This window comes from Aotus nancymaae, unplaced genomic scaffold, assembly GCF_030222135.1.
Source record: "Aotus nancymaae isolate 86718 unplaced genomic scaffold, 86718_ANA_hifiasm-v0.15.2.pri h1tg000041l, whole genome shotgun sequence".
NCBI lineage: Eukaryota > Metazoa > Chordata > Mammalia > Primates > Aotidae > Aotus > Aotus nancymaae.
Window position 1 is genome coordinate 38,029,733 of NW_026988455.1, and position 138,421 is coordinate 38,168,153.

The 138,421-nt window shown below is 40.8% G+C and overlaps 2 protein-coding genes and 1 pseudogene across 5 annotated transcripts; 2 read left to right on the forward strand and 1 right to left on the reverse strand.

Annotated features, from left to right (window-relative positions):
* Nucleotides 1–18,853: 18,853 nt before the first annotated feature.
* OSTF1 (osteoclast stimulating factor 1) lies at nucleotides 18,854–79,688 on the reverse strand. Its single transcript, XM_012454243.3, has 10 exons — nucleotides 79,469–79,688; nucleotides 47,714–47,760; nucleotides 38,582–38,632; nucleotides 35,474–35,537; nucleotides 34,297–34,350; nucleotides 32,853–32,960; nucleotides 31,863–31,912; nucleotides 28,358–28,436; nucleotides 25,060–25,158; nucleotides 18,854–19,372 (listed from the first exon to the last, which is right to left on the reverse strand). The coding sequence occupies exons 1-10, from the start codon at nucleotides 79,500–79,502 to the stop codon at nucleotides 19,314–19,316; spliced, it is 645 nt and encodes a 214-aa protein (XP_012309666.1). The 5' UTR covers nucleotides 79,503–79,688; the 3' UTR covers nucleotides 18,854–19,313.
* Nucleotides 48,241–49,607, forward strand: LOC105718511 (protein FAM222B-like; annotated as a pseudogene).
* A 335-nt stretch (nucleotides 79,689–80,023) lies between the features above and the next one.
* NMRK1 (nicotinamide riboside kinase 1) lies at nucleotides 80,024–108,807 on the forward strand. Of its 4 annotated transcripts, none has more exons than XM_021669243.2 (9): nucleotides 80,024–80,155; nucleotides 84,687–84,750; nucleotides 90,093–90,183; nucleotides 91,084–91,132; nucleotides 98,532–98,679; nucleotides 98,759–98,830; nucleotides 99,437–99,543; nucleotides 101,669–101,752; nucleotides 107,794–108,807. In XM_021669243.2, exons 2-9 carry the CDS (start codon nucleotides 84,722–84,724, stop codon nucleotides 107,811–107,813), a joined length of 600 nt encoding a protein of 199 aa, XP_021524918.2. In that variant the 5' UTR covers nucleotides 80,024–80,155; nucleotides 84,687–84,721; the 3' UTR covers nucleotides 107,814–108,807. The 4 variants fall into 4 exon arrangements, with proteins under 4 accessions (XP_021524918.2, XP_021524922.2, XP_021524919.2 ...); XM_021669244.2 differs by lacking the exon at nucleotides 80,024–80,155 and adding an exon at nucleotides 80,247–80,584; XM_021669245.2 differs by lacking the exon at nucleotides 80,024–80,155 and adding an exon at nucleotides 80,800–80,858.
* The last annotated feature ends 29,614 nt before the right edge of the window (nucleotides 108,808–138,421 follow it).

A 138,421-nucleotide genomic window follows, 5' to 3' on the forward strand; every position in this document is an offset into this window, starting at 1 on the left:
AATCCCAGCACTCTGGCAGTTCAAGGCAGGAGGATGACTTGAAACCAGGAATTCAGGACCAGCCTGAACAACTGCCAAAATCCTGTCTCTACAGAAAATACGAAAATTAGCCAGGTGTGCTGGTGCACACCAATAGTCCCAGCTGCTCAAGAGGTTAGGAAAATTACTTGAGCCTGGGAGGTTGAGGTTGCAGCAAGCCTAGATTGCTCCACTGCACTCCAGTCTGACCTTGTCTCAAATAAATAACAGAAAAGCAAGAACTGAATATGTTACTATTTGTGTAAAAACAAAAGAAAGAGAAATTGTGTTAAAGAAGAAAAATATGGCCAGGCACAGTGACTCACGCCTATAATCCCAGCACTTGGGGAGGCTGAGGCAGGCAGATCACCTGAGGTCAGGAATTCCAGACCATTCTGGCCAACATGGGGAAACCCCATCTCTACTAAAAATACAAAAATTAGCCAGGTATGGTGGTGGGCACCTGTAGTCCCAGCTACTTGGGAGGCTGAGGCAGAAGAATCACTTGAACCCAGAAGGTGGAGGTTGCAGTGAGCCAACATCATGCCACTGCACTCTAGCCTGGGCAAAACAGCATGAGACTCCCTCTCAAAAGAAGAAGAAAAATGCTAAAAGGACATCAGTAAGACAATTGGGGAAGTAACATTATACCAATGTTAAATTTCCTGAGTGTCTTGAATGTGCTGTCATTATGTAGGAAAATGTCCTACTTTTCTATAAACTGATTATTTTATCATTCATTCTATAATTTTGACAATGGTTAATATAAAGCCCATTGGCCTATAGTTTCTAAAATCCAACTAAATATTTCCTTCTTTTAAAAATAAGCACATTTGCTATCACCAAATGTAAGCCTTTCCGAGAGATACTGAGGCCCTTTGTGCAACTGAATCCCAGCAATATTAGTTGCTCAACACTCACTTCTAAATTTCCTCCTGACCATCAGTCTGAGGACTTGGTTAGAGGTCTGTGACTTTTTCATGTTCTCTGTGCTTTAGGAACATACATAAGAATTGTAAAGGTGGACGCCAGACTGAAAAAAACCAAAAAGTTCTATAGCACAATTGGGAATCTTTGAGTTCAAGGTTAGACATTTGGTGTCATCATTCCTTCATGATCATCAAGTATATTTCTTAATTTGAAAGCCTGGATCACTATACCTAATCTTCCCTATTGCCTCCAAAGTAATTTGAAACAGAAAAAAAAAAATTAAAATTGTATTTTAAATTACCTAATGCAAGTCAAACTGGAGTATCAAAGAGGACTGAGACACAGTATTTTACTTACCAATTTAGAGAATTGTGTGTCTGGAAGATATACCTGTTCATAACTCACTCCATCACAAAAAGAAAAGAAAAGAAAAGAAATCCAGAGCTAGAAAAATGATAGAAATCATCTACTCTTAGTCCTGCATTTCAAAGATAAGCGAGTCGAAGCTCAGAGACGGGATTTAGCATTTATTGAACCACTATTATATGACAAGCTTTTTTTTTTTTTTTTTTTTTGAGATGGAGTCACTTCTGTAGCCCAAGCTGGAGTGCAATGGCATGATCTTGGCTCACTTCAACTTCTGCCTCCTGGGTTCAAGTCATTCTCCCATCTCAGCTTCCTGAGTAGCTGAGATTACAGCAGGCACCCCCACCATCATGCTCAGCTAATTTTTGTATTTTTGTAGAGATGGGATTTCACCATATAGGCCAGGATGGTCTTGACCTCCTGACCTTAGGTGATCTACCAGCCTCAGTCTCCCAAAGTGCTGGGATTACAGGTGTGAGCCACTGTGCAAATGATCTCTTGAAATTAACTGTCCTACTTGGCAGCCAATAGTAATCTCAGTTTTAGAGATGAGAAAACTGGTTCAAGAGGTTAAACAACCTGTCTGATGCTTTTTAGCTAGTTTGTAGTTAAACCCAGGTCTAAAACTCAGTTATCCCTAAAAGTGAATGATTTTTCTAGAAGGGGAAGTCAAAATACTTTGCACTACTTTGAATTTTCTGAGAGTGTCTTGTTCTATTTGAAATTTTTGAGAATCTCTTGCTCCAATATGTGAAATTTCTGAGAATGTCTACAATGACAACATCTTTTAAAAACTATATTTAAAGTGTCTTGTATTTCTGAATCATGGGGAGTAATTCTGTCAATGATATAAACAGACATTCTGGACCTCTTGGAAGCATTTAAAAAATAGTCAATTAATTCTATATAAAATCACAAGATAAATCTTTGAGCAGGTTCATGGATTTCTTAGGTTTGCAGTGTCAAGCCTCTGAGTTTGGGAAGCAATTATTGGATTTCAGAATCCAAATAATATGATGATACCTTACCCATATCCACAACTAGCCAGAAGTAACCCCATCTTTTTTTGAAATCTGAAAAAAACATTGTATGTCTATTTTAGAACTATTCATTATATACAATCTTTATGTATCTATATAATATATATAAATATTATGTATATGTCCATTTCTCTATGTGCCTCCAATGAGGCTTATCACAAATTTTGCTTATGTATAGCGGTCCATAAGACCACATGGTTGAAATTATACTAATCGTTCATTCATGTGTTCATTCAAAAAGCACTTGCTTAAACCTGTACACAAACATTTATAGCTCTTTATAATTGCCAATTTGGAAACAACGCAAATGTCCAGCAACAAACTGTGTTACAACCATATAAGGTACTATTACTCAACAATAAAAAAGGAAGCCATCATTGATACACACAACAAACTTTGATCATGTCAAAGGCTTCATGGTTGAGTAAAAGGGGCCAGCCTCAAAAGACTATAGACTATATGATTCAATTTATATGACATCCTAGGGAAAAGCAGAACTACAGTAACGAAGAATAGATCAGTGATTGGCAAGAGAGAGAAGAAGGGTAGGGTGTTCAAGAGTCATAGCACAGGAAGTTATTTAGAGTGTTCTGTATCCTGATTGTGGTGGTGGTTACCCAAATCTACAAGCGTGTTAAAATTTGTAGACCTAAAGATAAAAAGAAAGAAGTCAATTTTACTATGCATTTCTTTTACTTACTGTATGCTAGGCACTGTGCTATCTTGAGGCAAAAGCAGTGATAGACCCTATCCTCAAAAAGTACAATGAGTTAAGGCATGAAAACAATACAAAGTGGGGGAGATCCAAGATGGCCGCTTAGGAGGAACTCGGGAATGCAGCTCCGAGAGAAAGCACAGAGGGTGAGTGGACGCCGTATTTCCAGACTGATTTTTACTGCCCACAGACCAGGAGATTCACACGCAGAGAAGCCACACGGGTCGCCAGCGCCGCTGGCGCCGCTGGCTTGAACGGCGCAGCCGCTGGGCCGGCACCCTGAGGCAACGGCTCACTGTATAAAGTGAGAGAGTCTGAGTCCCCTATAAGCCAGCAAGGGGAGCTGAAACGGGGAGCCAGGCCAGTGCCACGAATCTCAGAGCCGCGGCTTTAGCCAACGCAGCGGCTCCGGAGGCAGATCAGATGAGACGGTGTCCCCTCTTACCCAGCAAGAAGACCTGAAACACAACTGAAACCGGGACGGTCCAGCTCTGTGGAGGAGGGGCGTTCTCCATAGGCACCCTGCTGTTCTGTACCAAGGCAATCCGCCACTACAGAGACTCCGTCACTACAGGGGCGGGCCAACATAGCGGAAGCAGTTCTAACTACACCCAGAAGTTCACACGGAAGCTGGGTGGAGCCCACAGCAGCTTAGCGAAGCCTCTGCAACCTGAGTGTGACTAGGCTGCCACCTTGTGGGCAGGGAAAACAGCAACCGCACAGGGGAACATCATAAAACAGTAACTCCCTGGGACAGAACACCTCGGGGGAAGAGCAGGGGGTTTATGAGTTCTGCCACAGCAGACTTAAAATTACCAAAAGCAGAAAGACAACAACTACAAAGTCAGCAGGTGGAAAAATCCACAAAGATGGGAAGAAACCAGCGCAAAAAGGATGAAAACACCCAAAACCAGAACACTTCTCCTCCTACAAGGGATCACAACTCCCCACCAGCAAGGGAACAAGACTGGACGGAGAATGAGTGTGATGAAATGACAGAATCAGCTTTCAGAAAGTGGATAATAAGAAACTTCCGTGAGCTAAAAGAACATGTTCTAACCCAATGCAAAGAAACTAAGAACCTTGAAAAAAGACTTGACGAAATGCTAACAAGAATGGACAACTTAGAGAGGAATATGAGCGAATTGATGGAGCTGAAAAACACAACACGAGAACTTCGTGAAGCATGCACAAGTTTCAACAGCCGAATTGACCAAGCAGAAGAAAGGATATCAGAGGTCGAAGATCAACTCAATGAAATAAAACGAGAAGGCAAGATTAGAGAAAACAGGGTAAAAAGGAATGAACAAAGTCAACAAGAAATATGGGACTATGTGAAAAGACCTAATCTACGTTTGATAGGTGTACCTGAATGTGACGAAGAGAATGCATCCAAGCTGGAAAATACTCTTCAGGATATTATCCAAGAAAACTTCCCCAACCTAACAAGGCAGGCTGAGATTCAAGTCCAGGAAATACAGAGAACACCACAAAGATACTCCTCTAGAAGAGCAACCCCAAGACACATAATCATCAGATTCACCAGGGTTGAAATGAAGGAGAAAATACTAAGGGCAGCCAGAGAGAAAGGTCGGGTTACCCACAAAGGGAAGCCCATCAGACTCACTGCAGATCTCTCAGCAGAAACCCTACAGGCCAGAAGAGAGTGGGGGCCGATATTCAACATCCTTAAGGAAAAGAACTTTCAACCCAGAATTTCGTATCCAGCCAAACTAAGCTTCATAAGTGAAGGAAAAATAAAATCCTTTGTGAACAAGCAAGAACTCAGAGAGTTCATCACCACCAGACCAGCTCTACAAGAGCTCCTGAAGGAGGCACTACACATAGAAAAGAACAACCAGTACCAGCCACTCCAAAAACACACGAAAAGGTAAAGAGCATCAACACAATGAAGAATCTGCATCAACCAAAGGGCAAAACAGCCACCTAGCACCAAAATGACAGGATTGAATTCACACATAACAGTATTAACCCTAAATGTAAACGGACTAAATGCCCCAATCAAAAGACACAGACTGGCAAATTGGATAAAAAGCCAAAACCCATCAGTGTGCTGTATCCAGGAAACCCATCTCGCATGCAAGGATACACAAAGGCTCAAAATAAAGGGATGGAGGAAGATTTACCAAGCAAATGGAGAGCAAAAAAAAGCAGGAGTTGCAATTCTCATCTCTGATAAAATAGACTTTAAAGCAACAAAGATCAAAAGAGACAAAGAAGGACATTACATAATGGTAAAAGGATCAATGCAGCAAGAAGAGCTAACGATCCTAAATATATATGCACCTAATACAGGAGCACCCAGATACATAAGGCAAGTTCTTAAAGACTTACAAAGAGACTTAGACTCCCACACAATAATAGTGGGAGACTTCAACACACCACTGTCAATATTAGACAGATCAACGAGACAGAAAATTAACAAGGATATCCAGGACTTGAACTCAGACCTGGAACAAGCAAACCTAATAGACATTTACAGAACTCTCCACCCCAAATCCACAGAATATACATTCTTCTCAGCACCACATCACACCTACTCTAAAATTGACCACATAATTGGAAGTAAATCACTCCTCAGCAAATGCAAAAGAACGGAAACCATAACAAACAGTCTCTCAGACCACAGTGCAATCAAGTTAGAACTCAGAATTCAGAAACCAACCCAGAACCGCACAGCCTCATGGAAAATGAACAACTTTCTCCTGAATGTTGACTGGATAAACAATGAAATGAAGGCAGAAATAAAGACGTTCTTCGAAACCAACGAGAATGAAGACACCACATACCAGAATCTCTGGGACACATTTAAAGCAGTCTCTAGAGGAAAATATATAGCAATAAGTGCCCACATGAGAAGAAAGGAGAGATCTAAAATTGACACCCTATCGTCAAAATTGAAAGAGCTAGAGGAGCAAGATCAAAAAAACTCAAAACCTAGCAGAAGACAAGAAATAACTAAGATCAAAGCAGAATTGAAGGAGATAGAGACACGAAAAACCCTTCAAAAAATCAATAAATCCAGGAGCTGGTTTTTTGAAAAGATCAACAAAATAGACAGACCACTAGCCAGACTAATAAAAAAGAAAAGAGAGAATAACCAAATAGATGCAATAAAAAATGACAAAGGGGATATCACCACAGATTCTACAGAAATTCAAACCATCATCAGAGATTATTACAAACAACTCTATGCACATAAATTAGAAAACCTGGAGGAAATGGATAAATTCCTGGACAGCTGCCTCCTGCCAAGCCTAAACCAGGAAGAAGTCGAAACCCTGAATAGACCAATAACAAGGTCTGAAGTCGAGGCAGCAATTAAGAGCCTACCACCCAAAAAAAGCCCAGGCCCAGATGGGTTCACAGCCGAATTCTACCAGACATACAAAGAGGAACTGATACCATTCCTACTGAAACTATTCCAAATAATCCAAAAAGAGGGAATCCTTCCCAAATCATTTTATGAGACCAACATCATCCTAATACCAAAACCTGGCAGAGACTCAACAAGAAAAGAAAACTACAGGCCAATATCCATGATGAACATAGATGCAAAAATCTTCAATAAAATAATGGCAAGCCGATTACAACAGCACATCAAAAAGCTTATCCACCATGATCAAGTAGGATTCATCCCGGGGATGCAAGGCTGGTTCAATATACGCAAGTCTATAAATGTAATTCACCACATAAACAGAACCAAAGACAAAAACCACATGATTATCTCAATTGATGCAGAGAAGGCCTTCGACAAAATTCAACAGCCCTTTATGCTAAAAACCCTCAATAAACTAGGTATCGATGGAACGTATCTCAAAATAATAAAAGCTATTTACGACAAACCGACAGCCAATATCATACTGAACGGGCAAAAACTGGAAGCATTCCCTTTGAAATCTGGCACTAGACAAGGATGCCCTCTCTCACCACTCCTATTCAATATAGTACTGGAAGTTCTAGCCAGAGCAATCAGGCAAGAAAAAGAAATAAAGGGTATTCAATTAGGAAAGGAGGAAGTCAAATTGTCTCTATTTGCAGACGACGTGATTGTATATCTAGAAGACCCCCTCATCTCAGCCCAAAAGCTCCTGAAACTGATAAGCAACTTCAGCAAAGTCTCAGGATACAAAATCAATGTGCAAAAATCACAAGCGTTCCTATACACCAATAACAGACTTAAAGAGAGCCAAATCAAGAACGAACTGCCATTCACAATCGCTACAAAGAGAATAAAATACCTAGGAATACAACTAACAAGGAATGTAAAGGACCTCTTCAAGGAGAACTACAAATCACTGCTCAACGAAATAAGAGAGGACACAAACAGATGGAGAAACATTCCATGTTCATGGTTAGGAAGAATTAATATCGTGAAAATGGCCATACTGCCCAAAGTAATATACAGATTCAATGCTATCCCCATCAAGCTACCAATGACCTTCTTCACAGAACTGGAAAAAACCACCTTAAACTTCATATGGAACCAAAAGAGAGCCCGCATAGCCAAGTCAATTCTAAGCAAAAAGAACAAAGCAGGAGGCATCACACTACCAGACATCAAACTCTACTACAAGGCTACAGTAATCAAAACAGCATGGTACTGGTACCAAAACAGAGATATAGACCAATGGAACAGAACAGAGGCATCAGAGGCAACACAACATATCTACAACCACCTGATCTTTGACAAACCCGATAAAAACAAGCAATGGGGAAAGGATTCCCTGTTCAATAAGTGGTGTTGGGAAAACTGGCTAGCCATATGCAGAAAGCAGAAAATGGACCCCTTCCTGACACCTTACACTAAAATTGACTCCAGATGGATTAAAGACTTAAACGTAAGACCTAACACCATAAAAACACTAGAAGGAAACCTAGGCAAAACCATTCAGGACATAGGAGTAGGCAAGGACTTCATGACCAAAACACCAAAAGCATTGGCAACAAAAGCCAAAATAGACAAATGGGACCTAATCAAACTCCACAGCTTCTGCACAGCAAAAGAAACAGTCAATAGAGTGAATCGGCAACCAACAGAATGGGAAAAAATTTTTGCAGCCTACCCATCTGACAAAGGGCTGATATCCAGAATTTACAACGAGCTAAAAAAGATTTACAAGAAAAAAACAAACAAGCCCATTCAAAAGTGGGCAAAGGACATGAACAGATACTTTACAAAAGAAGACATACATGAGGCCAACAAGCATATGAAAAAATGCTCATCATCACTGGTCATTAGAGAAATGCAAATCAAAACTACATTGAGATACCATCTCACACCAGTTAGAATGGCAATCATTAAAAAATCTGGAGACAACAGATGCTGGAGAGGATGTGGAGAAATAGGAACACTTTTACACTGTTGGTGGGAGTGTAAATTAGTTCAACCATTGTGGAAAACAGTGTGGCGATTCCTCAAGGACCTAGAAATAGAAATTCCATTTGACCCAGCAATCCCATTACTGGGCATATATCCAAAGGATTATAAATCGTTCTACTATAAGGACACATGCACACGAATGTTCATTGCAGCACAGTTTACAATAGCAAAGACCTGGAACCAACCCAAATGCCCATCGATGATAGACTGGACAGGAAAAATGTGGCACATATACACCATGGAATATTATGCAGCCATTAAAAACGAGGAGTTCGCGTCCTTTGTAGGGACATGGATGAACCTGGAAACCATCATTCTCAGCAAACTGACGCAAGAACACAAAATCAAACACCACATGTTCTCACTCATAGGCGGGTGTTGAACAAGGAGAACACATGGACACAGGGAGGGGAGCACTATACATGGGGGTCTGTTGTGGGGGAGTGGGGGGGACAGCGGGGGGGTGGGGAATTGGGGAGGGATAGCATGGGGAGAAATGCCAGATATGGGTGAAGGGGAGGAAGGCAGCAAATCACACTGCCACGTATGCACCTAAGCAACAACCTTGCATGTTTTTCACATGTACCCCAAAACCTAAAATGCAATAAAAATAAAAAAAAAATAAAAAAAAAAAGAAAACAATACAAAGTAACTATGACACAAAAATATGTTACCTGATAACTAAAAAAATAAAAATACCTAATGTTATAAGAAATTAAAGGAAAAAGAGATCATTTCGAGCTTAACTGCACAGAAAATGCTTCAGAGTAGAGGTTGCATCGGACCTTACTTTCAAGAGCCAGAAAAGGAAATGATCATTCCATGTGAAGACTGCTAACTTAGAAAGATGATTTTCTCAATAGTGTACAGAAAGGTGTCTTAGTCTGTTTTCTGTTGCTTACAACAGAATACATAAACCTGGATAATTTACAAAGAAAAGGAACTTGTTTTTTAAAGTTATAGAATCTGGCCTGGCGCAGTGACTCACACCTATAATCCCAGCAGTTTGGGAGGCCAACACAGGTGGATCACTTGAGGTCAGGAGTTCAGTACTGATCTGGCCAACATGGTGAAACCCCGTCTCTACTAAAAATACAAAAATTAGCTGGGTGTGGTGGCACATGCGTGTAATCCCAGCTACTCAGGGGACTGAGGCAGGAGAGTTGCTTGAACCCAGAGGCGGACATTGCAGTAAGCCAAGATCGTGCCACTGCACGATCTCACAGAGTGAGATTCTATTCTATCTCAAATAAAATAAAATAAAATGTCATAGATCTAAGAAGGCCAGCATCAAGGGGTCTCATTTGGTGAAAACCTTCTCGCTGGTAGGAACTCTCTGCAGAGAACTGAAGTGGCACAGAGCATCGCATGTAAGAGGGCTGAGCATGCTGGCTCAGGTCTCTCTCTTCTTATAAAGCCATCAATCAGTATGACTCCCATGGTAATTCATTGACTATTAATGGATTAATGCATTCATGAGGGCAGAGGCCTCAAGACCCAATCACTTCTTAAAGGCCCCATCTTTCAAGACTGCCACATTGGGGATTAAGTTTCAACATGAATTTTGTAGGGGACAAACTTTCAAATCATAGCAGAAGGATTGCCACAAAAAAGGCCTAGAGGTAGAAAGCATGCTTAAACAGAAGACAAGGAATTTGGAAGGAGCCTGAGCTAGGGTGCTGGCCATGTAACCTGGCGTAACCTTCTAGGCAGCTGGACTCAGACTGGCACCCCACTCCCACCTCAGCTGGTTCCGCCTTTCCCGACAGAATCAATGTACCCTTTACATGTATTTGATTGATGTCTGCTTGTGACTTCTATCCCTCTAAAATGTATAAAATCAAGCCATAACCTATCCACGCTGGGAACATGTTCTCAGGACTTCTTAGAACTGTGTCTCAGGCCTTGGTCACTCACCTTATATTTGGTTCAGAATAAATACCTTCAAATATTTAACAGAGTTTAACTCTTCTTCATGAGCAATCTGCTAAGAGGGAGAATAGCAGAGGCTACACCTGGGCCTTTTGTTCCACAGCAAGGGTTTTGAATCTTTATTCAAACTTAAAAGTATTTTAAATTCTAGAGATGTTCTAGATTCTTTTAGAGATTAGAGATTGTCCGAGAGTTGTACAATAATGTGAATAGTTAATAGTTGAACTTTACTCTTAAAAAATGGTTAGTATAAATTTGATGTTGTGTTCATTTCCAGAATTAAAAATTAAATATAAAAAAATTAGACAGTGATGACAGTTATACAACTCCATGAATACACTGCACACCATCGAATTGTAAACATTAAATGGCTGAAATGTATGGTATGTAAATTATATCTCAATAAAGTGGCTTTAAAAATTTTTGTAAGTATGGGAAATAGCATATCATTTTTAAAATATCACATAATAAACAATCCCTTGGACGGTTATGGTGGCTCACACCTGTAATCCCAGCACTTTGAGAGGTTAAAGTTGGTGGATCACTTGAGCTCAGGAGTTCAAGACCAGCCTGGTCAACATAGTGAAGCCCCATCTCTGTAAAACAAACAAACAAAAATATTCAAAATTAGCTGGGTGAGGTGGTGTGCACTTGTAGTCCCAGCTACTCAGCAGGCTGAGGCAGGAGAATCACTTGAACCCGGGAGGCAGAGGTTGCAGTGAGCCGAGATCATGCCACTGCACTCCAGCCTGTGCAACAGAGCAAGACTTTGTTTCAATCAATCAATCAATCAATCAACAATCCCTCCAATTACAATTTAAAACTCCTTATTTAGGTGAAGCTGAGGAAATAATTCCTATGGATTTCATAAAACAGAGAATAAGAAAATAATATATGATAATTTCTTAAGACTTAAGTATTGGCTTCTTTCATAATAAAGAAATGATGTTGAAAGAGAAATGAAAATGACTTATATACAGAAGTAAGTTTATCACATAGCTTGTAGTAACAAGGAAAATGAAACAGTACTGGATGTACATTGTTACAGTTTTAGTATGAAACCACAATCAACATGCAAAAGAGGAGATCCACAAAGGAATGCGAACACAATGAGACTTTCATTGTGTATCAGTATGAATTATATAAAACCATTATTAACAGCACAATAAAAATATGTGCAAGCCATTAAAATAAGCAAAGCATATCAATAAATATTGAGGACACAAAATGGTCTTGTGTTCTTATTCATTTGAAGTCATTACAAATTTTACCGAGCTCTTGATTAAAAAGGAAACAATAGCCACGACTATTTACTGAAACCTATTTGCCTATTTCTGATGGTTTCATTCTTCAGATTCCTCAGTGGGTCTGAAGGACAATGCTGCTACTTACTAAACAAAGCCATCCAATACATTTATTCTTATTCTTCAACTCTGGGAGCATCTTAAACATGAAAGTGCTGTTCACTGCTGATAGATGAAATAAAGAGAAAGCAGAGTGAACACGGATATTCTGTAATAGAACAGTCTCCATGGGATTGAGTGATCTTGTTATTGCAGTAACCAAGAGACCATAAAAATCAGGACACAAGACATTCAACTCCTGTTTATCTAGGACGGGTAATAGGGGACGGCCATAAAACGTGGATTACAAATTCTATCATCTCAAATGGCATTCCGGTTAGCATTTCAATTTCTTCTCATATTAGCCACATTAAACCAGAAGATAAAAGTTAAAAAAAAAAATAGTTGATTTAATTAGGCCCTTCCCACTCCCCTGTGTGTGTCTAAAATGAAATTAAAGTGTGAGGGAGAGCGGTGAATATAGAGTACCTGGAAAGTTCAGTCCAGGAAAACACGCCCACACTGGGAAAACGATTTCACACAACACGATCGAGAAGGAAATACCCATGGCAACCATCTCGGACCCCTTGCTTCCATCTCCTCACTTGCTGGTCAGCTCTGGTATTGACTTACGTTCCTCACATCAAGTCACTTCCGGGCCTCAGGCTCCAGCTATTAAAAAGGGGATGGGGGCGAGGCACTGGACTGAACATCAAAGGGCTGTTTAAAAACAATACTGAAGAACAATTCTTGTATGAGCAGTTATAGTTTTCCTGCTGAGATTTCCTAGCAAGAAATAAATACTCAGTACTTAGAAGTAGCAATAGTAGTTTCAGTTTCAACACCAGAGGAAAATAAATAATAATAGTAGTTGCAGTAGTAATAATAAATTCATATAGCAGTATACAGAAACTATTGCTAACTAAAAATTGAGAAATGAGGGGAGAGAGAGCTGATAAGGCATGATTCCCATTTTCAAAAACAGAAGAAAGGCAAACTTCATAGAGTATCTATAAATAGTGGCCAAAACATAAACAGTTTGTGAAACGCAATGGCTCAGAGCAGAGCAAGACTCCCAGCACACCCACAGTAGGTCTAAAGATCCAGTGAAAACCTTCACCACACCACACCACACTCACATACTCGGCTGGGCCGTCGAGTGCTCTTTCATCCAGAGACCAACCATCTGAGCCCCAGATCTGAGATTAAGCGCAGGAGTTCGTCATGTGTCACTGATGCAGATGAGGAGTACCACATCTTGAAAAGGTGACACAACCACCACAGAGGGTTATGCTGTGATCCAAGTCTCAAAAATCAGGTCCTAGTCAAGGACCTCTAAGAATCTGATGCAACATAATAACTTGCTTCACACAAGGAGAAGCCAGTATCACCTGATCCTCATTTTGGGCATATCATGTGGACCAAGGGACCTAGTCAATGTCACAGGCTCAGGATGACAGAGGACTGCATGCCAGCTTTCCCTGAACCCCGTTGTCAGGGTGACACACCCTCTCTGAGTGCTTTCAGGGCCACGAATTTCTCAAAAGCCACTTCTAGTTTCAGTCAATGACCAGCTTTGTGTGACTCTTCAAGCCATCCTGTGTCCAAACAGGCATCACAGCCACATCTCAGACTCACTGTTGACATAAAGCATTTTCTTGTGGCCTTGGGAATTCCCTTCTGGAATAGGTAATAACAAAATATACAAGTTAGTTCTTTTTGTTCGCCTTGTTGTTCCAAGTTAGTGATGACTGTCTAATACTTAACTTTTGAGTGTCTTCCATTTTCTTTTTCTTATTGGCACTGTGAGACTAAATTCTTGAAGTTAGACTGTATAAGGCAACCTATGAAGGTGCAAAGTCTATTCATTTGATAATAGTATTGTCTGAATTTTGAAGTCATGTAAGAGCAGGATAGTAACACCAAACATCTTTTGGATTTCAAATCATCATGTATCAAACATCAGACCCAGGGTCTATCAAGCCATCAAATCACTTGAAGGAACAAGATAAAATTGAAACAGTGGCAGAGACATCCTCCCTACTTCATCTTTGAATTACTCTAACAACAATAATAACCAGGTCTTTTCCAGTTACATACCTCTTCCCTGTAACTCAAATAAAGTACATTTATATTGAAACAGTTGGCTGGGCACAGTGGCTCACACTTGTAATCCCAGTACTTTGGGAGGCCAAGGTGAGTGGATCACCTGAGGTCAGGAGCTCGAGACCAGCCTGGCTAACATGGCAAAACCCCGTCTCTACTAAAAACACAAAAATTATCCAGGCGTGGTGGTGCGCACCTGTAGTCCCAGCTACTCAGGACGCTGAGGCAGGAGAATCGCTTGAACCTGGGAGGCGGAGGTTGCAGTAAGCCGAGATCATGCCATCGCTCTCCAGCCTGGGTGACAGACTGAGACTCCATCTCAAAAAAAAAAAAAAAAAGAAAGAAAAAGAAAAACTCTACTACCACGTATAAAGAAACCTAAATGACTGGAAGGCAACATCATTGTCCTCCACTCATTTTTAAAGCATTTTAGGAAATTCTGCTTTTCAATGTGGTGGTGAAACTGAAAAACACGTGTGTAACATACATACCTGTTTTTAACGCAAACTTCCTTATTCAGGTTCATGGTTGTACCCAACGTTAACTGAGCAACTGCTCAGTAGTAGAGTTTTTCAGGAGCTATTCTAAGTCACCTGCATATATGATTTTATTTAATCCTTCTAACTCTAGGCAGTAGCTACTGCCACTTCCTCCACTGCACAGCTAAGGAATCTGGGTGTTTAGGTAACCTGTCCCAGGTCACTCGGCAGAGTCAGGCTTGCATCCAATGTGATTCCAAAGCCCATCCCCCTCACTACTTCTCAAAACATACTACTGATTTCTGTCTGAACTAGGGGTCATTTAGAAAAGGTAACCATTTTTCCCCTGCAGCTCAGCCTCTTCACTCCTAGTCTGTTTCTTCTGCTTTCCTTCCTGCTTCCTGTCAGGCTAATGCATACCTTTGGATTTCCTCAGTGTTCTTTTCCAGTCACAGCCAGGAACCTGGCCTCCCTCCGGCTCCCAGAAGCCAACAGTGCAAGCTCAAGGGAAAGGCTGAGCCTGCAGGGAAACCCAAGCAGCTGGCCCCTGGCGACTTACACAGCAGCACTGCCTGGGAAGTATGAGGTTACTTACCTCCATGTACGCATCGAGCTCCCAGACTCAGGTAAGACCACATCCCCCGACCCTTCCCAGGGATGCATTTATTTTCACGGTTACACAGAAGTGAGGAGCTCTCAGACTCTCTGAGCAAACTGCTGAACTTAGCAATGTACACTCAAAGCAAGGTGAATAGCTGCTAATCTTTCCTTCTCTAACACTTACTGATCCTCTAACGTACATAGGGTAGGAAATTTTGGAAACATGGGAGTAAAATCTGCTTCATTAAATCATATTTCCTTAGGGTGACTGGGAACTACAAGTTTTGTGAAAATTTCTCTAGAAGCTCTTACGGTCATTTTAAAGAAATTATGAATTGATTAGCAGATATGCTGAATTTGTTAGATGCCTGTCTCCAGGGCTTCCATTAGAAAGAAGCTGTTCTGTTTCTGCAGATTTTTCTGACACAATGTGAATGATGACATCTGACTCTGGCAGCAGGCCACAGTGCGTGGATTCAGGCATCCCCGAGACCCACGTGTCCACCTTCAAGCAGTGTGACCTTGAACCAGTTACTTAACGTCTTCAAACCTCAGCATCTCTGTAAAAAGATAGGGCCATTAACGTTCCTTGCCTAAGGTTACTGTAAAGATCAAATGACGTCATGTCTGTAAAAATGTCTCGCACAGGCACTGGCAGAGTAGACATTTCATAAATGGTAGTTTTATTTAATTTTATGTCATTTTAAGGGAAGGGCAGATGTAAAAGCTTGTTATTGAGAAATCAGGAAACAGAAGCCATAAATTTGTGGTCTGCAATTTTTCCTTCACATAGGAAAACTGTTTACCAAAGCTATATTTGCAAATAGAGATACCAGAATCTGTTACAATACCCAAACCTCAACTTTTAGTAATCGGACACTTCAAAGTTCGACTATACAATGTTTTCCTGCTATATACATATTTACAATATAAAAATCAAGAGAAAAAAATACAGAGTCTGAGTCCAAAGGGAATGCAGATGATCAGATGTAAATGCCAGGTTCCACAGTCTATCAGAAAAGAAATAATCATTTACAAAGATGACAAATACAGCGTTCACAATAAGAAAATTAGTAAATCAGAAATTCTACACAATAAAAAACATTTATGGCCCAGCATAGTGGCTCATGCCTGTAATCTCAGCACTTTGAGAGACCGAGGTGGGTGGATCACGAGGTTAGGAGTTCAATCCCAGCTACTCGAGAGGCTGAGGCAGAAGAATCATATGAACCCAGGCGGCAGAGGCTGCAGTGAGCCAAGATCACGCCACTGCACTCCAGCAGGTGACAGAGTAAGACTCCATCTCAAAAACAAACAAACAAAAAATCATTTATGAAGAAGGCTTACATGGAAAAATTACATTTCCCTCTGTCTTTAAATTATCTGCCAATTACCTAAACTTTCATATTCAGCATTATTTCTAACTTTTTTTTTTTTTCCTTTTTGAGATGGAGTCTCTCTCTGTTGCCCAGGTTGGAGTACAACAGTGCAATCTCGGCTCACTGCAACCTCTGCCTCCCAGGTTCAAGCGATTCTCCTGCCTCAGCTTCCCAAGTAGCTAGGGTTACAGGTACCCACCATCATGCCCAGCTAATTTTTTTTTGTATTTTTAGTAGAGACGGTGTTTCACCACATTGGCAAGGCTGGTCTTGAACTCCTGACCTCAGGTGATCCACCCACCTCAGCTTCCCAAAGTGCTGGGAATTACAGGCGTGAGCCACCATGCCTAGCCTATTTACAATTTTTTTAAGATTAGAAAAATGGAGTCGCCATTGCTTTGTTCAACATTTCCCTTCAGGTAATAACATAATTCATCTACTGAAAAGAGGAGCCGTGGGTGCTCATAAAGAAATGCTGTAATACATGTCAGCCCAACAACAAAATGTGCAACAAAACAGCTCGGAAAGAAAACTGAAACGGGAACCCCCTGATAAGAATTGTTCTTTGCATGAGGCTCCTGGGCCTACAACTAAACAAGTATCTCACTGCCCAAGTGGCTGGAAGGCATCTGCTGTTTAAAGAGTGCAATCGCTAGAAAGGAGTTCAGGCCACAGTGCCTGTCAGCAAGCTCAGATTACAGCAAAACCTCTGAAGTTACTTCCAAAATATAATCAAAGCTCTCCTCTGCACAGTCAGAGCAGTGGCAAGTTCCTAGAACTGATTTTTGTTGCTGAGTTCAGCACTAAACAATCTCTGAGAAAGCTCAGATTAGCCAGGCTGAATAAACAAGAAACAAACCAAAAGAATTTCCAGTGGAGTTTCAGCCACAACTAAATGAGTTGTCCTGTTTCACCAAAAATTCATGCATATACCTCAGTACTCCGCTCATCTTCAAAAAAACTACAGTTGTCCAACTTTCTAAAATTCTCTTAAGTTTGATAATGTTAAAAACAATGATAGTGAGACCTCCACTATTCTTTCCCTCAGATATACAGATAATATATCTAAAGCAAGTACATGGTATTTTTATAAAAATTGTCTATAATCACACAAGCTGTATTATTTCTGCCCATGTTTTAAAAATTAAGAGTTTTTAGTTTAAATCCATCCTAATTGCCCCAGGCCCAAAGTATAGAAGAACGAAAAGTTACAGGGTTCTCTGAAAGCATTTTGTTGCTAGGAGTGGTGGCTCACATCTGTAATCCCAGCACTTTGGGAGGCTGAGGTGGGCAGATCATGAGGTCAGGAGTTTGAGACCAACCTGACCAACAGGGTGAAACCCACGTCTCTACTAAAAATACAAAAATTAGCCAGGCATGATGGTGCGTGCTTGTAATTCCAGCTACTGGGGAGGCAGAAGCAGGAGAATCACTTGAACCCAGGAGGTGGAGGCTGCAGTGAGCTGAGATCATGTCATTGCACTCCAGCCTGGGCAACAGAGTGAGAGTCCGTCTCAAAAAAAAAAAAAAAAAAGCTTTTTGTTAAGAAACAAGCCCCTTTTTAAAGAAAAATCTTAAAAGGATCTATGGGATTAGATACAATAGATACAATTCATATCTTCAAGTTTATGTTTAAGAAGAAATACAACTGGTTAAATCCAATTTAATAACATACTTGTTTTAAGAATAAAATTCCCTCTTTCGTTGGCACCAGAATTTGTGCTCATGCTTTACTGTCTCTAGTGGTACAGATTCCCTTCTACTAAAATTTAGTTGGGGGTATTTGAAGGACCTCAAATGGGCTTCTCTGAGTATCGTTTCTCAAGGCTCCCACAGAGAGAAAAACCGAACAGTCACAGACAGAATAAACTCTTACAGAGGCAATTGTTCATTTCCTGAGCTAACCCACTTCCTTCTTCATACATTTCCTTCTCTTCATCAATGTGTTTTTTGAAATTAGCATTGAAATTATCTTGCAAAATACACATTTGGACCTACGGCCGGGATTCTAGGCAAATTCCAATGCCCATGTCATTTTCAGTATCATCGCTGTAGTGATACAAAATTAGAACCCCAAATGAAGTGTCATGTCAGAAGTACAGACGAAAAGAATCTGAATCATTATGAACCAGATCCATATTGTGAGAAAATAAATGTTATTAAAATGAAAAACTGAATGAAGAAATGTCATGGCTCCTGACTACTCCATATGGAACAGTATGGCATCTATCAGAAGGAAGGAAGTTTTTTTAACCTTTCAAATCTTAGCAAACTGGAATGAGTTGTTGGGTTTCTCCACTCTACAACGTTGGAGACAAAAACTTGAAGTCTCATAATTATTAAAATTACCTATTAGACATGCACCTTCTCAATGATTACCGTCTTGACTTTGATCAAAGCTGACACAAGAAGTTAAACTAAAATGTGGCTCTCATTATTCTTCTGTGCTAATAAATATAATTTAAAAAATAAAATCAGTTCTTACCCAATATAAAAAGCTTTACTTATTTAGAGTGATACCACAGAAACAGACAAAAGGAATAAAGTCTCTCAAAATGTTTATTTTTGTCAGAACAGCTGACGATTTTCTGTTAAGTATTTTGGTTCATAATTATAATAAGCATTTTCCCCCCTTGAAAAATCCATTCAAAATATCTCAACCCTTGAGGTAAAGCACTTTAACTAAATAAAAAAAAAAAAATCCTGATTTGTTTTAAAGAAAAAAAATTCTTAAAATTCCTTTAGCTTGATAAATAGAAATAATCTCTTCTTGTTCTACTCTGGTGAACATAAATGTATTTCCTACAGCCAAGAATCCAGTCACTTATTGGCAAACCAAAGGTGAGAACAATTCATTTACACCCTCTACTCAAACATAGTGCAACACTGCCGTGTTCATATATACTTTTCTTTTAGAGTTACCAACACTCTTCTGGCAAAGACAAAGTTTTGGAATGGCAAAAGCAACAGAGGTTTTAGATCTCAAAGCGCCATAAAGGAATTAATCTGAGTCTTCATCATCCAGATAGTCCTCAGCATTGCTTAATGTTCGGACTGCATCTAAAAGAAATAGGAGGGAAAAAAGAAAAACAAGGTAATTAAAAACTGCTCATTTTTTTCATTTTCAAAGCTCTTCAATTAGAATAGTATCTTCCATCTGACCCAGGATTGTACTTTCTCTGAGGATCTTTCTCTGCTTTTGCTTTTCAGCCTAACCATTAAGTTTCTGTTGCCACAGAGGCTGACGATGCATTCCTTAGTCATGTGGAAGAGTGCAGCACACGGTGCTAGGTGCCATGCATCCATTTCCAACAGAAAGGCCCAGCCACAGGCACCATGACCAACAAGACACATCACCAGCAGCGCTACGCTCTGACAACTGCGCTTCCAACCGCCTTTCCCAATGACAGCCTGAGGTCTTGCCCAAAGGCAAGGTCACTGTGTAGGAAGTTACCTACTGAAGGGGAAAAAGGAAAAGAGAGAATGAAAACAAAGAAGTTTCAATTTCAATGTAGAAAACACTGAAAATAAAGCAAAAGACTGAAATGGTGGGAATAAAATGTTTTAAAAAAGAAAGAGCTGGACCCTATCAAATGTTCAAGCAACCTTGAACAGGGCTCAAAAGGAAGACATTTGATCTTTAACTGTCACCTCTTCAACTGTCTAGTCAAATTCCTACAGCAACAGATTACCCTAGGTATAATTTTAGTGGGAAGAACAAAATGCAAACACAGGCACATTGTTCAATAAATATATGTCACAGCACCCAGATCATCATGGTCTCTAAGCATCACATCTCTGAAGCTTATCGCAAATATGACCGGTTCCACGTATGGGGCAGGAAGCAAAAGGGATGACTAGAACCCTAGTCATGCTGTAAATCAAGGATCCCATCAAAGACAGCATCATGTGAAAGAGTCTGAGATTCAACTTTTAGAGGCCTCCACTAGCCAAAGATGGGCTACTGATAAAGCTACTAACTGGAATGGATTAAAGCACATCAAATATTTCAACACACACCAAAAAGAGCTCATTTGTCACCCTTTGGAGGATGATAGAGACCAGCTTATTCTTTTAAAAACTCTTAAATAAAGCGCAAAAATCAAGCATTTATCCTGCACTTGCTACATTAACTATTCCTCTGCATAACAAAACAATTGATGAGGGAAAACTTTATAGAATATTTCAGCTAATAACTCAGAAAGAAGTGATTTAATTAGAATATCATCATTTTGTGCTGTTTAGTGAAGTGACAGATCTAGGCAATGATCATCAATGGATGTCGCATCACGGGAAGAGTGACAACCAGATATCACGTGCCTCTGATAAAAGAATACTACATTCTATATATTATTCCTCCTACTCCCAGGAAAAATACACGATTAGGCAGGCAGATAGACAGACACACAGACAGATGAGAGACAGATAGATAGATAGATAGAACCTAAATTGGATCAAACCTCTAGCTAGATAGATAGGTAAGTAGTAGGTAGGTAGGTAGGTAGAGAGAGAGAGAGAACCTAAATTGGATCAAACGTCTAGATAGGTAGATGATTGACAGATGATTGATTGATTGATTGATCTTAAACTGGATGAAACCTCTAGATCTAACACCAATGGACAAAACCATAAAGGACAGAGGAATATGACAACACCATGGGAATGTAGTCAGCAATGTCCAGACTGGGAAATTCAAGTTACTTAACCCAATTTCTTTAATAAATGAATGGCAAGGTTAAAAAGGGGGAAGAGTAGAGGGAAAGGAACTGTTGATTAAAAAATCATTTAGGAGCTATATCTACCAATCACAAGCTGACCTTATGTGAATCCAGACTTAAATAAACCATAAGTAAACAAGTAAGTAAAAACAAACAGAGATGTATAAGAAAATGGAAGTTTGGACAAAGACAGATATTTGATGATATCAAGGAATTATTTTTTTGGTATCCTAATGCTTTTTTTTTTTTAAGAGTCCTCCTGTTTACAGGTTTTGGGAAATGATTATTGAGAAAAAGAAAAGGAGAAGGGAGGATCAGTACAAGGGAGCTGGAAGCCGATTTATCTTGCAAGAGAGAAAAGGAAAGAAAGCAGAACAGAGGCAAGTTTCTTTTCTGGATCTCATTCTGCCACCCAGGCTGGAGTGCAGTGGTGCAATCATGGATCACTGCAACCTTAACTTCCTGGACTCAAGCGATCCTCCTACCTCAGCCTCCCAAGTAGCTGAGACTACAGGCGTGCACCACCACACTCAGCTAGTTTTTAATGTTTCTGTAGAGATGTCGTCTCACTATGCTGTACAGGCTAGTCTTGAACTCCTGGATGCAAGCAATCCTTCCTGCCTCCCAAACTGCTGGGATTACAAGTGTGAGCCACTACACCTGGCCATGTTTCAGTGACGTTATACCAGCTTCCAAGCTGGTATAAAGCTTGGAAGTTTGACTCTATTCTTCTCCACTCTGCTCAAGAGAAGTTCACAAGGACTGGGAAGAATATATTTTGTTCTCCCCCAACACACACCCAGGAACTTCAGGACTTCATGTCAACTTGGTAAAAAGTAGCTTTCTAACCTAAAGCCTGAGAGACGAATAGTAAAGCTCTTTCCCCTTCTACATTGCTATCCAAAGTGTTGCCATATTCTGTGTGCCCAGATGCTTACTTCTGCTCGTTATTTTATTCTTACTTCTCCTATTAAAAAGAGAGGATGATTTGCCACAGTGGAGACTCTGACAGGTCATCAAAAGACAGGTACAAGTCAGGCAAATAAATTCCTTCTCCTTTCTTCCCTTCATGAACTGTTCTGAGGCAGTTTTCTCGGGAAACCTCCCACATGGTCAGGTGTTGAGTGATGAGATGTATGTCTTCATAGCCCACCTCCAGGTGTAGCGCGCATGGGAATGTATCCCCCAGCAGCACTGCCATCCTCCCCTAGCTCATGTTCATTTTTCCTCAATCTCACCACTCTGGGTTTACACATCTCAATTAAAGAAGCAGCACTTAAGACCCACCAACAAACATACAAACAATAAATAAATGATGGAGGAATAAACACAGTCACAAGGATGAATCTTACAGATGTAATGTAAATGAAAGAAGTCAGTCACAAAAAAGTATATACAGTTTGATTCCACTTGAATAAAATTCACAAACAGGCAGAACTAATCTATGGGAGAGAAGCAGAAGATACTGAGGGAGGCATGTGGTGTGTGGGAACTGTTCTCTAGCTTAATCTGGGCTGTGGTGAACAGGTGTAAAAAAATTCATCAAGCTGTATGCTTAAGATTTATGTACTTAATGTAAATTATACTCAGATTTTTTAAAGCTGGAAAAAAATTTTGAAGGACTCAACTCTTAGGTATAACCCTAACCCCGAGCCCTATATCCTAGTTATCTTCCACAGTAACTGCAACATGTGACTTATTTTGTACCTATTAAAAAACCCACATTGTGTTTCTAAAAGTAGACAACAACTCACACCTGTAATCCCAGCACTTCGGGAGGCCAAGGCAGGCAGGTCTCTTGAGGTCAGGAGTTCAAGACCAGATGGGATAAAAAGGTGAAACCTCACCTCTACTAAAAATACAAAAATTAGCCAGGTGTGGTGATGCCCACCTGTAATCCCAGCTACTCGGGAAGCTGAGGCATGAGAATCACTTGAGCCTAGGAGGTGGAGGTTGCAGTGAACTGAGATGGCATCACTTCACTCCAGCCTGGGCGACAGAGGGAGACTCTGTCTCAAAAAAAAAAAAAAGAAAGAAAACTGGACAACAATATCAGAATATACCTTTTCCAACTAAGAGTTCATGCTGACAATTAACTCTATGGCCAAATAGTCCAACCCTATTCCAACGAGGATCAAAATACAAATTAAACTTTTTTTTTCTAACTGTGTAATTAGGGAAATGAAGCAAGTGAAAACATTTTAAAAGTAACATGAAAATTGAAATATAAAAATTCATTTCTTGGCTCTGTCTGCCAAGCCCTAAGATTACCACACTAATGAATCCATTACCTAATCAGTTCAAATTTAGGAAGGTAAACTAAACATACTTGGGGTGCGCAGAGAAGAGAGTATCTGCCTCCGAGCCCTACTCTGAAGAGGCTGCAGAAAGACTCATCGCCTGCTTCCCTCACCTCTAACCACTCCTGAGTAAGGCTTCTGGGTGAGCTCTCTAGGGTCTAAGAAAGTTTGGTATATGCCTTGTCTGTCAAAATGGAGCTCATAGCATGCACGAGACTCTGATACCTTCAGGTCATGAGAAACCTTATTCTTTGGTCAGGGCAGGCTGAGGATAGCCACACAACAGGAAGTCAGTGGCAGAGAAAGGAAGTTAGGCCAGAGTCCTACTTCCTGACCCAATCAAGGCAGCAAGGAGTAGGAGGTCAACCTCAAGCAGAAGTGTCTCTCACACAGCTGCAAATATGGCTCTCAATCATAATGTAGCTGGGGAGCACCAGCTCAGCTGATACTTTCTCATTCCCTTAGCAGAACCCATCTCCATCTATGCAGGAGAAATTAAAGAAAGGCTTGCACTGCAGGTGAGCACTCATGGCTTAATTAAGGAATCCCAAACTGATTAACAGTTTATACTATATTCAAACTGAAGCTAAAAAAGAAAAGAAATCTGGAACAAAGACATATCTAGAATAAAGAATAAAAGGAAGCCAGGCACGGTGGCTCCCACCTGTAATCTCAATGCTTTGGGAGGCTGAGGTGGGGGGATGGCTTGAGTCTAGGAGTTCGAGATCAACCTGGGCAGTAAGGCAAGACCCATATCTCTACATTTAAAAAAAAAATTAGCTGGGCAAGATAACACATGCCGGTAGTCCCATCTTCTCAAGAAGATGAGATGGGAGGATCACTTGAGTCCACGAGTTTGAGGCTACAGTGAGCTATGATTGACCCCTGCATTCCAATCTGAGCAACAGAGCAAGACTCCATCTAATAAAAATAATAATGTACACTTAAACTCTATTTTTAAAAACTGCCCATAGTACTATGAATAAAGTCTAAAATGTTTAGCAAAGTCTAGAACAATTTTGATTACAGTTTATTGATATCCTCATTAAAAACAAAAACAATATAATCATGGAGCTATTAAATGCTATATTTAAAAATATTTAGTGATAATCACCCATAAATACATATTGAAATGAGGGAATGAAGATGATGGTTCTCCAAAAAGGACTGCAATGAAAAGCAAGGTGATTAGAACTTGATTGCAAGGAATAAAAGAAACACACACAATAAAGGTAAAGATCCACGTTTCTCGTCTAATTTCTGTTTGATTGGGGGTGTCCTATTTTGGGGGTTCTGATTAAGGTCAACGATATATAAACAAACTTCAGAATTATCTGAAGAGTTTTTTGTTTTTCGTTTTTTGAGATACAGTCTTTCTCTCACCCCGGTTAGAAAGCAATGGTGCGATCACAGCTCACTGTAGCCTCAACCTCCGGGGGCTCAAGTGATTCCCCAGCTCAGCTTCCTGAGTAGCTGGGACTACAGGCCCACACCACCATGTCTGGCTAATTTTTTTGTACCTTTTGTAGAGATGGAGTCTTCACTTCGTTGCTCAGGCTGGACTCCAACTCCTGGACTCAAGTGAACCTCCCGCCTTGGCCTCCCAAGGTGCTGGGATCACAGGCATAAGCCACTGCACTCAGCCAAGTTTATCTCTTTTGTGCAATTCTAAGTTAATAAATCTTAGTTATGGGGCACCAGAGGAGAAAGAAGGATTTAAAACAAATACCTGTTCCCTGTTTCTTTTTCAGGAGAGATGCACAGGCAGCATTGGTAGCCATGTCGAAGGCCAGCTTCTTCTCATTGTTTCTTAGGTCTGTTCTAGCACCTTCCCAACACAAGAAAAGTCAATTAGGTATCTTTAAAGACTATATAGTAGCAGCCAATTCTCTCTCCCTATGACTAACCACTTTTGGTAAAACAAACTAGAGAACAGCTCTGGCCCAGAAGTAAATGTTCTCAAAACAATAAAACTCTCAGACAGTATATTTAGCATCTTCAATCAGGAAGCTTGTTGCTGAACCTGTGGTAACAATTCAGAGCCTTTCCCTTCGAGTCCCTATAGAACTGCATGCGAACTTTTCAGTCAGGAGTTTATGGTCCCTGTGGAGCTTAATTTCAATGAGCCCTTTGCCTCCTCTTTTGCTCAAGAGGGTCTTTAGAAAAGACCAAGTGGGTAGTGCTCCAGGGGATTAATATTTTGTATCTGTAAGTATGTTCTCATGCAAATTAGCAGAATAGCAACACACAAAACCGAGAGGTAATTCATTATTCCCATAAGCCATCTTCTACCCAGTTTTCCTTTGCCTTTATTATGTTAAAAATTACATCAGAATTCATGAATACATTTGCATTGTTAAGGATTCAAAAATACAAATGTATGCTGACCAAAAGCACAAGTCCTGTTTCATTTCCTCATCTTCTACCCACTGCAAAGGTAACCATTCTTAACAAGTGGGCGTGAGTTCTTATCTCCCTCATTTGCATCAGTGCATTCATACACATATCGATATAGACACAAAATCATACTACACGTATTGGTCTGTAATTTCATGTTTTTAAAACTTAATGTCTAATGGTACTGTTTTCTTAGCAATACAAATATTCATAACTCAACCTACTTAAATGTTTGTAAGTATTCCATTTTGTGTATGCTCCAAAATTTAATTCCTCCTGTATTGATGGGCACTTAGCCTACTCCTAATTTTCACTATCACAAATACTCCAGTGAATATCCTTGAACATCTTTGCTCATGTGTATTTCTGAAGAATGGCTTACTAAAAGTGGTATTGGAAAGTAAGGCTAAGTCCATTTTAAATTCTGCCAGCTACTGTCAGATTACTTTTCATACTAGTCACTAAAGATCCTCTGAATTTCTGTGGTATCAGCTGTAATATCTCCTTTTTCATCTCCGATTTTAAGATTGCTTTCCAAGAAGGCTTTAGGCCAACCACATTGGCTCACACCCATAATAAATCCCAGCACTTTGGGAAGCCAAGGCGGGCGGATCATTTGAGGTCAGGAGTTCAAGACTAGTCTGGCCAACATGGTGAAACCCCGTCTCTATTAAAAATACAAAAATTAGCCAGGTGTGATGGCAGGTGCCTGTAATCCCAGCTACTTGGGAGGCTGAGGCATGAGAATCGCTTGAACCCAGGAGGCGGAGCTTGCAGTGAGCCAAGATTGCACCACTGTACTCCAGCCTGGGGAACAGAGCAAGACTCACTCTCAAAAAAAAAAAAAAAACAAAAACAAGAAGGCTTTATCAATTCATACTTTCTGACACAGTGTAGGAAAGTGTCATTTTCTTTGCAACCACTTCCCCTTCAATAAACAAAAAAAGGCCGGCACAGTAGTACATCATGCCTGTAATCCCAGCACTTTGGGAGGCTGAGGCAGGCAGATTGCTATGTACAGGAGATCAAGACCAGCCTGGGTGACATGCAAAGTTCCATCTCTATAAAAATTAGCCATGTGTGGTGGTGTACACTTTTAATTTCAGCTACTCAGGAGGCTGAGGTGGGAGAATTACTTAAGCCCAGGAGGCAGAGGTTGCAGTGAGCTGATACTGCTCCACTTGCACTCCAGCCTGGGCAACAGAGTGAGACCCAGTTTCAAAAAAAAAGAAAAGAAAGACATGTACCCAAATTTGAAGGCACAGAAATACTGCATCAAGAAAAAAACAGTATATTTAAATAGTAATATAATGATCTTGTGTCAAAATCTTTCTCCTAAGCAGATCGCTGTATTCACAGTAGGGTTACATAAAAAACCTAATTCTCTCAGTATGCTACAGGTCGAAAACTCCTGAGGGTTAACAGTTCTGTGACTAATCATATATTATATTATACTTTAGAGCTTATAGACATGATTTCTATCAGAACAGGAAATATTCAGAGACAGTGATGACAGAGAAGAAACACAACCATTTCCTGGGTCCCTCTAGACAAGCACTAATAGGAATATAATGTGAGCCATATATCTAATTTTTAATTTTCTAGTAGCCAATTTGCAAAATGTGAAATTAATTTTAATTATATATTTAATCCAGTATATCTGAAATGTTATTTCAACATAAAACCAACATAAAAATTATTGTGATATTTTACTTTTTGTTTCACTAAATCCTTGAAATCTGGTATGCATTTTACACTTATAGCAGATCTCAATTCAGACAGCCTCATTTAAAGGGTTCAGCTGTGCATGTGGCTAGTGGCTGCCATATTGGACATCAAAGCCCTCAGCATACCCTTTACAGGGCACTAGAGTGATCATCACAGTGTCTGGCCTTTTAGACCTGGACCTTACATCACCAGACTTAAAATCTAAACCATTTCCTATCATATATCCCACAATATTGCTCTGCGGATCCCTAATGAAGGTAATTCCATGAGTTGTGTCTTGGGGAATCAAACATCCTACATGATAGGCTTCTGGACTAGGGTATGGTATGGGTGATCTGCCTGGCCTTCTCTAAGCGGAAACTAATATTTGTGGGTCAAATGGGTAAAGGGATAGTCAGTTTATAATTTCGCTGTTTTCTCTGACTTATAAAAGCAGGGGATCAAGATATCCTCTCTTGTTCACTTTACATCTTCCACCTGCTCAACTCAAAACAGGACATTGCAGCCATATCATTCTTGCTCATCAGTCAAGACTCCCCCATGAGAACAAGAGCCTAAGCAACTTTACCTATACAGCTTTCTCAGACAGGACCTCCCCCCACACACACACATTCTTTGTTTCTAAGGCTCTATGATCCTGGAGAAACATACAATACAGTTCTTACCAAAAGTAATATATGTAATGTTAAAGCTTGCGATGGTTTTAGTTTATACTAAAAACTAAAACAAAGCAACCCCTAATAATTTCATCTTATCATGACTATTCTATGATACACAGAGCAAAGGTTAAACCACATTTTGAAATAAGACTATTATTCTTCCTACCATTTCAAATGACATAATTTGATAGAGACTATTTTTTAGGGTAAGCAAAGACCAGATAAACTCAACACAAACTTTACCTTTTGCCAGAAGCAACTGGACAATATCTGCATAACCCTTCCAGGCAGCAGCATGCAAAGCTGTGTCTCCCAACTTGTTCTATGGTGATAAAAAGAGAAAGTACCATTTTTAAGACAGAGGGTGGATTGAAAGTACATGTTAATTTAGGTTTAATCCAATTAAACCTAAAATGGGAACAAAGTTAAAGAACCACATAAAATTCCAAAGAGAAAAGGAAAGGAGACTCAAGAGATGGGAGATGAGTCATTTTTGACAGATGGAATGGGCTGGAGGGGCACAAGCTGACTTGGTGGAGCACAGGCTGAAATGCAGATGCCTGCAGAGGGAGATCCCAGGAGGAAGCAAGCAGATTTGAACATGTAGAAGCCTAGCAAAAATTAGGAATTGGAGATTACTAGAGGTACTAGGGCAGAAATGAGGCATGGGTATGAAAACAGAGGTACTGGTTAAAAGCATTCATAAAAAGTTATTAGAATCTCAGAACCTCTTCCCCTTTTCTTGCTGCCAGATAACCCAATATTACTTGCTGAGAAATCAACCTGATAGTTTCCAAGTTCATCAACACTAGGCACAAGAGAAGGTAGCAAAGGGCCAGAAACTAAAAGCTGAGGGTTAGGCAAAAAACCTACAAACTGAACAGTAAGACCCCGCTCTCAGGTGCCTTTACATATCCCACTGCCAGTGCACACATACCCCCAGGCAGGAGACTGGAGGGCATTTCTCTGGTGAAGCAATGTAGCCCCATGTGCAGGGAAGAGGAGTGTACTTTCATTAGCATTTGGGAGTCACCTAGCAAAATAGCCAGGACCTTACCACATCACCCTGAGGAGAAGCCCACCAGCCAGCAGGCCTCACCAAACACAGACAGCTTCCAATCACACTTAAAAATAAATGGATAAGAGCCAGGCATGGTGGCTTACACCTGTAATCCCAGCACTTTGGGAGACTGAGGAGGGTGGATCAACTGAAGTTAGGAGTTCAAGACCAACCTGGCCAACATGGTGAAACCCCATTTCTACTAAAACTACAAAAATTAGCCTGGCCTGGTGTCACAGGCCTGTTAGTCCCAGCTACTTGGGAGGCTGAGGCAGGAGAATAGCTTGAACCCAGGAGGCGGAGGTTGCAGTGAGCCGAGATTGTGTCACTGCACTCCAGCCTGGGCAACAGAGCCAGACTCCCTCTCAAATTAAATAAATAAATAAATAAATGGATAATGCACCAAGTATTTGTGGACAGCCTACAATATTTTAGGAAAGACCAACACAAACAAAATAAATGGATCTCAAAGGGAAAAAACACAGTCAACAGCCAAAAAATACATTTTGAAAAGTTATAGTGTATCAGCAAGATGTACGATCATACTGGTGTCATGAAACAAGAAAAAGATACTACACAAAAGTAACAATCAGAGTAAAATAAGAGGTTATAACAGACAGAATTCTAAGATAGCTCCCAGAACCTGCCCCCTGGCATAGGTCCCCTGTATAACTCCCTCCTCTTGACTGTGAGTGAAAGCAGTGAATATAATAGGCTATCACTTCCGCCTTAGGTTTCTCGTCAGCAGCTGTTGAATTCATCAGAAGAGACACTATCTCAGGTGGACCTGACCTAACCAGGTGGGCCCTTTAAAAAAAAAAAAAAAAGATGAAACAGCAGAGAGACAATCTCCTTCTGGCCTTGAGGAAGAAACAAAGAGCCATCCTGTGAGCTGTCTACACAGAGGGGTGGCCTCTAAAAGCCGAGGGCCTCAGTGGTACTATAAGTACAAGAAAATCAATTCTTCCAATAACCTAAATGCACTTGGAAGAAGACCCCAAGCTCCAGATGAGAATCCAGCTCCAGCCAATACCTTGATTTCCACCTGGGAGACCCTGAACAGAGAAGCCAGCTATGCCACACCCAGAATTCTGATGTACAGAAAGTATAAGCTGCTAAGCCTGTGGTCATTTGCTAGGCAGCAATAGAAAACTAATACAGAGGCTGGGTGCGGTGGCTCACGCCTGTAATCCCAGCACTTTGGGAGGCCGAGAAGGGTGGATCACGAGGTCAAGAGATCGAGACCATCCTGGTCAACATGGTGAAACCCCGTCTCTACTAAAAATACAAAAATTAGCTGGGCATGGTGGCGCACGCCTGTAGTCCCAGCTACTCGGGAGGCTGAGGCAGGAGAATTGCTTGAACCCAGGAGACGGAGGTTGTGGTGAGCCGAGATTGCACCATTGCACTCCAGCCTGGGTAACAAGAGCGAAACTCCGTCTCAAAAAAAAAAAAAAGAAAACTAATACAGAACTCTAGGGAATTAAAAAGATAACCAAAACAAAACAAAGGTGAGAATATCTCTGGCAAATATTTAGAAAATTGAAGGTTCAATCTAAGAAGTCCAGTATCTTACTAATGGACATTCCAGAACCAAAAGAACAAAGAAGGGTCAGATAAAAACTCTAAAAGAAATAATACAAGATAATTTTCCAGGCTGAAAGAGTTAATCATAATCATTGGGAAAATGAACACTAAGGCACATCATTACAAAATTTTAAAACACCAACAATAAAGCAAATATTCTTAGCAAGAGAAAAAGTAGATCACACATAAAAGATTAAGAATCAAAATGGCACCAAGCCTCTCAAAAGCAACCCTGGAAACTAGAATGCCGCAGAGCCATGCCTTCAAAATTCTGAGGGAAACTGTTTTTTACCTAGAATTCTGATCAGCCAAAGAATCAATCCCAAGCTTCTATTTCTCAGAAATCTACTTGAAGATGTTCTCTGACAAAAGAAAGACAAAGGATCCAGAAAAATGAAGATACAACATGGCAGAGAATGGAAGTGGTTCCATACAGGCAAAGGGCCGCAGGAACCAAGCTGCTCAGACTGGAGGATGATGGAGAGCATCAGGAAGTAGGAGTCCAGGGAGAAAAAAGAAAGCTGCTGATTATCTTAAACATTTTAGAAAAGTATTATATATCAAGACTGTATAAAACAATATAGAAGTCACAGTGAGATAACAAAAAATGAGTTTTAAAAAGTCAAAAAGAAACAAAAAAAAGTTATATAAGCAGTGAATACTATTTAAACACCCATAATAAAGTAAACATTATATAGTAATATAACCAAAAACTGTGATGAAGTGCATTGAGGAGCAGAGGTGGAAAGGCTGGGTGCTGGGTGCTGAAAGATGAGAGCTGGGGCAGCTGACAAGCTTAACCCTTCACATACCCAACAAGAGGCCAAAATATACATGAAGATAATGCATGACGAGATGGCTCCGTCAGCCTATTCCTTAGTAATACAAAGCTAAGTACATGAACAAAGAGCTAAAAGCTGAAAGTGACATATGAGGAGGAGTGGCATTTGGGGCTGTGGACAATTTGAATTTTAGTACAATTATAATTTTTAAATTATGTGTTTGTGGTATTTTGACAACAATATTTCACATGCCCATAAGTTGCTCTATACTAAAGAGAAGCAGGTGTGTGTTAAATGATTTCCAGATAAGCAGTCTTACCTGCTGGTTCAGTTCAATATTTGGTTGAGTAAATAGCATTTCCACTATATCTGAAATTCAAAGAGAAAAGATACTTTTTAAGAATGAAAATAAGAAGCCCAAATCTAGGTACAATAATTTTATAAAAGAGAGATTCTTTAGAAGAACCATCAAGAAAATATTAACACATTTTGTAAAATTTATAAAATAGAAAAACTTAAGAACCTAAAAAGTGGAATTATTTAGGAAAATATACTTTTTCTAATAGTTTTGGCTTTTGCATTTTCATATGACACTTCTAGGAATATTTTTACGTTCATTATAATACTTTGTATTCATATAACTAACATGCTTATTAGCTAAAATAAGATAGGCTTCTTTTTAGGAGACAGTTACAAATTTTCCTTTGGCACTGCTATTTAATTTGCTGAGCTCTTCATTTATTATTGTTGTTGAGTTTGTTTCCTGTGTTATAGAGAGGTAGAAAAGCAGTGAGTGATAACATTTTTGGCCAGGATGAAATACATCTAAAAATTCAATTCGTCATCATTATTGACTATAACAGAGAAAGTATCAATGGAATCACTAACTTAGGCAAATGTTGGCTTTCTCTTGAATCTAATAGTTTGCATTAAACTTAAAACATAAATCATAAAAGCACACCTCGTGAAAAGCTAAGCTAGAGGAGCCAATTCTGCTCTTTTTTCCGTAAGATTAGATAGTGGTTTTGTTTTTATACTACTGCTATTTTCCGGTAACCTTTCTAAGCCTGAGAGAGGAAAGGACGTGTCCAGGCTTTCGAGAGAGAGAGGCCCATGCAGTGAGGCTGACTGACTACATTCTACCCACTGTTCTAAGAGCTCCCAGGATCAAGGCTTTCAGCTGGTGTTCTAAAACATTCAAAAAGAATAGCCAATGCTTTTTCTTTCTCTTTTTTTTTGTAAATCTGGCTCCCTTAGGTGAAACACATTTTCAGTAGCATAGAAACATATAACAAACAAAATGTAATACCTTTGTGACCCCCATGGCAAGCCCAGTATAAGGCAGTGCTTCCAGCTTTGTCTAAGCCATTAACGCCCACTCTGTTGTCCAAACATTCTCTCAACCAGCTCAAGTTGCCTGAAAGAATTTTACATTTATAAAAACACAAGAAAAAAAGGTTTCATTTTTTATTCTGAGTTTAAATCTATTTCATTCTGCATAAAGACCTGTCCATTAATACATTTATTACAGTACATTTTAACTTCCAGCTTATTAATAGAAAGTATTAACATCAATGTTTTTAATGATAGCTTAATGGGAAAAGTTCCCTACATGGGTATACTTAAGATATTTCTATTTTGTTAATGTGTGTGTGTGTGTGTGTGTGTGTGTGTGTGTGTGTGTCTGTATGTGTACACACATACATACATATTATTTTTTCTTTGTCAAATTCTGGAAATTGGGAGCAAGCAGATACTATTCATATTCATATTTACAATGCATCTTCAGTTCTTATAAGAAAGGCCAAACAACCTACTCAAAGCTGCTGCCCTTATATGCTAAACTATAACTATTAATTTAAAATCCACAGGCTAATATCCCAAATGTCAGTTTAGTAGTTTTACTTTTTCACAATCCTAACCAATAATTTCCTTGTGTACATCCAGATTTCAAAAAAAATCTAAAAATGGAATGAAATAGAGCTCACTGAGGCTTTACTAAAACTCCCCATTATCTACAGCAGGGTTTCTCAGCATCGGCCCTATTGGCATCTGGGGTTGATTTATTGTGGGAGTGCTCCTGTGTGCTGTAGGATGTGTAGCAACAACCCCTGCCTCTCCCCAAAAGGTGCCAGTAACATCCCTCCAGTCATGACAGTCAACATGTCTCCAGATATTGCCAAATATCCTCAGGGTTTGTGAAAGAGGAATCGCCCTAGCTGAGGACTACTGATCTACAGAACAAAGCCCAAGACCAGGCTCATCGTTGTTTGGCCAAGGATCTTCCCCAGGTTCATCCCTATTGTTTGTGCCCTCCCTGGCTAAATGCTCACCACACCAACGCTCTCCTAAATGCTGTACCCATCAGGCCCTTCCGTTCTCCTGCCCTCCAGTTACTCACCCTGGCCCCTACAGCCCGTTAAACACATTTCAATTGCTGTACTTATCATATCATATTTTATGATCTCTCTTTCCCCTGCCAGATATTGAGCTTTGGAAGTCACAGACTTTGACTTGCTTCTCCCTTCAGAAGTATTTTTTGACTGACATTTTAAAATTAAAATCACACTTCTCTAGCGTAATAGATGTTGGGACAGACTGTCTCTGGGGAAAGCAGAAATTTAACTGAGAAGGTGCAAAGGGAACTTTCTGGGATGGCAGAATGTTCTAGATCTTGATGCATTTGTCAAAACTAATCGAAATTTGTGCATTTTACTGTACTGCATACCTCAATCAAAAAGAATCACACCTACCTCTTTTTGCTGCTTCATGCAATGGATTATCAATGGATTCTGCCTGCTCAGCCACTAGGTTGAAAATAAAAAGCATTAACCCAATGCTGAATTGCCACACAAATGATTCACTGAAGCCACTCACTCACTACAGTCCCCCAGCTTCAGGAATACCAGGGCCTTCAACACAGTTTCCTTTACTTAACACAGATAAAAAGTAACAGAAAATCATATAGATAGTTCTTGCATTAAATGAAGCTGAATTATGTGTTAAGGGAAACCAAGCCAAGCAATAAGGCAGTAACACAGTAATTAACTGGAAGTATAAACAAAAAGAAACAAACCTGCATACCTGAGTTAAATGCATACTTGATATTACTCAAGTATTTAAAAAACAAAGTCACAAAAATGCAAAAGAAAGCTTTTGATGTTCATTTTTACATTTTGTAGATCACTCTGTTTTAAAGATGCCTGAAAATAATTCTGATTCCCTTGTGTGTATTTATATAGGAGCAGATGGGGGGGGAATATTTTGCTTCCTGTATTCAGAAAGAACAATCAGCATAGCTACCTGCATCTTAGAGATGTGTTCCCTGTTGTCCTAGAATCAGTAGGAAGTGTTATTAGGAAAGGGAAGAAAAAGGATTAAAATTCAGGAGCCTTGTTCATCAATTCTGTGCTCTTTTGACTTTACTCTGCTGACATCTAAATAAGTGTTTTATCTGTTTTCCCATTTCCAGCTAGAAGCAGCTTCATGGCAGGAGCCGTGTCTCTCATTGCTCAAGCTCCCCAAACTGTCAATGATAAGCATTTAATGAACATCACTGCCCTGAACATGAATTAACAAGGTCAGGTTTCTCCATCACAAAACAAAGGGCTAGTCTAAGAAATGATCTGCAAGATCGAGTTAATCAGCATTAAAAAAAATTGTTTTAAGAGTAGAAGAAAGTAAAACCATAACCGTTTCCTTGGAAACCTTGGGTTCTTTCAAGAATGCTATAATGCATTCTCTTAGGCCATAGAGTCTGGCTCAAGCACATCTGGTGTTCATGGCCAGTTTATTAACAGGAGGCTCATGGAATGGAACATTTCCTAGACTGACAATGACTTCATTGCCTTCTCAGCCACAGTGGCAAGCAGAAAAGCCTCAAGAACCAAAGCAATCCAAGTGAAAGTAAAATCACTCAGCAACACTTACCATAGTTGCTTGGAATTAGTCCAGTCCTGCCTTTCGAGGTGCCTTTCCACCAATTGGTATCGCTCTGGTAAAAGAAGAGTTAAACTAAGTGGCATTAAATCCAGACGGCATTCATTCACTTTGCAAATTATTTGGCTCCTAGGGAGTACATGTTCTACAAAATGTCCGCCAGCCCTACCCATACTATCAAGCTTCCTCATACCCTAGCTATGGGCATCCATCTCCCTTGCCACTAAATTACAAATAAACATGTTTCCGCCTGCAACAAATGGAATACGCTTCATCACAGACCCTCAACCACCAAACAAATCAGAAATAATATGAAACAGAAGGAAAAAAGTTACACTACTTTCAACTAGCTATACGATTTTGCGTCCAGAATTTCATTTCTCTTAACTTTGAGATAATTTTTTATGGGGGGAGGAAGTTCTAAAGATCTCTTTATATTATCTTCATTTTGAGGGTAACTTTTTTTATAGAAAAATTTAAACCTATAAAAAAGTAGAAAGAACAATGTAATGACCTTATATATATACCAGTTTCCCAACTGCACAAATCATTTATTAATGGCCAATATTATTTCATATATCTCCCCACAACCACCCTCCCCTCCTAGATTATTTTGAAATAAATTCTAGACATATTATTTCATCTGTAAACATTTCAGTATGTATTTCTGAAAGATATATACTTTTTGAAAGACAATTATGCCATTATCACAGCTTAAAAGTTTTTTTCCAACAATAATTCCTTAATATCAAATATCTAAGTCAATACTCAAATTTCCCAACAGCCCCATAATTTGGGATTCAAATAAGGGCTATACGATATGATTGATTTGTCTTTTAAGTATCTTTTAATCTATAGGTTCTCTCTCCACTCTTTTTTATCTCTTACAATAGATTTGTTGAAGAAACGATTTGGTTTGTTCTGTAGTTCAAACCTCTATGGATTTTGCATGTTGCAGCCCTGTGTTATCATTAAACATGTTCCTCTGTTTCCTGTATTGCCTGTAAGTTGGTCATTAGTTCTAGAGGTTTAATTAGAGTCAGCTTCAATTTTTTTTGGCAAGGCTATTTCCTAGGCAGTATTGACTTCTTCCATTGGGAAACACATACTGTCTAGTCGGCTTCTTTTTGTCATGTTAGTACCCATTGATGATCATTGTCTAGATCCACTATTTCCTGGGGGCTGCAAGATGGTGGCATTCTAATTCTATTATTCCTTCTTCATTGAAATAACCTGAATACCTCTTTAAACAAAAACTTTCCCTCATCAACTCCCAGGTTGCCTGGATAAGAAATTCATAAAGAAAACACAGTAAATGGTGATTCTTTCCCTTAACAGTTGTCAGAATAAAAACTTGGTTTCCTAGCATTCTCTCATGCTGACCAATGAGATATGTTCAGAAGTAACATGAGGAACTCATAAATTTAAATGTATTTAATGTGTTTCAATTCTTGGAAGTTGTTGCTCTAATTGATGCTCAAATTGTCCTATCTTTGGCCAATGGGAATCTCTTCAAGTTAATTCCCAAGTCCTTTCAATGTGACTCTACTGTCTTTGGGAACTTCCTTGTTTTCTAGTAAGAGGACGTTCTGGGTTTATCTTGTATCTCTGCTGCCCCTGACTTGGTACCAGCCATTTCTCAAAGAAGCCTATTCATTTCAGTGGAAAATAACATATTATTATTGGGTTGGACATTTTTCCTAGGTCCTTTAAAATAACAAAGCAGTGAATAATTTTGTTTTATTTTAGATAAAAAATACTGCCGGGCGCGGAGGCTCAAGCCTGTAATCCCAGCACTTTGGGAGGTCGAGGCGGGTGGATCACGAGGTCAAGAGATCAAGACCATCCTCGTCAACATGGTGAAACCCCGTCTCTACTAAAAATACAAAAATTAGCTGGGCATAGTGGCACACGTCTGTAATCCCAGCTACTCAGGAGGCTGAGGCAGAAGAATTGCCTGAACCCAGGAGGCGGAGGTTGCGGTGAGCCGAGATCGCGCCATTGCATTCCAGTCTGGGTAACAAGAGCGAAACTCCGTCTCAAAAAAAAAAAAAAAAAAAAAAAAAAAAAAATACAACATGATCATTCCAATTCAGATGAAGGAATACCGAGTTTTTCTTAAACTGTCATTAATCTCTTAAACTGTCATTAATCTTACATCTGTGTATCCTTTCTGCCATGCTGAAAATCCGTTAGCAACATCACTGCCCTAATGACTCATTTGCTCTAAACCACAATACATGTGCAACAATCTCAGAATTAGCATTACCAACATTTCCCTAACAAGAGCACGACTTAAAACAATTGACTTTTTTTGGCCAGTTATTTTTGTCCTTCATATATATATTTTTTTCATATGTATCTATGTCCTTCATATATATCCATATACTACCATGGATGTTCAGTCAAATTGCTGAGTTTTAAACTTGGAATATTTCCTCTCTGTGTGGTTATGCCAATTACTAGGGTACAATTAAGTTCACTTGATTCATTCTGCTTTTAATTTTTAGGGATTGCTTTTTACTTCAATTTTTAACTATGTCAAGGTTATATCAGTTCAAAGTCAAATTCACAAAACAAATATAATTTTCTAAAAATTTATCTTCCATCCATGTTCATTCTACCCTATTTCCCTCCCTCCACCTAGAGGAAGGATCTTTACTCTTCATAGAATAAAACTAAATTCTACTTCATAAGTCATCAGGGGTGTGTGTGTGTGTGTGTGTGTGTGTGTGTGTACACATACACTCTCACCCTTCAGAAGAGTGAGGATACACTATCTACATTTTTTCATTTTGGTTTTTTTTAAACTTAAATTACTTCATAATAGCATATAGAGATGTTACCCATTTCTTTCTATAGCTGCATAATACTCCATTTGTGGACAGACCAAAGCTTATTCAACCCTTTTCCTATTGATGGAAATAAGGGCTATTTTCAATCTTATGCTACTATCAATTGTGCTAAAATGAACAGACTTGTACATATGTATTTTTATGTAAATATACATTTAAATAACTTACAGTGTTATAGCTACATAAAACAGTCTTACAAATCTTTAGTTTATATGTGGTATTACAAGATGTTATCTGGGCTTACCATGTCAGTAATGTAGATAATATCACCTTCCTCAAAGTATAATTCATCTGGCTAGAAGAAAAAAAAAAAGTTTGACTCCATGTGATTTTTCATGAATTAGAATATAATGATTTAAAAACATAGATTCAAAATTCTATCATATTCTAATAAATAATGTGGTTTTATACACTTAAATAAGCACATAAGCCATATAATTAAACACTACTGAAAAATTAATACATGAATAGATGGCTGAATTTTTTTCCCATGATGAACTTCAAAGAAGTACATATATAAATTCTCCACACACATCTTATACTCTTCTACAACCAAAGCAAGACATTTGTATATCAAAATAGAATATTAATAAAACTTCTTCCTTGCAGAAATTCCAAAAGATGATATATATGTTTTCATAGAAAGATAAATGTCTAGAATTAAAACAAAAAAAAACAGCCAGAAGCTTGGTTTTCTCTTAAACAAGGTCTCAACCCTTGAACACTTTAATATCAACATCTACTATCCACTTATTTTGAGAAAATCATTATCCTAGCTCTTCATGTTCAGAGTGAATGAACATTTTCTGTATGAAAAAAATTAATATGTAATTCAACCATTAATAAGGCTAAAGAACTAAAAGATATGAATCAGTAACTCAGCTAGTCCAGAAACCCCAAGCAGCTCTGAGGGGCTGGCTAATTACACACACCATATGTGCTCTGGCCTGTACCAACCAAATGTTCTAAAAACTTTCTGAATAAAGATACACATGTTAAACATCTTTTCCCCATCAGCTGATAACACCATGACTTTATAAGTAAGTAGGGTGATGCCTACTGAGAGCAAATTTCAGATATTGGGAAATGTTTATAGTATCATGGTAGATGAAAAATGTAGGGCACAAAATTTCACACGTGAAAAGAACACAATTTGCATGAAATATACATAGAAAAATTTCCAGATTCTCTGTCATGACCATGTGTTGCTTTCATAGTTTTGGTGGGAAAAATACTGTTAAAAGAAAGGCTTTGATATTTCTAATTATAATTACTATTCCATACAAATTAAAATTATGCTAACGAAACAAGTTATTTCATCCAGCCAGAGGTGGTGGCTCACGCCTGTAATTCCAGAACTTGGGGAGCCCAAGGTGGGCAGATCACTTGAGGACAGGAGTTCAAGACCAGCCTGGCCAATGTGGTGAAACCCCGTCTCTACGAAAAACACACACAAAAAATTTTCCAGGCGTGGTGGTGCACACTCATAATCCCAGCTACTCAGGAGACTGAGACATAAGAATCGCTTGAACCTGGGAGGCGGAGGTTGCAGTGAGCTGAAATCGCACCACTACACTCCAGCCACCTGAGTGACAGAGAGAGACTCTGTCTCAAAAAAAATTGTTAATAAATAAAATTAAAAATAAAATATTTCATCCACTCAATTTTTCTGTTTGTTTACCTCCTTTCAGTAGCAGACCAGGGTAATAAATATGATTCTGCATTAGTAATTTATTTAGTTGTGAAACTGATCTATACTCTTATTATAAGTATTTCTCCATGAATCTAAATGAAGACTATAACAGCCATAAAATGCTTTAAGCAACCATAATACATGAATATTTAGATGCATTATGCATTCAAATCTAAAAATTAGCAAATGATGATTAATGATGCCCCCAAATGGCTTAGTCCTTTCAAAGGTAACTTCCTGAAATATCTACTACATTTATACTTTGATTTGCACAGACTAGTCTTACACATAGCACAAACTATGGAAAATTAGCTATATGTACTAGATCTTGTGACATACATTTTGATATCATTTTATTTTTATTTTTGTTGCTTGAATTAGGGAGCAAAAAGAAATTAACGACCACTAATATTCTCTGAAATCTATCTCTAATATGTTCTGATGATCAATGACCAATATCACTACCAATATGTAACAGATATGGAAAGTGACTATGTAAACAAACTATTCTCTTTAGTATTTATTTGATGCAAACTGGATCACTCCCAGAGAAGCCAGAAAGAGGATTCTCTCCCCACTACAGCATCCCAGCAGGACTCAGCAGCCACCCCCAACTAACATTAAGGTCGGCCTTTGCTGGCAATTTTAACACCATCTGACTCACTCTCTTTTAGATGGTGCTAAGGCCTGGGAGGGGAGAATGAAGGAAGAAGAGTATAAGGAAAACAGGATATGTGGGCTGCAACATTTTCCTGCAGTGACTTTTCATTTCCTGGAATTTGAAAGCGTTCAATTGCTTGAAGACATCTGTCTCATCTTTGAGCTGTCCTGGGCTATTCTTACTGAGTACATCTCCCAAAGTTAATCTCGCTCAGTTATGTCTTACAATGAATCTTCCTCAATCAGTACTCTCAGGAAGTTAAGAAGTCATCTTTCCCTACAATTTTACTTTCCTTCGAAAATCAGGAAAGTCAAATCTCCCTAAATGTCCACATTTAATGTCCACACTCACCCTTTAAACATTAAATGTCCACACTCACCCTTTAAACAAACAAACAAACAAAACACATTATGAAAAAGTACCAAACAAATAGCCTTTAAAAACAAAGCTCACACACAAAACCATTGTAATGAGTCTTTCTTATAAAAATAAGCAATGAAGTCAGGGGGAATAGGGAGTAACTGTTTAATGGGTACAGGGTTAATTTGTGGGATGATGAAAATGTTTTAGAACTAGACAGAGGTAATGAATTGTGAATGTACTAAATACCACTGAATGATACACTTTAAAATGGTTAATTCTGAAATAAGCCAGGACCAAAAAGACAAACATCACATGTTCTCACTGATTTGTGAGATCTAAAAATCAAAACAATTGAACTCATGGGCATAGAGAGTAGAAGTATGGCTACCAGAGGCTGGGAAGGGTAATGGGCAAACTTGGGGAAAGATGGGGATGGTTAATGTGTACAAAAAGATATTTAGAAGGAAATAATAAGACCTATTATTTGATAGCACATCAGGATAGTCAATAATAATCATACGTTTTAAAATAACTAAAAGAGTATAACTGGATTGTTTGTAACACAAAGGATGAATGGTTAAGGGGATGGATACTTAATATTCCATGATGTGATTATTCCACATTGCATGCCTATATCAAAACATCTCCTTTGCCCCAGAAATACATACATCTTCTATGTACTCACAGAAATTAAAAATTTTAAAAATGGTTAATTTTGTTATATGAATTTTACCTCAATTTTTTAAAAAATGTGATAAAGCCCAAAATAGTTAAAACTCTTAATGTCTTTTAAGTAATTCTTGTCCTCTGTGGTTTGGTAAAGTGCATCATTTGAGAAAGACCACTAAGTGCAGTCACTTCAATACTCTCAGCGCTATTTCAGTTTTTGAATTAATGGTTGTCGTTCAATAGTGGTGTCTGCCACAAGCCACCCATTAGATCAGACTTGTTTTTCAACTGTGGCCACGAGAACAGGCAGTCCATTTCAGTCCGGCAAAAAGTGACCTCATTTTTTCATCCTGAGAAATTACAGTAGACATTTATTCTTTTACTCCATAGCTCCCAGACACAGAATGCCACTACTCATAAAATGTCTTCTTCCAAATAAACTAGGGACACATTTTCCCAATCTAGCTAAGTGGGTAGTCTACCAAATTCTTCACCGTATTGGTGGCAGTACAAACAACAAGGTAATTTCGTGATTTTAAGAACAGATTTCATTTGCAATATTCACATTTTCCATTAAGAAACCACTAGCAGGACACCTGATGTAAATTGTTCAACAAGCATCTACTTTTAAATTCCTAGTATCATATTTAGGGAACAGAAATAGGAAAACAGTAACATAATGAAGTATGCACTGCTCTATTTCCAGATTGTTCTTTGGTTTTTAACTGCATTCCTCCTTTCCTCTCTCCTTGAAGAACAAGGTATCAGAATAAGTAAGCTGTTGTTCACTGGGATGTTACAGCAAAGAGTATACACTTGGTAACATATATTCCTATTCCCATTCCCATTCCATGTATTCTTGGTAACATGTAATTCCCAAGGCATTAATTTTGTTGGCTTATGCAAATATATATTTTATGAAAAGTTTAGAAAAACTGATATACTTTTGAAATTTTTCTGATTTGTCTGTCTGAAGCCCCCAAAATTAATAAAAAGAGAAAACAAATTCTCCACAGATGTTTTTATTTAACACTTTACAGTATGTATTATATACCATGTACTGTTCTGGGCATTTAGAAATATTAACTAATTTGTTCCTCACCAAGAACACTATGAAGTAGGTGCTATTCTTATCATCATGTTATAGACGAGAAACCTGTCCAAGGCCACAGAGCAGGTACATGGTAGAACCTGGACTTGAACTATAAGTCAGATTATAGAGTCCCTGCTCTTACCCACCACCTAGGCTTTCTCTCATACAAAAGCATCATGCATAGCCATTATTGGCCATCATGGTGTCATGACCAGGTTAAAAGCTGGTCGCCTTGGAAAATATTTGTCTCTATCCACCCCCAAATCCCCCACTCCCATAGTGCAGTACAACAAAACCAATGGCATCATATTTTACTTGCAAAGTATACTTGACCTCATTTAGTCCTCACAACTCACTAGGCTTGGCTAGGTCATGGATATAATCTGTATTTCACAACCAGGCTTAGAGAAGTTAAAGAGTCTGCTACAAATCAGAGTGAGTGGCAGGGCTGGGCTCCTACCTCAGCTCTTAAGATTCCCACTGTCCCTCCCCTACACATGGCCCTATTAACCTAGTACAGCCCAGCAAACTTTACATGACAGAGCAGAGTCCTGCTGGTTTCCCTTTAGAAATCAATGTACCTCCAGCGCACAGGAAATTCTGTTCTCTCCCCATCAGTCTGTCTTGACACTGGTCCATCCAGTCCAGCCAGGTCTGTGGTTGATACTTTATTGAAAGGAGCTGGGTGAGAAGAAAAAAACCAAATGGGGCTGGGTGGTGCCAACACACCCCTGCCTTTAAGCAAGACAGATGAGAAATGGGTTGGCAGGAAGAACTGGGAGCTGCCTAGTGTTCTTCCTTTTCAGTGGATCCCAAGACCAGGATTGGGTATTGCTGTCCCCATCTCCTGAGGGGGGGACAGGAGCTTAAAACTGGACCCAGGCCTGCCTGCGGGACTGCCATCAATGTCCCTCAGAGCCCACCTCAGCCTTTCATTATTGCCTGGTTCCAATGACTTCAAGGAGGCCAGGTCAGTTTGGGATGTGCTGTGGTGTATCTGTCCCTCCAGAGAAGATGGCTGCTGGTCAGAGGGGAGAAAGACCAAACGGCTTCCAACAGAAATTCTCTTTCAGAAAAAGAAGGTAAGACCAACCTAGTTCTGCAATGAGATTCAAAATTTAACAATGGGCATGACACGGGCACTTAACCAGACAGGAAGGCCTGTGAGAGCTAGAGGCTGCCTGCTGTGCCAGATGCTACCCCCTTCATACCTGGATTGAAAGGAGCTGAAAAGGGGAGAAATTTGGAGGCACCAGGGCTTGAGGTGGTCATTACTCACTGTAGCCTACAATCCTTGGGACTAAAAATATTAAAAACTACAACATTTTAAATATAATGTATTTTTTAAAGCCTAATGAAATAAATGTATATTTGCCTGTATATTCAATAATAACTAAGATTTCTTTTAAAGCAGTAGAGAAACTCCATCTTGGAGAAGAATTGGAAGTAAATAAATCAATACATACTCCATCAAAAATATCTGTTAAATGTCTATTAATATAGTAACCACTATTCCTTAGATAGTAACAATTACTCCTTAATAGTAACAGCAGCTTCATGAAATTAATCTCATTTAATTCTCACTAAAACCCTGTGGGACTATTATTATCCTCAATTTACGGATGAGAATACAGTGACAGAGAGGTTTGGTAATTTCCTCAAAGTGACATAGCTGCCCAAGAGGCAGAGCTGGTCCTGAACCCCGTGCTGTCCTGCTTCCTCCGATGCTGTGCCCGTGAGCAGGACTGAAATACCAAGTGTGGAAGTTCAGAGGCAGAAGAGGCAGCCCCCCTCCAGCTGGAGTGGTCAGAGAAGTCTTTATAGAAGAGGGAGTATTTAATGTGAGCTTGGAAGGGACAGGGCCATGGGTCTAGAAAGTGCTGAGCAATAGGTTCTACTGTGAGTCACATCTAGGCGGGATGGTTCAAGAAGGGGAAGGAGCAGAGCACACTGGGTCTGGAATAGGGGCTGGATTATACAGGATGACTTTTCTAGTCAAAGAAAAGGTTGAAGCAGGAGTTGGAAGCAAAGCCACCTTTGAGGAACACCAATCTAGTCCAGACTACAGATGGAATGGAGGAGCTAAGTCTGTAGGCGAGAAGTAAGGAAAGGCATAACCAGGTCATGAGGAAGCAAAGGGGAAGGAGGAGGTCGGTGAGAAAGGACAAAGGCGGGGCCTACGCAGCATACTTGGGGAGAGAGGAGATGCAGTCAGGAGTTACCTACAGTCTCAAAACAAAGAAAATTCAGGTCCCATTCTAGAGTCGAGGAGGCAGCAGAGAATGGTCTGTTCATTGAGTGTCCCAGGCTGGCATCTGACCAGCCATCCGCTCCCCCACTCTTATCCCCGTCAGGATCACAGAACCAACCAGAACACAACTGATAAGGACAAGCAGAGGCAAGGAATGACAGCACTCCCTGTGAGCAGGGCTTAAAGACAGCAGCCCTGGGCCTCACACTTCCCTGTTATGGGCTCTTTGTGCCCTCTCCCTACCACAAATTCTTGTTAGAGTCCGAACCCCCAGTACAGACGCCCCTGACACATGATGATTCAACTTAACAATTTTTCAACTTTACAACGGGCTTATCAGGGTATTAAATGCATTTTTGACTTAGGGATTTTTTTTGTCTTACAATGAGTTTATTGGGTTCATCATCAGCTGAGAATCCGTACTTCCAAATATGGCTGTATTTGGAGATAAGGACTTTAAAGAGTTAATTAAGTTAAAATGAGGTCTTTAGGGTGAGCCTAATCCAATGACTCGCATCTTTATAAGAACAGTAGAGGAAAACACAGACATATGGAGGAAAGACCACAAGAAGACACAGAGAGAAATCAGGCATCTACAAGCCAGGGAGCAAGGCCTCAGAAGAAACCAACCCTGCCAACATCTTCATCTCAGACTTTTAGCTTCTGGAATTGTGAGAAAATGAATTTCCTTTGGTTAAACCACCCAGCCTGTAGAACTTTGTTATGGCAAGCTCAGTAAATTAACACTACCCATTTCCAATCCCTCACCAACACAGGAAAGTAGTCAGTGGAATCTCTTGGTGAGAAGAATAAAAACCCCACCTTTCTTGTTCCAGAAACATTTCGGGTACAAAGTCTTGGGAGAACCATCTGAATATGCACACCCCCATGTTAGCTTATTAGTGGTTACCATATGCTGGCGCTCACCATATGGTAGGCCTTCAATATTCACCCCACTCCATGCTCACGGCAGGGTTCCACTGCAGGAATGGTATCCCCGTTTTCACATGAGGAATCAATGGCCGTGAGGTAAGAAAATCCACACAATAAGTAAATGACAGATTTGGGATTTGAAGGCAGGCCCTGGCCTGATGGCAGTGAATTGATGTTCAGTGTCACTTGTTCTGTGTGACCTTCTGAGTTGCCTCTAACTTTGGGGACAGCAGGGTTTGGGGAAAACCCAGATGAAGCTGGCAGCAAGCTGACTGCCCACAGAGCAAAAGCTCTGGTCCCTAGCATATAAGAGAGAAAAGCCAATGATAGCAGGTTTCCCCTTGATATGGTTTTGCTGTGTCCCCACCTAAATCTCACCTTGATTTGTAGCTCCCATAATCCCCACGTGTTGTGGGAGGGACCTGGCGGGAGATAACTGAATCATGGGGGCGGTTCCCCCATACTGTTGTGGTAGTGAATAAGTCTCACAAGATGTATCGATTTTATAAGGGGTTTCCCCTTTCACTTAGTTATTCTCTCTTGTCTGCTGCCATGTAAGATGTGCCTTTCACCTTCCACCATGACTGTGAGGCCTTCCCAGCCACGTGGAACTATGGGTCCATTACACCTCTTTTTCCTCTATAGATTACCCAGTCTCGGGTATGTCTTTATCAGCAGTGTGAAAACGGACTAATACACTCCTTCTCCCCAAGAAACCTTGGTTTCCATCCTTTGCCTCCTGTCTGGACTCCTTGCTTCACTATCTAGTCACTACTATATCAAAACCATCCACTCACCTCCAATCTTACCCAGAGCAAAATTCAAATGAGATCCACAGGCCCTACATGCTCCGCCCTTCCAATCCACCCCAACTCTCGGAAGCAGTCTCTCACCACCCTCTCTTGTGTTTGCAACTTTCGAAGCCACGCTGTCTTCCCTGCTTTTTCTATTCTAGCATCCACCAAGGATGCTGTCTGCACTTGTTGCTCCCTCACTTCCTTCAGGTCTCTCCCCAGAGGCCACCTCTCCAGAAAGGCCATCTCTGAACACGCTATCGAAGACAGTACTCTTTTCTCCACTAACTTCTTTGCCCCTCACCCTCCTTATTTTTCTCGAGAGTACTTAGCCTCTGACAGTCACATTTATTTGTCTACTTACTGTGTGTCTCTCTCCACTGGATGAGACTGTCCTTTCTGTCCTTCTGCACTAGTCCCAAGGCCTGGACCAGTGTCTGGCATATAATAGGCACTTAATAAACCACAGATAAATGGATGGATACCAGAAACTATAGTAATGGAAAATGCACACTGCAGAGAAATAAACAATTGTTCTAGAAGGTTAGCAGTAGGTACCTTTATGAGCTATTTTGAGGTAGAGGGTCAAGGGGAGAATGCAGGAAGGTCTGCATGAGATTCAGAAGAAAGATGACTAAGACAAGGTTGCTGTGCTTCGTATGGGAGTCACTCGTCAATTTGAAAGCAGTTGGTGTCACCATGTGGGAAGAAGCTTTACAAGGTGGAAATGACTTCAAGATGCAGAAGACATGCAAATCAGCCTGGGGCTTAACTTAAACAGCTCTGGACCCAACATCTATCCCTGAGAATTACCTAGGTTTATCAAAGAAAAGGCAAACCATTCATACCAGAGGAAGTGTCTAAATGAAATTATCTTAGGTTTTTCTGTCAATTTTAACGTAAAAAACTGAATACTTACAGTTCTGGGTTCAAATGTATACAGTGCTCTGAAGACTTTAACTTGCCCTAAAAAAAGGAAGAAAAAACAACAACTGAATTTTTAGTTCCTGAATTTGCTTTTAATAATAGCATTATCCATTATGTCCTTCAGAATTCTCGAACTAAAAACCCATATGATTAAGTCGAACAGAGGATACTATTGGCTGGAAAGGGAAGAGAGAAGGGAAGGATAGGGAGAGATTTGCTAAAGGATACAAAATCACACCTAGGCAGGAGAAATAAGTTCCAGTGTTCTATACCACTGTAAGATGGCCATAGTTAACAATTATATATAGTTCAAACAGCTAGCAAGAAGATGTTAAATTTCCCAATACAAATAAATAACAAATGTTTAAGATGATGAATATGCTAATTACCCTGATCTGATCACTACACATTATATGTATCAAAACATCACTATGTAATCCATGAATATGTAAAATTATCTGTCAATTAAAAAATAAACTTTAATCCCCAAAAGAAACACCTTCTGTGAAGAGCCTCAACACATCAGCCCAGCGCTACAGCCCCTCTTGCAGGCGCCACCAAGGCAGGCCTGCTTGCCATTGTCAAAGTGCCAGCCAAAAGCATACTCAAGGACTTTGATGGCACTGGAGCCCCGTTGCTCCCTGAGGCTATCATGAACCCCCCACTGGCACCCTATGCTACTGTGACACCCAGCACTTTAGCCCACCACCAGTCCCACCAGCAGGCCCTGCAGCATGCACAGACCCTGGCCCATGTCCCTCCCAGATGCTGCAGCACCCTCAGGGTATCCCGCCACCTCAGGTACTGTCCCACCCTCAGAGCCTCCAGCAGCCTCAGGCCCTGGCTCACCAGTGTCTCCAGCACCCCCCACAATCCCTTGCTGCATGGAGGCCAGAAGATGCCAGACTCAGATGCCCTCACCGAATGTGAGCATGTCTACCTCAACCATCCTCCTTTCAATGGCGGCCACCCTGCAGCACAGCTAGCCCCTGGTCCTGAGTAGCATCATGCACCAGATCAACCAGTTTTGCCAGACGAGGGCAGGCATCAGCACTGTCTCAGTGTGTGAGGGCCAGATCACCAACCCCAGCCCCATTAGTCAAAGTCTACTTATCAATGCAAGCACCCGGGTGTCAACCCACAGCGTCCCCACACCAATGCCTTCATGTGTGGTCAATGGAGCACACCTATGTGGCCACCACCACGTTGCCTGCTGCAGGTCCTGTTAACCTGCCCACAGGCATCTCTTGAGCCTCCCACTGGCTACCTTAGCAAACTCAAGCTAGTTACCTGGAACCAGTACCAGCTGGCCACCTACAACAGATGTGCAGCGAGGCTGGTGGTATGTCAGCCCCTGGCCTGACAGGCAAGTATGTGGCAGGATGCAAGTCGGCAGGGCCTGGCTTTGTGGGCAAGGCCCCTGCCTACCTGCAAGAACTCTGCCTGGTGCAGTCCTTCCATCTGAAGCCATTCCTGGAAAAGTCAACCCCATCCCCACCAGTCAACAGCCTGGCAACCCCACCAGCCTACCCCAGTGGTCACTACTTCCAACCCCTGTGGAACAACATTCTGCCCACTCCCAATAGCGACAGCTCGGGGCCTCAGGACCTTGCCACGTCATTCCACGGTGGGCAGTCCACAGGTGTACCCCTCAACTGTGTGGCAGCTCCTGGGGCCCACTACCGAGCAGGGACCGGGGCAGTCCAGTGGCAAGCCAGAACAGCTTGATGCAAAGTAGATTACCTAAGTGGGGATTTCCAACAGGCCTGCTTCCAAGAACACAACCTGGCCATCCTGAGCAAGGCCCACCAAGCCCTGGCAACCAAGCCCCCGATCCCACAGATAGTCTAAGTCTTCATATTCAGCACCACGGTATAGATAGGTAGCCCTGGTGCCCTCCACATGCAACACATCATATGTCACCCACCTAGGTTTAGTCTTTTCAGTAACTGGATAGTTTCAAAGTTTCACCACTCCAATGTGATGATTCTCAGATGTCTAAGAAAGGGAATTTGGTGGGATCTAACTGGGGGTAGATGGGGTCTTCTCATCCTCCCCTCCAGCAACTTTCGGTTTTACGTTACAACCTAAGCCCAAGCCCAGGCTTTTCTCTCCACTGACTGCCTGTCAGCTAGTCTCTCCACCTTGGCCATTTCCAGCCAGCTCCCACCCATCTTGTTTTGAACCTCTGCCTGTCTCTCTTAGGACGACTGAGGTGTGGGTGGAGGGAATGCCCTAGTTGAGATAGTGTAGGTGCTCAGGCCCCTAAGCCAGGCCTCTACCTGTTGCTGTCCCTGTCCCCCTCCACCCAGGACTAAGAAGCAAGATTTCCCAAGTGCTCTGGAAACTAATTCCTTATTCACCCAAAGATCTCAAATCAAAGCTGACCTAGTCTTCATACCCTTCCAGTTCCTCTCCATTCCTCAAGGCTTTGTTTTGTGTCTACACTGATCCCGCAGCCACTGCACTGGCCCTTGCCACACTTGACCTCAAGGGCATCTTGCAGGTATTTGACCATTTCTTCAGATATGGGGGGGAAAAGTCTTTGTATTGGCATCTTGGTTCCCGACTCCCCTTTCCAAACCCAGAAAAACACAGTGACTTTACAACTTGGCATACCCAAGATCCCTTCTCACTGTTGCCTGTCCCCTAACTCACCTGCTGCCCACAGCCCCTATCCTTTCCCCCTCAACAAAACAAAACAAAACAAACAAAATCTATCTTACTTGAGGAATTAGGCAGGTAAGGAATTATCACATTGGAGTTTGGGATTAAACACCAAAAAAAAAAAAATTGCATTTGGCCCTCTCTACACTGGCTAAGAATATTGCTCTACACTGTAAGTTTTAAATGTTACATTTCTGTATGAATGTAGTGTGGGTTTGAGTAGCGTTGTGTATGAGTGGCCCCACCGGTAAATTGACCCTCTAGTGTAGCCCCTCAGTTTAAAGAAGGAAAAAAAAAAGCCTTAAGCTCTTTGAATATTTCCTTTACCAAATGAGCATGGTTCTAACACCTGGAGAAGAGCCTGCATTGGAAACAGCTCCTCCTGCCCTCTGTCCATTCTTAGAGCATACCCTTATCCACTCCCTGCTCAGCGTGTCTCATCTCCAAGGACAATTAGCTGGCTAGAAATTTAATACTTTTCTGTAACTTTAAACTTAGACTGTTTTGTTATAAATTTTTGTACCCTTCTGTTAAAGATGCAGCGTTGGGCTTTTTTATTTTTTAAAGATGAAATAAGCCCTTACCTTTCCTCTTGTCTCTGGGGAATGTGAGCTAATGGTTCTTATTTAAGATTTTGCATTTTGTTCACTGTCCACTACTGTTCTTTAGCCAGAAATTCTCTAGTGATCTGAAATAATGTGACTGAAGACCAGTTTTTAAATTATGTGTTGGCAAGTTTCCTTATATTTAAAAAGAAAAAGGAAAAAAGAAAAGCCTAATTGTATTGTGCCAAATGATAGCATCATGAAGTCCTAATTTATTGTCTAAAATAAATAAATAAATTTTAAAAAATATATCATCATTATATATGTCAATGTGACTGCAAGTCTTGTAAATCTACCCAATAGCATTCAAACCCTGCCTACCTGCCAACAGCAAGCTTGCCTGCTCCCTATAAAACCCCACGTCTGCGAGGAGTCCATGTGACTTCTCCGGCCCCTCCTGTTGGACTGCAGAACCTCGCCCAGGAGCTGAATAAATTCGCATTGGATCTTCTTGTGCTGGCCTCAGTTTCTTCATTTTAAACTCAGCAAGAACCCAAGGACCCTTACAGTGACTACATAGAAAAATTATATAAGTAGCAGCAGCAACTATTGTTGTCATTATAAAAACACTGAATGAAATATCTCTATCCAAGAAAAAAAAGCCTGTGGGAGAATTCTATTTCAGAATTGAGTCCCTTTTCCACCTAGCAGATATTTTTTAATATTTCTTAAGTGAATGCAAGAATAGACACACACCTCTGAAAGATGACTTTGCTTCCTGCTAACAACAGGAGCTACATAGTTATTTGTGCTTAGGTTCTGTCCCATACAGAGTCCATCCAACGCTTCCTGCTAACAACAGGAGCTACATAGTTATTTGTGCTTAGGTTCTGTCCCATACAGAGTCCATCCAACGCTTCCTGCTAACAACAGGAGCTACATAGTTATTTGTGCTTAGGTTCTGTCCCATACAGAGTCCATCCAACGCTTCCTGCTAACAACAGGAGCTACATAGTTATTTGTGCTTAGGTTCTGTCCTATACAGAGTCCATCCAACGCTTCCTGCTAACAACAGGAGCTACATAGTTATTTGTGCTTAGGTTCTGTCCCATACAGAGTCCATCCAACGCTTCCTGCTAACAACAGGAGCTACATAGTTATTTGTGCTTAGGTTCTGTCCTATACAGAGTCCATCCAACGCTTCCTGCTAACAACAGGAGCTACATAGTTATTTGTGCTTAGGTTCTGTCCTATACAGAGTCCATCCAACCCTGAGATCTAAGTTTAAAAATCCAAACATGACCATCTTAACTAAACAAATACCTAATGTGAAAATCTACACTGGCAATCCACCCGCCTTGGCCTCCCAAAGTGCTGGGATTACTTACAGGCATGAGCCACCACCCTTGGCCAGCATTGTTATTTTTTAGTATTTTTCCTAAATATATTTGATTCACAATTGGTTGAATCCATAAATGTGGAACCAGTGGATACAGAAGGCCAGCTGTATATAAGTAAATTACAAACTCAAACAATACAGGAAAAGCCTATAGATAGCAAAAGAAAAGGGGGGGAGGGGGAATCTCTTTTAATAAAATAAATAGATTTAGAACAGATATCAAAATAGGACTATCTATTTGAAAGCTATTTAAAAGCTTGGCTGGGAGCAGTGGCTGATGCCTGTAATCCCAGCACTTTGGGTGGCCAACATGGGTGGATCACTTGAGGTTAGGAGTTTGAGACCAGCCTGGCCAACATGGTGAAACCGCATCTCTACTAAATATATAAAAATTAGCTGGGTGTGGTGGTGTGTGCCTGTAGTCCTAGCTAATTGGGAGGCTGAGGCAGGAGAATAGCTTGAACCCAGGTGTTGGAGGTTGCAGTGAGCTGAGATCACACCACTGCACTCCAGTCTGGGCAACAGAGCAAGACTCTGTCTTAAAATACAATAATAATAATAAATAAAATCTCAGTTGCAATACTAGAAGAACCTTTACAAATGATCATCTAGGACACGAAAATCATTCAGAACAGTGGCCTCCAAGTGGGATACAGGAAGACTACTTCAGGAATTATTTACATTTTTAATCTTTCTTATTCTTTTCTATTCCTATTTGAACATGTTTTATGATAAAGCAGCATAGAATAATACACATATAACTTATAAATTCATATACATTTATCTAGAGTGAATACTCAAAAACCTTTTGTGGATCAACTGTAAGCATTATGAAGACAAGTATTTTTGTTCCTTTATGAATGAGATACCCAAGTGCCTACTACAGTGCCTGGTACACACGAGGCACCCAATAATTATTTATAGAATGAATAAAGGAATAAATGGAAGCATGAATTTTAAAAAGTCTGAGGCCAGGCTGGTGGCTCCTGCCTATAATCCCAGCACTTTGGGAGGCCAAGGCAAGTGGACTGCTTGAGGCCAGGAGTTCAAGACCACCCTGGCCAACATGGTAAAACTCCGTCTCTACTAAATATACAAAAATTAGCCGGGCTTGGTGGTGTACACCTGTAGTTCCAGCTACTCAAGAGGTGGGAGGCACAAGAATCACTTGAACCCAAGAGGTTGCAGTGAGCTGAGATTGCACCACTGCACTCCAGCCTGGGTGACAGAGCGAGACCCTGTCTTAAAAAATAAATTAAAATTTAAAAGTCTGAAACCAGTATCTTACAACAGTACTGTCTGATTTAATTCCACACAATAATAGAAAAGTTCTATGTGCTAGTCACATGTAGCTTCTGGGCACAAGAGATGTGGTTCATGTGACTGAGAAACTGATTTTTATTATTTTAGTTAATTTCCCACATGTAGCTGGTGGCTAGCACATTGAAGGATGCAGGTTTAGAACATCAGAAAATAGGATATGACTTAATGTCCATTAAAAGGGGATTATGTAAATAGATTCTGATTTGTCCACATGACACAGTCATTTTTAAAAGAATACTGCACATTATTCACAATACTCAAGATATGAAATCAACCTAAGTATCCACCAATGGCAGAATGAATTTTTTAAATGTGGTACATATACATAATAGACTTATTATTTTTTAAATGTGGTACATACACATAATAGACTCAGCTTTAAAAAAGAAAGAAATCCTGTCATTTGTGACAACATGGTTGAATGTGGAGGACATTATGTTACGTGAAATTGGCCAGGCATGGAGAGATGTGATTTCACTCATGTGGGATCTAAAAATGTTGAACTTAGAAACAGACAGTAATACGGTGGTTGCCAGAGGCTGGTGGGTAGGGAGACTTGGGGGGATACTGGCTAAAGAACACATATTTCTATTAGACAGCAGGAATAAGTTCAAGAGATCTCCTGTACATCACGGAGACTACAGTTAATAACAACGTATTATGTACTTGAAAATGCTGAGAGTAGATCTGAAGTTCTCACCACAAAAAAAAAATGTAACACACGTGTTAATTAGCTTGATTTAGTCATTCCACAATGTATGCATATCAAAACATGTTTTACACCATAAATGTACACAATTTTTACTTGTCAATTAACAAGAAGGACTGCCTGGCCTAGGTAACATAGCAAAACCCCATCTCTACAAAAAATACAAAAATGAGCTAAGCATGGTGACATGCACCTGTAGTCCCAGCTACTAGGGAGGCTGAGGTGGGAGGATGGCTTGAACCCAGAAGGTGGAGGTTGCAGTGAGCCGATAATGGACCACCGCACTCCAGCCTGGGCAACAGAGTGAGACTCTGTATCCAAAAAAAAAAAAAAAAGAAAAGAAAAGAAAAAAAGAATGCTGCAGACAGAACCACAGACACTGACACAGGAAGCCACTCAGACATTAAAAAGGGATTGGGGCCAAGCACAGTGGCTCATGCTTGTAATCCCAGCACTTTGGGAAGCCAAAGTGGGAGGACTGCTTGAGCTCAAGCGTTCAATACCAACATGAGCAACACAATGAGACCCCAGCTCTACAAAAAAAATTTAAAAATTAGCCAGGTGTGACATGGAAAAGAATCTACGGGAAAAAAAAGGCAGGTTTAGAACAGTAGGCAAGTACCATCCTGTTTATGTCAACAAAACACACACACCCACTCAATGACAGCACCAACTGTAGGAGGCGTCATATTCTTCTTGACATTTACTGTTTACATTCATTATACCAAGCGTGTATTACCTTTATAATCAGTGAAAACAGGAACAGAGTGCTCTGGGATTGGGAGGAGGAATCATTCTCCTTCTAAACATCTTAATATAGAAGAGCAGCTCAGATACCTGTTACAAGGAAACACTCTTTTTCACCATCATAATTCCAGAGCCACAACTCTCCTGCTCTACTAGAAGGAGCTTAATAGGCACACACAAAAGTGAAAACTTTTTTGGGTCTGGACTTTGTCTTTCACTCACATAGACTGAAGAAAGGAAACACCAAGCGGAAGGAGGAGCTGCCAGAAGAAATAGAGTTTTCTGCTGACTAGATTGTCTCTCTGAGAACAGAGATTTGTTATCTCGGTAATTTTGAACTTTCCAAAGAGAAGCTATACGAGGAAGCAGTCCACTTGTGACCAAAATCAATAATGACAGAACTTTCTTGTTCCTCTGAGGGAAGGCAGCGATGAGATGTGTTACGGCTAATTTTGGAAACAAGATCCAATGCCAACTAAATGGGTGGAGGTGAAATTCAACAAAAATTACAGAACCTGAAAACAAGTATGCGGAGTTGGACTAAATCACTGGTTTTTGTAATTGTATCTTTCGTGATCGTCTTACTTAAATATTCACATCTGAAAGTGGGAGATTTATTTGCATTTTGATTTATACTAAACATTGAACAGCAGGCAACTCCTTACACTACCATGCAAAGGAATATTCTGTTATTGTAGAAAACACTTTTACATACAAAACCTTATTTATTGCCTAATATTGGGACATTAGCCTTTTGTGGATTCCTTTTCATCCATACATTGTAAAAATTCTGGGATTAATTTATTCCGTTCTCAAAATTGAGTCAAGTGGAAATGAAAAAGGCAATAGAAATAGCCTCAGAATATGAAAGAATTGCATAAAAAAGAAACACAGATGACTTTTATGATTACTGTTTAACAACCCTGGATATTATTATTCTCAAGAAAACAATAATACTTAATTTGTTGATCATTTTACATCATATTTATTTCAATTTTGAGCAATGTTCTATAGGTCTATAGGTTTACACAGTGTCAAAGGGAAGAAATCAGAGAACTCTGTGTTTCTCTATTATTTTCCCCGCAGACATCTTTAAAAAAAGAGAAAAAAAGCAGTAAACATCTTAATAGATTACCAGGAGGAAGCACTGATCAATTCCAAATTTACTTGGAAGGAGGCTAAATTAGATGCTTTCCTCAGGCTCACTCAAGCTTGATCATTTTCTCATCAAAGTCTAGTGAAATATAACAAAGAGAAAAAGTGGAGCTCAGAAGACAGTATCAATAACCTGAAACTACCCTGGAATTCAACTGAATTAAGGTTAAAAAAAGGCTCAATCTTTTGTCTGAGGCTTTAGGTGAATCTTGCATGAACCAGCATGTATTAGCACTAAGGATCTATGCAGGGCTGGTCTCTTCACATAAGCAAGATCAGCAAATTCCCATTACAGCAGCAGCAGTGGCGTGCCTGCTGGCTCACTTCACTGACTCCTCACCCTGCCAGTCGCACCCTTCTCTGTTCTGTCCAACCCCACCCTGTCCCTGAAGAGAAGGGTGAGTCCAGTCATCAGCTAAACACTGTATTTTCCTTTGGAGTTGGGCTGACCCCGGGCTTCAATAAACGAATCCCTGTCCATGGTGGTAGTGGCATGGCAAAGGCAGAGAGAAAGGTTCTGCAGCAGGATAGTGTGCAGGCAAAGGGTAAGCAGGGAAAATTTCTGCTCTAAGTTCTACAAACAGAGTATGTGTCAGCACATTTTTGAGGCCCTGAAACAGCACTCAGAGGGGCTTGTGGCTTACAAACTCGAGCAAAGAATTTCTAACCTATTTTATTCCCTGTTGGTGAAGAACTTTAGAGAAGCCTCTAAAGAAAGCTACTCAGACATCATTAAAAAGGGATTGGGGTAGGCACAATGGCTCACACCTGTAATTCCAGCACTCTGGGAGGCCAAAGTGGGAGGAGCGCTTGAGCCCAAGAGTTCATGACCAGCATGGGCAACACAATGAGATTTCAGCTCTACAAAAGAATTTAAAAATTAGCCAGGTGTGGTGGCAGGTGATGCACACCCATAGTCCCAGCTATTCAGGAGGCTAAAGTGGGAGGACTGCTTGAGCCCAGGTGGTCAAGGCTGCAGTAAGCCATGATCGCACCACTGCACTCCAGCCTGGATGACAGAGTGAAACCCTGTCTTAAAAAAAGAAACTGCTCACTATAAGAGACAGACATATGATAAACAACAAGAGGAGTGACTATTTAAAATAGCCCCGGCCATCTATAATATAATAGATGGACTATTTCACTTATGTCTTTTTAAGAATGTTAAGAAGTATGTGACATTTAGATGGCTTTCACTTACAAGGGCTATGATAACTACTACATACCCACTATGTAGCCTAAAGTGAAAAATACTGACAATAAGATAAATCAACTGTGGTGCATTCAGACAATGGAATATTATTCAGCACTAAAAAGAAATGAGCGATCAAGCCATGAAAAGACATGGAGGAAACTAAAATGCTTATTACTAAGTGAAAAGTCAATACAAAAAGGCTACGTACTATATGATTCCAACTATATGACATTCTGCAAAAGGCAACACTATGGAAACAGTAAAACAATCAGTGGTTGCCAAGGGTTGGGGGAGGACAGTTGAATAGGCAGTGCACAGTGGATGTTTAGGGCAGTGAAACTACTCTGTATGATACTCTGATGGTGGATTAGAGTATCACTGCCATTGTGTAATTGTCCAAACCCATGGAAAACACATCAACAAGAGCAAACCCTAATGTAAACTGTGGATTCTGGATGATGATGATGATGATGATGAATCAATGAAGACTGATCAATTCTAACAAATGTACCACTCTGGTGGGGGGTGTTGGTAATGGAGGGGCTACACATGTGTAGCAGCAGTGGTATATGAGAAATCTCTGTACCTTCCACTCAATTTTGCTGTGAAACTGAAACTGCTCTAAAACCAAAATAGTCCATTAATTTAAAAACAATACCAGCACTGCTAAGCATTACAGAACAACAGGAACTCTCAGACACTGCTAGTGAGAGTATAAACTAGTACAGCCACTAGATAAAATTGTTTGGTAGTAGCATTAATTCATTTTTTACTAGTCTTAACATGCCTTTGAGATCTTAAGTTGCATTTTTGGGAGGGGACCATAACTAGAAATCCCTTCCGGTCATCTTCTATAGGATGAAAATAGAGCATACAAAAATAACCCCTCCTCACTGTCTCACTAATCCCAGAGCGCAGTGAGTCACCGCAACACTTTTAAACTGAAGGTCATGACCTATTAGTAGATTGAGAAACTAATTTAGTTGACTTTAAGAAAATTAAGTGGGTAAGAAAGACCGGCATACACTATACATAATAGAAGAAATTATGGTTTTGTGAAATTTTTGTTTTATTGGAAATGGATAGGTGGATGGATATTTAATTAATAAATTTACCAAATACACATTTGTTTGCCCTAATCCAAATGACCAAATGCTAAAATTACTGTTTTCCAAAGCCAAATCTGGCTTTAACAGAATGAACTACTGGGATACAAGAATAAACTTGAAATTTGTCTGGGCACAATGGCTCACACCTGTAATCCTAGCACTTCGGGAGGCTGAGGCATGCAGATCACTTGAAATCAGGAGTTCGAGACCAGCTGGCCAACACGGTGAAACCCCATCTCTACTAAAAATACAAAAACTAGCTGGGCGTGGTGGGGGGCACCTGTAATCCCAGCTACTTGAGAGGCCAAGGCAGGATAATTGCTTAAACCTGGGAGGCAGAGGTTGCAGTGAGCCAAGATTGCGCCATTGCACTCCAGCCTGGACAAGGGAATCATGTTGATGATGCAATTTCACTGAAAGTAATCCCACAAAGAATACAATGGATTTCCCAAAATAACTAGCAATCACACTCTCTCAACATTAATTCTCAATCTATCCTGTAATTTTTACTCTTTATATAATAATTTTCATAAAGTTCAGATTCATTATCATTAATTATTATAAGTTTACTCCTCCAATAGTGAATAATTATTTATACATTCATCTGACTGAGAGAATTTCAATATACTGATGTTTTTCTTGGGAAAAAACAGAAGAAAACAATTTCAGTCCTTGGAATTAAAAAAAAAAAAGTTTCCCTGGTCATGCCACCTCCACAAAAAGCAAGATCAACCCAACACATAGGGCACACACTGTAAATAAGTTATATTTAGAGAACTTACCTGTTTTCAAAATAATTAAAAAAAATTTTTTTTTATTTAGAGAGATAGGGTCTCACTCTGTCACCCAGGCTGGAGTGCAATGGTGTAATCAGCTCACTGCAGCTTCAACCTTTTGGGTTCAAGAGATCCTCCTGCCTCAGCCTCTGAAGTAGCTGGGATTACAGGTGTGTACCACACATCCAGCTAATCTTTTGTAGAGCTGGGAGTCATGTTGTCCAGGCTGATCTCAAACTCCTGGCTTTAAGTTATCCTTCCACCTCGTCTTCCCACAGTGTAAGGATTACAGGTATGAGCCACCACACTCAACCTTCAAAGTGAATATTAAGGTAACAACAAATCCATATGTCACGCCTTGTTTGCACTGCTGATACTGCTAAAGTGATTAGGCATGAGTGTTACCTATGTAATCTACAATCCTTGCCCAAGCAGAAGTCTTGGTGTGCCAAATAAAGTAGGCATTCCACCATCTGGTCAGTTATCCAAAGCTTAATGGTAGATTTTGGAAGAAATCTGAGTCTAAAGCGAACTTCTGTGTACCCCTCTGGTCATGTGTGTATATGTTTTTATGTTTTGGGTTATCAAGAAAAATACATATCTTACTGAAGTTCAAGGTAAAAAAAATTTTTGGAAGCTACTGCTCCAGACTATCTGATGAAATTAGGAATTGTTACAGGACTCTATAAAGATTTATAAGTAATATCTTCCTACTTTGCGGATTTCAGCAAGTTTGTAAAAAACAATATTCTCCCATTTCCCCCAAGAGCAGATAATTACAAACAATTTTGGAGCTCTCAAAATGAAAGAAGAAGAAGAGAATTATTTGATCAAGAGAGAATCATGGGAAATAATGCTTAACTATATACATATATCTTTTTCACACCTGTCTAAGAGCATGCAGGGAGTATTAATCTTCTTAATTTATACCCTGTGAGTATGAAAAAATAGTGTCATCATCTCTGACTGTTCTCAGGGCAAGAAAAAGTATTAATTATTTCTATGAGGCATATTTAAATTATTCTATTAAACATGAATGATGAAACAGGATGTCTTCTGTTAAAAAACAAAACAGGAAGAGTCCATGGGATGGTATCCGAGAGTCAAGGCCATCATTTTTGATTCATGGGGTGATAGCAAACAGATGTACTCTGTTGGGCTAACACAGGCTCCCCCTCAGCCTCCAGCTTTGTGGATTCCAACACCCATAAATGAGGTGATTAGCTCAGAACAGGCTTCCGGGCCCAGATCTCTATTGGTGTCATTCGGCAAAAGCCCACTTTTTTTTTTCTTTTTTTTTTTTTTTTTTGAGATGGAATTTCACTCTTGTTCCCCAGGCTGGAGTGCAATGGTAGGATCTCAGCTCACTGCAACCTCCGCCACCCAGGTTCAAGTAATTCTCCTGCCTCAGCCTCCCGAGTAGCTGGGATTACAGGCACCCACCACCATTCATGGCTAATTTTTGTATTTTTAGTAGAGACAGAGTTTCACCATGTTACCCAGGCTGATCTTGAACTCCTGTCCTCAGGTGATCCACTGCCTCGACCTCTCAAAGTGCTGGGATTACAGGTGTGTGCCACTGCGCCCGGCCTAAAAGCCCAGTGCTCTTGAAAATAAAAAGAGAGGCTATAATCCTTGGAAAGAAAATCATTTTGTGAGCAAAATCGTACCCAATAGTTTCCAATGCAATAAGTTTCTACCTGCCTACTTATACTCTTGGATTAATAAATCAAATTCAATCAATTCTGTTTGTACATATACCTTTAAAGAAAAAACTAATAGCAAAGACTATGAACACGACATTTCCATCCCTCCTCTCTCTAATACCACCTCTTCCCTACCACTTCCCCTACCCAACCTAAAAAAGAAATAGAAAAAAACCTAAAGAATTTGAAACATGTCTTGATTTCAGCTGCAGGAATAGCGGACTCGTTGAAAACAGTAGCCTGTGTGTTTTCTGACAAGAGGGTTCTGTTTATTAACAGTGTGCTTTTCTAATCCAATTTTTTTCCTTGCTTATACTTTTCAGTGCCTTTTAGCAAACTTGGTTTACTTTTACAGCCTGAGGGACCATACCTGCTGGTTAATTTTATTTAGTCTCCACCATATAACATAAAAATCCCAAAGAGCAGGGTTTGAAATTTCAACTGACAAGCTCTTTGCCAACTGTCTTCACTGGGTAAAAAACAGAGAAAGAAAGCAAAGGTCCCTAAAAACCCTTCATCTCAGGACAAACTGCTTCCAACGTCAGTTTGAGGAGACCTTGGGAAAAATGGAAGAAAACAATCCCTGTCCTTGGAATTAAAAAACAAAAAAAAGTTACTCTGGTCATGCCATCTCCACAAAAGGCAAGATCAGTCCAAAGGCTCGCCCATGAAAGCAATGCTTGTTTTTGTATGACCTTTAAACTAAGAATGGTTTTACATTTTTAAATAACAAGAGAAAAATGAAAAATACTATTTCAAGATAATGAAAATGATCTGAAATTCAAATGCAGTGCCCACGAATAAAGTTTTACAGGAGCACAGCATTCATTTGTTTTGTTTTGTTTTGTTTTGAGACAAAGTCTGGCTCTGCCACCCAGGCTGGAGTATAATGGCATGATCTCGGCTCACTGCAACCTCCGCCTCTCAGGTTCAAGCAATTCTCCAGCCTCAATCTCCTGAGTAGCTGGGATTACAGGCCTACACCACCATACCTGGCTAATTTTTGTATTTTTAGTAGAGACGGGGTTTTACCACATTGGCCAGGCTGGTCTCACATGATCGGCCCACCTCAGCCTCCCAAAGCGTTGGGATTACAGGCATGAGCCACCATACCTGGCCTCGTTTGTTTTTTGCCTGTGGCTGCTTTCACATTACACCATGGCAGAGCTGAGTAGTTGCAAAAGAGCCACATGCAGCCTACGATGCCTAAAATGTTTACTGTTTGGCCCTTTACAGATGATGTTTGCAGACCTCTGCCCTGTAGTCCTCTTTTTCTGCAAGTAACAAGTCAGACAGAGTACTGGGCCACAGCATGAAGATCTGCTTCTCCCCAACTCCAAAACCAATCTGGGTCACTATTTCCTCCTATATGAAATGACTGGTTGGGCAAATGATTACATATACGCAAGACTAAAGAGAGAAAATTCCCTAACATCAAAATCTTTCATCCAAAGCTAAATTATCCTTCTAAACTCACATTTATGGGACACTTACCATGAGCCAGACACTATGCAAAGTACTAACTCACAGCAATTTATTTAATCCTCAAAACAATCTTGTGATGTAAATGTTTTATTAACCCTATTTTATAGCTAGAGAAACTGAAGTTAGAGAGGGTAAGTAACCAATCCAGGTCCCACAATGAGGGAGTGGCAGCAAAGAGCCTTAAACTCAGGCCCCTCTGGCACCAGAACCAATGATCTGAATCCTGGGCTTTTAATTCTGGCACCCAAGGACTGAAAGACACTAAACAAATACCATGTATGTAAATATACTGAGTGCAGTTCCTGATGTGCGGTATGGGCCCATAAATGTTAGCTACTATTAATTACTACACCTTTTTACATTATTCTGGGACTTATCCCTTGTGTTTCTCCTTACTGGCAAGCCAGCATTATTGAAATCTTCAATCTGTATATTAGAAAATTTATAAGATATGATATCCATGCAAGAGATATTCTAATGCTTTTATTTTTTAATTTTAGAGACAGGGTCTCACTCTGTCACCCAGGCTAAAGTGTAGTGGCTCTTATCATAGCTCTCTATAATCTCAAACTCACAGGCTCAAGTGATCCTCCTGTCTCAGCCTCCCAAAGTGCTGGGATTCTACAGCCACCATGCCCAGCTAACCTTTTAAAAAAAATTTTTGTAGAGATGGGGTCTTGCTGTTACCCACGCTGGTCTTGAACTCCTAGCTTCCAGCAATCCTCTTGCCTTGTCCTTCCAAAGCACTGGGATTACAGGTGTGAGCCACTGTACCTAGCCATAATGCCTCTTTTGTTTGAGACAGGGTCTCACTCAAGTCGCCTTGGCTGGAGTGCAATGCCACAATCACAGCTTACTGCAGCCTTGACTTCCCAGGCTCAGGCAATCATCCCATCTCAGCCTCCCAAGTAGCTGAGACTACGGGCTTGTGCCACCACAGTGGGGCTAGGCTATTTTTTTTTTTTTTTTGTATTTTTAGTGGAGACGGAATTTCACTATGTTGCACAGGCTGCCCTTGAACTCCTGGGTTCAAGCGATCTATCTGCCTCAGCCTCCCAAAGTGTTGGGATTACAGGCATGAGCCACAACACCCAGCCTGTAATGCTTTTTTTTAAGCAAATGAAGCTCACATCTGTAATCTCAGCATTTTGAGAGGCTGAGGCAGGAGAATTGTTGGAGCCCAAGAGTTTGAGACCAGCCTGGGCAGCACAGCAAGATCTTGTCTACGAATAATAAAAAAAATTAGTCGGGTATGGTAGTGTATGTCTGTGGGTCTCAGCTACTTGGGAGGCTGAGGTGACAGAATTTCTTGAGCCCAGGCAGTGGAAACTGCAGTGAGTTGAGATTGTGCTACTGCACTCCAGCCTGGCACTCTGGCACTCCAGCACTCTAGTGACAGAGGGAATTACCATAACTAAAAATTAAGAGTTTATCGTGTTCCTTAAAATTTAGCTTTTGGGGTATACACTTATCTTTTGTTGTTATGTAAAAAAGGCTGGTGGTGGTATTATATATGCAATCGGCTATGTAAAACAAAAATCTACACAGAAGAAAAACTGGAAAGAAACACCACCACAATGTTAACTGTTATCTCTGAGTGGTAGAACTATGAGTCGTATTTGTTTTCTTCTTTATTTTCTAAATTGTCTGCGATGGACAGGTATCCCATATACAATCAGGAAAATGTGTTCTCTTTTAATGCCCTTTTGAAGAATAACTTACAAGGTACCTGTATTTTATTTTATGTATTTATTTTTTCTTTATTTGTGACAGGGTCTTGCTCTGTCTCCCAAGCTGTAGTACAGTGATGCAATCACAGCTCGATGTAATCTTGAACTCCTAGGCTCAAGTGAACCTTGTGCCTCAGCCTCCTGGACAGGCACATGCTATCACAACCAGCTAATTTTTTTTTCTGTTTTTTGTAGAGATAAGAGTATCACTATGTTGCACGGGCTGGTCTTAAACTCCTAGCCTCAAGCAATCAGCTCACGTAGGCCTCTTAAAGTGCTGGGTTTACAAGCATCAGCCACCACACCTGGCCTACTTGTATTTGATTTATCAGCAATGTAGTTACTATTATGAGTCCTCCTTTATCCTTTATCTTCCTGATCACAAAAAAAAAAAAAAAAGCCATGCCTAATACACCCACAAAACTGAGAACACAGGGACATCTAAATTAACACATCTAAAGTGAGGAGACTTTCAAGGTCAGTGCAGGCTATTATGGGAGGTGACATCTACTTTAATTTTGGAGATAACAGTAGTTATCCACTGTGATGCCACAGGAGTAGAAAAAAATTTTAAAAACAAACAGTAGTTACCCAAGCAAAAAGGGGCGGGGACAGGCAGCCCCAGAATAAAGAGCAGGGTCTGGAGTTCAGGAAGTGCAGTCTAAGAACATCCAGTCAATCAACATGCCTGAAGCCTGGGGTAAAAAAATGGTGAGAAATTAGGCTGGGGCATGAGCATATTCTAGAGGTTTTCAAACTCTTTTGAGATCCATAGCAAGAGATATATTTCATATCAGGACACGCACACTCATAAACTTAAAAAATGTCTTAAAAAAATTTCTTATCCTTACTTTGAGTGATTCACTCTGATATTTTTTGTTCTTATTCTATTTTCCTTTTTTCAGGATGCTAGTCATTATATTGACTTCACTACCTACCAAGTCACCACTCACAGTGTGAAAAAACACCAGCATTTCATATATCAATGTGTGCATCCACTGTTTAGAGATGAAATAGAAAAGTTTCAGATTTAGATATCTGGTACCATTAGCCACATAAAATGCTCTCGGAATAAAATATAAAAAAGCCCTCACTGGCTGGGTGTGGTAGCTCACACTTGTAATCCCAGCACTTTGGGAGGCCAAGGTGGGAGGATCACTTGAGGCCAGGAGTTCAGGATCAGCCTGGGCTACAGTGCAAGACCCCATCTCTACAAAAAAGCAAAAATAAATAAAAAATTAGCTGGGACAGTAATGTGTGCCTATAGTAATGTGCACTACCTGGGAAGCTGGGGCAGAAGGACAGCTTAAAAAATTAGCTGAGGCAGTAATGTGCACCTACAGTAATGTATGTTACTTGGGAAGCTGAGGCAGGAGGACAGCTTGAGCCCAGGAGGCTGCAGTGAGCTACAATTGTGCCACTGCCCTTCCAGCCTAGGCGACAGGACAAGAAGCCATTTCTAAAGAAAACAACAATTAACATTTTTTGAAGTGGCCTTAGTCTTGGTTCTTTATGAAGACACATGCTGGCAAGACAACATGATGATATAAATGTGCCCTTTATTTATAGCAGAACCCCTTTCAAACCTGATATAGAGACCAGGATATGCTCAATCAAAGCTGACCCAACAGATACACAGGAGCCAAGTTTGTACCTGAGGGTATTTTACTATTTCTAGCTAATACTAGAACTCTAGTAAAATAATACAAACTTTGGACACATGAAAAAGATTACAGAACACAAGAGGAAAAAGTAAAGAGCAAAGGATTATCAATATATTTGAAAATGGAGCCCCTCTTTGTTCAGAAAACAGAAGGATTCAAATGTTCTCATGTAGCACATCCAAAAGCCTCCACAAAAGTCCATATCTCAAATTCTAACAGACCCAAAAAGAGGAAAACCAGTTCAGCAAGGCCATCTATGAGAAACTAACCAGGTGTCCAAGGCATCTGTTTCTTCCAAGATCATCTACTCAGTAAGACAACAGCCTTTAACTGAAAATTGTTTCCCTAATTGTAACCTCTCTCAAGTCACACCAGTGCTACTTCAAAAGATTGGTGTTGTGTTCCTCAGAGCCACATTCCTATCATAAAAGTGGCTTGCCTGGTGACCTGGAAATGTCTGACGGGATGCCACGACCTGCCACTCCATTCCAGGGCTCCACGCAGACAGCCCAGGTGGTGAGTTCCTCCTCCAGCTTGGCCTGGACCTGAGAGTGAGATTGTTTATGAGAAGGAGGGGTTAGGCAGAAGTCAGGAGGATCTGGAAAGACCGGAGAAGTCCAAGTGACTCCCAAAAAGGCCAGGGGAGAACTTTAACCCAAATAAATGTCAAGGTATTTTCCCAAGTCAGCTCAGATGAGGGGTGGAGGAAGGGGAGCACAAGTGAATGGAGTCCTTTAGGATTTCCCCAGAGAACGGCAAGGCCAGGCAAGTGAAAAGTTGTGGTTTCTGGGGCTGTAATTAAAATTGGGTAAATTACAGGACCATTCTTGTGGAAATCCCCCTTTCTCCCTGGAAGGCAGGGAATGAGAGTTGTGACAATACTTCTAAGATCATATCCTTATCTTTAGCCTTGCCAGGGCCCCAGGTCACATCTACCCCTAACCTGCAGCTGCTCAGAGGCTTTTTTTTTCTTTTTTTTTTTTTTTTTTGAGTCTTGCTGTGTCACCCAGGCTGGAGTGCAGTGGCCTGATACCAGCTCACTGCAACCTCCGCCTCCTGGGTTCAACTGATTCTCCTTTCTTAGCCTCCCGAGTAGCTGGGATTACAGGCATACGTCACCATGCCCAGCTAATTTTTGTATTTTTAGCAGAGACAGGGTTTCACCATGTTGGCCAGGCTGGTCTCGAACTCCTGACCTCAAGTGATCCATCTGCTTCAGCCTCCCAAAGTGCTGGGATTACAGGTGTGAGCCATCAGGCCCAGCCTCAGATACTTAAAAAAAAAACAATTTTTTTTCACTGATGGATGCCCAGAAGATCATTTTATCTTTTTATGAACACAAGCACATGGACAGGAAGGGAGGGAATGGAGACAACGGAATTTGTTTATAAACTTTTAGGAATGCCCTGTTTCCCTCCCAAGCCCTTGAGCCTGCGGAACTATTAACTATTTAAGATGTGGATGGTGTGGCAGCGAACTATTTACTATTTAAGATGTGGATGGTGTAACCTCCACTCACAGAGACAGAAGAGAAAAAAACCAGTGCTCTCTGGGGCAGTGGCTTGCCACCAATATGCAGTGGTCATTTAAATTGTAGGCTTTCAGAATAATCACTAGGAATTTGCTCTCCTCCTATACCCACTGTCTAGATGCAGAACTAGCCTGCTGTCCCTTGCTATCTGTCCTAACAAATTGTAGTTCTTTACCTTTGGTTTTAAAATACTTAGTGGAAAACTAACACTTGAGCATTATAATAATTTTCAACTATGAATAGAATGATTTTTGTTTGTATTATAAAGCCATAGCAACAAAATTTATTCCCGTAAGTACAATTATATGTCCTTAAAATTGCCATTTTGGCTGGATATGCTGGATCATGCCTATAATCCCAACACTTTGGGAGGCTCATGTTGGAAGATTGTTTGTACCCAGGCGGTCCCACTATGGAGACCCCATCAGACCAGCCTGGGCAACATAATGGGACTCCATTTCTACAAAAAAGTTTTAAAATAGTTGGGCTTGGCGGCACATGCCTGTAGTCCCAGCTACTCAGGAAGCTGAGGTGGGAGGGTCACTTGAGCCCAGGAGGTTGAGGCTACAGTGAGCTGTGCACTCCAGGCTGGGCAACAGAACAAGACCTTTTCTTAATTAAGGAAAAAAAGAGCCACTTTATCAGAATCTCTATAAATATATGTTATTTTATTTAAAAAAGAAAAAAAAGAGGCTTTTGGTTTCTGCCAGTATAACTGGCAGAGTGATGGGCAGGCAGAGAATCATTCTCTTAGTGGAAGACTAGTCCTCCCATTTCTAGAGAAAAGCCCTGAAAACCCTCCTCTCTGGAATCAAATACGACAATTTCTGTAAAGGATGGTCTGAATTTGAATCCATGGCTTAAAACTACTGCCTCCAAAAGAGATGGGAAAAAATGAGAGAAGACAAGAGGACCCTGAATGATATTTTGCACAGAGAATTTCTAAAATCTAGTAGAATATGTGGTATTCTTATATCTTGGGTCTACAGAGTTGATGTTACTGAGTTATAACCAACTGTACATTTTCCAAACATAAAAGTCTTCAGGATCTCAATGGACATTCATGAACAACCACATTTTGCAAGGGTCTCATCGGAATCTGTGCATATAAAGCCCCAGACATATTCCTGCAGGGAGACCCCAGTGTTCTCTCTCTCTAGACAGCTGCAAGAAAAGAAAAAAAAAAATGCTGCCCTGTGTAGCCAAAGCCTAAGTGAAATGAGATCAGACCTAATTATTAATACATTACGTCCCCTTCCTAACCCTCATCCTATCCTTTCCCGTCCTTTGTTGTTTCTCATGGAAATCTGGACTTACGAAAAGCCCTTTCTTGATGTGTTTAATTCTTCCATATGTTTCTATCCACATATTGCTGAGCACTGAGAGTAGGTAGGAGTTACTCTCCAGACCATTGAAAATGGCCCCAGAGACCATCGAAAATAGCCCCAGTGTCTAGGAGAAGGACCATGAGATGAAATTAGCCAGAAATGTGAGAAATTACTTGACAGGCCAGTATAAGGCCATGAAGAAGATTTAGAATCAGATTTAGCATGAGATGAAGAAACTAGCCTGGGCCACATGGTGAAACCCTGTTGTAAGTTCTTTTAGGCTGACGGACCGCGCCATGGACAGCATGGTAACCTCTGTGACCTGCACGTACACTCCAGATGAGTTCCTGGAACTAGAAAGTCTGAAGTAACTGGAAAACCACAAAAGGAGAAGAAATTATCAACCCCTGCAGCACCTAATTAACTTTGAGACATTCTTCTATTGTTCCTTATTACCCCCTCAACTGATAAGGACTTTGTAACCAACCTTGGTCAACCTTGTGACTCTAGACCCTAGGACCCCATTTCAGCTTGCAAAAGCTGCCCTGAACTATAACTTCTGTAACTTTCCCCTGCCTACTGAAAACCTATAAAACCAACTCCTATCCCACCACCCTCCACTGACTCTCTTTTTGGATTCAGCCCACCCCATACCCAGGTGAATAAACAGCCATGTTGCTCATATAAAGCCTGTTTAGCAGCAGAGCTAATGTGCAGAGTGCACATTTAACACCTGTCTCTACAAAAAATACAAAAATTAGCCAGGCATGGTGATGCACACCTGCAGTCCTAACTACTGGGAAGCCTGAGGTGGGAGGATCACTTGAGCCCAGGAAGGAGAGGTTGTGGTAAGCCCAAGATCACTACCACACTCGAGCCTGGGTGACAGAACCAGACACTTGCCTCAAAGAGAGAAAAAGAAAAAGAAACAAAAGAAACTGAGGCATAGAGTGGTCTAGTGACATATAAAGGTCACCTAGCAAGCTAACTACAAACTTGGTGCTAATAGAGCTACTGCTTTAAAAAAAAAAAAGTGGTGGCCGGGGGACAGCAGGAGGACTAGAAATTCATCCTACTCATAATGAGGCATGTCCAACCCTCATTAGACTTTTATGTTTGGAAAATGTAAAGTTGATTATAACTCAGTAAGATCAATTCTATAGACCCAAATATGTCTGGGGCTTTATATGCACAGATTCCAATGAGACCCTTGAAAAATGTGGTTGTTCATGAATGGCCATCAAGACACTGAAGACTTGATGTCTGGAAAATGTAAAGTTGATTATAACTCAGTTTGTCATGGTCTGAACTAGTTTTTCAGGTTAACTTTGGCTGAGAAAAGGGGTTCATTCCATTGGTTGGGGAGCTTAGAGTTTTATTTTGGGTTTATACTTTAAAGCCCCAATATTTAGAAATGGAATAGGTCTTCAAAGGCCTGAGGCAAGGACCAGAAGCCCTGTCAGATAGAAGGGTTCCCTGAAAGTGGAAGCAGACAGTCACCATAGTAGTGACTCCTACTTCACATTTCAGCTTAAGATAGGCCCAGGTTCTAGAAGCAGTTGTTTGAATGACTTGAACACAGAGAGATCAAAGAGAATGATTTATTCCCTAAAAGAAAAATCTGGTTGAAAACAATTTGAAGTTTGGCACACCATTCAGAATATTAACTTTGGTGGTAATGGTTTCTGTTGCAGTGTTTCACGGACACTTTCCTTGCCTGAAAAACCAATAGGAATACCTTCAGATGAAGTCCTCCCAGGGCTAGCGTCAGACAAATCTGAGCACCAATCAAACAAAACAGTAAGCCCAAAAAACCAGTGAAAGAATACATGCTAGCCAGAAAGTCCTGTGAACTTGGGTAGTCAACATTTCAGAGATAAGTATAAGCGTCTGGTTTTCAAGTAAGGAAGGATGAGACTCTGAGAGCCTCCAAATCTTCTGCAGTCTGAGATACCTGCCAACTGTGTCTAAAACCTAGAGTGGCTTCTTTCAGCCAACCCCCCCTCACCCACACTTAGCGAGCTACAGTTTGGAAGCATCTTCTCCCCAAATATGGATTTGATCAGGAAGTTCCTAGAAGTCACACAGACATTCCAGGATAACCTCCAGGTTGAAGTCATTTCTTTGTCTCATGGGAGTGAGTCTGGGCTGGGAAGCCGGGAATCCTAAAATGGAATCCATGAGTTTCTCAGAACCAAGCAAAATTCCTGGAGTGTAGGGATGCCAGAGAGACCCTTGTAAGGGACCTGAGACAGTCCCTCTAGCATGAGTATAAATTGAGTTGGTTAGAGGGTCTCCTTAATTTTAATTCAAATTGCCCTCAGCCTCCCTGAAAATTGGGAGCACCTAGCATTAAAGATCCACATTAGATGCATTCTTGGATCCCAAGAATATAAAACCAAAATAGTTTATCAAATTACAAGAGATGCTAAAGAGTTTTAAAATTCCATGCCAATCAAAATGCACAAATAGCTAGGTGTGGTGGCTCACGCCTGTAATTACAGCACTTTGGGAGGTCGAGGCAGGTGGATCACAAGGTCAAGAGATCGAGATCATCCTGGCCAACATGGTGAAACCCCGTCCCTACCAAAAATACAAAAATTAGCTGTGCGCGGTGGCAGATGCCTGTAATCTCAGCTACTCAGGAGGCTGAGGCAGGAGAATCACTTGAATCCCGGAGGTAGAGGTTGCAGTGAGCTGAGATGGTGCCACTGCACTCCAGCCTGGTGACAGATAGAGATTCCATCTCCAAAAAAAAAAGCATAAATATAAAACTATCCCCCAACTCTTATCCCAAATGCAAGTTGAGAAATTTGCTTTGTGGCTTTCTAAAAATTCTACAGATGTGCAGACATAAAGTGGGAAATGACTGGAAGAATAAAAAGGAGGCGGCCACACCAGCCACACTAGTAACTTGTTTAATTGATTTGCAGTTGCTAAACCTCTTAAACTCATTCCCGTAGTAAACTAAACACCTACAGCAACTGTTAACACTCAGAAACAGATAAGCAATCTGTGAAGAGGGCTGACATGCGCATTTAAATTCTTGCTTTCTGTGTGGAGCAATACCATTTTCACAAACTGTTACACTGGGTAAATGAGCTTCTCCTCTTTAATTCAGAGAAAATTAGCTGGTTCACAGTTCTCTATGCACACACCAAATTTCCTTGTCTTCTCTGAAGGAAGCTTAGCCCTTAGTTAGACAAATGTGGATAAGAGGATACATTACTTCATGTCTGCCTGAATCCAATGACTTTTCTGTCTGCTGCCCAGCAAACTCTTAGCATTCGGAACTCTGTTTAAATTACTCCTCTTCCCTACCTCTTCTCAGTGTCCTCAAGCTCCTTTCCCTGTGCTCCCCAGCCCTCTGATACACTTTGGTAACATCTCCTATCACAAGCACTGTGATTTTTCTGTTTAAGACATGCTCATACGTTTTTGGTTGGGAAGTAAACTGGTAAGACCTCTTTGAAAAGCAATTTGGAATTTTTTTTCTTTTTTTTTTTTTTTAAAAAGACGGGGTTTCACCATGTTGGTCAGGCTGGTCTCGAACTCCCAACCTCAGATGATCCGCTCACCTTAGCCTCCAAAGTCCTTGGATTACAGCCACCACGCCTGGCTGCAATTTGGAAATTTCTATGAAAACAGCAGTGCACATACCCTCTGAAACAACAAATCCCACTGCCAGGACTTTATCCTGTGGATTTACACATGTAAGCAACAACAATACTGTTGGGAGTCTATTTGTTATCACAAAAAATCGAAAACAATCAAGAATTACATTAATTAGAGTCTGGTTAAATGAGCTCAGCAGAATACCATGTAGTTATTTAAATGAACCAGGAAGTTCTCTAGGTTCTAATATTTGTATTGTTTGTTTGTTCATTTGATACAGGGTCTCACTCTGCCGCCCAGGCTGGAGTGCAGTGGCACGATCTTGGCATGCCACAACTTTGACCTCCCAGGCTCAAGTGATCCTCCCACCTCAGCCTCTCGAGTAGCTGGGACTACAAACACATGCCACCAAGCCCAGCTAATTTTTTTTGTATTTGTTATAGAGACAAGGTTTTACCATGTTGCCCAGGCTGGTCTCAAACTCCTGGGCTCAATCAATCTGCTCGCCTGGGCCTCCCAAAATGCTAGGATTACAGATGTGAGCCACTGTGCCCGGCCTGTAAATTTTTTTGAAACTCCTTTGATAGAGAATCTTGACAGCTCACTCCTATCAGCCCACTGAAAGGTGTCTCTAATTTTTTTAAAATGTAGTTTGTCTTCCCCAGTCCATTAAGCAAGCAAGGACAACTTTGGCAATGGGTTATGTTATGCCCTGAGGTATAAGGTGTGTATCAGAAAATCTCACCACACTAGTCATGTAAGTCAGATTGTGGGAATGCTGAAACACGAAGGGAGGGGACCCCACTATTTCCAGAAGGGAGGAGTGCTGATCAGAGGCACACAATCTCCAGCCTTTGCTGCTTTGTAGCAAAGCTACAAGAAAAGCCCAATCACGTCTGTAATCCCAGCACTTTGGGAAGCCAAGGTGGGCGGATCACCTGAGGTCGGGAGTTTGAGACCAGCCTGACCAACATGGAGAAATCCAGTCTCTACTAAAAATACAAAAATTGGCCAGGCATGGTGGTGCACGCCTATAATCCCAGCTACTCGGGAGGCTGAGGCAGGAAAATGGCTTGAACCCAGGAGGCAGAGGTTGCAGTGAGACAAGATAGTGCTATTGCACTCCAACCTGGGAAACAGGAGTGAAACTCCATCTCAAGAAAAAAAGTCAGAGCAGGCTGGGCGCAGTGGCTCATGCCTGTAATCCCAGCACTTCAGGAAGTCAAGGCAGGTGGATCACAAGGTCAGGGGTTCAAGACCAGCCTGGTCAAGATGGTGAAACCCCATCTCTACTAAAAATACAAAAATCAGCCAGGCATGATGGCGGGCACCTGTAATCCCAGTTACTTGGGAGGCTGAGGCAGGAAAATCGCTTGAACTCGGGAGTCGGAGATTGCAGTGAGCCAAGATTGTGCCATTGCACTCTAGCCTGGACAATAGAGCAAGACTTCATCTCAAAAAAAAAAAGAAGAACATACAAGTGCTGGGTGAAGTGCCTGACATACCAAATAAATGTTAACCATTCCGATCATCATCATAATCATTCTGAAATTTTCAAGATGTTTCTCACTTTATTCTGCCATCGTGTATAAAAAGTATCAAGTTTATAAAAGAAGACTATTCATGTGCATATTTCAAAGCCAATCTCATCTGCTCACTTTTGATTAATTCCTTTGTTGGGGTAAAAAATTACACAAAAATTGAGTTCATTTTAGATAAAAGCCTTTTTCTCTCAAAAATGTTATTTAAGCAGCATGTGTATGACGTATTTTAAGTTTTATATTTTTTACTCTGAAAAACAAAAGAACCCAAAACACTAACATATTTGATTCTTCAAAGTTCCATGAATTTTTCTTCACAAGGCATATGAAATATTTATGTTCCTTTACTTCCACCGCCAAAATCAATATGCCATTTGGAAGAAATGTCCAAGGTCAGACATCAGGTTTCCAACTACAATACAGGGTTATCAAACCTGCTTAGAATGAGATGATTCTACAGTCCAAATCTCATTCGGTATCCTTTGGCCCATCCTTACTCAAGTCTCAGAATAAAGTATTTTTTAAAAAGATTTTATGAGAACAAAAGTTCTGTTTTCTACACTCTTAACAAGACAGAGAGATTTACCCTAATTGAACTGCAAGTCTTCTGAGAGTGGCTGAAAACAACATAAATGCTCTATGTGTAAAACTAGGAGGTTGTACTCATTCAGAAAAAGGAAAGGAGGGCCCAGCCAGGATTGGTGGGGAGCACCTATAATTCCAGATGCTCTGGAAGCTCAGGCGGAAAGACCGCTTGAGCCTAGGAGATCAAGACCAGCCTGGGCAACATAGCAAAACCCCATCTCAAAAAGAAAAAAACAACCAACAACAAAAAAAAAAAACACAAAGAAAGAAAGAGGGTACCATAAAAAAATGAGCTGAAGACCTTGAAATTGCAACACATCTTAGTAGAGTACCATGGTGGCACAGCTAACAGTTAAGGGAGAAAGTTTCAGTGACAGACCTCGTATGGCCAAACGATTCTACAGAAACAAAATCAAAATCTTCCGTAAGCAAGGAAAGGTTAAACTGTGACAGAATTAATTTTTCAAGCAGAATGTTGGCAGTACCATATAGGCTTTCAGAAACATATGCCAACCAACAGCAAGACATTTCAAACGGAAGCTGAGACGCTGTTCTGAGGTTAACTGTTATTTTCTTTTTTGAAATGAAATGGGTGTGAAGAAAAAAGAAACCTGAAAGAATATTCAGCCAAATGTAAATAGTGATTATCAGTAGATGACAGGGAAAATTTACATATATATATATATATATATTTTTTTTTTTTTTTTTTGAGACGGAGTTTCGCTTTTGTTACCTAGGCTGCTGGTGTGCAATGGCGCGATCTCGGCTCACTGCAACCTTCGCCTCCCAGGTTCAAGCGATTCTCCTGCCTCAGCCTCCCAAGTAGCTGGGATTACAGGCATGTGCCACCACACCTGGCTAATTTTTGTATTTTTAGTAGCCACGGGGTTTCACCACCTTGGCCAGTCTGATCCACCCGCCTCAGCCTGGGATTACAGGCGTGAGCCACCGCGCCCAGCCTGATTTCTCTATTTTTAGTTATATATTTATTATTTATCTTTACCTTTTTCCAAGTTTTCTAAAAATAAAAAAATTGCTCATATTTTTAATTACAAACTTTTTATTTTTAACAAAATGAATGAGATCAGCCATCCAGTTGTAGATATGGGACACACTAGGTAATATCTGTAGACATATATGTCTTCCCTATTAGACTCAGGACCCTCGTGAATGATACTTTAGGTTATTGTTCCTTGGAACCCGTGTCTAGCGCAGGGCCTAAAATATGAGCTACATTTATTAAGAAACGTTTGTTTAGCAAATGAATTCTGAATATGGCCAAAAACCCAAACAAGGTAACCCTGATTTATCCTCCAGATAATACAAAAATGACTAGGATCTCCCTCTAGCATCTGCCCAAGGACTTCCCTGTTGGGGATGTGCTGATCAGCCAGAAAGATGCTATTAGCCTGCATTATAGCTTAATGTCCCTTGCTTCTAATATCTTCCAGTGAGTCCTTTGTCCTTACTCACCTAGCTCCTTTCCTTTTAGTATTGTCTACTGAATTGAGCCACGCTGTTTTGCCCAAACCTTGCTCTGAAAGAAGCTATAAGAAAAACAGCTAGGGAAAAAAAAAAGAAAAACGGCTAGGATGTTCAGTCTTGTATTCTGCTACAGATATCCAGGCCACTCCAACATTTTAAGAGAACCCACAGGAAAAATCTGTCTCAAATCTCAATGCCATTAAAATACCTACTTTTCAGAACAAGTAACACATTTTAATTTTCTGAGCACTATGAATCTTGAAATCTTTCTTCTCTCTGCTTGCAGCTGAGAGCCAAATCTGCAGTGACCTTACTACATGTCTGTCTATTAGCTAGCTTTTCCTCTTGTTTCATCTTACTATTCTTCCCTTCCTCTAGATGACCTTGCTTTATCTTTATTTTTCCCTCTCTCTCAGATCATGTATATTTTTAGAAGACCTTTTGGCATGAGGTAGGGTATAAACAAACCATAAAATTAAATACAACCCCAAGCCCCCAATCCCATGCTGTCTTTGGAGATTTTTATCCATGTAGCTTGCCTGCAGGACAAGAACGTAAAACTCAGCACCACTCTCCTTGCTGTACCAACCAGGGGGTGACCTGTATGTGCATTTGTGACAAAGAAGGTCTGAGGACCAGAGGCCCCTTCCTTTTCACTTCCTGACCACCGGCTCTAAAATACACATGACCACCAATGTGAATAGAGCGCTATGACTTAAGGCAAATGATTAAGAGTGCAGACTTCAAAGCCAGACCACCTGGGTTTTAATCTGCCTGCTATATCCCCCATTCTAACTGCTGACTTTACACAAGTTAAATAACATTTCTGCACATCTTTATTTCCCCATCTGTGCAACAGGAATAATATAATGGTACTGACCTCATAAGACTGTTGAGAGCAGCAAATGCATTAACACATGTAAAAGTGACTAGACCAGTAACTAACACACAGTAAATGTGGTACCATACTATAACAGGACACTCCTGTTTTTGTTTTTGGTTTTCTGTTGAGACTGGGTCTTGCTATGTTGCCCAGGCTAGTCTCAAACTCCTAGCCTCAAGCAATCTTCACACTTCAGCCTCACAAAATGCTGGGATTACAGGCATGACCCACTGCTCCTGGCCATCGCTTTAGTTCAAGTCTGATTCACAATAATGTTTCTCACTGTAAATTACTAAACTGACAAACCCATTTCTATGGTAACTTTGTGCCTGAATCTCATTTATAAATTAATATTGATTCAAAATTTCCTATATCCTGAATCAAGGACCAGAGAAAACAAATTAAAATAAAATAAAACGCAAAGTTCCTTCTAAACACCAGTCATGTTTAACCATAGCTTTCTGATATGAGAAAGCAGGTTCCTGGGAATGTATCCACAATTAGTAACAGGATGATCCCTAAACCCCTAAGTGTGAATGAATACACAAGCATACACTACTGTGTGCACACACATATACCTGCCAACGTCCCTCCATTTTCAACACAGACATCATTTAATATGCCTGAAGAGATTTAAAAAAAAAAAACTCAAACTATTTCTCAGGGCATTCTTTTTTTTTTTTTGGAGACAGAGTCTCGCTGTGTCGCCCAGGCTGAAGTGCAATGGCATGATCTCGGCTCACCACCAACTCCGCCTCCCAGGTTCAAGCAATTCTCCTGCCTCAGCCTCCTGAGTAGCTGGGATTATAGGCAAGCACCACCACGCCCGGCTAATCTTTGTTTTTTTAGCAGAGATGGGACCTCACCATGTTGATCAGGCTGGTCTCCATATCCTGACCTCATAACATGCCCGCCTCGGCCTCTCAAACTGCTGAGATTACATGCGTAAGCCACCGCGCCTGAAAAATAACGTATTTCAACGGCAGCTGGTCAGAAAAAAATAAATAAAATATTGTTTAGCTATCAAAGAATAACTCTGCATTGTTAGATATTTGAAGTCCTGATTTGCACCTGAGTTTAGAAAGCTACCTCATACATATGCACTTTTTTTTTTTTTTGAGACAGGGTTTCACCAGGCTGGTCTTGAACTCCTGACCTCGTGATCCACCCGCCTCGGCCACCCAAAGTGCTAAGATTACAGGCGTAAGCCACCGCTCCCGGCCTACATAAGCACTTAAAATGGAAATTTCTCATCAGATTCCACACCTAATGCAATGCAGAGCCCAACTCTAGCTGTGCCCCATCTTTGCTCAGGGCAGAGCCAGTCTCAGCAACTTCCTTCCCACTCAGCCCACCAAGATGTAAGTCCTCAATGAAGGACTATTCCACATAAGTACGTACATGATTATCAAATAAAGAAAGTTCATACTCCAACTGTAGGAACGCAAGGAAAGAAAAATAGTTAAGTATGAAAGCTGTAGAGTTTAGGAAGATCAAGGAAAAAAAATCACTGAAACTCTAATCTCTTGCAACAAAAGTTACTTCAAAATTTGTTGTAAATGGATTAAATTTCAGCATTTCGCTATACCGAAATTACACGAGATGGGAAGAAAAAAACAAGAATACGTCGGAGCCACTTATCTTCCATTTCCTGCATTTCCCTTAATTACCTACCCAAACGAATGCACCTAAGAGTTGTTACGGTATTGAAATACTCAGTCCTTTCTAACTACCTACCCAAATGAAAGCGCCGACGAGTATGTTAGTTTTTAATTAGAACACTTCTGTCTCTTTTATAATTCTCTTATTTCTGCATATCACAGAAAATATTCTAAGAACAGAGCAAAAGTGAACAAGGACAATCCGCCAAGAAAACTGCTTTGAGAATTTAATAATCTCAGCCCTCTCAGGTTTAGCTCGCCAACGTCTTTGGGAGAGCGAAGGAAAAGATGATACAGCTACACTTCCGAATAGCAACAGCTGAGATTACTGCCGCATCCTAGATTCTTTCCACAGGGAGCGCGAGTCCAGGGTTTTCTAAACGCTCTTCCCAAGATCCCGAGGTCAGTTTCCAAACGCGGCTCCTCGGTGAAGTCCCGGAGGAGGCTCACTCGCCCACCCCACCCTGCAAGCATTGCACTTCCCGTTCACTCTGGCCGGTCAGGAACCCTAAAGTGACAGTGACAAACACTGAGAAAAGAGGAAGCGGCTAAAGACCATTTCAAGACATTTTTTAAAGGGAGATCAATGGCCCTGTCTTTCCGGAAAACTTCCATGGGACGCTGCCATCAGACCGAAAGTTTCAGTGAATGACAATGTTGCAAAAGTGAGGCTGACTCCCCTTTAAAATATATATTTTTTAATCTTCGAAATCCTCTTGGTATCAAATCGATCCCTGCCCCGTAACAGCGACCGCAGCAAAACTAAGAGCCCCCATCCCGCTGGGGCGGATCTCGGAAGCCAGGCTCGGGGCCGGGTGCGCGCCGGGTCCTCCCTGCCAAGCGGCATAGGAGGCGCCGGCACCGCGGCGTCTAGAGGACCCGGCAAGCGCCTCCCTCACCTCCCTCACCTGGTTTGACTGGTTTGGGTGGCGGCTTCGACATCTCGCTTCCTGGAGCTGCAAATCCTAAAGGCCCCGCAGAAAAGTCCACCGCTTGCCGCCACCTGGCACTCCGGGCACCCCGAAGTTTCTTTTTGTCTGGCTTACAGCCGTGCGCCTCCCAGGTCCGGCGCCCACCCTAGGCTGAGGGACGAGCGGACGCAAGCAGAGCGGCTCCGCCGAGTGCCCCGCCCCGCCCCGCGGCCGCCCGAGCCGTCGAGAGCGCGCGCCGGGACGACGAGGAAGTGGACGCCGCCTCGCCGAGCGCTAATTGGCTCCCAGACTGGCAGCTTCGCCGCAGCGGGAGCGCGGGCGGCGCGCACGGCGGTGGAACCGGCGGGAGCGGAGCGAGGGCGAAGCGGGCACGTACCACGGCCGGCCGGGCCGCGCGCGCCCCCGATAGGGAAGGGCGGGAGCGGGGCAGGGGCGCGCGCCAGAGGCCACGCTCGCCGGAGCGCCGCCCCAGCGGGGACTGGAACCCGGCGCTGAGCCGGGTGGAGAGGGGCCTCCGGTGGCCTCCCCTACCTGGCACCCCTCTGACCCGGGAGGGTCGTGGGCCTCTCTGGGAGCGAGCTGCGGGTAGCGGCGCACTGGGGACAGGCGCGCGCTTGGCCGTCGCCTCTCCGCTGTGTTTGGGAGGACTCGAACTGGCGCCAGGTGAGTGCCTACCTGCTCGCCACTACCGCGCCGCGCCGCGCCGCGCCGCCTCGCTGGGGCCTGGAGGTGTCTCTATAGGGTTTCTGTGCTGGAGCCCGGGACTTGGTTGCGCCCTGAAAGCCTTGCCGGGACTCTTGCCACCTTCACAGAACTGGTAGATGGCCTGCCGAGGAGGACGTGGACTCCTGGTGGCGTGGTGCTCTGGCGCCCCGGAAAAATCCTGAAAATGGGAACGCTGCCTCCCAGAGACCGCGCAGTTGGGAGAAGTCGCCAGGGTCTTGACCCTCGCGGCTCGAGAAGGTCTCATTCTTCTAGTGTTGGGGTGATGAACAACCGCCCGCCTGCTGCCTGTTATTGTAAGGCCTGCTAAGAATTTTTATTTTACGTTTTTTAATGGCTGAAAAGAAATCAAAAGAAATATACTCTGTGGTACGTGAAAATTACATGAAATTCCGATTTCAGTGCCCGTTAAATTTTACTGGAACACGGTCACGCTCATTTGCTTCTGTGTTGGTCTGTGGCCGCTTTCGCATTACCCGGCAGGGTTGAGTAGCAGCCGTCAAAGCCCAAAGCATTTCCTGTCTTGCACTTTACAGAAAAAGTTTGCCGACCTCTGACCTAGCGGATTCAATCTTCGGTGGGAGGAAAGAACTGGAGCACACAAGGAAGCCAATAGCATAAATTCAAAGTAACAGTCAATATGGTAAACCAATTGTGTATTTGGGGAAAGAGAAAACTATTTACAAAAGAACCTACATAAATGAAACCAACGGGGGAGGGGCATGAATGGTGTTTTCAAAAACCCCAGCCTTGAGGGATTTGTTTACCAAAAGGGAGCAAAGTTTAAACAATAGTAGGAAAAGGCTGCCCTATCTCCTGGAAGAAGAGATTCAAAATAGCTGTGGTATAGAATACAGAGTGACAAGTCCTGGAAACATTTTCCTCTTTGTAAAATAGCGGACTGTCCTGTAGATACATTTGAAGAGCACATTTAGCAGGAACATTGTCATCAGTCTTTCAGACTATTTGCGTTAGTGAGTTGCCCTCTTCTTTACGATCTGCTGATTCTGCACATGCCACTTCTGAGCATTCTGCAATTTAGAATCCAAAATGTAAATATTTAGTAGTGAAATGAATTAAATATAATAAACACATATGCATTATGGAAAAATCCCAACATTTTACTTAGCATTAAAAAAAGTGGAAAAAATAAAAATTAGTCATTTTAGGTTTGCTATTGGCTATTTTAGTTTGTTCTTCCACTACGCAAAAGCTCTCTGCTGTTGAGGAAAGGTTTGCATGCTCTTGAAAAATAAACGACACAGATATTCCATGAGATTGAAGGTGGTGTGTATTCCTAGTGATAGGCATGCCCTGAAATGATGGAGCTGGCAGTTCAAAGGGTTGACTCTTAGGACACGTCACATGTTTTAACAGTTTGTACGAAACTTAGATTTGCTTCATGAAACCTGGCAAGTCATAATTGCAGGCTTTTAAAATTTGATTTGGTTTTGTTTTTGTTTTTTGAGCAGGTGGTTTTGGGGTTGTTTTTTGTGTTTTGGTTTTTTTTTTTAAGATAGGATCTTACTCTGTCTCCCAGGCTGAAATGCAGTGGCACAGTCACGTCTCACTGCAGCCTAATAGTTCTTAGAGGCCATAGGCAATTAAATAGTAGAACGTGATGTGGAGGTGGACAGAGCCAGGCCTGAACTTGGAGCTCACCTAAAGCTGCCCTGTGCGTCCACACTGTTTTTGAAATAAATGGCTTCAGTGATCGCTAGGCCCACCTCCCACCCCACCCTAGTCTCTTAGCCCAGTCACCTCTCTTGTCTCTTCATGTTCCAGTTTCTCACCCTTCTCATCACATTGTCACTTGCTCATTGCTGATAGGGTATGCCCAATATTTACCCAAACACTGCCTTTGACGGGCCCAGACTACTAACTAATGTAGAACTGGGAGTTCCTGTTTTGGTAAAAAAAAAAAACACAAAAAAAATTGCATTTGACTGTATCCGAGAGATTTTATAAGTAGGGTTTTTTTACTCTATCTCACTCCTGGTTCGTGAATGCAAGTAACGCCCTCAAGCCTATTTCCCATGCCACAACCATGCTCACTTGTTATTTACATGCCATTTAATTGATGCAGTAGCCACACATGTAAGCATAGATGTGCCAGTTAGGATGGGCACCAGTAGTCTTTTCCATTCTGTGTGCACAGCAAATAGATGCCCCATCAATAATACATCAGTAAGAATGACATCAATTATACATCAGAGCCTGACAATTAAGCTAGCATATGTGCAACACCCTTTCTTTGCTATTAGTAATAAAGTGCTTTTTAGCAGCTTGGAGTGATGGAAAGAAGTCAACTCAATTGTTTTAATTTCGTATCTGACTTTTCTGCTTACTATCTGTGCGACCTTAGGCAAATCACTCTATTGTCTAAGCCAGTTTCCACTTTGGCAAAATGAAATGGAAACCAGTATGAAATGAAATGGAAACCAAAATGAAATGAAAGGCCAAGAAATCTCTAAAGTTACATTTCTCCAAGTTTGAGAATTTATGCTTCAACAAGCTATCCAAAAATAAGCAAGATGGAGGCAAGGAATGATAACGTTTTATGAATTTTTGTTTTATTTGGTCAAGTGAAGATATCACTCTACCACCATCTACTGACAACATAATTTGTAAGAACATTTATCACCACTAAAGTGAGATAAAGAGCAGCCTCGCCCTTCCCCCCCCCCACCGAAAAAAAAAGGCTAGTTGGCAGCATGGAACTAACATACCAAAAAAGTAAGAACAGGGTAAAATAAAATTCAAAAGCAGAAAAATTATAACATAAAAATATATTTTATAATATTCATTGTATGCAGTTGTTCCCTCAATACACCTTGGAAATTTGGATGGAGATGTATATTCAATAACATAACTTTGGATGAAATGCAAATATCCCACTTGTTCTGCTATTTTATTTTATTTTTTGAGACGGTCTCACTTTGTCACTTATGCTGGAGTGCAGTGTCCCAATGTCCACTCACTGCTACCCCCGCTTGGGGGCTCAAGCAGTCCTCCCACCTTGGCCTCCAAAGTAGGTGAGACTACAGGAGCATGCCATCATGCCTGGCTAATCTTTTGTATTTTTGGTAGAGACAGGATTTTGCCATGTTGCCCAGGCTGATCTCAAACTCCTGAGCTCAAGCGATCCGCCTGCCTCGGCCTCCCAAAGTGCTGGGATTATAAGCATGAGCCACCGTGCCCATCTGCTGTTTTATCACAGTCATTATTGAATTCTTGTCTCACATAGACTTGTTAATAGAAGTAGACCCCAGTCTTAAGCAATTGTACTCAGTGTGGAATATTCTGGATAAGCCAAGAAGTCAGGCAACAATAGCCCTCTCCCCAATATGTTTTTTTCTCCATAACTCCAGGGAGAGTGTGAACACAGATCATAGGAACTGGAGCATTGCTGGGAGCCTCCAGCTTGGCAGCCACTTGCCCCCAGCTACACAGCCTAGGTCCCTGACCACCCCCCTGAGCAGACAAGAATGAAGAACAGTGACCATCAGGGATGACCTTCAAGAGCCACTATTCTAAGGTTACCTCCAACCATGCTTCACCTTTTCACTGAGTAATGAAAAATGGTCCATTGTAATAACCAAGGACTGCTTTAGTGAACCTTAGGGAAGCATGTATGAAACTGTCCTCTGTCCCCTAGACCAAAGGTCCACAAAACAGCAGCCTGTAGCTTAACTTGGCCCTCTGCCTGAACGTTTGCAGTTTCATGTAGAAAGCACTGTAGAAATCCAGTTAAGGGAAATGATAGCCCAATAAAAGGGACTTTCATTCTTTGTCATTAGTAGACCTGTTTTTTAAAAATTATGATTATATATTGAATTTCATGAAAAATTTGTCAAAATGTTTTTTCTCTTGTTATATAAGTCCATACCTAACAACCTAGATTTTGCCTCTTGGCCCACACAGTGTCAAATACTTACTATCTGGCCTGTTTCCAAAAAAATGTACCTAGCCAGGTATGAGACCTAGGCTTTTGGGTGAAGAAATAGTGTCCTTAAAGGGTATTAGCTTCTTTTGCCTGTTGTTAGCGGTGACTTTCTTCCTGTCTCATAAAGAGAGAAAGAGGCCAGCCCACAGGGGTCCCTTCCTCACTGATAATGAGTCATACCCAGGTGACTGAATCGTGCAGGTGGAAGGCAACCTGGCTAAGGAGAGGATGAAACTTCATATAACACACTGTGGCCCAGCAGCTCTTCCACACCCAGAAAACAGATGTTCAGGGGGAAGTGCTCAGGCAGCTCACCTGATATTGAACTGATTGACAGGCCCTGAGCACACTCCAGCTGTTGGCACTCATTGGTAGCAGGGGAAGTGAGTGCAGTGAGGAATGTGGATAATGCAAGGCTGGGCTGAGAGGTCACTGCCATCCTCCCCTCTCAGCTGGTGCTTCTAATTTAGGATTCTTTTTTTTGACATCTTAATGATATGCATTTGATTTTTTTTTTTCTTTTAGGAAATACTAGGAAGCTGTGATTTTCAAAGCTAATTATGAAAACATTTATCATTGGAATCAGTGGGTGAGTAATTTTGCCACAAACCGCTCTTTAAGATACTGAGGATGTCCAAATGGTGATTCTGTGTGGATGCAGTAGGGGACGGAGAAGCAGTGAGGATTCCGTAGTCCTGGGGAAGAGCAGACTGCTGTGGAGATCAGTAGAGTGCTAGCTTCATTAATGCCAACAAGAGATGGAAGATGGAAGAGTTTCCTATAAACAGAGAAACAGAAGAGTCAGTCAACCATGTTAAGTACTTTCCCATTTATTTTGTGGAGCTAACACCAGAGGCAAGGCCTGATTGGGCACTGCTTTCGTTCAAGATGATTTATCATTCTCTATATAAGTGTTCCTCCAGCATGACAGAGGAGAAAACTTACTGTTTCTTTCCAGCTATGCCCAGCTTCAGACATGTGGTATAAAGAACACCCTTACCTCCATTCCTTTCCCCCATGTTTTGGGTGGCTTATGTCCCATGTTGACCAAGCTAACCCTTGTGGCCCTGGATACACCTCTCTTTCTCTCAAACATGTTCTAAATTATATGGTCATCCTATCTGTGGTCCCAGAGGCAGGCATGCAAATAAGACATCAACATCAACTGAAAATGACATTATTTGTTTTGCTACCGTATTATGTTCATCTTTAAGTACATTCACATTATGTGTGACCCAATTAATAAAACATTTGAGACTATTTTGTTTATAATTTTGGGGAGATCATTGTGTTATTATATTACATTACCATAGTAAGTCATCAATCAGAAGTAAAATTGAGTGAACTAAATGTCAGAACTCTGCTTTGCCTCCCATCTAATCAGAAGAAAAGTTCAATTTTTCTCTGCAGTACTTCTCTTGTGTTTCTCTTCCTTCCCACAATCACTGCCACCATCCTAATATAGGCCATCATTCCCTAATCCCGATCTTTCCCTTCTAATCTTTCCTTCACACCTCTACCAGTTTCATCTTCATACAGAACATTTTAATTCTCTGCCTGGTGAATGATATTCAGTGGTTCCCAGTTATCTAGGACTAAATCTGAATATCATGGTATATGAAAGCCATCCATAATAATAAAGGAAATGTATCCGCCTCAGGAGGAGCAGGCTGCAGGAAAGGTTTGATACAGGAGCTCAGTGGTATCACCAAAGACAGTTTCTCCCTCTTCTATACGCCTTTCATTTGGGTTCATCTTAGAATCGGCTTATCTTTTGGTCACAAGGAGCCCTGCAACTTGTTGTTTCTTCATAGGCTGTCACTGGGTAGAAGGGAAAATGCTTCTCTTCCCCTAGGTCATAGGTCTCCCTTTGACTGGACAAGTTTGGTCCACGTACACCCAGCCACCGTGGTAAAATAGATGGGATTATATTGATTGGTTTAGGTCAGTGGGTTCTGTTCTGGAATTGAGAGTGGGATCAGTCCCAGCTGGACCTAAAAGACAGAAATGGGACCTGGAGAGGCAAATACAAAGTCCACTACAGGATCCAATGTGTGTAAATAAGATTTTCCTCTTCTCAATGTCCCAATACAGGGCCATACCTAGAAACCTACCTCACGTCTTCTTGTCCTGTGCACTAGGTAACTATCCACAACTTCCTAAGAAAGCCTCCTTTCCACTCTCTTTTCTTTAGCAAGTGTCATGATTTCTCCTTTTTTTTCTTTTAAGAGACAGGATTTCACTATGTTTTCCAGGCTGTTCTTGAACTACTGGCCTCAAGCAGTCCTCCCGCCTTGGCCTCCCAAATGCTGGGATTACAAGGATGAGCCACTGCACCTGGCCAAGTGCCTTGATTTCATTTTAGTGCTGCTGCATCTGTGAAGCTCATGCCAGATTCAGTTGTGGCAACTTTTGTTCCTGCCTTGCATCTTATGAACTTAACCACTCACTTCCCTAGGAAGTAATTATCCAGTAAGTCTCAATCAAATAATTAGTTCATAGGGAAGTAATAACTTAGTAATTATTCAATTGCAAATAATGGGGTTCTGAAGGAATTCAGGGGGCATCCATGAACCTCCAGGAAATTTAACAGAAATGTAAAGACAAGTCATTTTTCTGGGTGTGTTAGTCCATTTGTCTTGCTACAAAGGAATGCCTGAAGCTGAGTAATTTATAAAGAAAATAGGTTTATTTGGCTCAGTGTTCTGCAGGCTGTACAGGAAGCATGGTGTTGGTATGTGCTTCTGATGAGGGCCTCAAGAAGCTTACACTCATGGTGGAAGGTGAAGGGGACCCAACATGTCACATGGTGGAAGAAGGAGCAAGAGAGAGAGGGAGGTCTCAGACTTTTTAAACAGCCAGCTGTCACATGAACCAACAGAGCAAGAACTCACTCATTACCATGGGGATGGCACCAAACCTTTCATGAGGGATCTGCTCCCATGAGCCAAACATCTGCCAGCAGGCCCCACCTCCAACTTGGGGATCACATTTCTTTTTTGAGACAAAGTCTCGCTTGCCCAGGCTGGAGTGCAGTGGTGTGATCTCAGCTCACAGGCTGGAATGCAGTGGCACGATCTCAGTTCACAACTTCCACCTCCTAGATTCAAGCAATTCTTCTGCCTCAGCCTCCCGAGTAGCTGGGACTACAGGGTGCACCACCACATGCAGCTAATTTTTGTATTTTTAGTAGAGATGGGGTTTCACGGTGTTGACCAGGCTGGTCTTGAACTCCTGACCTCAGGTGATCCACCCACCTCGGCCTCCCAAAGTGTTGGGATTACAGGTGTGAGCCACTGTGCCTGGCCAGGGATCATATTTCAATATGAGATTTGGAGGGAAAAAACATCCAAACTCAGTCACTGGGGAAAGAGATCATAACCTTCAAGGGATTCTCTCAGAGTCCCACAACATAAAAAAGTTTAAAATCCATCCTGGCAGTAGACTTTTTATCACATCTCCATTATTTAACACAGACTAGTTTTATTAGTATACAACTTATCAATCCATAGTTTCCTCAACTGGAAGATTGCAATATTAGCATCTACCTGTTGCAATATATTCTCTATATGTTTAAATAATTACAGACTGCCTTTTAACTTCTCCCTAGCCCACAGTTGTGTTCAAATACAATGAGCCCTCTTGTTACCTGGCACGTAAAACTAAATGGTCCAGGAGTTGTGCATTTATTTGGGTGTTGTGAGCAAGTAGTCACTCTTTTTCCTTCTTCAGATCCTAGAACACAACATGCTGGGCATGCTTATCCTCAGGTTGGATAGCACATGCGAGAGCAAGGCTGTGAGTGTGCTGCGTGTGGTGGTTGTGGGCGTGCCACGGGAGAAGATTGAGTCCTGAGCTGTCACCTGCCCAGGATGTCTATAGTCTGAGTGTGGATCTTAGGTGCAGGCTTGTTTAAATACTTTTTCTCCCCTCTCCTCTCCAGGTCTCAGCAGACCGTCTTCTAGCTGGTCTGTCTCCTCTAAGGCTTATACAAAAATGGGGTGTGTATTTCTCATTGGCTTTAGCTAAGTCAGTGAGAAAGGATCTGATTGCTACTCTTGGTTTAACTGTATGATCTTAACAGAGATAAGTCTAGAAAATGACAGATTTTTCTAGCCAGATTGTTCATATCGTAATAAAGTCACCCCTGATCACTATTTCGTTTAAACCGAAACTTAATACCTAAACTATGGACATTTGGTATGGTTTACAGACATTTTTCTTAAAGAGGGGGAAAAGTCATATGTTTTCTCAATACATAGGATAGCACCCACTCACTTTTCCAAAGAGATGGCCCATATCCTACCCAATCATATATCATAAGGTTAAATGAGAAATTTTGTGAATTAGGTTCCTTCTACCTTGAGGCGTAAGGTATATACAAGCCATTTGACGAATGGATATTAGTTCATTTTCCCTTTTCTAGATTGTATTAGTGGATTGATCTCATCTGAGATTAAGCACAGTTTCTTACAAATAGTTGTGTAGTCGGCAGTTTTTTGTGCTCTGAACATTTGATGGTGTGATGAAATCTTGACCTTAGAGTAATAGTTTTAAGTGTATAAAATAAAATACATGAATATACAAAGGAAATTGGTTATATTGAAATATAGTTATAAAAATATTTTTAAAAACAAATTTGTGATATTGTAATATATACTCTTCTATGTTAATATATTAAATAACAATACCCAGAGGTAGGGCTAAACAATGCCATAAATCTGAAATAATAATAAACATCAATGATGCTTCAAGATATCCACCCAGCTGCAACATAATATGAAAATATCTGTGATTTCTGTTGGTGAATGTCAAGGGTACTTATATCACTTATAATTAAATGTTAGAATTCGATGAAAATAAAGGTATAATTTTTTTCTCATTCAGGTTCACAAATGCCCTGACTTACGTTGCAGACATAAGTCAGGTTAAAACACTCTTTCAGTAAATGACTGAATAGAGAAATGCCTCCCTCCCATGTGATCTCCTAGATGCTGGGAAGCTAGATCTAAAGAGGAGTAACTCAGTGCCCCTTCTCCTGGACTTCACAGTCCATCCAGAAGGGACAAGTAACTGGCCTGATGTGATAAGCTACAACAACAGGCCTCCCAGCTGGCCCCCAGGTGGAGCGAGATGGGGAAAAGGAGGCATCACAGAGGAAATGTGATTTCATGGTAGGTGGGCTTATAATAGGCCACTCCTCTGTTTTTTGCACCGTGCCTGGACACAAAATCACAGTGACCATATGCAGTTTTATACACTTGCACTAAAATGTGCTACTCATATTCTCTGTGTTGCATATGAACCATGTGAATATTTTGTCATAGACAAAAAAATATTTCACTACCAACACAGTATCTATATTTTTAAGTGTTAGTGTTAGTTCACTCGCTCAGTAGTTGCCTTTCTGCTTCATCTTTCTCAGCTTATTTCTTATCATTTAGTACATCAGATCTGCCAGTGCCTGTGGTTTAAGGTATTATCTATGAAAGAAATCATTTTTTTCTTAAATAGTAAATATTGCTTCAAATATCCTCTTAAAAAATTATTTTAAAGTGTTGAATGATTTTTGGCCGGGCCCAGTGACTCATGCCTAATCCCAGCACTTTGGGAGGTGGAGGTGGGTGGATCACCTGAGGTCAGGAATTTCAGACCAGCCTGTTTAACATGGCAAAACCCTGTCTCTACTAAAAATACAAAAATTAGCGGGGCATGGTGGCCGGTGCCTGTAATTCCAGCTACTCGGGAGGCTGAGGCAGGAGAATCGCTTAAACCCAGGAGGCGGTGGTTGCAGTAAGCCAAGATTGCACCACTGCACTCCAGCCTGGGCGACACAGCGAGACCCCGTCTCTCTTTAAAAAAAAAAAAACAAATGTTTAATGATTTTTTAATGCATTTTCCTTCTTGGTACTTTGTTTTTCTTTGCTTCAGTGTGACAAACGGTGGGAAAACAACACTGGCTAAGAATTTGCAGAAACACCTCCCAAATTGCAGTATCATATGTCAGGATGATTTCTTCAAGGTATCTATAAAACTTCTTAAATAATTTATTTAATACAAAAATGTTTAACCACAAAGTTAATTGAATTACATCCAAGAAGTCTTTGGCAACTGATGTACCTTTTGTATTGAAAGGCTCAGTTGCTGGGGGCATGGCTCACACCTGTAATCCCAGTACTTTGGGAGGCCAAGGCAGGCAGATCACCTGAGGTCGAGAGTTCCAGACCAGCCTGATCAACATGGATAAACCCCGTCCCTACTAATAATACAAAATTAGCCAGGTGTGGTGGCGCATGCCTGTAATCCCAGCTACTTAGGAGGCTGAGGCAAGAGAATCGCCTGAACCCGGAGGGCAGAGGTTGTGGTGAGCCGAGGTCGTGCCATTGCACTCCAGCCTGGGCAACAAGAGTGAAACTCTTGTCTCCAAAAAAAAAAAGTAGGCTCAGCACAATGATGCTACTTATCCACTAGATGGCACTGTCTATCAGTGCTAACTTTCATTGATCGTCCAAAGCATTTATTTATTTATTATTATTATTATTTTTTTTTTTTGAGACGGAGTTTCACTCTTGTTACCCAGGCTGGAGTGCAATGGCGCGATCTTGGCTCACCGCAACCTCCGCCGCCTGGGTTCAAGCAATTCTCCTGCCTCAGCCTCCCGAGTAGCTGGGACTACAGGCGCGCGCCACCGTGCCCAGCTAATTTTTGTATTTTTAGTAGAGACAGGGTTTCACCATGTTGACCAGGATGGTCTCGATCTCTTGACCTCGTGATCCACCCGCCTCGGCCTCCCAAAGTGCTGAGATTATAGGTGTGAGCCACTGCGCCCGGCCCAAAGCATTTATTAAAGACTTCCCGCGCTTTAATCTGTATTATTTATTTCCTACACACCATTTTGATGGGTACTTTATTATTTTTCCAGCCAGAGTCTGAGATAGAGACAGATAAAAATGGATTTTTGCAGTATGATGGTAAGTAGATTTGCCTGTGAAATATTATGTGCTTATGTTAATTTTCTTTTTGAAACACAAAGAACTTCACTATGTTGAATTTGATGGTTCTGTGGAACAAAAATTTGAAAAAAGAACTTTACTATATCTGTGAAGACAGTCTTAAAATGTGTTTAAATATATTTCTGTACTTTAAGCCTGCCTTTCTAGGTTTCTGATTTATGTTGAACTATTTAAATAAGTGAAACCCTTTTTCCAGTTGTTGTTGTTGTTGTTGTTGTTTTTATTATAGAGACAGGGTTTCACCATGTTGGCCAGGATGGTCTCTATCTCCTGACCTTGTGATCCGCCCACTTCGGCCTCCTAAAGTGCAAGGATTACAGGTGTAATAATAAATATAAAATCCCAATTTTATATTTAAAACTGAAAACACTGGGGCTAGGCTTGGAGGCTCACATGTGTAATGCCAGCACTTTGGAAGGCCAAAGCAGGCAGATACTTGAGCTCAGGAGTTTGAGACCAGCCTGGGCAACATAGGGAAATTCCATCTCTACCCAAAAAGAAATACAAAAATTAGCCAGGTGTGGTGGTGCATGCCTGTAGTCACAGCTACTTTGGAGGCTAAGGTGGGAGGATCACTTTGCCCAGGAGGCTGAGGTTGCAGTGAACCAAGATCACACCACTGCACTCCAGCCTATGTGAGAGAGTTAGACCCTGACTCAAAAATATGTATTTTTAAAAATAAAATAATAAAACTGAAAACACTGGAATGATAGATTTTTCTTCTTTTTAACTGAGGTAAAATATGCCTATATACAGAGGTTACAGTGAGCCAAGATCGTGCCCCTGCACTCCAGCACTGGTGGCAGTGTGAAACTATCTCAAAAAAATAAAAGCTCAAGTAATTTACTGTCTTTACCAATCTTAAGTGTACAGTTCAATGGTAATAAATACATTTACATTCTTTTTTTCTCCCTTCATTCCCCGCACGTGCCTCCCCGTCTGGGCTTCTGGTAACCACCAGTCTACTCTCTATCTTCATGAAATCTACTTTTTTTCAGCTCCCACATATGCATGTGAACATGTGATATTTGTCTGTCTGTGCCTGACTTATTTCATTTAACATAATGGCCTCCAGTTCCAGCCATGTTGCTGCAAATAACAGGACTTCATTCTTTTTATGGCCGCAGAATATTCCATTACATATAGACACCATACTTTCTTTGTCCATTTATGCATCAATGGGTACCTAGGTTCATTTCATATTCTGGCTATTTGTGAATAGTGCTACAATAAACATGGGAGTGCAGCTATTTTTTGGATATATTGATTTATTTTATCTTGGATATATACCCAGTAATAGAATTGCTGGATCATATGGTAGTTCTATGTTTAATTTTTTGAGGAATTTCCATACCTCTCCATAGCAGCTGTACTAATTTACATTCCTACCAATAGTGTATGAGGTTTCCGCTTTATCCACATGGGATGATAGAGTTTTCTTCTGAAGCAAGTTAGGCTTGCTGTCGCTCTGCTCATTCCTGCTCTAGAGATGTAGAAGTAGCTACACTGGCCACTCTCAATCCCACCCCATCAGAGAATTTTGCCTGAAGCAAACTATATTCTCTCATTCTTTCAGCTTTCCTTCCTGGTGGCCAAAGTACTAGACAGCTGTGGTTTGGTTTTGTTTTTTTTCACTGTTCAGAAAGGTTTGTAAATATATTTTAGATGGATTCTCCTCATTCCTTACCCCAGGCTAACAGTTTTGAAGCCAAAGGATTACAGTCTATCATAAAACATTTTCTGTAGAGAATATCATGCTAATAGGCTGTTTAATATTTGGTGGTCTTATTAACTTTTATACTTAAAAAGATGATCATTGAGTACTTATACAAACTAGCAACAGAGGGAGCTCTCTTGAAGTCATAAAGTATGTTCTTTATTTTTAACTGATAACCTTTTAGGAAGCGTTATATAATCAGTTCTTAAGACACATGATAGTTTTATGAGAGGCAAAGTTCTTGACTTACTCTCTGTTCTTGTATCTTGAGTTGCAGCCAGGATCTTTTTTTTTTCTCTTCCTCTCTTCCAGAGATTAGTGAGAAAAATCATTACAAAATAAGGGTGAAAAAGAAGGAAAAACATTTTTCAGCAATTGGCAAAGAATTATTATTCCTAATTTTTAATGAATTCTTACAAACTGATAAGAAAAACTAATATCCCAATAGGAAAAGGGCCTAAGGATGTGAATAAGCTGTTCATAGAAGCAGTCAGTTATTGTATTAATAAATGTACCATAAAAGTCAACCTTAAAGAACTGCAAATTACTTTTTTTTTACCACTTACCAAGTAAATGAAGATTTTTAAAGCAATGACAGTTATCCAATGATAGCATGGGCTCAGTAAAACAAAGGCCCTAATATACTTTAGATGGAAGTATATGGATGAATTGGTTGGTACAGCCTTTCTGGAAAGGAGGTTGAGCATGTGTCCCAAACTTAACATGTTCATGCCATGACTTTAAGCATCTCACATCAAGAATCTATCTTAAGGAAAAATTTGAACATTTTAGGTAAATGTACGAATTTAAGGTAAATCAAAGTACTAGTCAAGTCTTTCTAACCACAAACAGGATAGTTTTAAAATGTGGAACTATCAAGTTTTTAGAGGAAATAATTCTATTTTGAATGCAATATAGTTGATTAATATGAAATAAGTCAAAAATTAAAAATCAAAAGATGGCCGGTGTGGTGGCTCACAGCCTGTAAGCCTAGCTCTTTGGGAGGCCAAGGCAGGTTGATTGCTTGAATCCAGAGAGTTCAAGACCAGCCTGACCAACATGGCAAAACCCTGTCTCTACAAAAAATACAAAAATTAGCTAGGTGTGGTCCCCACTACTGGGGAGACTGAGGCGGGAGGATCACTTGAGTCTAGAGGCTTGGGAAGCCAAGTCAGGAGAATCACTTGAACCTGGGAGGCCAAGGCTGCAGTGAGCTGAGGTTGCACCACTGCACTCCAGTCTGGGCAACAGAGTGAGACTCTGTCTCGAAAAAGAAAAAAAAAAGATATAGACTTAAGTATAAGGACATAGAAATATAGGCAGTAAAAGGCTAGGAAAAGATCGACTTGGAAACACCTACTGAAAGAACTGTTATAACTCTAGCAACTATACTAATACCAGACAAAGTAAACTATTTTTCTTTAATTGTACTCTAGGTTCTGGGGTACATGTGCAGATCGTGCAGGATTGTTGCATAGGTACATACATGGCAAGGTGGTTTGCTACCTCCATCCCCCCGTCACCTATATCTGGCATTTCTCCCCTTGTTATCCCTCCCCAACCTCCCCACTCCCTGCTGTCCCTCCCCTAGTTCCCCCTGTAACAGACCCCAGTTTGTGATGCTTCCCTCCCTGTGTCCATGTGTTCTCATTGTTCAACACCCGCCTATGAGTGAGAACATGCGGTGTTTGATTTTCTCTTCTGTATCAGTTTGCTGAGAATGATGGTTTCCAGATTCATCCATGTCCCTACAAAGGACATGAACTCATCATTTTTTATGGCTGCATAGTATTCCATGGTGTATATGTGCCACATTTTCCTTGTCCAATCTATCATCAATGGGCACTTGGGTTGGTTCCAGGTTTTTGCTATTGCAAACAGTGCCGCAATGAACATGCGTGTGCATGCAGACAAAGTAAAATTTAAGGCTGAGTATTACTGAGATAAAGAGAGAGAAATGGCTGGGCACGGTGGCTCACGCCTGTAATCCCAGCACTTCGGGAGACTGAGGCAGGTGGATCATGAGGTCAAGAGATCGAGACCATCCTGGCCAACATAGTGAAACCCCGTCTCTACTGAAAATACAAAAAATTAGCTGGGCATGGTGGCGCGTACCTGTAATCCCAGCTACTCAGGAGGCTGAGGCAGGAGAATTGCTTGAACCCAGCAGGCGGAGGTTGCGGTGAGCAGAGATCGCGCCATTGCACTCCAGCCTGGGTAACAAGAGCGAAACTCCGTCTCAAAAAAAAAAAAAGAAAGAAAGAAAGATCTAATATTCATAACATTGGAGTACTAAGCATTCTATAGTACTTTGTTATGTTAAAGTACTAACTATTGTCTCACAATTCGAGAGAGGCTCTGAGATCCAGGTGTCAGCAGGGTGGCTTCCCTCTGAGGCTGTGAGGGAGACCCTTCGGTGCCCCTCTCCTCGCTTCTGCTGTTTGCTGAAATCTCTGGCAGCACGGCCTTCGGCTGTATCACCTTAGTCACTGACTTCATTTCCACGTGGTGCTCTCCCCATGTGTGTATCTGAATTTTTCCTTTTTTTTCCTTTTGTAACCAATTATATTGGATCAGGTGCCCACCCTACTCTAGTGTGACCTCACCTTAACTGATTATATCTATAATGACCATATTTCCAAATAAAGTCACATTCTGAAGAGCTGGGCATTAGGACTTTAACATAGGGGGACACATTCAACCCATAACAGCAACTAATGGGACTAACAGACAAAAATTACTAATGATGTAACAGATTTGAACAATACAGTTAACTAACTTGACCAAAAACTGACATGTACAGAAGAACATGCACCTAATAACAGCAGAATACATATTTTTTTCTTGAGTACATGGAATATATTAGTCCATATATGCCAGGGCATGGAGCAAACCCTAATACACTTCATGGATTGAAGAAATATAAAAATACTCTAATCACCATGAAGTAAATTAAAAATCAATTACCAAGTGTTTAAAATGTAAGCATTACCCTTTTTTCTGATTTTCAATAACTTTTTCTCATGGAAAATTTCAAACATGCAGAAATCAGCAGAAAAGCATAATGAACTATCTCATGAGTTTGACATCCAATTTTAATAATGATGAACTTTTGGACAATTATATTTCATCTATACCCTCACCCACTCTATTCATCTATATTGTTTTGGAGCAAATCCCAAAACACTTACCTATTCCATGGGTCAAAAGCTAAATCACAATGAAAATTAGAAAATATTTTTAACTGAGTGGTAACAAAAATACGTATGTCAAAACTAGTAAATGGCTGGTTCCAGCCAAGATGGATTCGTCCCGTTGCTCACTGGTCCTCACTCCTACAGTGAAAAAGCCTGGACATAATGCAACAAACAGACAAAGGAAGACTGAAAGAAAAGAAGGAAGCATGCTGGCTAGGGATTCCAGGACATGACGAATGGCATGGCTATGGGATCCCTGGGTTTTCTTTTTGCCTCCTACATATACAGGAGAAGTAAACAACATGGAACCATCCATAGGCACAGAGTAAAAAAGAAACCTGTTCTCTGTAATCAAGGGACAAGGAAAAGGGTGGCCTAGCGGAATAGAAAACTTTTTTTATAATATCCACCCTATGCTAGCCAGACATAAAAGGCAAAACCATCCTCCCCCATGGTGTTGGCTGGGTGCCGAGCTACACTTACAGAAGATCCATCCAGCATTAGCAAGGCAGGCTGAGTAAGCCCTCCACGTCACCCATGGGGGTTGGATTAGTGGAACCAAATGGGGAGGGGCACTTTCACCTCTACCTGGCAATACACAGGTGGAAAGAGGCAGTGTGCAGTGGAGCATGTTCGCACTTCACCTTCCTTACGCAGGTGGTATTAGCTCCTGTCAGCAGAACTCAGTAGAAAGCCGAACTTCTGCCCACAGCTAGCAGCAATGAAACTTAACCAGCACTCTCCTTAACCCCTTCTTCCCACAACTGACCAACTTCCCCCACAACACAGCATCAGCAGGGCCTAACAGGAGGCGGGGCATCCACCCCCACCTGAACCTGCAAGCTCTGCTAGAACAGGGTGACTCTGCAAAGGAAGATTAAACAGGATCTACAGCCTCATAACACAGTATCTAAAATGTCCTGGACACAACTGAGAATCACATGTTATACCAAGAACCCAAAACATCTCAACTTGAGTAAGATAAAAGAATCAACAGTCACCAATACCATGATGACACAGTTGTTGAAATTATCTGACAAAGAATTTAAAGCAGCATTATGAAAAGGCTTTAAACATACTATTGCACACACGCTTGAAACAAGTGGAAAACTAGAATGCCTCAGTAAAGAAATAGAAGATTTGAAAAAAGAACTAGATGGAAATTTTAGAATGGAAAAAATACAATACTCAAATTTAAAAACTCACTGGATTGGCTCAGTAGCAGAATAACTATGACGGAGAAAATAGTGAACTTAAAGACAGAACAATACAAAGTACTCAATCTGAACAACAGAGAGAAAATAGACTGAAAAGAAATGAATAATAATGTGGAACAGTAATGAAAGAAAATATTCATATCATTGGAGTCTCTGAGAGGAGAAACTGTGGGACTAAAGTATTCAAAGAAGTAATGGTTTAAATAGAAAACTTCTCAAACTTAGTTGAAGACATAAAACTTCAAGAATCTAAGCAATCCCCAGATTAAACAAATCTGATTTAAAAAAACAGAGAAGGAACAGATTACAAATACCAAAAGCAAAAAAGGTAATATCACTATAGATCCTACAGATTTTGAAGAGATAAAAGGATATTATGAACACTCTCATTATACAAATAAATTTGAAAAGTTAGGTGAAATTAACAATTTCCTGGAAAGATATCACTTACCAAACTAACAGCAGGACAAAGAAAAAACCTTAATAGTTCTATGTCTATTAAATAAATTAATCCATCATTTAAAAAGCTTTCACTAAAAAACACTCAAGTGCTGATGGCTTAATTCAGTGGTTCTGGAGTGGAGCTGAGAATTTGCATTTCTGACAAGTTCCCAGGTGATGCTAATACTACTGGTTTAAGGACCATACTTGTAAACGTTATATAAGCTACTTTTCTAAAATCACAGCTCGAAAAGTATGTACGTTTTAGAGTTTGACAATGGCATATTTGTGTTCTTTACAAATGGTCTTTTAGTTATTTATATAGAAGAGCTCTTTGGTATATTAAATGTCCTAACTCTTTGCCAAAGACATTACAGATATTTTCCCCCATGTGTCAGATATCTTTCAAATTTATCTGTAGATATTTCATCTTCTAAAAATTTTAAATTTTTGTGTAATCAGGAGAGAATAGAAGTTATAAGTAAAGCAAGGTTAGCCATGGGTTTTGGTTTTCAGAGCTGGTAATAGGGATGTGGGAGTTCACTGTACTTTACTCTCTACTTTTTTGTGTGTTTGAAATTTTCCATAATAAAAATGTTTCAGACACTCTGATTTATCAGTATTAGAGTTTAAATGTGTTATCTAAAATATTTGTTATAGGAGTTTTGAAGGAAAACAAAATGATGGTATATATATTTACAGAATCCTGGATATACTCATCACAAAAAGTCGTATCACAAAATTTTTTTGCCATATTGATTGCATATTTTTGTGTTTGTTTAAAGTACTTGAAGCACTTAACATGGAAAAAATGATGTCAGCCATTTCCTCCTGGAAGGAAAACGCAAGATGCTCTGTGGTATCAACAAACCGGGAAAGTGCTGAGGAAATTCCCATTTTGATCATCGAAGGTTTTCTTCTTTTTAATTATAAGTAAGCATCTCCACCCTAATACTGACTCTGAATGAATGGGGGGAAAAAACTTTGTGAACTAAGTATGCTGTTATTCTAGGCCTCTTGACACTATATGGAATAGAAGCTATTTCCTGACTATTCCATATGAAGAATGTAAAAGGAGGAGGAGGTAAGTTTTGAAATAATCTTTGTGAGTTGTAATTCAAAACAAAAAACATTAGAAGAAAAATGAGGACAGCAACATTATTGAGCAGTGTGTATAGGTCATTTTTCAGAGGCAAGAAGCCTTTAACTCTTTTAAGGTTGGAGCAGGACCTTTTCCCATAAATGGTCATCCACTTGGAGTAAGCCTTATATCAAGGCTTTGGCTCATTTCTCCTAAGTTCTCAAACAAAGCAAGCCTATGGTGATTATGATTTTAGTGTGAGTGTGCCTGTTCCGCCACAGCTACAAAGAACACCAGTTAGTTCAAAGCTTGATCCAACACAGTGGTCTCTCCATCGTTATTTACACTGTTTGTCTCTTAATTCTCTTATAAAGCACTAGAAGGAAAAAGATAAGAATGATAGGAGGATTACAAAGTTAATTTTAGGATCAGAGAACTAAATCCATGTTGCTGTCTTTTTAACTGCCATTGAGTTAAAACATGTAACACATGTCCTAATCCTGTTTAGATTCAACCTGTTAGTGATTTCCCCATTTTCCTCGCCATTAATATTTTACTTTATCAATTGTGTGTTTCTGTCAACATTAAGTTTCCTACGTGTTTTGATAGTACAAGGGTCTATGAGCCTCCAGACTCTCCGGGATACTTTGATGGCCATGTGTGGCCCATGTATCTAAAGCACAGACAAGAAATGCAGGATATCACCTGGGAAGTTGGTAAGTGCCTTTTCTGCCTCCATTCAAGGCCTTTTACTTGTCATTTGCCTCAAAGTATAGCAAAGAAAGGACTTAGAGAAAAGAATAAAGGAGCACTTAAGCAAGAACACTCTGGGCTTCTCCTCTTTCATAGCTGGTTCTCCCGGTTTCTGTTTCTCTCTGTGGCTCTTGTCATCTTCTGGATAGTTATTCATTCAACCAGTATTGAACGAATGCCTTCTGGTGCTTCTCTGGAGATGGTGAGGGGAATAAGGCAGACCCAGCCCCTGCTGTCATGCAGGTGACATTCTGTCGTGGAAACAGGTGCTGTAGACACCAGCTGCCCAAGCCTGTCCTTTCCAGCTGCCCTAAGTTCTGTGACACCAAGCTTTTGGGGACTGCCCAGATCCCAGGGGTCAGGGAAGGCTTACTTGAGGAAGTCACATTTAACCAAACTTCAGTGAGTTTAACTGAACAAAAGAGATGAGTTGGGGAGATAGAAGATCACCCCAGAATGTGAGGTATGGCACACGAAGGGTGCAGGGGACAGGAAGGAATGAGAAGCCCCTGAAAGAAAGGTGGTGTTAAGAAAGGTTTCTGGTAAAGAAAACCAAGGGATAGGATTGATGCTGGTGCTACAGGCAGGGTCCAGACCCTATAAGGCCAGTAGTCTCGGTGAGGACTTTGGTCATTATCCTCAGAGAAGTGGGAAGCTCTCTATAGAGAAGTTTTAAACAAGGACGTGATTGATATAGATTCTTGTTTTAGTTAAGACCCCTCTAGCTGCGTGGAGGATGGAGGAGGATAGATTTATAGGGTGTGATGTTAGACGCCTGCACTCGGTAGAACTGGGTGATAGAACAGATATGGAGGGGGTGGAAAGATGACAGACGCCTCAGCAACTGACGAATGTTAGAAAAAAGTGAAGGCATTGCAGATCTGTAAGGGAGGAATGCATGTCTGTTTTGCATATAATGAGGTTGAGGTGCCTGGGAGACATATGTAGCAGTTTGGAGGTAAGTATCCGGATCTGTGGGCCTGAGCTAAGAAGAGATCACTGGAATAGAAAACTCAATGCAGAGAAGATGGCAGAAGGCTGTTGGATAAGGCAAAGGAGTTAGAACTGATGTATGCTTTTCACAACAAAGGGGACTTGTCCGTGTTGTGAGAAGCCTGTTGACCTCCAGGATGGGTAGCTCTGTCAGAGCCGGGCGGAATGCACACGGAGTTTATCCCCAGGGCCAAAGCTGAGATTCTGGCTGGACCACCTCCAACCTGGACCATTGGTTGCAAGAACATCCTCTTGATTCCCTTCTCTCCCTTTTAACTAAAATGCAAATCTAATCAGGTGCCTGCCCTGCTTGAATACTTTCAGTCATCTCCAGATCTTTGGGATAAAATCCAAACAGCCAGAAGTTAAGGCCTCTAATGATTGAGGTGCTGAGGTACAGTCTTGCTCTAAAATCTCATCTCACGCTGTTTCCAAAGCTTCCCCATATTCTACCATTTCAAATGGTGCATCAGTGCTCTTGCCTCTCCCTACCCATGCTGTTTTCTGACCAGAAGGCCCTTTCCTTCCTTTAACCTAGACAACTTCTGCTTTTTCTCCAAAGCTGCTTATGCCAGTTTTATTAAAAATACATATTTTCTCTGATAGCTGAAAACACACATACAAACACACACACACACAAAACACATATTTTCTGAGCCTGGTGAATTCTGAGTTAGTACATGTGTTGCAGATCCACGACCAGCTTCCCAGGTGATCCTCATGTATAAGTATGTTCAAGAATTACTCTTCAGGTGACACCTTCAGTGCTCCTGAAGTGCCATGTGCCCAATACCATTTTCTTTCTTCTGTTTCTTTCCCTTCTTTCCTGTTTTCTTCTTTCTTTCTCTTCTCTTTTATTTAAATAATTTTCACATAAGCCAGTGTGGATTTATCTGTAACGATCAAAATTTTTGACTTATTATACCTGGCTAGCATCTATTTCCTTCTTTAATCACTATTAATTTCCTTTTAAGTTATGGTCCTGGGTGCTTTGGTTAAACCTACTGGCATTTACAAGAGATGTCAGGTGCCAAAGTAAACATTATATATTAATAAGCCCGTTAGCATTTGAACCACTCTCTTTTCCCCTTGCAGTTTACTTAGATGGAACAAAATCTAAAGAGGACCTCTTTTTGCAAGTATATGAAGATCTCATACAACAATTAGCAAAGCAAAAGCGTAAGTATTAATGCTAACAACGTGGATGGTAGAGGAGACATAGCCAGGGAAATCATTCAATACGTATGAAAGAATGGAATACCAGAATGCTAATGTAGGAGTGATCGTGTTCGTTCATTCTTTGCTTTGAGGATAATTCAGAATCAGAAATTCTGGGAGGGTGGTTGGAAACTCAATTATTATGTCTGTCCGTTTTTAGAGGTGAAACCATTTACCCTTTGTTACATCTCTTAATGATATTTATGTGATTTTCTTTAAAATTTTTAGAGATGGCTTTCCCAAATGGGACTGGAAGTATCCTTTGGGCAGAGTGTAATTAAAATGCTGATGAATTTGTTTTAGTATGTCCAGAGCGCCCCTATTCTTTTATTCCCTTAAAGACATTCCATAAAATTTCTACTTTCCAAATGCCTCAAAAATAAACAAAAGATTTTTTACAGTATTATGAAGTGTTTATTTAAGCTTTTCATATTGGACAGCACTTTTTGCAAGTGACAGAAATCTGCCTTAAATATGGCTTCAGCAGAACAGGGGTTCTTCAGCAGAACAGGGGTACTTCCGCAGAACAGGGGTACTTCAGCAGTACAGGGGTTATGGTTATGGTGGCTTCAGGCTCAGCTGGATTAACCCATTTATGCCTAGTGTTCCATTGTTGGAACGCTAAGCTTGTGGGAGTTATTTATATCCTACTGCTTAAAGTCATCACCAAGGTCTGGTTTTTCACAAAAAGAATTTGCAATCTCCAGCATAAATGGGTTAAGGAAGTCAAATAAGGTCTTCAGGACCCTGCTTCTATTCTACCTCTATTTAGGGTTTATTTTGAAGTCAGGCTCTCCACTGACGTGGTGTCTGTTGACAACAACATCCTCCTAGGTCCATCAGTCCCAGTATAAAAAGATAGCCTTTTTCAGGATTTGACCACGAGTTGATAAATGTTGGAGCTGGGTGTTGAGTACAAGGAGGTTCATATTTATTCCATTTCTTTTGTATAAGTTTGAAATTCTTTAAATAGGTTTTTAAAAAACAATATTCTATTGTACCCCAGATTAAAAGCCCAGATGATTGGTCCTGCTGGACCACATGGCTTGCAAAACCAATCACTATGGCCAGGGAGATGGCATACTCTCATTGGCTGGGCCTAGATCTCATAACCCATCTTGTAATTGAATACCCCACCTAAGACTTTTTTATTTTAAAAATTTCCCTGGCCGAATACAGTGGCTCACATTTGTAATACCAGCACTTTGGGAGGCCAAATTGGGAGGATCACTTGAGGTCAGGAGTTTGAGACCAGCCTGAGCAGTATAGTGATACTCGATTTCTACAAAAATTAAAAATTTTTTTTAAATTATCTGGGCATGGTAGCATACACCTATAATCTCAGCAACTCAGGATATTGAGGTGAGAAGATTGCTTGAGCCCAGGAGGTCAAGGCTGCAGTGAGCCATGATTGTGCCATTGCACTCCAGCTTGGGAGACAGACAGCCCTATCTCTAAAAATTAAAAAATTAAAAAATTTCTCAAAGAGAAAGCAGGGCAGGAGGTAGAAACTAGAAGAAGAAGGTCAAAAAAACATGCTGGAAGGACAAAACTGTAGATCTAGCTGTTGTTATATTTGAACTATTTGAATCAAAAGGATTTCCAGCCAGGTGCGGTGGCTCATGCCTGTAATCCCACACTCTGGGAGGCTGAGATGGGCAGATCACCTGAGGTCGGGAGTTCGAGATCAGCCTGACCAACCTGGAGAAACCACGTCTCTACTAACAATACAAAGTTAGCCAGGTGTGGTGGTGAAAGCCTGTAATCCCAGCTACTCATGAGGCTAAGGCAGGAGAATCACTTGAACCTGGGAGATGGAGGTTGCAGTGAGCCGAGATCGTGCCATTGCACTCCAGCCTGGGCAACAAGAGTGAAACTCCATTTCCAAAAAAAAAAGGATTTCTTTGGCTAACACCGGCAAAATGCAATCATCAACTAGCTCAGAGAAGACACTGTGACTCACTCCAGCAGTGAAGAATATTATATATATATATATATATATATATATATTTTTTTTTTTTTTTTTTTTTTGTGAGAAGCAACTGCCCTAGTCCAAATGTAGTCCTTCCTCAGTAAGAATTAGATTTCCTACATCCTCAATAAATTCCTCTTTGACTAGGAGACTAAGCCCAACTAGGCAGCTCATTCATCCTAAACACTGTTGATTTCAGGATCAGCCCATTATATAGGCATGAACCCATTTGAAGGAATTTCAGGACCTTTTATTTTATTTTATTTTATTTTTTTGAGATCAAGTCTCACTCTGTCACTCAGGCTGGACTACAATGGTGCAGTCTTGGTTTACTGGAACATCCACCTTCCTGGTTCAAGCGATTCTCCTGCCTCAGCCTCCCGAGTAGCTGGGATTACAGGTGCCTGCCATCATGCCCAGCTAATTTTTGGATTTTTAGTAGAAATGGGGTTTCACCATGTTGGCCAGACTCATCTCAAACTCCTGACCTCGTGATCCACCTGCCTCGGCCTTCCAAAGTGCTGGGATTACAGGTGTGAGCCACCGCACCCAGCCAGGACCATTTTAAATTTTCTTCTTGCAAGTTGAATTTAGAGTCCTTGCCAGATGCCCACCCACCCCTGCCATCTGTTACTCTGATGAAAGTCAGGCCTCCCATAATGAATCTCAGAGCAGCAACATGAGTAGATTTAGAGGATGTGGGATGAAGGGAGGGGCTCGGCCTTTATAAATGATAGCACATGAGCCAGAGCCACTTCTCTGAGAGTTATTGGCTCCCCTTTCTGTCCCTAATGAGGCACTTCCAGGAGTGTTTTGGCTGTTGGACACCTATAGCTCTCTGTCTTCTCAGCAATGGCCAGTGTTTGGGTCCAACTTTCCTTTTTGACTAAATCATACACTTGAGTTTGGCCTTATGATCTACCTGCTGATAAAGATGAAAATAGCCTTGGTCATGTAGCTCAGGTAAATTGCAACCAGTTCCCTCCCAAATTCAGCCTTCACCATCTGTTCCAAGGCCCAACAACAGCTGGCATGTTTTGACAGGTGCTGCTAGCCCACAAGAATGTGCATTTCTCTGTGTGACGCCCCTTCTCTTTCCTTCCCTACATCCTAGAGGCAGGCAGGAAAGTATTCAGCTATGCCATTTGAGGCTTCTAGATACTAAAGTTTTTTTAAAAAAACAAAAAACAAAACTTAAAAGAGGCATAAAAACAGAAATACATCAGCTTTTCTTTTCTTTTTTGAGACGGAGTTTTGCTCTTATTCCCCAGACTGGAGTGCAGTGGTGTGATCTTGATTCACTACAGCCTCTGCCTCCTGGATTCAAGCAATTCTGCCTCAGCCTCCTGAGTAGCTGGGACTGCAGGCGCCCACCACCATGCCTGGCTAATTTTTGTATTTTTAGTAGAGACGGGGTTTCACCATGTGGCCAGGGTGGTCTTGATCTCTTGAACTCGTGATCCGCCTGCCTCGGCCTCCCAAAGTGCTGTGATTACAGGTGTGAGCCACCGCGCCCAGCCATACATCAGTTTTTCTTACCTCCAACATGTATGCTGGTTTTTCTCAGTTACATAAGTTACTATTTTATTTATAGAAACCTGTCACCTTTCCTAGTTCTTCTATCCACAGGCAAAGCTGTCCTGAAAGTGCCCTCAGCATAGCCTGGTTTAACCCTGAGCTGGGAAGGCTTTCACTGTTTCCAGTGACTAATCTTCAGGGTTTTCTTTCACATCCCATAAACCTGTTTAGCTAAATTTCAGTCTTAAGTACATAAAATCATAATTATGATTGAGGGAATGTGTTCTCTTTCCCGGTCCACAGAGGGTGTAGTTTCAAGGGCAAGAACTTCCCAGTGCCATGCCCCACTCCCATCTCTCTCCATCCAGAGATTTAACGGTGCAGGGGCGGGAGAGGTCAAAAGTCAATCACTCACTCCAGCAGAAGTTTAAAGGAACTTTTTTCCTTGGCCGGTGGGTGAGGGGAATTCCTCCCAGGTTAAAAGTCCTTGTCCCCACACCCAGCCAGATTTCCCCTCTGGAGTCCCCTTCCACACTCTTCGTGGACGTTTTCTCTCTTCTTCTTTTTCTCTTTCTCTACCTAAATAAAATCACTTTCTGCAAACTGTCTTTGGAATCTGGAATTTTACTTCACGAATGCACCTGCTGTGGTCCCCTCTCTCATTCTTGAGAAAGCAGGAGACCAAGAACCTTGGAGAAACGTCCTCTCAGGGGAACTGAGTGCTCCCCTGAACCCCAAAACCTGGAAACATGATAACATAATAATAATGAAGAAGAAACAAGAAAGACTGAATTTAATTATTAATGAAACAATAAATAACCCAGCAGAGTAAGGGAATGGAGTTACACATTTAATTTAATCCTTATTTAAATCCAAAGTGCGAGGCAAAATGTAATCATTTCCTTATTCTTACTAAAACAAAGTAGTCTAGCCACCAGGAACGTTCAAACTCCCTTTACAAATGTTTATTTTCATCTCATTATAAAAACATATTGTTTTAAAAGGTTTTTATTTTCTGTATGTATGTATGTATTGATTGATTGATTTTGAGATGGGGTCTTGTTCTGTCACCCAGGCTGGAGTGCAGTGGCGCGATCTTGGCTCACTGCAACCTCCACCTTCCGAGTTCAAGAGATTCTCCTGCCTCAGCCTCCTGAGTAGCTGGGATTACAGGCATATGCTACCACGCCCTACTAATTTCTGTATTTTCAGTAGAGATGAGATTTCACCATGTTAGCCAGGCTGGTCTCAAACTCCTGACGTCAGGTAGTCACCCACCTCAGCCTCCCAAATTGCTGGGATTACAGGCATGAGCCATTGTGCCCTGCCTTTTTAAATGTTTAACATAAAGCAAAAGGGAGGAAGTAATCACCTGTGTTCCTGCCAATCATCAGCGTTAACATTTTAATGAGTACACAGCCAGTCTTTTTGCTGTTCACATCAATCTCTCTTTTACAAGACTGCAGGGACAGTATGGTTAATCAGCCATGCTGATCTCTGTTTTTAAATTAGTATTTAATATTTATGTAGCTTTATAGAGTTCATTATATAATGAAACTAAGTATCTCTTCCAGTTTAAAAAAAAATCAAGGCTGTTTTGTACACTGAAGAGAAATGTAAGACTTGACATTGATATTTTAGTACAGAAGAAAGAGGTCACACGTCTAGTTCCAAATCAAAGAAATAAGGAATTGCAAAATGAAATTTAATTATTAACTGTTTGTATTTTTCTTGTTAAATTTAAAGATAAACTATTATCTTGTTATACAATTATACTATAGTATAATTATCTAGTAGAGTAGTCCAGATTAACATAAGATCACTTAACCATTTACCAATTGTTGGATATTTACTGTTACAAGTGTTTCACATGGATAAATCACATGCTATATAAAAATATCTGCAGATACTCTTTATTGGTTTTCTTCTTTTTGAATTATACCCCTGGAGTAAATTGTCAGAAGTGTCACTTGTGTAGTCAAAGGATATAATCATGTTTATATTTCCCATATTTCGAAAATGAAATACTACACTAAAAAGTGTGTGTTCTCCAACATGAGCTGTGTAATAAGAATGTGGTAGGTGTATCATTGAATTTCTGTGCCAAAACAAGTATTCCACTGGGCTTCCTTTGTTTAAGAAAGGGATTAAAGGTAATAATACTTTCCCCACATCAAGGGTAATACTCCAAAACAAGGATTATACTGCAGACAGCCACCCTTGTGGTTTTATTCTAGTCTTCAAACTATTTCATCCCTGAAGTCAAGGATTATTATACCAATTGCAAGTGATATTGGATATCTATCTGATATTTTAAGATATGCTTTAAATTTAATGCAGGGATTAAAAGAATGGGACTTAGACTCAATTTAGTTATTTACAGGAAACCAGCATTTTTGGCTCCAGAATCCCTGTAATTTTAGCATCCCTAGATTTACTATTGTTGATGTAAAGATTTAATATAATGAGAATTGGAATTCTCCATTAATTTCTTTTTATATTTATTCCCAAGGTTTGCAAGTAACAGCATAAAGGTGGAATACAGCAAATCCTTCCTGAAGTGAATTGAGAAACTCAAAGGAGTAATTAAGAACCTTAACCAAGATACAGTGTGAACTGTGACTGCCATTGTGTCATATGTTTGATTTTATTGCACATGGTTTTACCAACATATGGAACGGTAAATATCTGTGCCAGTGGACAGGACTCTACCTTAGCAAGTTGCTCCCTCTCCAGGGAGCACATAGATATAGCAGAGCTCATAGTGAGTCAGAACGTCTCCACTTTCTGAACCTAGCTCTGTAACAGTGATTGGCAAACTTATCTAACTGGAGCTCAGAGTAAGAAATAAGGATTACATCACCATCCAATATATGTAGAGTTCATTTGTGTGTGTTTGTGTATATGTAGGTGTGTATATGTGTGTGCGATACATATATACATCAAGTATCACAAGACATTGACCATATATGTTATGCACTGTGATAGTTTTCCATCTTTAACTTTAAAAAATATGTTGATTGCAACCACAGTTTGAAAAATGTTGCTCCATACCATCCCATACCAACACTCACCACCTGCAAATAATAGCATAACTAAGAGCTGCAGTCACATTGAATAAATCAACAATTTGCTGCTAGATCAGGATTATTTGTGTATTTTGTCGTGTGGGGTTTTTGTTTGTTTGTTGGTTTGGTTTGGTTTTCTGCATGTACCTAACACCATTGTTGAGACTTTGTTATGAACAGGGTTTGTTGGGTTTTGTTGTTTTTTTCTTTTCCCCTCGTTCATTTTGTTTTTGTCAAACCAGTGGTCTAAAATCACAGAAATAAGCAGTTACTTAAGTCATGCGAAATCCAGGGGACCTATCTTTGGAAAGCAAAGGTGGGAGATCTGAATTGTGTGATCTCTTAGGGCTGCTTTCAATGCTGGAATTTAAATTATGTACTGAACAATATTTTGCTTATTAATAACAAAATGATTGCACACTACCATCTCAATCTTTATAAATATATTGTTACATTAACCATTCTCTACAAACTCATTTGGTCAGCTCTCATTATTTCTTTATTTCTAACTAGCTTGCACTCACTCAGTGATGACTGGACAATTCTTTGGATCCCACACACTACAAAAAATACAAAAACAAAACCCAGGCACAAATTACAGTTCATCCACTCAGTAACCATGACTTCAATCAAGCTATTTAAAGTCTTGGTTTTCTCTTTTTAAGATGGAGGATATCAACAGTATTTAGAATGGGTATAGCATAGAATGAGGATAAAGTTCAAATTTTTTAATGTGGCCTCCAGGGTTTTCTCTGATCTGGCGTCTGTGTACCTCTCTACCCTCATTTCACATGGGAACTGGATCATATAGTCACTTCTCCCTGAAAGGGAGGCTGGGAAGATGTCATGATAGTTTCAGAGCAACTGTGACTCTGCCTTGGGATGTTGCCACTGAACAATATCAAGGATCTTTTAGTGAGGAAATAGGAAAGCATCGAAGATGCCTGCTACAGACTTTTCCTGCATACCTTCCCTGGCCATGACTTTATCAAGCTTGGGTTGTTGTAATTTGTGTTATTAATACAGTAGAAGAGGTTTTTTTGTTTTGTTAGGATAAAAATAGAGTATAGATATGATTATTAAACTTCACTTCTAAGAATTTCTGAGATGCCCTCTTCTCCCCCTCCCCACTACAAAGGCATGGCCCTGCTGAGTAAGAATCATCAGTTTTCTCCCCATTTCCGTATACAAAGGTCAGAGAAAATATCTTTATCTTGCAAAAAAAAAAAAAAAACTTAAAGAGCATTGAAAAGGAACATTCCAGTAATTTGGGGAAGAAATAAGTATCTTTTTGCTCACCAGTATCAATGAGAAATAGGAATTTGAAATAAGAATACCAGTGCTTCATTTCTGCATGTACAATGATTCACATTACAGTTACTCTTTATTAGAGGAGTTAATGGTGGTACTGTTTTCTGTTTAGAAAGATAAAATATATATTTGACAAGGAACAAATCTGCTGAAGTCTTCACTTTCTGTGCATAAATAACCCCAGTCCCTTTAAGATGAGTTTGCTATAGGAAGGCTTCATTGTGTTTAGTATTAAATTAAACATGGGTTTGATTTCAAAGGTTTGAAAGACACATAGACTATTACACTAAAGGATGAGATTCAAGCCAAATAGTTTATAGACTATTACACTAAAGGATGAGATTCAAGCCAAATAGTTTATCTTTTAAATATATGTTTGTGATATATGACACAAAATGTTGAAGTATTAGTCCAACACTATATCTGAATATTGAAACTGAAACCAGAGCTGTCCAACACCATGCAAATAGCTGGTGACAGGACCAGGCCACAATCCTGACATTATGCAAGCATGCACACATTTTTCATTTTAGACAAAGAATGACAGAAAAATAGGCTGCTAGAATACATCATCTCTCCTTCCCTATTTTAAGGGATCAAATTAAGGCGCCTGGAAAGGAAAGAACCGTGTCAGGGAAAAACGAAGCTTTCTGTTCTGCACTTTTGGAGCCTAGTTAAGGATGCAAGCCAGCTCACAAGCTTATCCATGGTGTAAGGAACAGTGCTGAGGTCCTGGAGCTCCATGCTACCATCTGGCTGTGTTTGTCTGTGGTTTGTGGCTCCAGCTGTTCTTTCAATATGCCATCAATGGTGGGGAATTAAGAAAAAGCAGGCCAGGTGTGGTGGCTCACACCTATAATCCCAGCATTTTGGGAGGCCAAGGCGGGTGGATCACCTGAGTTCAGGAGTCCGAAACCAGCCTGGCCAATATGGTGAAACTCCATCTCTACTAAAAATACAAAAATTAGCCAGGTATGGTGGCATGCATCTGTAGTTCCAGCTACTTGGGAGGCTGAGAAAGGAGAATCGCTTGAACCCAGGAGGTGGAGGTTGCAGTAAGCCAAGATTGTGCCACTGCACTCCAGCCTGGGCGACAGAATGAGATATCGTCTTAAAAGAAAAGAAAAGAAAAGAAAAGATATGGAAAAGGCATTACTCTCCTGTGCATATACAGAAATAGATGAAAATTGCAATAGCAGCTTTTGGGCCCTAATCAGAGTAGCATAACATGCAGATAAGAGAACACCAAAAGCAAAACTTCTTACCACAGTGAGCATATCTGATGCATTCATGTTCTTGAGTCCAGAAATGCAAAAGTAAATACATAGTAATACATTCCACTTCCAGATCCTAGAAAAGTTAAGTTGTCTTCTTCAAGATTAGAAATAGAGACTAGGCTGGGTATGCAGAAAGCTGAGATGAGAGGATTGCTTGAGCCCAGAAGCTCCAGGCTGCAGTGAGCCGTGCTTATGCCACTGCACTCCAGCCCAGGTGACAGAGCAAGAAGACTTTGTCTCAAAAAAGAAAAAAAGAAAAGAAATAGAGCCTAGGCTGGATGTGGTAGCTCATGTCTGTAATTCCAGGCTTTGGGAGGCTGTGGTGGGAGGATCAATTGAGGCTAAGAGTTTGAGACCAGCCTGGCAGTATAGTGAGACCCCATCTCTACAAAAAATTTAAAACTTAGCCACACATGGTGACTCATGCCTGTAGTCCTAGCTATGTGGGAGGCTGAGGCAGGAGGATCACTGGAGCCCAGGAATTTGAGGCTGCAGTGAGCTATGATTGTGCCATTGCATTCCAGCCTGGGTGACAGTGATCTTGTCTCTGGAAAAAAAAAAAAGGAGAAACTAAAACTCATACAAACAAATCCTATTGACTCTTCTCTTCAAGCTTGCACAAGCAGATTCCTGGAACTTCCTGCATCTGGCAGTGGTTTCCAGACCTTAGCATGTGTCAAAATCACTTGGAGAATTTGTCAGAATGTAGATTGCTAGTCCCCAACCCCAGAGGTTCTGATTCAGTAAGTTTGGAATAGGGCCCTAAAATTTGCATTTCTAGCATGTTTCTAGGTGATGCTGATGTTGATTACCCAGGGACAACACTTTCAGAATTCCAGCACTATAGTGGACAAGTAGCCGCTTCCAGGCTCAGAAGGGCGCACACTGAATTGTTACTTGGATACTAAAAATCTGAAAGTACCAGTATTAGCCCCTAAGATATTGCAGAATCACTCTTATACCAGTTATCGATTTTACTAACATTTAGTTCCAAATTCTCCCTTTTTGTGTCATCTGTGAAAATGAATCTGGGCCCTTTAAATGTTTTTCTTTTGCCAAGTGGCATAATGTTTAGCACTGTCAGTAGAAGGCGCTGGAGAGACACCACAGAAGGAAATGGTTTTGCCTTTTGGTTCCTGTGTGCTTGCTTGCCAGGTGACTGCAGCAAGCATGACTTCCCCAGGTTTCAGTTCCTGCAGTGCATGGCAGAGAGCAGCACCCCAGGGCCAGCTGCTGCAGTGGAATGCCTCTAGAGAATACCTCCCCATGAGCAGATTTTCCATGGCACCCCAGAGGGTGGATTTCCCCGAAATTCTAGAGAATAGATTTCCAGCAAATTATGCCAACATGACACCAGAGCTACTTTCTTTAGTGCCCTCTCCAACAAGGTCTGGCCCTCCTTCCTACCAAAGCTCTTCCTTTTGTGGCTGTTACTTTTTTTTTTTTTTTTTTGGAGACAGAGTTTTGCTCTGTCACTCCGGCTGGAATGCAGTAGCGCAATCTTGGCTTACTGCAATCTGTCTCCCAGGTTCAAGCAGTTCTCCTGCCTCAGCCTCCCAAGTAAGTGGGATTACAGGCCTGCGCCACCATGCCCAGCTAATTTTGGTATTTTTAGTAGAGACAGGGTTTCACTATGTTGGCCAGGCTGGTCTCGAACTCCTGACCTCAAGTGATCCACCCCTCTCTACCTCCCAAAGTGTTGGGATTACAGGCATGAGCCACTGCACCCAGCCAGCTGTTACTTTTATCTTTTCTTAGAGTTCTCTCTTTACTTCTTACTAGCCAATCCTTTGTTTATATTTTATATAATAGCTAACTATATTTCTTTGTTAAATTATTTATATGTATCTATATATTATATTTTTATGTTTTTTTACAGCCCTTTTTAAAGCATGAATGTTTTATATTTTACCTATTTAAGTAGATTTAAATAAATATACTTAAAACATATTTACACATTTATATGTAATTTACCTATTACTAAATTTATATAAATACAATCATCAGATTTTTAAAATATATTTATTTTATATAAAGAATTTATATAATTCTTTTTGTTGTTGTTTTGTTTCTTGAGACAGAGCCTCCCTCTTGTCACTCAGGCTGGAGTGTGGTGGCACAGTCTCAGCTCACTGCAACCTCTGCCTCCCAGGCTCAAGTGATTCTCATGTCTCAGCTTCCTGAGTAGCTGGGATTACAGATGTGCACCACCACACCCGGCTAATTTTTGTATTTTGAGTAGAGACAAGGTTTTCATGTTGGCCAGGCTGGTCTCAAATTCCTGATCTCAAGTGATTCACCCACCTCAACATCCCAAAGTGCCAAAATTATAGTCGTGAGCCACCCTACCCGACCTATATAATTCTTCATATTAAACTTCCTGTTCACATTATTGAGTGGCTTTTCTCTCCCAATTGGACCCAGAATAATACAACTATTGGGGGTACTATCCAACCGATTTATAGAAGATGGACTTGGGCAACTGTGTGACTGTCCTTTCCTTTAAAGAAAAAAAAAAAACAAAAAACTTTTGCCAGGATTTACTTCTCAGATTCGGTGCACATATCATTTGCCCATAGAATAAAAACGTTTGGCCAATCACCGGTGCCACAGATGCCACAGATGCCATCCTGAGATTTTACCTCACCATACTTGCTCCCCATCAGACAGTCAACGGGTTTCCTAAGGATACGTTGGATACCCTCAATTTGAGGGGACAGTTTCTCAGGCAGAAAGAGAGGCTTGGTTTTTTTGAGTCCAGGATTTCAAGATAATTTTAAAACATGGCTTGTTTTTTAGACATGATCTACCATCTGTTAGTCTGAAGGTTATACTGAAGGACTTTCTTAAAACCTCAAAGTAACTACGATGGAATAATCTAACAGAAAAATAATTTCTATGGCCACTGTAGTGATCTTCACAGACTCAAGTCTAATAACGTGCTTATTTTATTGACTGGACATTTGGCCTTCTACCTAGTGGCTTGTAAATTTACAACAACGACTAACATTTACTCAGCACGTATCATGTACTAGGTACTGTGTCGAGTGCTGTTAAGAAAATTTTCTAAAACTTGGGGTCTGGCATGGTGGTTCATGCCTGTAATTTCAGCACTTTGAGAGGCCAAGGTGGGCGGATCACTTGAGGTGAGGAGTTCAGGACCGGCCTGGCCAACATGGAGAAACCCCATCTCTACTAAAAATATATATATTTTAAATTAGCTGGGTGTGATGGCGGGCGCCTGTAATCCCAGGTACTCAGGAGGCTGAGGCAGGAGAATCTCTTGAACCCAGGAGGTGGAAGTTGCAGTGAGCTGAGATGGTGCCACTGTACTTCAGCCTGGGTGACAGAGCAAGACTCCATCAAAAAAAAAAAAAAAAGGAAAGAAGGAAAGAATCAAAGAAGGAAAGAAAGAAGGAAAGGAAGGAAGGAGAAAAAGAGAAAGAAAAAGAAAAGAAAGAAAGAAAGAAGCATTTCTAAAACTTGGAAATAAGCAAAAGAGGTCCTTTCAGGGTTACCTGAGCATCGCCCAATGGTTATCAAATTCTTCATGAGTGTGTACCTTTGACTTGGTGTTTTCTTTTAATCAGCATATTTTAAATCTCATAAAGGTAGATATTAACTTGTAGAAGCTGACAGCCTGGGTTTCTCAGCCTCAGCACTGTTGGCATTTGGGGCTGGATAGTTCTTTTGTGGGAGGCTGGGCTGTGCATCAAAGGATGTTTAGTACCATCCTTGTTCTCAACCCACTAGACGTTAGTAGCACCCGCCTCCCCCTCCTCCAATAGAGTTGTGGCAATCAAAAATACCTTCAAACATTGCCAGATGTCCCCTGGAGGGCAAAATCATCCCCACTTGAGAACTGCTGATTATGATAAAAATTAAATTTGTCCAGTAGAGATGCAAATGATTTTTTTATAGAAAAGATTATTCTAAAAGTTACCATTTTATTGCTCTATACATTAAGCAGTTTTATATCAAATTAACAATCTTATTCAAACACTCTTCTTTCAGCCACCATGAATACTTTGCTGTCTCCAATTCTCTCTGAATCAGGCTTGCCCTCTTGCCAGGTTAAGTGAATGAATCTTTGAGTCATGGTCTCTTTCTATTGGTATGAGAGTCATATTTTCAACTTTTGAAAAGTATATTTTGATAATACTTTACGTACATTATTTAATCATTATAACAACCATATAAACGAGGCTTTGAGTGGTAAAGTAACCACAGTCTCATGGGTTACAACTTTTAGAGCCAGATTTGGAACCCAAGTTTACGTGGCCCAAATAGTGAGATGTTAATCACCATACCACACTGTGTGAAGCTAGCCCCAAAACTCTATGACCCAGCTTGCCACTGTCATGCATGTAGCTTGCTTGCAATTACACTCTGTTATCTTGGCTACCCGCACTATATTCTATGAATAGAATAGTTCAGAATCCAAGAACCAATCAGAGACGCCCTTTAACTTTGGAACATTCTGTGCTCACTTAATTGTATTATCACAGGAGGCTGACTGAGGAGTACCTGGAATATGTAGCTACTCAATTCAAGACACTCCTTGAACTTAGCTCCACAGATGAGTTGCTGCTTTCTCCAGGCAAAAGAGAGACCCAGCAGGAACTCTGCAAAGACTCGCTTTTCCTGATATTCACTTTTTTGTCCCTATTTTGCCAATGGGAGCTATAGTAGAATAAAGCATCAAAGACTGGTGATATCGGTACTTAATGCTGTTTCATTTAGGTTTATGCTGATCTTCATGTCTTCTCTATGCTTTTTGTTTTTGAGACAGTCTCACTCTGTCGCACAGGCTAGAGTGCAGTGGCCCAATCTCGGCTCACTGCAACCTCTGCCTCCTGGATTCAAGTGTTTCTTGTGCCTCAGCCTCCCAAGTAGCTGGGACTACAGGCTTATGCCATCACGCCTGGCTAACTCTTGTATTTTTAGTAGAGATGGGGTTGCTCCATGTTGGCCAGGCTGGTCTTGAACTCCTGGCCTCAAGTGATGTACCCGCCTCAGCATCCCAACGTGCTAGGATTGCAGGCATGAGCCACCACACCTGGCCTGTGAATGCTTATTAGACTTTCTATTTAGACAGTCGTTTACCTGAGTCTTGAAGCTCCGAGGAGGTAACTCAGATTATACTTCAAATAACTATACCTCAATTTATAACTCAAATACCTATAACTTGTAGAGTGCTTATCACATACCAGTCACCATTCTAAGCTCCCTACATAGATCTCATTTAGTACTCATACAACTCCATTAGGAGATACTGTTATTTTTCAGATAAAGAAAATGATGCACAACGATGTTAAGTAACTTGACCGAGGCCACGCAAATACTGGCAGAGCCTAATTCAAATTTGACTTCAGAGTTCATGCTCTTAACCACTGGTATCTACTGTCATAACAGAAGTGATTGTCTATCAGATAAGCAGGAGTAAAATGAGAAGGTCAGAAGAACAAGATTTTGCCATGGGTGAAAGGCAACTATGTGGGTTGGTGATGTGGGTGGTAAGAAGAATTTACCAAGACAGTTGTAGATGAAGAAAAGTAGATTTACTAGAGAAAGTATGTTGCAAAGAAGTAATGGACAAGTCAGCAAGAGAGGAGCTGACTGCAAGGAGACAAAGGCTGGTAGGATGGTGCTTGTGCTGGAGAGAACTAAGCGCAGTACCGATAAAGCCTTAGGCTGCGGTGAGCTAACTTGCATTTTTCTATCAGCCAAGGGTGATAGCTGGGCACAGGAAGGTTGCGAGTTACTTGCGCAGGAGGGCTATGTGTCCTGGACTGTGCAGAAAGGCAGACTTAGAGCTTATCTCTTTGTCTTTTTGCTTTCCTCTGCTCCCACTGGCTTTACTCCTTTTCCCCAATTAGGGTTCCTCAGACTTCACTGAGGATATGACTGAATGAGCGTTCGGGAGGCCAAGGTATGTGGAGCATGTAAGATGAGAGCTCCAGACCTCTATTTTTAGACGGTTCTTACTGTCCTGCAGAGGTGCTGCAAGGCTCAGAAGAGAAGGTCCCTTGTTCTCTTCTATGATCACCCTGATAATCCTAGATTTAGGACGTGTTGTCCAGCTGGTCTACAGCTGCTAGAAACAGCAGATTTATTTGGTGGGAAAGTTGACATTGGATAATCTCAGGTATTATTATTATTACTTTTTTTTTTTTTTTTTTTTTTGGAGTTGGGGTCTCACTCTGTTGCTCAGGCTGGAGTGTAGTGGTACGATCTCAGCTCGCTACAACCTCCACCTCCTGGGCTCAAGAGATTGTTGTGCCTCAGCCTCCTGAGTAGCTGAGACTACAGGCACCCACTACCACACCCAGCTAATTTATTTTTAGTAGGGATGGGATTTCACCATGTTGGCCAGGCTGGTGTCAAACTCCTAACCTCAAGCGATCCACCCACCTTGGCCTCCCAAAGTGCCAGCTTTACAGGCATGAACCACCATGCCCAGCCATTTTTATTACTGCTTTTAGTAAGCCACAGACCATATGAAGAAGTAATGTTTACTCCTTGCAGTTGGGAACTTTGACTCAAATCACATTTAAGCATTTTTGTAAGGTAAAAGAGTGACTAAAAAGCTTGAGACATTAGTAATACAGATGATATATACTGCCTGAAAATCATTTATTTCACCTAAATACCTATAGGAACACAAAGTGCTTCCCACCATTCATGCCACCTATTCTGCCACATCCATGAAAGGTAGGGGAACCCTAAGAAGTGTTACTCTACTTGACAACAAAGGAAAATGAGGCACCAAGATGTTATTTGAGGCCACACAAGTAGTTAGTGTTAGAGCCAGACTTGTTTGTTGTATTTCGGTATAAATTGTAAACTGCTTACCTTTTCCAATCCAATATACTTCCTTCTCTCTTTTTTTTTCTTTCCAATAGGCTTGCAATAAAGCAGTCACCAAAACAAAAGGAAACCATTTTTAAGGGCATAACAAGTCTGAACCTGTGTAGAGGCCAAAGCGATTCCATCTTCAATGCCTAATCCACCATCTTGGCATCTGATTAACCGCACATCCGAGAAGGCCTCTAAGATTTTCAGTTTATCTACTGTCCCTAGCAAGAGCAGGTATTTCCCATCAATCCTGCCCTTAGATCCAAACGATCTTGGTGTTATCATACATCAATTGTTCTACATATCCCTTCTAAACCACTCTTTCCCTACAGTGTATGAGCTTTGGGTCTGGGGGGTAATTGCACAGGGATCCACCATCTTGTTTTGCCACTGTCCGAGACATGGCTTCCGTTCCCAAGTCCCTATTAGATGCTTGCTTGCTTGCTTCTTTCTTTCTTTCTCAGAGTTTCGCTCTTGTTGCTCAGGCTGGAGTGCAGTGGTGCAATCTCAGCTCACTGCAACCTCCACTCTCTGCTCACTGCAGCCTCTGCCTCCTAGGTTCAAGCAATTCTCCTGCCTCAGCCTCCTGAGTAGCTAGGATTACAGGCTTCTGCCACAGTGCCCAGCTAATTTTCTGTATTTTTAGAAGAGAGGGGGTTTCACCATGTTGACCAGGCTGGTCTTGAACTCCTGACCTCAGGTAATCCACCCCCTCAGCCTCCCTAAGTGTTGGAATTACAGGTATGAGCCACTGCACCCGGCCTAAATTTTTTTTTTCCCTAAGAAACTGGGTTTATCAACGTATTTGGCCTCTCAATTTCCTTGGACTTCGGCAGCAGACTTGCATAGACTTGTCCACCGTGGAACAGCCTACATTTGTAGGGTCCTCTGTCTTTTGGGGAGTCATTTGCTGCAAGAAGAGGAAGAGGAAGATAGGGATAGAGCATGAGGGAAGTGGCAGCAATGGTTGGTCATGCTGAAAAATGAAGCAGCTGAGTCGCAAGCACATCGGACTGGGAAAGCTGGGTTCTCAGTCCAACTCTGACGTTTGGCCATGAGCATGTCATTTAACCTCTCTAAGCCTAAGGAAGCTGAGCTTCCCTCAAAATTAAAATTATTGATTTCTACCTCATGGTATTTTATTTAAAGAGTTCATGAATATAAAGCATCCAGCCAAATGCCTGACACCTGGTGGGTGTTCACTATTATTAGCTCCATCTTTCAACCCAACCCTCCTCATTCCATCCTACAAACCTAAGATTTGTTCTTGAATTCAAATAACAAGTTATGAAATCACCTGAGAAACCCTAAAGGGCTCTGCAAATATTAAAGATGTTAAAGGTTAAGGGCCGGGCGCGGTGGCTCACACCTGTAATCCCAGCACTTTGGGAGGCTGAGGTGGGTGGATCACGAGGTCAAGAGATCGAGACCATCCTGGTCAACATGGTGAAACCCCGTCTCTACTAAAAATACAAAAAATTAGCTAGGCATGGTGGCGCGTGCCTGTAATCCCAGCTACTCAGGAGGCTGAGGCAGGAGAATTGCCTGAACCCAGGAGGCGGAGGTTGCGGTAAGCCGAGATCACGCCATTGCACTCCAGCCTGGGTAACGAGAGCACTCCGTCTCAAAATAAATAAATAAATAAATAAAATAAAGATGTTAAAGGTTAAAAGACAGGGCTAAGCCTATCACCATGGCTAAAGGCAGTCATCCATAAGCCTTGGAGTTTTAAAAATTATTATTCTTTCCTCTTCAAGGTTTCTCTTGACATTTATTTTAATTATTTATTTTCACCTTATTAAAAAACAAATGAGTACAGTGGAACATGTGGTATATTTTTTCTTAGTATCTAAAACTCTATATAAGGGTGGCCCTCAGCCTTTGCAATATTCGATTATCCAACCTATTCATACCAACCCACCTTCTCCTACTCAATGACTACTGAATCCCATCTGTAAAATTGTACTGAGCTGTTCTGCATTGCTCTCTTGGATTGCTTGCTCTAGGAAAAACCAGCCAACCCATTGTGAGAATACTCAAGCTATTCTGTGCAAAAACCCATATGGCAAAACAGCAGGACCACCTGCCAAGAGCCAGCACCAGCTTGCCAGTCATGTGACAGGCGCCATTTCAGAAGTAGGTCCTCCAAAAGCCTTCAGAAGACTGAAGCTCAGCTGACACTTTGATTTCAACTTTGTAAGAGATCCAGAGGTAGAATCACCGGCTAAGTCACTCCCAAACTCCTGCCCAAAGTAACAGTTCAAGGTGACTGTTTTAAGCTGCTAAGCTTTGAGTAACTTGTCATGCAGCATTAGATAACTAATACACAACTTCCTTCAAATTGTTGGCTGAGGCTGATTTGAATTGCTCTCTGCCACTCCCAACCAAAGAAATTCTGAATAATATACCTACTGTATCAGAATTGCTTAGGATGGGTCCTGGGCATCTACATTGTTTAAAAATTCTGCAGACGATTCTGATATGCAGCCCCATTTTAAAAACCTGTTTTATTTGGGGACGTAGCTATTTAACATGTAATGATAACCCACTGCTTTCAAATAAGCTAAATTTCCTTCTTTCTCTCATGATAGATTGTGAGCGTTAGGTCTAGTTTTTAGGTCAATGGGAGCTCAGGTGGTTTCTCCAAAATTAGGGAAATTTGGCTGGGCGTGGTGGCTCATGCCTGTAATCCCAGCTGTTTGGGAGGCCAAGGCAGGTGAATCATAAGATCAGGAGTTAGAGACCAGCATGGCCAAGATGGTGGAATCCTGTCTCTACTAAAATACAAAAATTAGCTGGGCATGGTGGTAGGCACCTGTAATCCCAGCTACTTGGGAGGCTGAGAGAGAGAATTGCTTGAATCTGGGAGGCGGAGGTTGCAAAGCTGAGATCATGCCACTTCTCTCCAGCCTGGGTGAAGAAGCAAGACTCCGTCTCAAAAGAAACAAAAACCAAAAAAAAAAACAAAAACAAAATAAGGGAAATTTGAGGGTTTTCTCTCCCCTCTATTTCTAACAGAGAGATGAGCAAGAAAGATTAATTTTCACTACTTTACTCTTGAATGTCTGTCTTGGCTTCAGTGTTCCAGGGGAAGACCAGAGGTAATTTATGTGAAAGACTCTTTGACTGTGGAACAATGTACAGCTGCTCCCATGACATTCTGTTGCCAACTCCTGACTCAGATGTACTAATTCTTTCATACAACATTCAACAGATATTTTTAAAATACATGTCAAATTATCTTTTACGCAGAGAAAATGAGGGCAATGATGAGATACTGGTACTTCTGCCTGGTCCTCACTCATAGATATAAAACAAAGATACTGAATTTCTAAACCTGAAACTTGAAAACAAAAATCAATAAATCTCAGCATCTCTTTTCCATCCCCTCTCTTTATCACAAACATGAAGGCAGTCACACATTAGCAAATTATTTAAAAATCTTACTAAGGAATCTAAATTACAAAGATCTTGGCCACCAATTGACAGTGGAGTCAACCATCTACCTAATAACCTAGTAATTACCCTCACGTCCTCTCTCTCTTCACTCCACTCATGGAAACAGTCCCCAAACCCTATTATTTTTACTTCAGAAATCTATATTCAGACTTTTATTTGTCTCTGCAAACAGCCTTTGTTCAGAGTACCTTTGGTCATTCCCTGTCTAGGCTATTACAACAGCCACTTCAATGGTGGCTTTGACAATAATCTTCCTCGCTCCAGTCTACTCTGCACACAGCTGCCCAAGTTGTCTTTTTATTATAAATTGTGAATTGTATCATGCCACTCATTTGACTAAAAATATGCCGTTTCTGTCATGTATCCTCTAATGTGTACACTGGGAAGGGCAGGTTACTTCTAGAGTATTGTTGAAAATATGTACCCTTGATCTAATTATGAGAAAATAGCAGATAAACCCAAATGAAGAAACGTTCTATGAAACAAATGACCAGTACTCTTCCAAAGTGTCAAGGTCATGAAAGAAAAGACTGTCACAGACTGGAGAAGTCTAAGTAGGCACAGCAACTAAAGGCGGTGCCAGATCCTGGACTGGATTCTGGAACAGTAGATGGACATTAGTGGGAAAACTGGTAAAGTGAAAATAAATTCTGTAGGAGTGCTATGGTACCAATTTTTTAGTTTTGATCATTGTACTATCATTAAGCAAAATGTTGACAGAGGAAGCTGGGTGAAAATGATATGAAGACCCTCTGTACTACTCTTAGAACTTTTCTAAAATCTGAAATTATTTCAAAAGGTGATGTGAAAGAGCAGGAAAAGAAAAGCTAATGACATTGCATCAAATTCTAATCAACTACATAGGCTTAGAGGAAAGAGAGAAAGAGACAGAGAGAGTGAAATGTCCTTTAAAAGAAAAAAAATTAAAAATAAAAATAAATTTTTTTAAAGAGAAAGAGAAACAGACAAAGGGGCAGGGAGCGTTGGAGAGAATATGAACGCATGCCTAGCAGGTACATGAGAAAAGACGTAAATTTACAAGACAAACCATCAGCTCCCACAAATGCACATATAGTATGAACATCCCACGGTGCTAAATGTGATTTGACTCTTGAGAGAATGTGATGCCTAATTGCAAGTCAGTTACTTTATCTGGCACTCGGCTGAAGAAACAGTGATCTGTTCCAGCACTAGAGGAAAAAATGATTGTGCTGATTTATTGCATGTGACAAAGAAGCCCTCCCAATTTCCATCTGCCCCTTCTTCTTTAGTAATAAAAATCCTGGTTTTCAGATTAGAACATTGTCACCCTGCTAAAAAAATTTCAGTATTTCTCTATTTATTTGGAAAAGAGTATAATGTAATAATAAAATCCAGAACTTTGGTGTCCATCATTTAGAACAGAATCAAATCTATCTGTGTGATTTGAAGAAGCTATCTGTCTTGAGACTTAGTCACCTTGTCTGTAAAACAGAGATAATGGCAAACTTGCTTTATAAAGTTGTTTTGCAGATTAAAATTTTTAACTTATGCTTTACATTTAGCATAGTAATCTGGCACAGGACACATGGCCTTTACGTGTTAGCTATTATTTAAAGATGTAAACAAGAAGTCTAAAATCTGTAGCAGTGGAAGGCTAAGGGCAAGACTTTCAAGTACAGCTGTTGGTTTATAGTTCTTCGGATATTGCTCTAATGTGTGTTCCGTTAATCCAGTAATCAATAGTTTTGAAATTGTGAGCTGGTACTCAGCTACCTTTTTTTTTTTTTTTTGGTGGTGGGGACAGAGTTTTGCTCTTGTTGTGCAGGCTGGAAGGCTGGAATGCAATGGCATGATATCAGCTCACTGCAATCTCCGCCTCCCAGGTTCAAGCGATTCTTCTGCCTCAGCCTCCCAAGTAGCTGGGACTACAGGTGCCTGCCACCACGCCTGGCTAATTTTTGTCTTTTTAGTAGAGATGGAGTTTCACCATATTGGCTAGGTTGGTCTCGAACTTCTGATCTTGTGATTCACCCGCCTCGGCCTCCCAAAGTGCTGGGATTACAGGCGCGAGCCACTGCGCCCGGCTCAGCTTTCTTTTTTCATTGTAGACTTTACTTCTTTGCTCACTCTTACATTCTCTACATTCTATTCACCAAATCATCTAATCACTCTAGTTTTCTAAAATGAAGAATCCATCCTTCTGAGCTAGCGCCCAGAGAAGGGAAGTTAGGAAGGAAAGATGAATCTTTTTGTCTGAGTGCCAATGTCAGTCCTCTCCCAATCTGGAGACATCTTTACCTGATGGACGTTTCATCTTTCATCTTCTCTCTCTTTACTTCCTTCTGCCTATACATAATTGATATCCCTATCAAATAGTTTAATTACTAAAATTAGTTAGATATATGTGGGGGGGCAGGGGCAGGCTCTCACTCTGTTGCACAGGCTGGAGTGCAATGGCGCAATCTTGGCTCCCTGCAACCTCCACCTCCCAGGTTCAAGCGATTCTCCTGCCTCAGCCTCCCTAGTAGCTGGGATTACAGATGCGCACCACCAAGCCTGGCTAATTTTTATAGCTTTAGTAGAGATGGGGTTTCACCATGTTGGCCAAGCTGGTCTCGAACTCCTGACCTCAAGTGATCTGTCCACCTTGGCCTCCCAAAGTGCTGGGATTACAGGCATGAGCCACCGTGCTCGGCCTAGATAGATACACTTTTTTAACAGTCAGAAGTTTTAATAATTTCAGCCATAGAATGGGCATGGTGGCTCATGCCTGTAATCCCAGCACTTTGGAAGGCCAAGGCAGATGGATGGCTTGAGCCCAGGAGTTCAAATCTAAAAACATTAAAAATTAGCCAGGTATGGTGGCATGTGCCTATAATACACTGGGAAGCTACTCGGGAGGCTGAGGTGGGAGGATCACCTGAGCCTGGGAAGTTGAGGCTGGAGTCGACCATGATCACACCACTGCGCTCTAGCCTGAGAGATGGGAGTGAGACCCTGTCTCAAAAAAAAAAAAATTTCAGTTGTATTCAAGTACCGTTTTAAAAGTTGCGTTAAGACATATAAACACACACACACACGGAACATCTATAGTCTAAAAACATGTTTCCAACCTGTGAGTGAAAAATAATGACAATAAAAGTAGTGATGGGGCAGGGTGTGGTGGCTCAGGCCTATCATCCCAGCCCTTTGGGAGCCTGAGGCAGGAGGATCACCTGAGGTCAGGAGTTTGAGACCAGCCTGGCCAACACAGTGAAAATCTGTCTCTACTGAAAATACAAAAATTAGCCAGATGTAGTGGCACCTACCTGTAGTCCCAGCTACTTGGGAGGGTGAGGCAGGAGAATCACTTGAATCGAAGAGGCAGAGGTTGCAGTAAGCCAAGATCACACCACTGCACTCCAGCCTGGGCAACAGAGCAAGACTCTGTCTCAACAACAACAAAAAAGTAGTGATGGATTACATAGACTAAACATAAACTAGGATATCATCAGCAAGTCAATTTCTAGTTAGAAAAAAATTATAAAACATCATATATGCAACTGTAAGCAAAGCATTATGGTAGCATCATGTGAGAAATCATGCCTGTTGGACTTCTCTGACCGTCATTTTGTTGTTGCTGTTGTTGTTTTTAGAGACAGAATCTCACTCTGCCACCCAGGCTGGAGTGCAGGGATGCCATCAAAACTCACTGCAACCTTAAACTCCTGAACTCAAGGGATACTGCCACCTCAGTCTCCCAAGTAGCTAGGATTACAGGTGCATGTCACAGAGCCCAGCTAATTTTATAACTTTTTGTAGAGATGAGATCTTGCTATGTTGCTTGGGCTGGTCTTGAACTCCTGGGCTCAAGTGATCCTCTCACCTCAGTCTCCCAAAGGGTTGGGAATATATAGCCATGAGCCATCACACCGGGCCTGACAATTAATATTTTTATTTGGAATCACATACAGTGGTGGAGGTGGGAGGCTATAATCTTTCAGTCATTAGAACCCTAGTAGTCTTAATTCAGTCTGCTAGATTTGATAGAAATCAGAGGATAAGAGAGCAGGCTCGTGGGGCAGGAGGCATTGGAAGAAGGAGAAGCCTACTCTCCTTATAAATTTCTAATAGTAATACCTTTGTAACTCTAGATACGGCCTCAGGCATCCCTTTTGATTTTTCCCCTTATTCGTCCCCTATATTCAACTTTGTCTTTTCTTTGAAAATATAATCTGGATTTTTGTCTTAATCTCTTCCCTTTGCTATTATTGTCTAGCCTAAACCTTTATCATGCCATTTCAGGATTCTTTAAACAATTTTCTCATCTGATCTTCCTGACAACGGTTAATCCCCTGGCTCTTGTCTAATGAATCATTCAATAATACTTTCATCATATGACTAAGTGCCTGAGAATCTAAAAAAGAATCTCCATTGCTTAGTGACTTATCCAAACTTTTGGTCTCGCTTTTAAAGTTCCTAATAGCTTTATACCACCCGAGTTATTGAATATGATTTCTCTTGCTTCTTCACATGGTTATAATCAGACAGGTCTTTGCTTTTCTTTCCTCCTTGCTCATGTTGTTATTCTCCCACTACACCAAAGATTGTTGTATTTTGGTGTAGTGGGTTTTACCTTTTGGTACTATTTCTCAGAATTTTTGGGGGAACCATCAGACTCTTACTTTGAGTCCATGAAGTTTGATATGGGTGACTCCGCAGCCATCTCTAGGGTAGCATGTGACCCAAACTTGGCCAATCAGAGCACCTCAGTCCCTTGGTTACAGCACTTGAGTCAGTGAAGGGCACAAGATCTAACTTGGTACAATCAGAGCCCTAGAACTTCTGTTAGAATTTTTAGAAAAGAATAGTGTTTGGGAAAGCCAAGAAATAGCAAGTGACAAGTTTCTGATGATGATATGATATGAGCCTCTAGATCTATCAGGCACAGATAGATCTTGCTATGTTGAATTGGTTTGCAAAGAGTACTCCAATTCAAACCAATCTGAACTGGTTTGCAGAGTGCTCCAATTCAAACCAATCTGAACTGGTTTGCAAAGAGTACTCCTTTGCTTCTTCCAGTTAAATTGCAAAGAGTAACTCTTTGCTTCTTCGAGTCAAATTCCCTCTTCGAGATCTAGCTGTCATGCCACTCTCAAACTGTTCTTTCCTTTCTTTAATTCCCATTCCACGCTACTTAATCTGTACTGCTTTAAACACTAAATCGTCTTAACTATTTAACATTTTCTAGTTTTGCTTTCTCAATGTGCCATAAGTTTACTGAGAGCTTGGACCACGAATCACATTTCTCTTAGTTTAAGAATGTTTCAGGAGAGAGATCCAAGATGGCTGATCACTAGCAGCTAGGGCTAGTAGCTCCCAGTGAAAGCGCAGAGAACGAGAGGACGCCACACTTTCAGAGGAATATTTATTGCTCACGGACCAGGAGATTCCCAGCGGAGGAGCCCCACGGGTCGCCAGGGCGACTCTTGTGGCCGGTGCGGCGGTTTTGCTGGCGCCTTAGTGCGCCAGTTTGTGGTGCAGAGTCTGGAGATTCCCGGGCAGAAAAGCACCATCAATCTTAACACCGCTGTTTTGGCCGGCGCAGTGGATTGCTCAGATTTCGGTGCTGGGAATCAACAAGTTGGACGTCTGCTCAGAGACCTAGTTAGAAAGTCGGTATTACAAAGACGACAGATGGATAAATATATAATGAAAGGAAGAAACCAGCGTAAAAAGGCAGAGAATACTCAAAATCAGAATGCCTCTCCCTCTACAGGGGTTCGCAATTCCTCATCAGTAACGGAACAAGGCTTAATAGATTACGAGTGTGTTCCAATAACAGAAGCAGGTTTCAAAACGTGGGTGATAAGAAACTTCTGTGAATTAAAAGAACTTGTTCTAACCCAATGCAAAGAAACTAAGAACCTTGAAAAAAGGTTTGACGAAATGTTAACGAGAATGGACAATTTAGAGAAGAATATAAGTGAATTGATGGAGCTGAAAAACACAACACAAGAACTTTGCAAAGCATGCACAAGTTTAAACAGTCGAATTGATCAAGTAGAAGAAAGGATATCAGAAGTCGAGAACCAGCTCAGTGAAATGAAAGGAGAAGACAAGATTGGAGAAAAAAGGATGAAAAGGAATGAGCAAAGTCTCCAGGAAATATGGGACTATGTGAAAAGACCTAATTTACGTTTGATAGGTGTACCTGAATGTGACGAAGAGAATGAATCCAAGTTGGAAAATACTCTTCAGGATATCATTCAGGAAAACTTTCCCAACCTGGCAAGGAAGGGTAATATTCAACTCCAGGTAATACAGAGAACGCCACAAAGATATTCTTCAAGAAGACCAACCCCAAGGCACATAATTGCCAGATTTATTAGGGTTGAAATGAAGGAGAAAATACTAAGGGCAGCCAGAGAGAAAGGTCAGGTTACCCATAAAGGGAAACCTATCAGACTTATAGCAGATCTCTCAGCAGAAACCCTACAAGCCAGAAAAGAGTGGGGACCAATATTTAATATCCTTAAAGAAAAGAACTTTCAACCCAGAATTTCATATCCAGCCAAACTAAGCTTTATAATTGAAGGAAAAATTAAATCTTTTGTGAACAAACAAGTACTTAGAGACTTCACCACCACCAGGCCTGCTTTACAAGAGCTTCTGAAAGAAGCACTATACATATAAAGGAACAACCAATATCAGCCTTTCCAAAAATATATTTTCAAAAAGAAAAAAGAGCATTAACACAATGAAAAATTTACACTAACTAATGGGCAAAACAGCCAGCTTGCATCAAATGCCAGTATTAAACTTATATATATTCTAATTGGATAAAAAGCCAAAACCCATCGGTATGCTGCATCCAGACCCATCTCACATGCAACGATACACAAAGACTCAAAACAAAGAGAAGGAGGAAGATTTACCAACCAATCAGAGAGTAAAAATAAACAAATAAACAAAAAGCAGGAGATGCAATTCTCGCCTCTGATAAAGGAGACTTTAAAGCAACAAAGAGCAAAAGAGGCAAAGAAGGACATTACATAATGGCAAAAGGATCAATGTAACAAGAAGAGCTAACGATTTTATAGACCAACGAGACAGAAAATTAACAAGGACATTCAGGACTTGAACTCAGACCCGGAACAAGTAAACTTAATAAACATTTATAGAACTCTCCACTTCAAATACACAAAACATACATTACCACCTCACACCTATTCCAAAAGTGACTGCATAATTGGAAGTAAATCACTCCTCAGAAATCGCATAGCATTTCATAGGTTTTAAATGAAATATTGGTTGGCTGTTTGTTTGTTATTTTCTTCCCTTATTCCTTCCTGTCTACATCAAGTATAATTATTGGTATAAAAAAACTTTTCAATACCCATTACTAAACTGCATTCTAGCCTGGGCAAGAAAGCAACACTCCTATTCTCTCTCTCTCTTTCTCTTCCTTTTTCTTCCTCTTCTTCATTTTTTTCTTTTTCTTTCTTTCAAAAAAAAAATGTTTCATACTTAAGATGCAGATTGATAAATTCTTAAGATAAGCTACTTTTATTTAAGAAATCAGATGTAAGAATCTCAAAAACAAATGAAAACTGGCCAAATTATTGCTAATCAGGACCCAGATATTTAGGTAGTTCTGTCCCATCTTCCTGATTTTAAAAGAAACACATTACGAAAGAGGGGGAAAATGATATCTGTTGGGCCTTTGGAGGCGCTCAGTAACAGCTGCTTGTTTTAAAATGTAGATGCTATTATTGAGGTATGGTGAGGCCAGCAGATCATGAGATGACTGCCATTGAAGAGACAGCTTGTTACTCACAGTTCCCCAAAGGGAGGGGGCACAACATGACACACAGGGCCACACAGGGAAGCACCAGTGTTGGTGAGGAGGCAAAAGAAGCAAGAGGAAACCATGGACACGAGCCTTTATCATAGTTTCTACAGGAAAGAGAAGGGGAGGGGAAGGTAGAGAAGGGGCAAGGCAAGGAAAGAAAGGGAGCAAGGGAAGGAACAAGGAAAGAAAAAAGACAAGGCAAGGCAGACGTAGGATTGGTTAGTTTTTGTTTTTTTTTTTTTTTTTTTTTGAAACAGAGTTTCGCTTTTGTTACCCAGGCTGGAGTGCAATGGCGCGATCTCGGCTCACCGCAACCTCCACCTCCTGGGTTCAGGCAATTCTCCTGCCTCAGCCTCCTGAGTAGCTGGGATTACAGGCACGCGCCACCATGCCCAGCTAATTTTTTGTATTTTTAGTAGAGATGGGGTTTCACCATGTTGACCAGGATGGTCTCGATCTCTTGACCTCGTGATCCACCCGCCTTGGCCTCCCAAAGTGCTGGGATTACAGGCATGAGCCACCGCACCCAGCCCCTGGATTGGTTAGTTTTAATAATTTCAGCTGTCTCTGAGGTCGTAGGGGCTGTCCTGAGTTGCCCGGCACCTGGCCCTAGGTTGACGAGGGCAGGGGAATGTTGGCTTGTATATGAGTTAGATAAAGGAGCTGATTGGGGGATACGAGCTCTGGACTGTTCAGTTCACAAATGAAAGGCACAGAGGAGTTGTTGACTATCTCTAGGAGCTAGCTAGCTGGCCCTGTGAGAGTCAGTCTCTCCCTGGCCAGTGAGGCTGCGGATGCCAGGGCGTCAAGAATACCAAATATAAGAAGACATCTTTAGTATTCTCCCTTCTTTCCAACTGGGCTCAGAAGAGATTAAACAGTAAAACAAAGAAGAAACAGACAGTGGCCAAAATGTCCGCTTAGTCACAGGCAATGAAGCTACACTGGAAGATATATGTTAATGTGAGAGTAAAATGAGCCTCCTAACTCTATCCAGAAATAGTCAGACTTACTCACATCATGACAGACAGCACTAAATGAGGACAACTTTTCTAACTAGGAAGAATTTTATGGACTTAGTAAAGAGAAGAAATTGTGCTTGATGTTAGCAAATGTAATCCCAAGAGAAAAAAAAAGGGTCAGGGGCTGAGCCAAGCAAGCCCAGTTTATTCTTTCCAAATGTATCAATCAGACAACTCACTCTGCGTTTCCCAAACTGAATGAGGAAAGAATAGAGGAAGTCAAGGACTACTGCTTGACTGACTCCCTTTCTGTGGGTGGAAACCTCAAACACAAGAAAGAAACATCACCTCCCGGGCCCCCCACCAAGAAACATTGACTTTTCTAGAGATTTTAGGAAGATAAAATTCTGACACTTTCCTAGCCATGGTTCCAGCTTCAAGGTTTTACATTTTAAATCTAGAGTTTTAGGTAATTGATGTTCAGAAGAAGAGAAATGATTCAACCCACATAAGGGGTTGTAGGTGGGTGCCTACACTACAAAATTTAGGGTGAACCTTCACTCTCTGGTATGTGGGAAATATCCTGCTATGGCTCTTGGTTGTGTACTCTCCTACTACACTTTTTTTGAAAGAGCCAGGGGAGGGGCCAATAGGCCCAGACACTGGGGAACTATTATCTGGTAGACATATTAGTAGAATGACCTAGACGTGACGTTTGAGGCCTACAAAGGCCTCAAGGTGGTATGGAAAAACGAGAGAAAGTCATTTACAGTAGCATTCATGTTTACTGTCAACATTTATTCATCTACATTAGGGTCAGCAAATTATGCCCTGTTGGCCAAATCAACCAGTCACCTGGTTTTTTTTGTTTGTTTGTTTGTTTTTTTTTTTTAGTTCTGTTGGCCTGGCACAGTGGCTCACGCCTATAATTCCAGCTCTTTGAGAGGCAGAGGCAAGCAGATCACTTGAGTCCAGGAGATCGAGATCAGCCTAGGCAGCATGGCAAAACCCTGTCTTTATAAAAAATACACAAAATTAGCTGAGCATGTTGGTGCATGCCTATGGTCCCTGCTACTCAGGAGGCTGAGTAGGAGGATTGCCTGGACCTGGGAGGTTGAGGCTGCAGTAAGCCAGGATTATGCCATTGTACTGCAGCCTGGGTAACAGAGTGAGACCCCATCTAAAAAAAAAAAGTTTTGTTGAAACGCAGTCATATTACTCTATTTTGTGTTCTCTGTGATTGTTTGCATGCTATAATGGCAGAGTTGAGAAGTTGTAAGAGCTCTTATGGCCTGCAAAGCTGAAAATATTTATGCACTGATTCTCTATAGAACAGTGGTCACCAAATTTTTGGCACCAGGGACTGGTTTCATGAAAGAAAATTTCTCCACAGACCCTGGGTTGTGGGGGGAGGGTTTTGGGATGATTCAAGTGCATTACATTTATTGTGCACTTTATTTCTATTATTACTACATTGTAATATATAATTAAATAATTATACAGCTCACCATAATGTAGAATCAGTGGAAGCCCTGAGCTTGTTTTCCTGCAACTACATGGTCCCATCTGGAGGTCATGGGAGACAGTGACAGATCATCAGGTAGACAGTGGCAGATCATTAGGCTAAATTCTCATAAGGAGCACACAACCTAGATTCCTTTCATGTGCAGGTCACAACAGGGTTTGTAAGCCTATGAGAATGTAATGCTACTGTGGATCTGAGGGGAGGTGGAGCTCAGGAGGCAATGTGAACGATGAGGAGTGGCTGTAAATTCAGAGGAAGCTTCACTTGCTTGCCCGACACCTCCTGCCGTGTGATACCAAATGATATTGATCCATGGCCTGGGGGTTGGGGACCCCTGCTATATAAGTTTGTCAATGCCTGCTCTATACATGTTCATTGTTTATTTACAGATTGCTGTCACTGCCCAAGGCACAGTGCTATGAACAAGGACAACATGTGCCTTAAATGAATTCACCTTCTACTGGGGAACCAGATATTTTAGCAGTGTAAGAAACTTAGTAACTGAGGAAAGAGTGACTTTTTGGGGGATGATAAGGTAAGGGGTTGAGAGGAAAGTCATGGGATTGGAAAGAAGGCCCGTGGCCCACCAAAGGACTTCATATGTTATGTCAGGGAACTTAAGACTCTGTTCAATTAACAGTGGAACATCATTGAGGGATTTGAATCAGAAGAGTAACATAATCAATTCACATTTGACAAACAAGTTATTTATTGAGAAAAGAATAATCTGAAGTCACTCTATATCTAGTGGCACTGGAGGACAGTCTGGAGGCTGGCAGATTAGTTAAGAAGTGTTGGCCCAGTTATTGAACTATGCCAAGCTCTGCCCCAAATAATTTTTATGTAAGTATATTGATTAGCAAGTAAAGCACACATCAGCATTTCGTTTGGAATACAGCATAGAACACAAAAAAGTAAACTAAAGCTAAACATTAATTAAATACACACATTTAGTTAGTTATGCTTATAGTGTGGGTATATATTAAATCAGAGAGAATCCATTCCTTGAAGAGGATTTAGTTGGGTCTTTTTCTGTTTAAACATGAAGATAAAGTTATTTTCAGTTGTCTTCTTAGACGCAAACTCTCCTGTCTCTACCCAACTGTTCACCTTTCTTCTTTCATTTTTAATTTTTTTATTAAAGATCAAAAGGTTGGAGTGCAGTGGTATGATCATAGCTCACTACACCCTTGAACCCTTGGGCTCAGGTAATCCTCCTGCCTTAGGCCTCCTGAGTAGTTAGGGACCACAGGTATGTGCCACCACACCTGGCTAATTTTTTTATTTCTTGCACATTGCCCAGGTTGGTCTCAAACTCCTGACCCCAAGCAATCCTCCCACCTCGGACTTCCAAAGTGTTAGGATTACAAGTGTGAGACACTGTGCCCAGCCCATGTTTCTTCTTGATAAGAGATGAGAGAGACTTGATTGGTTGGTTTAGGTATCAAGTATCATGTGTTTCAGGACCATGGAGATGATATTTAGTCTAAGCCAGATAAGGTAATTCTATATTTTTTGTTTGTGGTTTAGAACGTGATGCACTTCTGGAAAATCTGCTGGGGGTTTCTGAGAAAAGTATCCCTACAGAAGAAGAGACATATGTAGGAGGAAACAGACCTTCTTCTTTGCAGGATTTGTTGTATCTGGGTGTGATGCCTGGAACTGTGGCAACCATGTTTTGATTATGGGGGACTAAGCTAATATGCTAAAAATACCAAAGCAAAAGGATGAGAAAGACTTGGGTCCTTGATGGTACTGATGACCCAACAACCTAGGGTTATTACAGCCTAGAACTTCATTTTATTTTACATAGTAAATGTCTATATTGTTTAAGCTGGTTTTAGTTGGGTGTTCTCTTCATATTGTTGAGAGCATCCTGACATAGGTTCTCAGAAAAAACGATACATATGAGGTTTTAATCAATCAGTAAAAGGAGTGAGCTGTATATGTTCTGTTTTGTTTCTGGAGCAGGGCTTTTCAAAACTTTAACGTGCCTGTGAATCACCTGGGGATCTTGTTTAAATGCAGATTCAGATTCGGTAGATGAGGCCTGAGATACTGCATTTCTAACAGCATCCCAGGAGATATAAATGAGCTGGTGCAGAGTCCACACTTTTGAGTAGCAAAGGTGGACTGCAGGCATCACTCATTAAACGTTAGGTAGAAGGGAACCTTCCAGAGACTGAAAAGATTTTAAATGGAGAGACAGGAGTCATGATAGGGTGTTAGAGTGATTCTGCTAATTCAAATAGGATAGCCCAATCTCATCCTTTATTAATAATTTCAGAAGAGGTCATAGCCAGATGATAAAACCAGGCCAAGATCTTGGAGACTGGCTTTGTAGTGAAGAAGGAAGTAGAAAGTATCTTTCTTACTTGTATGAGGGCCTCAGGAAAAAAACACAAATCTGTGGTTCTGGCAGAGCTTTCAGGTGAATTTTATAGGGCTTTGGCCCTGAAAATGCTGAGTACTCCCATCTTTGCCACTAAAAGTAATTTAAAATAACAAAAATAATCTGCAAGATAAGTATAAGGAAGTCCAACCAAATTCTGGTATTTTCCCCCATTATTACTATTTTGATGCTTTTTGGGGAAGTAATAAATACATCATTCAGCTGGGCACGGTGGCTCACACCTTTAATCTCAGCATTTTGGGAAGCTAAGGCAGGAGGCTTGTTTGAGTCCAGGAATTGGAGACCAGCCTGGGCAACATAATGAGACCTCGTCTCTACAAAAAATAAACAAAATTAGCAGGGTGTTATGTTGCATGCCTGTGGTCCCAGCTACTTGGGAGACTGAGGCTGGAGGATGGCTTGAACCTGGGAGGTTAAGGCTGCAGTGAGCCATATTCATACCACTGCACTATAGGCTGGGCAACAGAGCAAGACCTGGTCTCAAATACATACATGCATGCATACATATATACATATATAATCTTCCCAAAATGTTTTATTTGGGTGTAGTTGCTTGGCTAATACCCTAAGCATGCATGGGAAAGCATTGAATAATGTCACTTCAGAGTATTCTTTTAACTTGAAATGTTCCCCAACAAAACAAAAATATTTAAAGGATATGGGATGGGAAGATAACTTTGTAGAGACCACTATAAGGCCCCTAGAAAGAGAGACTGATTTCTAGCAGTACATACCCTATGATGTTTCTTTGTAAACTAACTTAGCACTAATCAACTGCACAAAATCCATTTCACTTCGCTTTTAACCACTCCACCAAAATAACAGCAATAATAGGATTTTCATTCCAAGTTTGAGAATAACTATTGAGAGCATTAAAACTATGTACATACAAAAACCGCAACTGGATTCTGGTTCCTGTGATTAAGAAAGAATATGAAAATTCACTAAAGGTGTTCTGTGAGTTAACCAGGAGTAAAAAAAAAAAAAAAATTAATTATTGTATAAAACATTTAAATAAAAAAACTCACTGAAGGCACAAGGTGACCATTTATAGGAATCATATCCCTATCTCCATAGTGGAGAGCATCTTATTATTTTAAGACCAAATTATAGTATATTTAGCGTGGATCCAGGGACTGAAACAAATAACACAAAGGCAAAACTAGCTAGTTCTAAGTCAAAGACAGTTTTGCACAAAGAACAGAATTAATAGAGGAATCCCAAGAGTAAAAAGAATAAATCCTAGAATGATGATGAGAATCATAAGGGAGCCCTTGTATTAAGTGAAAAAAGCCCCTACCTGCCTTTCCCTTTTTCCTTGAGGTTCTAGATCAATAGCAGCTTGAATCATTGTTGACATATAAACTAGGTTTTTAACATAAAGAGTAAGAAATTCTTTATTTTCTCTATAAACATATTCTGTGGGCAATCTAGTCTTTCAGTTTTGGTCAGTAAAATATATATTTTCTTACCCAGCTAAAATGCTAAATCACTACAAATAACAATTATTTACAAATTAATACTATTTCAAAAAGTAAAACAACTTTATGAAACTTTTTTAAAGATGGGCAAGACCAACTTCAGCAGAGGCAGTAGATCCAGTGGTTGATCATTTCCTGGGCTTGCTTTCAAATTGAGGCTTTACTTATTAATAGCTGTATAACTTTGAGCAAGTCACTTAATTGTAGTGTTCTCATTGGTTTTTTAAAAAGGAGGGGTTCCAGCTATTCCAACCTGGGCAACACAGCAAGTCCTTGTCTCAAACAAAACAAAAAGATGATACTATTGTATTAAGTTATATGCAATGACATATGACAGGGTTTAGTGCAGTGTCTGGCACTTGTAAATCCACGTATTCATTTCAAAAAGCAGTTATAGAAAATCTGATTGTGCTAGATGCTGGGGATACAAGCATGAACAAAACAGATATGCCTCTTGCCCTCAGAAAACATACAGTTTACTAGCAAGGCACTTAAAAGTTCAGTTAAAACCAACATAATATACATTACAAACTTTCAACGAAGCATTTAACTGGGAAATGTGAAGCTAATAAAAATATATTGAGTAGCTGCTAAAGGTTAACATTTAAAAATAAGTATATATATACTTAGGATTAATAGATGAGTAGAACTGCACATTTCAAAGCCCTTATTTACAAACATTTATTGATTATGAAACATCCTTGAAAATAATGAGGGAGTAACGTTGTTGGTATGACTGGGAAAACAAGTTGAGTCTTCCTGTTTCAGACAATAGAGCATGGAGTTTAGTGAGTTAACATTGATATAATTAATGGACCTTATTTAAAATTCACCAGATGAATGAATTTGTGTGTGCTATTCTTTTGTGTGTGGGTTGGTATGTATATTAATTTTTAAATTTTATTTTATATTTTGTGGCGTGGTCTGAGCCAAAGTAGGCTCAGAGAAATGCCCTAATTTTCATGCAATTTTATCTCGTGTGTAGATTTGTGTGACCACAGCTATAGTCAAGACACAGGACACTTCTACTACACGTTTCCCTTGAGCTACCCTTTCATAAAAGCAGACACCGCCCTTACTCTCCACCACCCCCAACCCCAGCGACTAATCATCTGTTTTCCATCTCTATAATTTTGTCATTTTGAGAATGCTATATAAATGTAATCATATTACTTGAAATCAAGAGTTCAAAATAAACCTGGACAATCAAGCAAGACTCCATCTCAAAAAAGAAAAAAAAAATTAGCCAGATGTGGTGGTGAACACCCAGCTACTCACAGAGGCTGAGGCAGGAAAATCACTTGAGCCAGGAGCTCAAGACTGCACTGGGCCACTGTTACACCACTGCATTCCAGCCGAGGTGAAAGAGACCCTGTCTCTAAAAAAATAAAAATAAAAATAAAATAAATGCAATCATACAGTATGATTTAACCCTTTGAGATTGTCTTTTTTTCCCCCACTCAGCATAATCCCCTTGAGATTCTTCCAAGTTATTACATATATCGACAGTTCATTACTTTTTATTGCTGAGTAGTATTCCACGGTATGGATGTGCTAGTTTGTTAACCATTCTTCTGCTGAAGGACATTTGGGTTGTTTTCAGTTTCTGGCTTTTACAAATAAAGCTGCTATGAACTTTTACGTACAGGTTTTTGTGTGAACATGTTTTCATTTCACTGAGATAAATGTCTAAGAGTGCAATTGCTAGGTTGTACAGTAAGTGCGCATTCAGTTTTGTAAAAAAATAACTATACTCTTTGCACGACAGTTCCCAGTGATCTTGGACTAATCAAATTCTCCCCAGTTTCTCACTTGTATTAATAGTTCTCAAGAATAACTGTAGAATGTGCTAGGAATGCAATATCCTGAGATAAGGAGGGACTGACTGAAACAGCCCAGGCTCTTTTCCAGTCCCTCCTAGAAACAGGATGTCTTTCATCATTTTAGCCCAGCATGTCATGTTGCCTCCAGAATATAAAATCCAAGATGGTCTGCTTTCCAGGGTCACTCAGCTGTGGTGCAAGTGGGGCACACACAAATGAGTCTCTATTCTCCAGGGGCAGCTTTCCTGAGTCTTGGGAGATGGCTCACAATGAATCCTATGCTTCTGTTGTTCCTTGTTGCCTAGCTATAAATAATAAGTTCACTTCATGTAACTTGTACACGTGGGTGTTCTGTCTTACCAGACTCAGCTGGTAACCAACGCATAGCAAGCCTGCTTTGCACCCTTTTCCAGAGTGGCTGCACCATGTTACATTCCCATCAGCAGTGTACAAATGTATGTAAGCAGTTTAAATGCTTAACCAACAGTTCTTCAGAATAACTAAACAAGAATGATGGTGCCTTTTACTTATTAATTCCTGGTGATTAATTAGTCTCCTTCTGACAAAAACATTCCAAAACCTTCAGCTCAAATTGCTCTATGGTTTGGGAAGATATCTATGGAAGAAACTCACTGCAAAGAAGTTAGGTCAAGAAAATCCTAAGAAAAGTGTATAAGGCTAAACATTTATTCTAAAGACAATGAAGAGTACAAAAGATAACCAACATATATTGATCCAATATACCAGGCATTTTTCAGTCTTTATCTCATTTATTCCTTCCAATCATCCTGTAAAATGGATAATAGGTCCATTTTATAAATATTACAATTGCCAGGTTTTGTGACCCATGTCTGTAATCCCAGTACTTTGGAGGCCAAGGCAGAAATATTGCTTGAGCTCAGGAGATCAAGACCAGTGTGGGCAACATAGTGAGAACTCGTCTCTATTAAAAATTTTAAAAATCATGTCTGGGCATGATGGTTCACACCTGTAATCTAGCACTTTGGGAGGCCAAGGTCAGTGGATCACCTGAGGTCAGAAGTTTGAGACTTGCCTGGCCAAAACGGTGAAACCCCATCTCTACTAAAAACACAAAAATTAGCTGGGTGTGGCAGTGCTTGCCTGTAATCCCAGCTACTCGGGAAGC

Excerpts from the sequence above, each read along its gene's own strand:
- OSTF1 (XM_012454243.3), bottom strand. The coding sequence starts at position 79,502 with ATGTCGAAGCCGCCACCCAAACCAGTCAAACCAG. Across the intron at positions 28,437-31,862 it reads ATATTGAACTGAACCAGCAG|AACAAGTTGGGAGACACAGC; the intron begins GTAAGACTGCTT and ends TTATCACCATAG. Across the intron at positions 19,373-25,059 it reads GAAAAAGAAACAGGGAACAG|ATGCAGTCCGAACATTAAGC; the intron begins GTATTTGTTTTA and ends TATTTCTTTTAG.
- NMRK1 (XM_021669243.2), top strand. The coding sequence starts at position 84,722 with ATGAAAACATTTATCATTGGAATCAGTGG. Across the intron at positions 90,184-91,083 it reads GTCAGGATGATTTCTTCAAG|CCAGAGTCTGAGATAGAGAC; the intron begins GTATCTATAAAA and ends TTATTTTTCCAG. Across the intron at positions 99,544-101,668 it reads GGATATCACCTGGGAAGTTG|TTTACTTAGATGGAACAAAA; the intron begins GTAAGTGCCTTT and ends TTCCCCTTGCAG.